Consider the following 124,657-nt stretch of genomic DNA (forward strand, 5'->3'; position numbering starts at 1 on the left):
AACTACTAGGATAGGTAAAAAATATTCTGGGGTTTTGTGGGTCATCTACTCTCAGGGCATGTAGGGGGATCATGTGGTTTTCATATCCCTGGTTCTGATCCTTAATATTCCACAGTGTTGTGTGTTCCAAGAGACCAGACCTAGGTCAAACCAAACTGACAACAATTCTGTCAGTTGCATTAGATTTAGTGCACCTCAAATGGGATTATTGGTACAGTTCCAAAAATGTAAAAGTGAGTTCAGTGTACCCCATAAGTATCAGGTATCACTCTCCCTCCTCCCCAGGTACTCTGGAGTATCCAGCTGGCGGGTGAGCAGGGGGTCTCTGAGCGACCAGAGGGAGAGAGAGGAGGAGGAGGAAAAAGAGCTACACCCTGTATGGGAAACTGCTCAAAGACAGAGGGGGGGAGCTTGTTCTCTCCCTATGCGCCACACACACCCTCTTCCTCATCTTCACTAAGAAAACTAATCCCATTGCCAAGTCGCAAAATTTCGACCTCTCCAATGTGCCAAACTCAAATTGTGGTACAAAATAGACTGTTAAAAGGCTGTAAAACAATTTATTTTGAGACATTCTCAAGTTATATTCAGAATATTCTGACCACACTGAGTTATTCTTTGAGGATTTAAAATGTCAAATGAAAAATTAATTTGGAAAGCTGTTGTACTGATCCTCTTTTTGTCTTTGTTCGGAGGACTGGATTTAAAAAAAGATGTTTGTCCATATTGTCCCCAACATTATATTCAATTTAAATAAAGACCAATGCAGTGGTTCATTATTTGTGTGTGAACTAAAACAAAACATCACAGAAGCATAACATGTTAAATGGTGTTTTATTCAAAGATAGACAGACTAAGAGGTACAGTCTAGGAGTCTACGTTATACGATAGAATAGTATTCTCCATCACACTAGTCTAAACATATTCAGTCTGGATCCTCATGGTTATGAGGGGTACATGAAACTACCTGTATGTGATATACAAACAGCAAAGCAGGTGTAACTGTAATAAAGGTCAACCACATCCTCTCACATCGTTAAAATCATATCAGATAGCACCGAGGTAAAGATAGGATTTGTATTCTGTCTGTTAAGTGTTAACTTAAGAATGTCCTTGTCAATGTACATATTACATCATATGGTTTTATGCATTATGGAAAAAACTAACATTTCTTGTTTCAAGATCGAAAAAACTGGTATGTTTTTATTATAATTCATTAGTTGTTCATGTTTTTCTATATGGGATATGGTTCACAGACATCATTACACAATCTAGTTTAATTACTGACATTAATAAAACATTATTCCCCCCCCAAAAAAAGAAGCCCATTAGTTCTGTTACAAACTATAAAACATGAATAGAAGCAAACACTAACTTCACAAACACTATCTGAAGTGTTGGGTCAGGACTCACTGCTGAATAGAACAGTGGGCTGTTGCAGAATACATATCAAGTAAATTCAACACAGTGCTTGTTTGAATCGATTATTTCTTCTGTGAGCTTCCTGTAACAGCTATTCAAAAGCTAGATTATGTTATCATTATAGAAAAGCAATAGTGACGTACCAAGAAATCATTCAATATAAATCAACATAATACAGAATATGATAAATGTAACCTGAACCATAGTCAATTATGCATGCATTATGCATGCTAATAAATATATTAGTTTTATTTAACTGATGCAACAATGTCACCGGTAAATCACACAACCCAGGAATTACCATGAATACTACACCTATACTGACAGTGGACAGCCAAAATAGAGATACGGACACTGGACAATTTGTTTTTTTAAGTTAAAGGACAATTGAAGGTCCCATAATTACTGAAATCCAGTCAAACACATCCACTAAAAAGCTACCCCCTACAGACTATAATGTAAAGAACAAATCATTACGTACCCTTTAAACCTGCCTCTGAACACTGAAAAAACATAAAGGCTTTCAGATATCTACAGCCTTGTTTGACTCAGTACGGATAAGAGCAGATATCAGGCAGGTTTTTTGTTTTAAAGAAAACAGAGCTGTCTTTGTACTCCAGCTGTTTCACATTCAGTTAAGATTAAGTGTATCTAGTATGACAATGTTAATAGCTAAGAGTAGCCAGCATAATAGTATTACTAACAGTATCCATAACCTTTACTGCTAGCTAAGACTACAATGATACTAGCCAAGTGAAGCCAGCATTGGTTGGAGTTTTAATAGCGTATTAAACAGTACTACCCAGTATTATGGTATTACTAACTAACAGTACTGTACCCATTATTACAGTAGAGTAGCCAATATTTTAGTATTACAAGCAAAGAGTAACCAGTATTATTGGCTATCATTGACAAATCTTTATCAGTAGAATAATTGCCATATTTTTCGTAAAATAAGCTATAAACTGCACCCCACCAGAATGGGAGCTTTTTGTTTGTAAATCTGAGTATCCTATAAACCGCACTGGAATATATGCCGCACTTGATACGGGAACAATGATACCAAGCAATGCACGAATATAGGCAGTAGGCATGCCATTGTGTAACACACTTCGAAAATGAAAGTAAGTGCGTAATGTATGTTTTCTATTTCCTGGGAATCAACAAATATTTACCTTGAGACGGGTGAGTTCTAAATATTTCCGACGGTCCCCAAAGCGTAAGTTATTTTTCCGAGGCGGTAGCTAGCTAGCTTTAGTTAGCCTCCGGGCTAAATTAGCTAGCATAATACTCGTATCAATTTATTTCTGAAAAATATGGTATGGCTTATGACAGTGTAATAAAAGTGTTCCAAGACTATAATGTCCAGGAAGGCAGTATGGCTGACATACGTCACATAATGTCTCTCGGTCATCATCACCTTTTTCATTGGTTACATAGAAAGAGGCTCAAACCATCATATCAACCTTCGTCAGGTTGAAATTCCCTCAAATTCAGAACCATAAACAAGCGCCCAAAGAACAACTGACCTGCCTACCAACACCTTTGTATGTAAGGAAATGTGCTTCTGTAAATTGCCATTTAGTCACTTTGTTTAGTCACTTTGCCACTTTGTTTTTTAGTCCACTTAAAAAGTATAAGGTCTAGTCAATAGGCCTTGTGTAAAGGGATATTTAAACACGGAAGTGAGTGACCTGACAAATGTGCATCACATGGAACATAACTGCTCTGTCAAGCCACTTGTCAGGCAAAACAGCATCAGGTGACTGGGAGAAAATACGAGTTCCAAATGAATCTGTACCATGATTCTGTGCCACATGCATACTGGGCTCTTAAGAGGGGTGAGGAGACAGGGGTGAGGAGACAGAGGGGTGAGGAGACAGAGGGGTTCGTTAGTAGCAGGGCTAGCGCAGAAGACTACAGTAGTAGGGATAGCATAGCAGGCCTGGACTACAGTAAAAGTCTGACGAAACACTAAAATAAAACTGGATACGGAAGACATAAATCGAGAGGCTGATTTTTTTTGTGAGTTAAGTGTTGGGAAAAATCTGTAATTGTAAAAATGAAGCATCGATAACTTCTCACCTGAAAGTTATAAAACCAGCTGCATTGATCATTGACATACTACTCCTCAAAGGAGCTCTATCAGTCAGTACCATCAGTAACTTACAGGAGAGCATTATCCATAGTCCTTATGGTTGGCGGAGTGTGCCTCTTAACAGACAATTCCAGAACATACCATTTTCAGAAACCAATGGGCTGCCTGGAAATACAGATCCTCTCATGCTCTCCATTGAGCTACAGTCCAGGTACAGCAAGAGAGACAAGAGAGAGACAAACAGACAGGCAGGAAGCAAGTAGAGCGGGTCAACAGTCCTTCAATAGTACCCAATCAGCAACAAGAGTACCGTTGTGCTTTGCGGTTGCCGTGGAGATCAATGGTGCTGCTTAGCAGCGCGTGATCAATCTGGTCCTCGGTGGCCAGCACCTCCCTCACTGCCGCCTCGAAGGCCGCGCCCACATTGGTGTCATCCTTGGCGCTGGTCTCAAAGTACGGACAGCAGCCGGTCTCCTCGCACCATGCCCTAGCCTCATCCTCGCCCACCTCACGTTCCTCCTCCTTGTCCACCTGGATAGAATTTTAATTTTAATTTAGGAAATCGACCTAAGAGTAAGAAAGTCAGAAGCCAATAATAGTCTCACATACAGCATCTGTTGATTTACAGCAATGCAGTGTTTTACCTCTGCCTATCAATTAAGTTGATGTTCAACCAGACCGGGGATACTTGGGAGTGCTTGATTTGTCTCATCCACTACAGTAAACCAATGGATCACTCCAAAAGAGCAACCTCTGAGGCTAATCAAACTGTGATAAATCATTCTACATGTTATGTAACTGATTTCTGTATTTGATCCCAATTCTGTGTTCACCATACCTTGTTCCCGAGCACTACAAAGGGAAATCTGTCGGGGTCTCGTACGTCAGAGTAGTACATAAACTCCTTCTTCCAGGCTGGAAGGTTCTGGAAGCTGTGGAGATCGTCCACGGCAAAGGTGAGAAGGCAGCAGTCGGCGCCTCTGTAGAATGGAGTCCGCAGTGACTTGAAACGCTCCTGCCCTGCTGTGTCCCAGATCTAAAAGATGACAGAGTTGTTATGCGTTTTTTTTGGAGGTTTAGCCCCCTTGCTCTAGGGCACAACTTGGAAACATTACAGTCTGAACCAACCACTACTCAATGAACTGACAACCTTCAGCTATGGTTCCATTCATTATGGGGTTATGCTTAACTACTTACAGTATGCACAGGTGCCTACCTGCAGAGTGACAAAGCGCCCATCGACTTCCAGGTCTCTGTTCAGGAACTCAACCCCGATGGTGTGGAAGGACTGGGAGTCAAATCGGTCCGTCACATATCGATTCATTAGGGAGGACTTCCCCACTCCTCCATCTCCCAGTAGAATCACCTTCAGCAGTAAGCTCTTTCCACTCATCACTACTCGCCTGGGGTAAATGTATTATTATAGTAGCATTAAACCATCCGCTTTAGGTGCAATTGATTTAGCTCAACCAGTGTAATGACATCAATGTAACATTACAAAGTTTGAAAACATCAAACTCACCCTTTCAAACAATTCAAGTGTTTAGATTGGTGCTTTTGACCAAGGTCTGCATCACGGCCGCTTCACTGCTAGATGGACCCACTGTCATCAGCCCTTTTCTCTGGGGTCTGAGGAGTACTGCAATCAGCCTCGATCCAAGCTAGTCCCTGTTGCCCTATTACATCAATTCAGAGATCGGTATTTAAGCAAAAGGATTATGCTGACATTATGAATAGACTAGTGCAGTGCCTGTGCTCGTGATGCCCCTGCCCCTTGATGCAGCCGGTGATAAAGATGTCAGTTACTGTAGTCGATTCAGTGTTAACTTAATTGGAGTTTGTGCACATGGGTAAACCCAATTCACAATACAGATATTACTGTGCATCCACATGGATTATCAGTAAACACATTAAATTGATTATTTTCTGTATAATTCAGGTAACAAAATTAAAGTGTCCCCTTTATATTGTCTTGCTGTTAGCTAGCCAGCATCTCATCCATAACATACAGTGTGAATCAGCTTCTTTAAAATGTTTTTCTTTCATTGATTAGGCTACACCTGGGGCCAAATGTACAAAGACACGTACGCAAGAAAATTGCGCCGAAACATGTACGGGTGTTTCAACACAGAGATTCATATTTATGAAAAAACACGTGTGATGGGAATCTGCGTACCTTCTGCGCACTTTAGAACCCATGCGTACACCATTATTTGAGATGTGATACGGTGACACAGAATGACCAAAAGGCAAAAAATAAAGTGCATGCATAACAAATGACAGTTTTACTTGATCTACAATGTGAGTAAATTCTGTAAGTTATCAAAAAATTATGCAAACGTGAATGTAGGCCATTTCAGCGGGAGCTGGCAGACAGGTCGGAGATAAGCCAGCCCACCCTCAGTCGTGTGATGCAGGGGTGTGGAATGACATGATCCGCCTGTCCCCAAGGTACATGAGATTCCCTTACACTGTGGTTGAACAGGCCAACATTAAAGCGTTTTTCCTAATGTAATCAGTGCTATCGACTGCACCATGGCCGGTGTTATCGCCCAACTGGTTTCCACGCTAACTGGTTCCCCAGTTGTGCGTTCACCTATCAGTCTTCCTCTATCACCTGATTCGTCACAAATTCACAAACATATTACTGGCGATTTTCATGTCGGATCTCATATTTGCTGCGGTGAATATGAAAGTATAGGCTACGTGCGCACTACATTACATACATTCACGACAAAATAAATGGAGACAAAATAAAACATTTGCAGGCTCGCATGAAGTGGGATTCGATCGAATTAGAGCAAAAACACGTATTACACCAAAGCCCATTGCTTTACACTGTGACCTATTCTAGCTCATACAAGATTTGCCAAATTGTTACGTATTTATTAACTACGTTGGCCTTCAGGTAACATCTTGTTTTGGCTTCTTCTGAAACAACTGGTTCCCATAGACACTACCCGAAAGTAGGCTACTAATCACGTATTTGGGGTTGTTTCGAGGCAATAGCCGTATTTACCACAACATCACAGTTCCTTCTGACACCACATATATAAAATTCATACTAAGAACGTTGCTGCTAACCCAGACAATACGATCAAAATGGTCTACGCGTAACCCTTTGAAACACAACATGGGTCTATTCGTTTCCTATGCGATTTCGTGTATGGCTGAGTGTTTCTTTGCTATATCTTATTGCGTAATTTAATGAGCAAAAACACAACCTGCCTTGTAGTCCACTACTTTACTATTCAAGCTTAAATGCGAACACTGCCGAGTAGTAGCCTATACATGCAGTAATATTCTGCCCGCAACACAGTACTTAAGGTGTCGAATGTATTTGTGTGTTTTCTCTATGAGCATAAATAGCTCGAATAGTAAAGTAGTGGACTACAAGGCAGGTTGCGTTTTTGCTCTCGTGCGATCAAATGCCACTTCATGCGAGCTTGCGAATGTTTTATTTTCTTAGCTTCCATTTATTTTGTCGTGGTGAATGGCTGTAATGTTGTGCTCACTACATTTTCTCAGAATATTAAATTATACAATAAGATATAGCGAAGACACACTCAGCCATACACAAAATCACATAGGAAACGAATAGACCCATGTTGTGTTTCAAAGGGTTACGCGTAGGCTATTTTGATCGTATTGTCTGGGATAGCAGCGCCGTTCTTCGTATGAATTTTTTATATGTGGTGTCAGAAGGAGCTGTGATGTCGTGACAAATACGGCTATTGCCTCGAAACAACCCCAAATACGTGATTAGTAGCATACTTTCGGATAGTGTCTATGGGAACCAGTTGTTTCAGAAGAAGCCAAAACAAGATGTTACCTGAAGGCCAACATAGTTAATAAATACGTAACGATTTAGCAAATCTTTTATGAGCTAGAATAGCTCGCAGTGTAAAGCAATGGGCTTTGGTGTAAGTGTTTTTGCTCTAGTGCGAACAAATACCACTTCATGCGAGCCCGCAAATGTTTTTTTTGTCTCCATTTATTTTGTTGTGACTGGATGTAATGTAGTGCTCACGTAGTCTATACTTTCATATTCGCCGCAGCAAATATGAGATCCGACTTGAAATTCATCGTTTGTGAATTTGTGGCGAATCAGGTGATAGAGGAAGACTGATAAGTGAACGCACAGCTGGGGAACCAGTTAGCGTGGAAACCAGTTTTTCGATAACACCGGATGCAGCCTGCTTTGACTGGGGGTGCAGTGAACATTTCTGGGGTCATGATTATGGAAAGGGATCATATCATTTCTTATATTTATATCATTTTAGGGACTGCTTAACGATCCAAGTGTTCACATTTTTGGGGCATTCATTTGAGCGCAAAATAGTTTGAGCTTTATGTAGCCTAATATAAACTTTACATTGGACTCATATTTTTATATTTGCCGAAAATGACAACCCAAATTTTTACCTAAAAGATTCTGGGCTTTTGAGAAAACATTCTGGGCTCAAACCCCAGAAGCCAACCCCCCGATGCGCCATGGTGTCAATGCTAAGGACTAACTTGTCAACAATCATAACCAATAATGCATAACAATGAAGGTTTGCGCGAATTTGAGATTTTTCAGTACAATTCTGAAAAAGTTATTAAGATTAGCGAGGATTTCATGTTATTTTCAGAGATGAGCAATTTTCTATCATTCTGCTTGAAATGTAATTGAAAATGTAAAGGGTTTGGAAGTAGGCCAGACTTTATTAGAATAATCTGGTGTATATTTGAAAAGGCTTATGCTTCGAAACTAGCCTGGTCGGGGCCAGGCTAACTGTCAGGCTTAGCCCGTGTTCTTGCTTAACCAGACGTTCCTGTAACACTGACCCAAAGGGAATACGATGATTTACCACGGACATTCTCATTTTCTCATTCTCATCAGTTCAATATGTACGCTACATTTATAGAAAATCAACTTAAATACATAGGCTACAACCTTTAGCCTAAGGCTTCAACCTTTAGCCTAATGATTAAACAATGATGAACACTGATTTCAGAATGATACAAACATAGCTTGTTTGTGATTTCAAATGTTTAGGCATCAGGCATATAGGCCTAGCCTGGCTCTGCCCTCCTACGTACTTCCGCTCAATTTTGATTTTGCTTCTGTACTAGGTCTGGGAATTCGGCACATAAGTCGATTTTCTCAAATAAACTTTTTGTAGGGCCAATCAGCGAATAGCGGGAGTGGCTGAGAACGATGACGTTGATGCCGTGCGCTAGTTTGAGTTGCAGTTCAGTAATGGCGGCGGAGAAATATGCGAGCGAAGCCATTCGGTCCGTTGTGGCAACGCTGCCGAATATCCAAAAGTTAAAGCCGGAGCAAGAACAATCTTTGCTAAGTTTTGTTGGTGGCCATGATGTTGTGGCCCTCCTTCCCACGGGGTTCCAGCTATGGCAGCTAGCTCCGTTACAGTAGTGGTGAAGGAGTTGGCTAAGGCGAACGCTAGCGATTGGTTATGGCAGATCAGAGTGGCTCTGGGCAGATCCAATAGTTTTAAACTTCAACAGAGTACCCGCCTTCAAAGAAGTTAACGCTTGTCAATGGGTGATCCCAGACCCTCTGTACAAATGAAATGTACGAGGGTCTGGTTAGGACCAGGCTAATATAGGCCTATATCTCAATCTAAATTATCCCAGTATAATTATCATAGCTACATAATTGTTAACAATTGCAAAACGAACCTAAATCCATACATCCATCCTCAATTTTCCCTATACAAAAACCATGTTAAAAAGTTAGGCTACTGGATAATGTATCGATTAATAGTAGGCTATTTATAAAACAATGTCAAAAAAGTCAATTTAGATGTGTTTAGAGGGTGTCTTTTTTTAATCAATGGTAAAGGTAAAGGTCTATAAAAAAGGACCTTGACCTTTACGTAGCCTATCGTTCACGTCAATAATGGCGTGTCATTTTGATTAAGTGGTGGATGAGGGAGCTGTCATAGTACACGGCTTAAAGGGAACATTCTTTCTGGAAGTCAAGTGGCCATGTGCATTGCTTTTAGCCGTGGTGGATTGATATGATCCATGTTCTACCTCTATGGCTGCTTAAGAATAGGGTGCACGCGCAATTTAGCCTGGTCCTAACCAGACTCTCGTGCATTGCATTTGTACATAGAGTCTGGGCTCAATCCATTGACAAGCGTTAACTTCCTTGAAGGCGGGTACTCTGTTGAAGTTTAAAACTATTGGATCTGCCCAGAGCCACTCTGGATCTGGCATAACCAATTGCTAGCGTTCGCCTTAGCGAACTCCTTCACCACTAACTGAGCTAGCTGGAAAATCAAACGAACCCCGTGGAGATCAAAGATTGTTATTGCTCCGGCTTTAACTTCTGGATATTCGGCAGCGTTGCCACAGTGGACCGAAAGGCTTCGCTCGCATCTTTCTCCGCCGCCATTACGTAACTACAACTCAAACTAGCGCACGGCATCAACGTCATCGTTCTCAGCCACTCCCGCTATTCGCTGATTGGCCCTAAAAAAGTTTATTTGAGAAAATCGAACCGAATTCCCAGACCTAGTACAGAAGCACAATGAAAATTGAGCGGAAGTACGTAGGAGGGCAGAGCCAGGCTACGCGCAATTAGCTTGACAACTTAAATCGGGCTCAAATTAGTAGGAGTGCGTGAGCTGAAATTGGCCTTTATGGAACCGCTTTAGCCCCGCTTGACTTGTTAAGCTAATTCAAGTCAGGTTTGGGACTTTAAGTCGAGCTTTTTTGAGCGGCCTTTATGGAACAGGCCTCAGGTAATGTCCGACTTGATGGAGCCGTTTTCAACTCCTCCCCCGACTGCAAGCAACAACTCTCGCCAATTTTTGAAAATGTTTGGCTGAAGTCAGAAGGAGCTAGGGGGGCCACAGCAGAAAAAGTCAGAAGGCGCGGCAGAATTCTGGGGGGGGGGCATAACCTTTGCACCCCCCTATATCCAGCCGCGGACTGCACACGTCACGATAAGCACAATGGGTTGATTAATTATTTTTTTGAGAATCGAAAGCATTTTTACTCCATCAACGTTCAAACATCTGCCACCCTAATGCCATCGAACAAGATGGTCCTCCTATTTTGCAAATTAAGGTCTCCATTTCACATTCAGTAAAGTTTGTTGCCTTAGCCATTATTCATTGAATCATTCATTGTTCACAATGGGAACATTGAGAAGTTTATTGAGAAACTTGACAAAATATGGGCGTTTCAACAACCATGTAAGGTCAAATATGGGAGTTGGGGGGGTGTGGACAACAAGCTTGTTCATGTGCGCACAATCACAATTTAAGATATCGCTTGCGCAGTGTTCATAAATATGAGAAAAACGAGTTTCCCTGTTTTCTCCGTATGCATACTTTCACGGATGAGTTTACAGAGTTTGATACATTTGGCCCCTGGTGTGATTTTGATGAAGTGCTGTGGCTTATCAGGGAAGAGAGACTGGATGTTCAATGAGACCGTAATATTTCATGTGATGAATATTATAGTAAGCATGTTTCTCATATTCGTGTGCCCAGGCAATCTTTAACATTGACAACAACGTCTGTACACAGTTTGTCCAGTTTTGATGAAAATCCTTGAATTTTGAGTGTCCGTTTTTATGCAATGATCAGAAGATGCTAGACATTTGGTAACATTGTTGTAGTGATTGACTGACTGTGTTTGGAAGATCGTGATTAACATGTTGAGTGCACTTGTACTTGTGCCGCTAATACTAGGAGTACTAGGAGCCCACTGCTCCTGGCTGCCCTGAGAGGAAGGACACTTGGATGGGTAAAAGCAGAGGACACATTTCTTCGGTGGACACTGGAGCATGTGTGTGTGTACCAATAAAGATTTCTAACCATTATACTAAGACATCTAGATGCAGTAGCAGACTATGACTCAAAATATATATATATTTTTAAATCCCTGTTATTTGGAGTGCTTTCATATCCCTCTCCAGCCCAGATGTGCTGTGGTCCAGATTGACTAGCATGTGTACTTACCTTCAAGGACACCTGTTGGAGCAAGGACCTCTCATACTGAGATGAATGACAGAGACCCTGAGAAACTCCACCACTCAATACAGACTACGATTGGTGGAACTATAACTGTGACAGTGCTGAAACGAACAGTCACAACTGTAGACCTGCCATTGGCACTGTCTGTGCTCATCCACAAAGTACTGTATTGAGATCTAATAACTAATTAAGCCTAGATAACAGCTTTCGAGAATTAAAACCTGTATTGGGCATATGAATCACTCGAATAGTATGTACCAGTCTAAAACCCCAAAAGACAAAACAACAACAGAAAAACGATGAGTCAGGACTCAGGAGTGGACCATGAGTAGACGGGACTGAACATGTACTTCGCAGTGCACATGCGCAGGCAATCCCAAACACACCAGGTTGCTGTCAAACGTGGCTAGCTAGCTAGTTAGCCAGCTATATCCAAAAACGCTAAGAAAAACGACTTTAAACTACACTTAATGTATAGCTATTATTTATTTGCAAGGCAGTCCATGGCAGCTAACTACTACTAAATTTGTAATATTTAAAGCTACAGTGGCAAGCTTTCCAGACTGACATGCATTTGCCAGCCCAGCAGTGTGTGTATAAGTAGCTAGCTATTACTAGATGGTCTAGATAAATGCTCTGAAATATCTGGACCAAAACCTAAAAAATGCAACAGACGTGAATCATAAACAGTGAAATATGGTTCACTACGTTTTTGCTTACCTCATCATCTAACCACTTACTTTCGTGGCTTGCTCTGCCAGTTTTATAGCTCTGGCAGTCTTCTTGCTAGGTTTGCGAAGCCTGTTCCACGACAAAGCAAGGTCTCATCAGGGTCCTAAAGTCCGCGGGGCTAGTTCTAGTAAACAAACCGACATATCACTCACTGTAACATACATGCATGAAAAATTATGAATGATGATTTGTCCATAATTGGTAAATATTAAGAGCTTCTTAACGAATCTGGGAAACCCGGCCAATGTCGATTCCAGGATCAGATGTGAATTTCCAAGGAAAGTTAGTGCCAGTACCAAGGGGACATGAGGACTGTGACACGTGCTATTGTGCAGTGCACTGATCTGACTATAGCGTACAGTTCTGTTGTCGGTGGGCTAATATTGTACAAGTTTATTATATTAGCACAGGGAACCGAGGATGGTGGTTGCCAAAAATGTAGTCGAGGTCAAGCCTGAAGTGCAGAGAGTCTACCCAAACTGCAGAGGGCAGCAATATGCAATTCGACGTCTTGCCTGTAGATAATGCAAAGAAAAAGAAGAAGCTGCTACCAAAAATTCCTGTCCGACCTCAGATGTTCGGCTCAACCAAAACACTTCTTACGGTTTCTACTTTGTTGATCATGGTAGGATAAAATACCACATCCGTTATCGTTCTGAAGTGTGACACCATGTATCAGCTGTACCAATATCAAGTTACACTACGAGTTACGATACTTAGATACTTTGCATCTGAAATATAATCGCCTGCTGAGTTTAGAAACGGAAAACACAATACTAGACATAGGCTAGCTGACAACTAGGGTGACCACCATCAAACAAAACAAATGTGGGACGATTCGAAGTTTGTGCGGGACAATGTGGGCCATGTTACCAAAACTAAAACATAACCTGAAACTGTTATATAATGTCTAGCTCTATCTAACTGAAAACCATGTATTACGCTTTGTTGTAACATAACATGTCGGGGAACACGAATCTCCGCTGTTAAAAATGGGAAAAACTACACCGCAAAATAATAAATAAATGCTTTTATTAAAAAGGCAAAAGAGTGCATGTATGTTTCTTAATATGATCATTAAAACCAACAGACTGATAAATGCGGGACATTTTCTCAATATGCGACGTGCAGTACAAGGGGTGAAAATGCTGTGCGGTACAACGCTACAATATTTTGCTCACTGCTCGACTTTGTCTGTTTCAGATGGTTGAGGAGGGCAGGTTAGCAGCTAGTGTTTGTTTGGGGATGCTGTGCGTCCTGGGCACCCTGCCCGGTTCGGCTGCTCAGGACCTCCAAGAACCCGCCTTAGACCTTCTGGACTCCCTAGGCGAGCAGAGTGCTTTTAAGCCACAGAGCACCCTTTCTGATATAGAGTTTGCTTCTGTCAGTTCCTTCCGTGGCCCCGGCAACAATGACTCCCGTGGCAACAAGGAGTTGCCAATCATCCTTTGGTGGAGCTCTGGCCTTTTCCCTCACTTTCCAGGTGACACGGAGCGCATAGACTGTGCCACCTCCTCCTGCCTGGTCACACGCAACAGAAAGGTAGGACAAATTCGGAACAAATGCAATGATTGGACTGGTTACTTGTTTGTCTTCCCGGCAGAAGTCAGGCAGCACGTTCATGTGTTTTGGAGGGGTGGGATATTTTCAAACTCCAGCTAAAATTGCTAGGTTTGCAAAACTTACCTACCATGCCTTTAAACAAAGTTAAATTTTCTCGACAGAGTTCAGTGACTGACTTTCACAAAATGTAATATGACAACTATATTATTTCTTACAGAAAAACAGTTACTCTTGTGTACACTTGAATTGAAGTGTCAGTTTATAGCAATCTTAATATTGAACTTCTTATGCGCGTGGAAGGTCAAGTTGTATAAGCGCACAGCTTCGATTATCTTCTACGGGACGGACTTCCGAGCGTACGAGGCACCCCTCCCCCGCCTCCGCCACCAGACCTGGGCACTGTTCCACGAGGAGTCGCCCATGAACAACTACTTCCTGTCTCACGCGCCGGGAATCCGCCTTTTCAACTACACTGCCACCTTCCGGCGGGGCTCGGACTACCCCCTGACCTTGCAGTGGCTCCCCTCGCTAGAGTACCTGCTGCAGCCGGTGGCCGTGTCTCTGGAGGAGAAGAACCGTTGGAGGAAGCAGGGTCTGGCTCCAGTGCTCTACATGCAGTCCCACTGTGATGTTCCCTCTGACAGGGACAGATACGTACAGGAACTCATGAAGTATATCAAGGTAGGTTTCTCGCTAAGGAGCGTGGATTGCGCAAAATCTAGAAAGAGAGCTCAGCAAGATAATTGACATTTGGTTTGTTAGTAGACATGTTGTGCAATGTTCATGTCAAAGCTGTGTGCATAACTCTTAATTTCTTGCTAATTTGTGTCTGTCTTTTTCTGAATATTCTTTTTTTTTACTCTCCTGTCCTTTCTCTCCTCTTACAACACTCTTTTGTTGTTCTCTTCACCCAATCTTCTTCCACTTCTCTCTCCACTTCCACGTCTCTCCTTTCGCTTACGGTCCATCCCACCCAGGTGGACTCATACGGTAAGTGTTTAAACAACAAGGCCCTCCCAGAGAGCCTAGAGGACACAGCCACAGCCACAGGTGAGGACGCCCGCTTCATGGGCTTTGTGGCGCGCTACAAGTTCCACTTGGCACTGGAGAACGGCCTCTGCCACGACTACATGACGGAGAAGCTGTGGCGTCCGCTGCACCAGGGCAGCGTGCCTGTGTACCGTGGCTCACCCTCCGTGAAGGACTGGATGCCCAACTCCTGCTCCGTCATCCTCATCGATGACTTCCCCTCACCCAAGGACCTGGCTGACTATCTGATAGCCCTGGATGAGAACGACAAGGAATACATGAAATATCTAGAGTTTAAACACCCCAGCCATGTTACCAACTCTCGTCTTCTGGAGGCAATAGAAAGCAGGGAATGGGGCGTGAATGACATGAGCAGGCCCAACTATCTTAACGGGTTTGAGTGCTATGTGTGTGACCAGGAGAACGCTCGATTGGCATCCAAACGGGCCAATCGAAAGGCTCCCAAGCAGAACCAGCCCCCTAAGCCAAAGATGGCCAATAACAGGCATATGGGGTGCCCTCTCCCCTGCCCGGGGTACGGCGACCTCCAGGATATCCCTGTCAATGACAGGTATGTGGAACCACTGGCCTTTGAGCCAATAATTTGCATTTTGTGAATTGTCCATTAGATTTCATAGTATTCCTAATTTTAGCAGTTAACCTGTATGTGTTTGTGTGTGTAGCTGGCTGCAGATGTGGCCACAGGACTACTGGCAGAGCCTAGAGCAGGCTGAAGGGTTGGAGTCACTGATCAGACACAATGAGTCAAACCCCGAGCTGCTATGGCACCACATCCAGGAGATTTCCACAAGGATGGCTACGGGCCAACACTGACCCTGACTGGGGATGCTTAGCACCTGGAGTGCCTTCAATGTACCACAGAGTTTGCACTGTTCAGGACTGTTTTGTCATACAGGTTAGGCGAAGTCAAGTAAAAAACAAGTACATTATGCCTAATGCTGTGTTCCCACCAAAAGCAATTTTTTAGCGCTGGAGATATAGGCTATTTTCGCTTTGCGTTACTTGCACGTTTATATGCACGATTCGCCTTTCTCTTCAGGAGCTTACCGTTCTTTTTCGTTGTCAACCATGTCCGAAATGACTACCATGGCCACCGCCGTCAGTATTGCCACTGTTGCCATGCCAATTATACTTCTCAATCAAGTATTTCCAGGCAATACTACTTTTTCGCTGACCTTATGGCGTTTATGTCATTTAGAAGACCAAAGTAAAATAATGAAAACCTAATTTTATGTGGTGAATCTAATTAAATCTGCTGCGATAATTGAAACTTTCGACTTTTGAATGCGCTAGATTGGCTCCTACCATAGACTGTAGCCGCAGCCGGCTGACTTGAAGCAGTGAATTCTGGTTAGACTTTTTGTCTTGACTTGAGACGCCGTTGAGGCTAGGTCACTGTGACGTATCCATCAAAGTACCGTGAGATCGATTTGAGAACAGCCGGCTGTGTAGCCGAGCGCATTTTCTCAAGAGCAACTGCACAGGTTCTAATGACGACACAGCTATTTCATGATTGGCCAGACTAACACACAGCAACTTTGACGGGTTTTAGTCCGCCTCTTCACTAACGGAAAGACTAAGTTGAATTGAGTTCTGGTTGTATTATCAATCTGTAGGTTGGAGAAAGAGTTTAACATAGCCCAATTCATAGTTTTCAGTCACGTGACATCCGCGGTGACCTGGAGGGCAGAAAGCTGCTGGCGCAACAAAAGCCGGCAAATTACCTTCCCACGTTTCTTTGGATCACGTCTTAGCTAAACAAACTGCAAGTGTTGGGCACTTACGATCCATATACAGCACCCGCTGCCGTATTTCTGCCCCTAAAAACCGCAAGGTTTCTACTATTCAAACGGAAATTCAACTTTTCCTTTAATTTTTACTTATTACAACCTCAATTCCAAAAAAGTTGGGAGGCTGTGAAAAACCTAAATAAAAACAAAGGACCAAATGAGTATGAAAAACCAATCAGTCTTAACACAAGCCTCACACATTGTCTTTGTTTTACATTCAGTTGAATATCGGTGTAAAGGGATTTCCCAATCATTTACTTGGGTGTGCTTGCCTTCGGCAAGAGCAAAACCTTTGTTCTCTCACATATATATTTATTATTATTTATTTTTGCCCCCCTAAATCTTCGTCAATATTTGGCCTACATAGACAACCTAGGTGTCAAAAGTTTCGTCTTGTTAGCGATTGAGTTTTTATTTACGTTCCGTTGCATGGTTTAGGCTGAAGTTAAGTTTTTGTGGCGAAAAGTGAAGCTAACGGTGGCTAATTTGCTATCCACAGTCACTGACGTTACTAACGTCACTACGTCACGAAAACACGCGTGACTACCTGTAGCAGAACATTCGTTTCACATCTGTTAACTTGGGGGATAGCTAGGCTAACTATAGCTTTACTGCAAGGCAGCTGCAGAAACGCCACAAGCAAAGAGGCCAGGGTGATAACTATTTACTCCTTTTACTTTGTGATGTGAAACACAATTGTGTAATGTACAATATTAGCTGATATTATTAAGGAAGTAGGCCCACATCTACTTTCGGAAACGGTAGTCTACTATTTCACTGAAGCATTAGCATAATGACATTAGCCTCTGTTGCCCGGGCAACACATACTACAGTGGTCTATGATGCATCTGTTTTCAATCGTTAAAATAAACATTCCTCACAAATACATTTTCGTTGTAGGATTTATTATGACATTACATTACAAGTACACGATTTGTTGGTGAAATTATCATTACCTGTGGTTTCAAACCAGTGTTGCTCACTGCAACGCTGTAGCCTACGCGAGACACACTACAAAAACATCTACACAGCTGTTTAGGAAGTCAAACGGCGACAGAACATGTTCGGCACTCCCCTTACTTAAATCAAAAGTCTTTCAATAGGTGAAACTATCTGACTACTAACCTGAACTTCATTGCCACAGCCTAAACTTTGTCAATCTGTTCATGAAAATAATTAATTTCAGCCTAAACCGCACAACGGAACGTTACATCGAATTCAACCAACGCAATCGCTACCAAGACGAACACAGCAGTAGTACTGTACTGTAGTAGTACAATTTACCGGGGCAGCTTCTCCACACAGGGCTATATCGCATTTTGCGTTGTTACTGACAATGATCGCTACCAGTGAGCTTTTTATGAATGAGCGATTTTCCACGAAATAAATGTCAAGCTTATTTACGTTTTGGGGGCATATTTTCAGTTAGCAGATGGTACTGTTTGAATCGCAATTCCATCTTTTACTGCCGGTAACGTCGTAGAATAATCTTCAAAGGGGGGTTCTTTATTAATGAATGAATGCAATATGAGTAGGCTAAATGCCTGAAAATATCACGAGAAGGGAAAACTTAAAAGGACGTTTAAATCATAGAGATTAGGTCAATATTTACACCGGTCTGCCAAATGTATTCGTTTTGATTCAGCTATGAGGCTGCCTCTTGCAGGGGAAATGAGAAGACATCATATTTCATTCTACACTTCACTCGTATTTTGAGTTGTAAATGAGCAGCAAAAAAAAGATGCTTTTAAATTTATGTAATCTTTATAAATAATAAGTAGGCCCTATGCATTTTTATATAAAATATACAGAAATATCAATTGTAAAAATGTCATTTAAAAACGGACCCCTGTGCAACCGACGCAAGCAAGCACACCCTACAATTTCCCCAGAAATTGTACCCTCTAGTTCCAAATGCATTTTGATTTTTGTTGTGTGTAACACAGCAACCCAACTATTTAGCTAACTAGCTATCTTTCACTCACTACGACCACTGCAGTTGGTCGCCTCAATACACAACAAACTATGTCAAACCGATTACACAAAGATGTTTTTTATGGCAATACCATAATTAATATACCTGTATATTCTTGTGTTTAACTTTACTTGAACTTGATGAAGTGTTAGCTGCAAATACGTGTATATTTGGACGGCTGGCATTGTTTGCCCTCCTTGGAGACAGAGGTAACGTTAGGTTTAATGGCACAAATCCACAATCTCCTCCTCTCTGGGTTTTCTTTATTGGACGTGGGGTGTGCCCCTTGGAACGTGACGTCACGTGAAAACTATGAATACATAAAATTACAAATTTCAGTGCACTGGTTTGTGCAAGTTCTAATGTGAAAACAATTACATTCGCAACCATGCAGTTCGTCAGCGATAAAGTAAGCAAACAGCTCTTGATTGGCCATGACTGACGACAACGCAGCAAACCATGAGAAGCAGGAATGTCCAACTTTAAGGAGGCGTTTTTAACTCCTCCCTGAATGCAAGCGGCAACTCTCGCCAGTCGAGAAAAAAGACTGTTTTGAAGCCTCGATTTTTGTTTTTTGGAGCCAGAAGTGACCAAATTTGGACGAGAGGGCGGAGTTGGGAAGGGGCAAAGGGCGGGAGAAGCCGAGGACAAAATGCACGCCCACCTCGCTAACAGCCTTTCTCCTCTATGCCCCTGGCTAGTAGACCTGTCAATCAAGCCATCCACCCCCCCAAATCTACGGATCTTTGAGGCTTAATATCTACATAATGATCTAATTATTTTCAGATGGACCACCAGGACACTTGTTGAAATGCGTTCATTATGTCCTCAATTGTATGTGATGTGGTGCTGTGCTGTTCTGTGGTTGGATGTATGTTTGTGCCACGGGGAGGCGCTACCTCTGTAGCGTGTGTGTTGTGGAGGGCACGTCGGCGTCGTTTTTGTTCCAGTTGATTTGTTCAATCAGAAGCTGTCTGACCGTGAGACTGATGTGTCTGCAGCTCATACAATAAATATGCCAAGAACGGCTAAAAGGTGATCAACCTATCGTCCACTCTTTTCCTCCGAATACAACGTTAGCTGCAACAACAGTATAACTCAACAACACTGATAAGGGAATCTAGCTAATGACACCATAATTGGGTGTGCTTTGCCTTCGGCAAGGGCACAACCTTTGTTCTCTCACATATATATTTATTATTGTGAGAATGCTATTAAGCATTCTCACTATTGTTTTCCTGTTTCTCTTTCCTGTTTCTCTTTATTATTATTGTTGGAATGCTGCTTCAGCATTCCAAGTATTGTTCTTTGAATCTTTATTCAACTTATTGTTGGAATGCTGCTTCAGCATTCCAAGTATTGTTCTTTGAATCTTTAATCAACTTATTATTTTTCTTCTATTTCTTCCGTGGCACGTTTCAGCTCTTCAAATCTTCAGCTATTAAAACCGTTCAGCTATCAAAAAATTCAGCAGGTTCAGGCCATGGGTGCTATGACTTTTCAGCTTTGTACCTCTTATGCTTGAATTTATATAAATCAATATTCATAATATTTGTTACATGGTTTTCCAATGGAGTTTCTTTCAAATCCTCTCAAACTTCTTAAAACTTCAACTTCCAAATCCTTCTTCTTCCTCAATCTTTCAGCTAGAGCCACCATTTAAACTTTAAAATGTTGACAAAACCCTAAACTATTTTTAAATAATTCAGCTTTTTGATATCTATTCAACTTTTTTTCAATATCACTGATTATGTTTCATGACTTTTTCAAGCCGTTTCTGAGATTTACATGGGTGTGTACGTGAAACCCTAGAGTGCAGACTGAAATGCTTAGAGTGGAGGCCTGAGCTTCGGATGTCGTTGAAAAAATATTTCTAGTTTGCCAGAATTGCCACAATTTTTGCTCTTCATGCTTCGTTTTTGGATCAATAGATAGCTAGTTTTGTGCTGGTCGTAGACAGTTGTCTGTTGAATCCAACAGACGTACACATTTGTTCAGAGCCCTACGAAAGCGAGACAAAGTCCAACTCTCGCCCCATAGAGACCAATGCAAATCTGGTGACAAAATCGTCAGAGAAAGCAAGAAGGAAGACGATTTCGAAACTGCCGGTAGAGACATATTTCTGACCGCACAGACATATAAAGGACATCTTCGGCAGAGTCTTGGGTCTCGGAAAATATCCTCATTTTATTGATTGGACGTGTAGATTTGCGTCTAGGTCAACTTGTTTGAGGTGTGGATGCTAGGTAAATGTTCGTTTTTCTCTGCCTAGCTCGTTAGCTATCACAGCTGCGCCATCACCGTGGCAACCAAACAGACACGCACCATGAAAGCAGAATTGGGTACACGTTTTCGAAACTGCCAAGAGTTGTATTTCTGACAGCACAGACATATAAATTATATCTATGGTTTAGGCAGAGTCTCAGGTCTCGGAAAATATCCTTATTTTTTGGATTGGACGTCTTTGCGTCTAGGTTAACTTGTTTGAGGTGTGGATTCTAGCTAAATTTCTGTTATTCTCTCCTATAGTCAAGCTAGCGTGATGGCTCTCCATAACTAAAAACGGTTAGACTTCTTTTCCACAATCGACCAAATTGGCCAAACAAGGTATGTACATTGAGGTTAAAGTGTACATAATCTAGCTAGATCGTTTTTATTTTAGCAAGTTTCACAGAAATCTGCGAAAATCGAGGCTCAAGACTGTCATATCTGACCGTGACGAACACCCAAACCGGGGCTGGGGTAAGTGTTTGCTGCAGCTGGCGTTAATCCTACGAACAAACGCTTCGTAACTGGAAAGTTTTTACTTTTAATTGACGATATTGAACACAGATGTTAGCGTCACTGTGTCCAATCCCGACCGGTTTTTAGCTAACATTCTGATAAAATGCCACTTCAAATATTGATAAAAATAATCATATCACGTTTTCAGCTGATTTACTGATTTCATGTTAAGCTTTAACTTCTTACCTTTCGAGCTAAATATTGTTTAAAAATTTAGAGTTAGCTTAGCCTTTACTAGAGCCACTCAAAAGACGCTGGCGCCGGTAAATTAGCCGTGCGCTACCCTTGTCCAAACCCGACCGCACTTCTAAAGACTGGCCGCTGCTGTTTTTCTGGGGATATTAACTTGATCCAGGGTCACCAAACTGACCATCAATGCTGTCAACATATCCGGGGACGTAGTTATGTCCTACGTTTTTCCAGCAAATTCAAGTCATTCCAGTGTTGTCCTTTCATCTTCAAATTCGTTCAACCCAGACTTCAGCAACTGGTTTTATGCTACATTTTCCTGCAGCTCATCTTTCTGAATTTTTGCCCTTATTGTTTTGCATTTTTTCTCTTCTTTTCTTCTGTTTTCTGCCTTCTTCTTGCTCCAGGTCCTTTCAAAAATAGCTTTCACAGCAGTACCTTCCAACTGTTTTGCATTTTTCTTCTCTTTTCTGTAGTTTTATACATCCGTCCAGCTCCAGCCCCTTTCAAAATTACCTTTCAGGCGCTTCAGCTTATAACTTTCTACAAAATTTTCACAATTTTCCGCTTTTTTAGCATGGTCAGCTATCCCCATTCAGGTTTTCAGCATTCTCACTGCTGTTTCGCAGGAACAGCCGTTTCTAGTTATATCAACTTCTTAGTTCTTCCGCCGTTTTTTGGCCTTTAACTAGTCCTGCATACTTTCACTGATTCCTACAATTTTTGTATCAAAACGTTCAGCTCCTTCAGGAGATGTTGGCTATGACTTTTGGTATTTCTCACATATACTTTTTAAGACATTAAGGTTTTTGTGCAAATTATTCTCCAATTAAAAGTAATGGTAAATCCTTTCAAATCATTAAAAAGCTTCCTCCTCTTTCAAACGTAACTACTTCAGCATACTTTCAGCTAGAGACACCATTCAACCTTTAAAATGTTCACAAGACATTCAGCTATTCCCAAATGATTCAGCCTTTTCAAATGTTCAGCCAATTTTGAATTATGACAGTTTGAAATACATTAAAATGTTTGCCCCTTCTTGATTTTTATGAATGAGCTTCTTTTTCTGATATTCAACTAAATTGTCAAACAAATTCCTCTAACTTTCATACAGTTTAACTTACAGAAACAAGTTATACCTTAAAATGTAGGAAAAATTGTCATCTTTCAGCCAATGTAACTACTAAAGAGCTCACATTTACAGATTTTCAGCTATGAGCCTTGAAGCGAGAGCAGCCTTTCAAATTCTCTCACTAACTTCAATGGAGAGGTGGGTAAAATCCGTCAGAGAAAGCAAGAAGGAAGATGATTTCGAAACTGCCGGTAGAGACATATTTCTGACCGCACAGACCAGGCCCGTAACGGAAACACATGAGGCCCCCCCCGCAGAATAAGCCTGAGAGACCCCCCCCCCCCACCACCACCACATAAATAACGGATAATGTAATACAAATACCGACGGGACGAAAGCGAGGTGAAGTTAGTTTCATATTCGACATTCGTCTCACATTCGGAAAACGCTACTTTGCAGCGTTGAGTTAGGGACCGGGTGAAAATTACCCATACAATTTTGAAAAATGATGACTTTTATAATGATTTTATGACTATAAAACCTCAAACAAACAGCAGAGTATTCCAACAATGTCTGGTATACTTCCACAGCCTTTAATTTTTCAATAATGTTTTTAAAAGTGTAGCCCTGTGGGATTTTGGGGTATTTCCACAATCATTGTATTGTCATTTGGTTATTTTATTTGAAATTGTACGATTTATAATGTTAAATATGTTTAAAATGTTATATCTCAATAGATATGTTGAACAGTTAAAAAGGTTATTGTGTAAGAAACAATATGGTACATTTAATAATTTAGAACGGTACATATTTTATTGTGAAGGGTTGGGAGTGATGACGTCGTGTCTGCTGTTTTGTGGATTGGGAGAGTGGAGTGAAGGAGAAGAAGGGAGGAATGCGAAATAGGAGAATGGCGAAAGAGTTGGAAGTCCGCGTGTGAGTGTAAGAGAAGAGAACGTGTATGATATTGTTGTTTGTTGTTTTATTATCGGCGAGATAGTAAAGACACAGACATTAATTCTACGGACAAGAAGCAAAGAAAATATGCTCAAGCTAGTCTAACTTACTGTGTGTAAGCTAGCTAGCTAGCACTGCGTGTTGTATTCACTAACTCAGTGAATTAAATAGCTAGCTGTTAGCCAACCCGGCTGAATAAAGCCAGTCAAGTTTGTTGCCTGCGCGGGGACAATTTGCACGGGAGTTTCTTGTTAAAACCGTCAGAAAACCAGATAGCGCCGTGAGCTACGTGGGTGCTCACGGTTCCTCTGGCCACGTTGGAGGAAGAACGTAGACACCAACGCTCGCTACTCGTCGAACAACTGCCATCCCTCGTTGTCCTGCGGTCGGAGGGAGGTATCACTGATAGACAGACACACACAGCACTACACACGGTACCATTATTTTTGTTTGGCTCAATAGAGTGAAGTGACCATTGGTTTTAGGTCTCACCGCCCCCGAGCATCGTAACAGGCCTGCAACGGGTTTGAGTTGGGGATCGTTCTGTATGTGCCGGCCTGTGTGTGTGACTTCGGCTCGTGTATTTTGCATACGAAGTAATGTATGGTCAATGTGTTGTTGTTGCTAAAAGTACACTAAACGTGAATGTACTGGAAATTTGCAAGTGTGTATTTCATTTACTGTTAATGTGTATGTTCTTGTTGGGAAACTAGTAATAAGTAAAAGTTAAAAAAGTAATCTATAAAGCTTAATACTAGGGCATTAATTAATTAATTAAAAAGAGAGAGAGATCTCTCACTACAAGAAGAATTCGGGGAGCGCACTCCGAACACATTAGAAGACATGCTAGGGGGCGCTACATAAGAATGATAGAAAATCGCTAATCTCTGAAAATAGCATGAAATCCTTGCTAATCTCTATCTTTTTGAAAATTGTGTCAAAAAATCTCAAATATACACCATATTATTCTAATAATGTCTGGCCTACTTCCACACCCTTTACTTTTTCAATAAAACTTTTAAAAAAATGATAGCAAATCGCTAATCTCTGAAAATAGCATGAAATCCACGCTAATCTCAAAATCTTTTTCAAATTTGTGTCAAAAAATATCAAATATACACCAGATTATTCTAATAATGTCTGGTTTACTTCCACACCCTTTACTTTTCCAATAAAGTTTTGAATACAATTCAAATTAATCGCTAATCTATGAAAATATCATGAAATCTTCACTAATCTCAATATCTTTTTCATATTTGTGTCAAAAAATCTCAAATATACACCAGATTATTCTAATAATGTCTGGCCTACTTCCACACCCTTTACTTTTTCAAAAAAACTTTTTTTTAAATGATAGAAAATCGCTAATTTCTGAAAATAGCATGAAATCCACGCTAATCTCAAAATCTTTTTCAAATTTGTGTCAAAAAATCTCAAATATACACCAGATTATTCTAATAATGTCTGGTTTACTTCCACACCCTTTACTTTTCCAATAAAGTTTTGAATACAATTCAAATTAATCGCTAATCTATGAAAATATCATGAAATCTTCACTAATCTCAATATCTTTTTCATATTTGTGTCAAAAAATCTCAAATATACACCAGATTATTCTAATAATGTCTGGCCTACTTCCACACCCTTTACTTTTTCAATAAAACTTTTTTTAAATGATAGAAAATCGCTAATTTCTGAAAATAGCATGAAATCCACGCTAATCTCAAAATCTTTTTCAAATTTGTGTCAAAAAATCTCAAATATACACCAGATTATTCTAATAACGTCTGGCCTACTTCCACACTCTTTATCTTTTCAATAATGTTGGTAAAGGGTGTGGAAGTAGGCCAGACATTATTAGAATAATCTGGTGTATATTTGAGATTTTTTGACACAAATTTGAAAAAGATATTGAGATTAGTGAAGATTTCATGCTATTTTCATAGATTAGCGATTAATTTGAATTTTATTCAAAACTTTATTGGAAAAGTAAAGGGTGTGGAAGTAGGCCAGACATTATTAGAATAATCTGGTGTATATTTGATATTTTTTTAAACAAATTTGAAAAAGATATTGAGATTAGCAAGGATTTCATGCTATTTTCTGAAATTAGCGATTTTCTATCATTTAAAAAAAGTTTTATTGAAAAAGTAAAGGGTGTGGAAGTAGTCCAGACATTATTAGAATAATCTGGTGTATATTTGAGATTTTCTGACGCAAATTTGAAAAAGATATTGAGATTAGCAAGGATTTCATGCTATTTTCTGAAATTAGCGATTTTCTATCATTTAAAAAAAAGTTTTATTGAAAAAGTAAAGGGTGTGGAAGTAGGCCAGACATTATTAAAATAATCTGGTGTATATTTGAGATTTTTTGACACAAATTTGAAAAAGATATTGAGATTAGTGAAGATTTCATGCTATTTTCATAGATTAGCGATTAATTTGAATTTTATTCAAAACTTTATTGGAAAAGTAAAGCAAAGTAGCGTCTTCTGAATGTGAGACGAATGTCGAATGTCGAATATGAAACTAATTTCACCTCGGTCGGGACGAACAGGACCCCGACGCGATCAACTGAACTTTTTGGAACATTCTGAAGAGCCGTGTAATAAATGCAAGATATCAAAACTCAAGCTTGTCTTGTGAGGGAAATTTATTCAATAAGAAAAAAACGCTCAAACGGTTTGCAGGTGAATAGCCTACACATGTGCGCGTCTTTTAGCAAATCTGTGTGCAAAGTCTTTTACCACACTCTTTACATCTAAACTGCGCGCACATTCATTTTCTATGCTAAGGATGGCCAGACCTGACAGCCTCTCTTGTGACATGGAGCTTCTGAGATATGTTTTGATCAGTTTCAGCTTGGAAAATTACCTTTCAGCGCTTGCGACAGTCACGGGTATTGTCAGAAATAATTTGATGCCAGTGGCTACAGCAGGCACACTTGATAGTATGGAGTTGTGTTTTATTATTAGCGTGTTCGCTAAATCATAAATGGAGCCATTTTTTGTCGTGTCAATCTTGTAGAAAGCAATGACTGTACGTTTTACACGATCATAATATGTATATAACTGAAATACAATGACTTATTGTAACTTTGATTATGTTTTTTGTATGTTTAAATAGTCAAACACAATCGCTGCAATTGCACGATACTACTGTTGCATACGTTATCATGTTTGCTAATAATGTCAGTTATGTAATATATTTTATAATTAAGCACTTTTGTACTTTCTCTTTTTTTTTGTAGTTTCACTCCATTTCAATGTTGTCAGCTTGATAGGAAGTCAATAAAGGAGCAAGGCTAATTTTCCTGGCTCTTGGAAAGGAGGCTCTGTTAACGCTAGGAAGCACAACACAGACAGAGCAGTACAGCTGTCAAAGTATAGGCTAACGTTATCTACGTGGTACAGTAATGTTAGCTATAGCAAACAGTACAATACCTGTATCTTCTGGCAGATGAGTGCATCCTTCACCGGCTGGTCGAAAAAGAAATTTGTAATTTTGGGAAGTTTGGCATCTAATTCTGAAATTTTCTGTTTTGAATGCCGCTTTTGGGCACCGCTTTTAAATGTGCGTTTCATTTTTCCTACGCTACGCTACAGTTAGCTACCTATTTGCAGCGGGCTCGCTCCATCTGACCTACTTCGTCATGTCACGTACCTAGCTAACAAAGAAAGCACAATTAAATATACTTTCCTTTATTTTTTTATCAACTCTGGAAACACAGACAAGACAATAAGACATCCCATGTAATTCAAATTGGATAAAAAAATTAAAAAAACGGGGGGCCTGCCACGCGAGGCCTGCCCCATCCCTGCGAGGCCCCCCATCCCTGCGAGGCCCCCCATCCCTGCGAGGCCTGCGGGGGTAATCTTTACGGGCCTGGCACAGACATATAAAGGACATCTCTAGTTTCGGCAGAGTCTTAGGTCTCGGAAAATATACTTATTTTTGGGATTGGACGTATAGTTTTGCGTCTAGGTTAACTTGTTTGAGGTGTTGATTCTAGCTACATTTCTGTTATTCTCTGCCCTTAGCGCTTTAGCAATCATAGCTGCACCATCACCGTGGCAACGACAGACACGCACCAGTCTCTCACACAGGTGATTGGTAAAGCTGATTAGTGGAGTCACAAGACGGAGTTTGATAGTATTTCAACCTGATACATCATCTAACAAAGCTAAGAGCTTAAATAGCCTACAATGCGGGAGAAGCTGAAAGCTGAACTGTTAAACAGAAGAAGAAGTAGGCTAGGTAGTCGTAACAAGAATATTATAGTTTTAACAGCTGAAATTATAGTTGGGATCGTAATAGCAGTAGCAGATGTAGATCATTGAGTGCGTTTACTCGGCTTTCTCAGTAGGATTCAATGTGTTGATTGAATGAAACATACAGCAGTAAGGCCGATAGGCCTACAGGAAGACACGGCGACACTTTGTTGCAGAAGGATGATGGTGGAAGTTTTGTCTGTGGAGCATACAACGATTAATAATTTTATTGATTGGACGTGTAGTTTTGCGTCTAGGTCAACTTGTTTGAGGTGTGTATGCTAGGTAAATGTTTGTTTTTGTCTGCCTAGCTTGTTAGCTATCACTGCTGCGCCATCCCCTGCTGCAGACACGCACCATGAACGTTTTTGAAACTGCCAAAGGAGTTGTATTTCTGACCGCACAGACACATAAAGGATATCTATGGTTTCGGCAGTCTTGGAATGAAATATACGTAATTATGTGGGCAATGTAGAACAGTGGACAGATTCGATATTTGATCTTTTGTTAGTTATGGCCATTCTAGTGACGCTACTGTCATCATGGCTGCTAATAGAACGGCGAAACCAGGTCACATACGGTCTAATAACTATCATTCATTACCTAGCTACAAACAAATGCTTCGTAACTGAAGAGTATTTACTTTTTATTGGCGATATTGACAACAGAGGTTAAGGAACTTGTCTTTGGTCTCTAGATGGTCTCCGTTTTCAATTTGAAGCAGTAGATCTAGCTTATGTAGGAAATTTTCCATTGCATTCTCTCTCTAGCTTCACGCCTTCGGTTATTATTCAAGCCTACGGTGTTAATACAGTCTGTAAAAATACCACTTTGACACACTTGCAAGAAATAATCCGCTGGTTAGATGTAGCATGATCTTATTATTTAAATATAAAAAACTCACCAGGGACAACGACAACATTGGCAACCCTGCACTATGAATTATTATTTTGATGTCATCTTAAATTAAGTGTCTGAACAGGACTGGGTGTGCAGGCACACATGATTAGTTTCTCCTCCGTCTTGAACCTGAAACCTAGATTCCAGGTTAGAAATGTTGCAAGTCTGTTGCCAATGACCAACGGTTGCTACGTTTTTCCAGCAAGTTCAAGTCATTCCAGTGTTGTCCTTTTACCTTCAAATTCGTTCAACCCAGACTTCAGCAACTGGTTTTCTGCAAAGTTTTCACATTTTCCTGCAGCTCATCTTTCTGAATTTTTGACCTTATTGTTTTGCATTTTTCTTCTTATTTTCTTCTCTTTTCTTCTCTTTTCTGCCTTCATCTTGCTCCAGGTCCTTTCAAAAATACCTTTCACAGCAATACCTTCCAACTGCCAGTACTTTTGCATTTTTCTTCTCTTTTCTGTACTTTTCTGCCATCATCTTGCTGCAGGTCCTTTCTAACATACATTTCAGGCCTTTTGAAACTCCAGCAAATAATTTTCTGCTAAATTTTCAAATTCTTCAGAATTATTTCTCTTTTTGCATTTTTCTTCTCTTTTCTGTAGTTTTATACCTTCGTCCAGCTCCAGCCCCTTTCAAAAATACCTTTCAGGCGCTTCAGCTTATAACTTTCTACAAAATGTTCACAATTTTCCGCTTTTTTACCATAGTCAGCTATCCCCATTCAGGTGTTCAGCATTCTCACTGCTGTTTCTCAGGAACAGCCGTTTCTAGTTATTATTTATTTTTGCCCCCCTAAATCTTCGTCAATATTTGGCCTACATAGACAACCTAGGTGTCAAAAATTTCGTCTTGGTAGCGATTGAGTTGCTTGTATTTTTATTTACGTTCCGTTGCATGGTTTAGGCTCAAGTTAAGTTTTTGTGGCGAAAAGTGAAGCTAACGGTGGCTAATTTGCTAGCCACAGTCACTGACGTTACTAACGTCACGAAAACACGCGTGACTACCTGTAGCAGAACATTCGTTTGGCATCTGTTAACTTGGGGGATAGCTAGGCTAACTATAGCTTTACTGCAAGGCAGCTGCAGAAACGCCACAAGCAAAGAGGCCAGGGTGATAACTATTTACTCATTTTACTTTGTGATGTGAAACACAATTGTGAAATGTAATGTACAATATTAGCTTAAGGAAGTAGGCCCACATCTACTTTCGGAAAAGGTAGTCTACTATTTCACTGAAGCATTAGCATCATGACATTAGCCTCTGTTGCCCGGGCAACACATACTACAGTGGTCTATGATGCATCTGTTTTCAATCGTTAGAGTAAACATTCCTCACAAATACATTTTCGTTGTAGGATTTATTATGACATTACATTACAAGTAAACGATTTGTTGGTGAAATTATCATTACCTGTGGTTTCAAACCAGTGTTGCTCACTGCAACGCTGTAGCCTAGGCGAGGCACACTACAAAAACATCTACACAGCTGTTTAGGAAGTCAAACGGCGACAGAACATGTTCGGCACTCCCCTTACTTAAATCAAAAGTCTTTCAATAGGTGAAACTATCTGACTACTAACCTGAACTTCATTGCCACAGCCTAAACTTTGTCAATCTGTTCATGAAAATAATTAATTTCAGCCTAAACCGTACAACGGAACGTTGAATCGAATTCAACCAACGCAATCGCTACCAAGACGAACACAGCAGTAGTCTAGTACTGTACTGTAGTAGAAGAATTTACGGGGCAGCTTCTACACACGGCTATATCGCATTTTGCGTTGTTACTGACAATGATCGCTACCAGTGAGCTTTTTATGAATGAGCGATTTTCCACTAAATAAATGTCAAGCTTATTTACGTTTTTGGGGGCATATTTTCAGTTAGCAGATGGTACTGTTTGAATCGCGATTCCATCTTCTACTGCCGGTAACGCCGTAGAATAATCTTCAAAGGGGGTTCTTTATTAATGAATGAATGCAATATGAGTAGGCTAAATGCCTGAAAATGTCACGAGAAGGGAAAACTTAAAAGGACGTTTAAGTCATAGAGATTAGGTCAATTTTTACACCGGTCTGCCAAATTTATTCGTTTTGATTCAGCTATGAGGCTGCCTCTTGCAGGGGAAATGAGAAGACATCATATTTCATTCTACACTTCACTTGTATTTTGAGTTGTAAATGAGCAGCAAAAAAATATGCTTTTAAATTTATGTAATCTTTATAAATAATAAGTAGGTCCTATGCATTTTTATATAAAATATACAGAAATATCAGTTGTAAAAATGTCATTAAAAAACGGACCCCTGTGCAACCAACCCAAGCAAGCACACCCTACAATTTCTGGGGAAATTGTATCCTCTCTAGTTAAAATTGTGACACATTTTTTTGACTTAATATTTCATGAGGGAAGTTGGCGATTTTTGAATGAGAGTCAAATGGAGCCAGTTTTTTAGATCCAGCCCCTAGTGACCATCGACAGTTTTGCAATTTACGCCACATTTTTCAGCCCGGGAAGTTGCCCCTTGGCTCCATTTGAGCGCATGTGAATGACTACCGCGGCAGTGCTCGTGAAAAATAAGCAGTTCAGGGGCTAGATCTTTTTTCTGGGACACGTGCCCAAGTATAAATCTGCTGTGCCCCCGTAAAATCTCAAATTTGAGTTTTAACAATTTACTTTATTAGTCAGTGTATTAATTTAGTAAACACCGGAGACCAGCTGTCTCCGGTGTTTACCTACATCTTTAACACCTCCCTTGAGACATGCCATGTGCCAGCCTGTCTCAAGTCCTCCACCATCATCCCTGTGCCCAAAAAGCCAAGGCCAACAGGACATAATGACTACAGACCCGTCGCCCTGACCTCTGTGGTAATGAAGTCTTTTGAGCGCCTGGTGCTGGCACAACTTAAATCCATCACAGACCCTCTACTGGACCCCCTGCAGTTTGCCTACAGAGCCAACAGGTCTGTGGACGATGCGGTTAACATAGCCCTCCACTTCACCCTACAGCACCTGGACTCCCCAGCATCCTATGCCAGGATCCTGTTTGTGGACTTCAGCTCTGCCTTCAATACCATCATCCCCGCCCTGCTTCAGGACAAGCTCTCCCAGCTGAACGTGCCTGATTCCACCTGCAGGTGGATCACAGACTTCCTGTCTGACAGGAAGCAGTGCGTTAAGCTGGGAACCCAAGTCTCTGACTCCCAGTCCATCAGCACCGGATCACCTCAGGGCTGCGTCCTTTCTCCTCTGCTCTTCTCCCTGTACACCAACAGCTGCACCTCCAGTCATCCGTCCGTCAAACTCCTGAAATTTGCGGACGACACCACCCTTATTGGGCTCATCTCTGGTGGAGACGACTCTGATTATAGGTGGGAAGCGGCCAACCTGGTGACCTGGTGCAGCCAGAACAACTTAGAGCTCAATGCTCTTAAGACAGTGGAGATGGTTGTGGACTTAAAGAAGAACACAGCCCCACTCACCCCCATCACCCTGTGACTCCCCAGTCAACACTGTGGAGTCCTTCCGCTTCCTGGGCACTATCCTCTCCCAGGACCTCAAGTGGGAACTGAACATCAGCTCCCTCATCAAGAAAGCACAACAGAGGATGTACTTCCTTCGGCAGCTGAAGAAGTTCAACCTGCCAAAGACAATGATGGTGCACTTCTACTCAGCCATCATTGAGTCCATCCTCACCTCCTCCATCAACGTCTGGTACGCTGCTGCCACTGCCAAGGACAAGAGCAGGCTGCAGCGTATCATCTGCACTGCTGGGAAGGTGATTGGCTGCAATCTGCCTACCCTCGAGGACCTGCACACCTCGAGGACCCTGAGGCGAGCGAGGAAGATTGTGGCCGACTCCTCCCACCCTGGACACTCCCTGTTTCAGTCACTCCCCTCCGGCAAAAGGCTGCGGTCCATCAGGACCAATACCTTACGCCACAAAAACAGTTTCTTCCCTTCCGCTGTTGGCCTTGTAGGGGGTTAAATATTGTCCAAACAACCAAAACGAATTCCCCTATGGTTTAAAGGAAGATGGGAAACTGAATAGTGTATTAGCATGAACCAAATCCAGGTATTTGACTCTATGGGTTAAATCAGAGCAAGAATGGTCAAAGTACGGTTAAATGAAATACGCATTTAACTAGAGAGGGTACAATTTCTAGGGAAATTGTAGGGTGTGCTTGCTTGCGTCGGTTGCACAGGGGTCCGTTTTTGGATGACATTTTTACAACTGATATTTCTGTATATTTGATATAAAAATGCATACTTGTTATTTATAAAGATTACATAGATTTAAAAGAATTTTTTTGCTGCTCATTTACAACTGAAAATACGAGTGAAGTGTAGAATGAAATAGATGTCTTCTCATTTCCCCTGCAAGAGGCAGCCTCATCGTTGAATCAAAACGAATAAATTTGGCAGACCGGTGTAAAAATTGACCTAATCTCTATGATTTAAACGTCCTTTGAAGTTTTTCCCTTCTCGTGGTATTTTAAGGCATTTAGCCTACTCATATTGCATTCATTCATGAATAAAGAACCCCCTTTGAAGATTATTCTACGACGTTACCGGCAGTAGAAGATGGAATCGCGATTCAAACAGTACCATCTGCTAACTGAAAATATGCCCCCAAAAACGTAAATAAGCTTGACATTTATTTAGTGGAAAATCGCTTTCATAAAAAGCTCACTGGTAGCGATCATTGTCAGTAACAACGCCAAGTGCGATATAGCCCTGTGTGGAGAAGCTGCCCCGGTAAATTGTACAGTACAGTAGACTACTGCTGTGTTCGTCTTGGTAGCGATTGCGTTGGTTGAATTTGATTTAACGTTCCGTTGTACGGTTTAGCCTGAAATTAATTATTTTCATGAACAGATTGACAAAGTTTAGGCTGTGGCAATGAAGTTAAGGTTAGTAGTTAGATAGACTTTTGATTTAAGTGGAGTGCCGAACATGTTCTGTTGTCGTTTGACTTCCTACAGCTGTGTAGATGTTTTTGTAGTGTCTCGCGTAGGCTACAGCCTTGCAGTGAGCAACACTGGTTTGAAATCACAGGTAATGATAATTTCACCCACAAATCGTTTACTTGTAATGTAATGTCATAATAAATCCTACAATGAAAATGTATTTGTGAGGAATGTTTATTTTAACGATTGAAAACAGATGCATCATAGACCACTGTAGTATGTGTTGCCCGGGCAACAGAGGCTAATGTCATGATGCTAATACTTCAGTGACATAGTAGACTACTGTTTCCGAAAGTAGATGTACTTCCTTAATAAAATCAGCTTATATTGTACATTACACGTCACAATTGTGTGTCATATCACAAAGTAAAATTAGTAAATAGTTATCACCCTGGCCTCTTTGCTTGTGGCGTTTCTGCAGCTGCCTTGCAGTAAAGCAGTTAGCTTAGCTATCTCCCAGAAGTTAACGAGCTGCTAAACTAATGTTCTGCTAGAGGTAGTCACGCGAGTTTTCGTGACGTTAGTGACGTAAGTAGCGTCATTGACTGTGGCTAGCAAGTTAGCTACCGTTAGCTTCACTTTTCGCCACAAAAACTTAATTTCCACTTAAACCATGCAACGGAACGTAAATCCCAATAGAAGCAACTCAATCGCTACCAAGACGAAACTTTTGACACCTAGGTTGTCTATGTAGGCCAAATATTGACTGAGTTTTAGGGGGGCAAAAAGAAATAAAAATAATAATAATATATATGTGAGAGAACAAAGGTTGTGCCCTTGCCGAAGGCAAAGCACACCCAATAACATTGCAAATGAATGAAATCAATTACAAGGCAAACATGTTACAATATGAAAGCTTTAAATCTTACCTACTCTACCATGATCATTGTAAATCAGAGAGAAAGCAAGAGGTGAGCAAGGAGTAGGACAGTATAGGACTGAGGGAGAACTGAGGAGAAAGTCTCAGGAGATGAAGAATCCACAGAACAATGCATTACAATTCCCTTTATACACAAGGACAACCAATCAGACCACATCTTGAATGGGGTGTGAGGGCCATCAAGTTGAGACCGTCCAGAAACTCCAGACTTTAGCATATGAGAGGTGGGGGCAGGTTTGACACCCAGCCTTACAATCCTCCCTCTTGGACACAAAAGCACAGGCAAAAGCTGCAGTGTTCATCGTGTGATAACCTGCACCCATAGGAAAAAGGAACTTGATTGCAGACAGGTCAGCATTGAGAGTCTAATGGTCATGGCTGTTTGCTCAGAGGACCACTTTTGGATCATGGCTATTGCTCAGAGGATCACTTGGAAGAACCTTTGTATTGGCATGCAGACGTGCCCTTGGTTAGCATATTCCTGCTACTTAAGTTATTGTCCTGTTACAGCAGAACACAATTGGAGCACAGCACTTGGTTAACAAAGAAAATTGTAAAGTTTGGAGTGACGTTTGGAGTGGTCTGGGGTCTGAGAGAGTCGGATTGGATACAAATGGAAATTAGTGAGACAGTGTCCTAAAACTCAAATGGAAAAAATAGGTGAACAGCAGTCCTCCCTTTTGATAGATGAGAGGTACACAAACATATCATCTAGAAGATGAAAATGGCAATTAAAACAAAAAAGTGTTCTTGGGTCCAAAATAAACAAAACACAAATTACACAGCAATAATAAAATAAAATACAAGTTATACCAATCTACATTTACAGGTCAGGAACCATTGTGAGTTTAGCTAAAACCTAGAACATTTACCACCAACTCTATAAAACACACAAAGGTACATACTGATCCACAATACCCAATACTCATCCACACAAAACTCATGGATGGACAAACCATATGCACTATGCATATGCAGCTAAAGGAACTGGAGCAGCAACAAGTAAACTGTCCCTAACGAATCTTTGAACTACAACAAAGACTAAACACAGGGGTAGTAATACAGTAGGAATGAAGCAATATCACAATTTGGACCTGAATTAAGTAAATGTAAAAGATAGTTGGAATTGCATGTAATCACGTTAAAAAGTTCAAGGTTTGTTTGTCTTGATAAAGGCTCAGCTTATGCTGCATGAACAATGGGGGAGGCCTACCCTTTCCCAGATCCCAACATTTGGACTCAGTGTGACCACTTCTTAGACAAGCATGACAAAATCTAACTTTGTTGTTAGCATAAAACAAGCGTGTGGGTTGAATAGGCATATTTCTACCAAGTTCCCAACATCGCCTTTCGGTGTGTCCTTGTCTTTTACAGAAGTTACACTGTATATGAGGGGGCTGCTTGGGTTTTACCTCTGTCGCCATTTTTATGGCAGCAATGCGTGGCGGATCAGGAGCACGACGGTTCTTTGTAGAACGCAGTTTGGGGATTTGCGCAACAATTCCACTGTCTGTGTCTGAACACTCAGTAGAATGTGAGCCAGCATGGCTGGTCTCTTCACTGTCTTTGTTAGCGGTGTATTGCCTTGTGGCACAAAAAGGGGTCGCTGCTTTGAGGACAGAGTTGAGAAGACATTTGCCAATTAAATGTACAGTAACCTTCAATGTTTGTTTCTTTTCTGCTTTCTTTTTATGGACTCCTACAGTTCGCCAATGTTCAATTATTTGAGCTAGCGTAAAATCAGTTTTAAGACCGTTCTTGTCTTTCTTGCTCAATTCAGATAACGTTTGGTTAACGTTAACTTCTTCCCATAGGTTAACCCTTGTGTTATCTTCGGGTCATTCTGACCCATCAGTCATTGTGACCCACCGTCGTATTGCGACAAATTTACCGCATACAAAGACAAAGTGAAGCATTTTCTTTTAACAGCTAGGCTGTCTCAGACCCCCCACATTGCAAAGGTTAAAAGAAAATTATTTTAATTTGTTTTTGTATTGGGTAAAATTGGGTAAACACAACGATGGTTCGTTATGAACCTTTGGGTCATGTGACCCGAAGGCAGCACGAGGGTTAAGTAATTTGTTAACTTCAGTTTCCCATTCCATTTTTTTTTTGTTCTTTTTATTCAGGAGCTAATATCAGAAACTAGTAATAGGCTTCTACCAACAGAACCAGGCGGAACACAATTAATGTACATTTGTAAATGCTTACTCACCGCACCATGGTTTGAAACGCCGGTATACCAAACTGTAACTGAATTGCTCGAAACATATCACGTAGTCGGGGTCACCAAAACTGTAGGGGGTTAAATATTGTCCAAACAACCAAAACGAATTCCCCTATGTTTTAAAGGAAGATGGGAAACTGAACAGTGTATTAGCATGAACCAAATCACGCCAATACCAATAGAATTCCAGGTATTTGACTCTATGGGTTAAATCAGAGCAAGAATGGTCAAAGTACGGTTAAATGAAATACGCATTTAATAACATTGCAAATTAATGAAATCAATTACAAGGCAAACATGTTACAATATGAAAGCTTTAAATCTTAGCTACTCTACACTCACAGAAATATTTAAGCCTAATCTTTTAGATTTATGTAATTTAATTGCATATAGAATTTCCATTCATTTACATTACATAGTTTGAATTTAAACAAACTAATAAACGTAATATGATTTGTATTTGTCAATGTAATAAAATGTATTAGTTTGAAATGCATAAAAGCAGGTTTATGTAAATAAAAACTATTTGTTTGAAATGCATTATAGGCAGGTTTACAGGATAAACCCTATTTATTCAAAATGGATAAGATGCATGTACTTTTTATTAATACCCTAAGGATTTTAAATCCCATAAAATTTACGGTAAAAAACTGGCAGCTGTGGTTGCCTGAAATCTACTGTAAAAAATATGGTCGAAATGTTCTTCTGTTAACAGTATACTTAAAAGTGAACTGTAACATTTACAGTAAAAACTGGCAGTTTTGGCAAATACTTTTTTATTTACATGTATTCATTATTTAAATACCACAAAGTCAATACATACTTTGGACGTTGGCTTCAGCTTGCAGAACAAACATTTTGAATAATTGCAATCTTTACCAGAAAGCCACACATTCAATAACCTTAAGACAATGCATTCTACAGAATGGATTAATGAACCAAATTCTTGGGTTAGGGTTAGAACTTTGTTATGGGCAGGGGTGAGGGGTTCGGACAGACCTTCCCCAACTGCTAAAAAAAATGATAGGAAACACTGCATAAGTACACATATAAACATAACTATTGCTATAGCCATCCTTTTCTAAGCCAAACACTGCAATCTAAAGGAAACCCCAGGCCCATTCCAACCTATTGAGTTTACAGGCTTACGATAAACAGCCTGCTGTGAAAGCATTTAGGACACACAATATGCTATAACTTATAACAGTGATATATTCTCGGGCTAAACATATTTTTATGCATCTTCACCCCAACTGATGTTCTGGGCGTTGATGGTTGTTTGTTGTGTGGTCAAGGCCAGAGGTAACATCTGACGCACTCTCCCTAGTAGGCTACATAACTGTTGGCTGCTCAAATACCAAACCATTAGTACTATAGCATAGAATATCTTTTCTAAGTTATTTTTTTTTTACAATGACAATAAAGATATTCTATTCTACTAATGGTACGGTACTATAAGGAATGAAGAAAACCATAAAATACATAAAAACATGTCTTCACTGTGGGAATCTGAAGCCAAGAGAAAGAGAGAGTTGAGTATTGGGGGGTCAGTGGTTAGGGAAGCGGACTATTAATCTGAAGGTTGCCGGTTTGATTCCCGATGTGAAAAATGACTATGTCCTTGGGCAAGGCACTTCACCCTACTTGCCTCGGGGGAATGTCCCTGTACTTTCTGTAAGTCACTCTGGATAAGAGTGTCTGCTAAATGTCAATGTATTGCACTACTCAAGTCATTTTTTGATGAAGAAAAGAAAATCTAAGGAGACCTGTTGCTAAAGACTATAAAAAATCCATAAAAAAACAATGTGCCAAGATTTTTGAACAATGTATCTACATATATATATATCTGGTGAAAGCTGTAGCATGGGCCAACATAATTATGACCATGATTCGTCATTAGGCTCCTTAACATCACTGCAAAAGAGCTGCAGTTCCTGTGCAGACAGGAGAACCTAGCAGAACAACCATCTCTCAAACTCTCCATCGTAGCCAAAGCCCACCTGAGAGGTCACGACAGCTAGCCAGACTCGTTAGATCAGAGAGGTATATTAACATCGCATCGTTTGAGTATCGTAAAAGTCGAGACTTCAGGACCCCGGGTTCTGGACTGGATGGAGTGCTACAGAGATGGCGTTCTGCTAGGTTCTCCTGTCTGCACAGGAACACTGAAGCTATGTAGGAGTGTCTCTTTTTAGTACAGGTTTACTGTGCAACACTAGTTCATGTGTGTATACATATATACACACATGGAATAGTAAAATTCTAATTGTCTAGAGCTGTACTGTAATTACAACTCTAAAACACTGTACTGGTTGTAACAAAACCAGGCTGCAACACCACTCAGTCCTGGAATGTAGAGTCTACAATGTACCATGTTCTCTACTCATACTGGAACAGAAGGGAAAGAAGGGGTGGGGGGGAGAACGATACGGTCTCTTCACTGGCATAGCTTAGTTTTACAGCTATGAGCCTTTCTTGACAGTTCACCCGCATCCAGCTCCATGATGATCTTCTGAAATGTCTTTAACGTGTAGCGGAGCTTTGTAGGGTACTGCCTGTTCAAGGTAGCCATAATTCTAGTCAGAATATGAGTCTGATACCGCTCCGTTGGGCTGTGAGTATGGGGCGTATTTCAACCGAACTCGGAAAAAAATGCCTCTTCGCTCAATTGTATAGACCTACAACCAATTAGAACAACGTAGTATGTTGTTTGTTGAAAACTAATTCAACCCAAGCGCTCTTTGGTGACGTGGTTGATTACGTTTCTGTTGATCATCTGTCCATCATCATATAAAGCCCACCCTGACAATTCGATTGGTCCGAACAGCTCTTGTTCGGACATAGTTTTTCCCCAACCGAGCGACCCCAGACCCAACTTCCTGACCACATTTTTTTGTGGGCGGGGTAAGTTCGGCTGGCACCCAGGCTATGTTCAAGGCATAAAAGAGCCCAAACAACATTGCAGAAGCAAGTGCTACACTCTCAAGATCTTGAAGCACCATCACACCCTCGAGGACTATCCTGACGTCAGAGGGTTCACTGCTGGCAGTGTCTTTCACGACATAGATCCCCACTGTCGTTCTCTCTATGGCACTGAGGAAATCGTCTCAGCCATTTCCTGGTGAAAAGAACATACAATGCAATTATTTAATGATAGGTTCAGCATTTTGTCACTTGGCTTGTAAACAATCCAACAGGGTGATCATTTATACCTTTAGCAAGGACAAACTTTATCTTATCTGAAAATAGACAAAACACTTAAACAAATCCACTGTTTATGACCTCTTACCCAGGCAAAACCGCTGCAGGTCGGAAGGTATGTTTTCTCTCCTGTGTGTGTGTTTGAATGTCGGTCTGTATGTGTGTGAACACATAACAAAAACTACCAGACCGATTTGTATGAAACTTGGTGAAGGGGTGTAGCATGGGCCAACATAATTATGACCATGATTCTTCATTAGGCTCCTTAACAATCACTGCAAAAGAGATGCAGTTCCTGTGCAGATAGGAGAACCTAGCAGAACAACCATCTCTCCAGCTCTCCATCGTAGCCAAAGCCCACCTGAGAGGTCACGACAGCTAGCCAGACTCGTTAGATCAGAGAGGTATATTAACATCGCATTGTTTGAGTATCGTAAAAGTCGAGACTTCAGGACCCCGGGTTCTGGACTGGATGGAGTGCTACAGAGATGGCGTTCTGCTAGGTTCTCCTGTCTGCACAGGAACTGCAGCTCTTTTGCAGTGATTGTCTCTTATGTATGCACAAGAACACTGAAGCTATGCAAGTGTCTCTTTAGTACAGGTTTACTGTGCAACACTAGTTCACTCCAATGTTAATACTTAGCTATAAAAATAGCATTTGCATTCGCCTGACCCACAGCTGACTTAGCTAATAGTTAATCCTAAATTTGGAGTCGGGAAAACCTACACATTTGTATATATAATTTGAACAGTACTTGCTACGAGTCTCTATCTCAGGCAACATACTCTAAGTTCCTATTTTACTGACGCCAGCCGCAAATTATCCACCCTATCTGAAGGTTCTAGCATCGACCATGTGAGACTTAGAGCTAGCTATCAAACTAGACGAAAATGTTTGGTATCATGACGGATTTACTGGATTTGATTTTTAAAAATAATGTAGTACGGTATTAACTGCACAAGTAAAACATAAGTACGCACACGGATTACTAGCAGATAAATTGGATGACTGCAGATATCTTACCGTTACAGAGCAAAAGTCACGATCCCGGCAGGCAGAGCTGATTTGAAATGGTGGAAAAGAAAAACGGTTGGGAAAGCGCGAAATCTGACGTCATTTCCACCTCAAAACGATTTCACTTCCCGAAAATTGCATGTAAACCAATCTCATACGTTTTAACCACTTGAATCTTGCTTGTTTCACAGTTGACCATATTTAAAACATTTTAGTATGTTTTAATTGATTATGTTTAATATATTTAAGAATTAATAGACTTATGCTAATTCTAAGACATTTTAATGAATACTTTTTGAGACAATTACTATTTAAATAAAATCTAATAGATGTAAATACTTAATTATAAAATATGCCATGATTAATTTCTGTGAGTGTACCATGATCATTGTAAATCAGAGAGAAAGCAAGAGGTGAGCATGGAGTAGGACAGTAGGACAAGGGAGAACTGAGGAGAAAGTCTCAGGAGATGAAGAATCCACAGAACAATGCATTACAATTCCCTTTATACACAAGGACAACCAATCAGACCACATCTTGAATGGGGTGTGAGGGCCATCAAGTTGAGACCGTCCAGAAACTCCAGACTTTAGCATATGAGAGGTGGGGGCAGGTTTGACACCCAGCCTTACAGCCTCTTCAACAAGGCCAAGGGACCACACTGACTCTAATGACTTCCTGCTTAAAACACACTGCTTTTTTTCACTGCATTACAAAATTGTATCTTGTACATTTGTATTTTTTGTAATATTTGTATTTTTGTATTTTTATATTGTAAATTACGGCAACTTATATTTTATTTTATTGTATATTTTATTTAATTCTAATTCCACTTAGTACTGCTAGTTTATGTACCCTTAGTATAGATAGTCCACATATTTACATTTTAGGTCCCTGTGTGTTTATTGTATGCACCTTCCTGCCAAAGCAAATTCCTTGTCTGTGCAAACTTTCATGGCGAATAAATCCCATTCTGATTCTGATCAACGCTTGTAAAATCAACACAGTTCAATCTAAAACACAAACTGATGCGTGCCCACAGAATTCCATGTTTGCGTGCTCTTGTGTGCTTGCTATAATAGCCACTGCAGCGGCACAGAATTCCAGGTAAATAGTAAATGGACTGCATTTATATAGCGCTTTTCTACCTTAGCGGCACCCAAAGCGCTTTACAATGTTTGCCTCTCATTCACCCATTCATACTCACACTCACACACCAACGGCAGCGAGCTACCATGCAAGGCGCCGGCCTGCCCATCGGGAGAAACTTGGGGTTCAGTCTTGCTCAAGGATACTTCGGCACATGGCCTTGGAGGAATCGGGGATCGAACCGCCAACCTTGCGATTAACAAACGACCCTCTCTACCCCCTGAGCCACAGCCGTCCCAGGTGTCGGCAAGCAAGTCAGAATTGAGGTAGGCTCAGAAAACATTACAAAACGAAAGAAAGTTTTCTAAGTAATAGGCCTATCGATCATCTTATTTAGACTCAAACATAATAACAACATGAGTCTATAACAACATGAGTCCATTACGCTCATACTGTATTTGCGCTCAAATTACCGTATTTCTTCGATTAAACCCTCACCGAGCCCCTCGGAGAGCTCTACGTGCACCTCCTGATTTTCATGACTATCCGTCCGTCCGTCATTTTACGGATACCCCTTGGCTGTGATTGGTCCGTATTAAGAACCGCTTGCATCAAGGGCGGGGTTGCCGTGACCAACAAGACGGAACAGAATCGTTTGACCGCCATTGCTGTAAGTTTACAATTCATATTTCAGCTAAACAGTACATGTAAATCAGCATCTGTATTAAAATGTGACGAGAAATGGGCAGTGTAGTTGCTAAAAATGTGCTTATTTTATTGATGAAACGGCTAATTTGTAAATTTGCTCCGACTTTTCGATAACCTAGCTAGCATCGCAGTGCAGCGCCACCTACTCTTCTGGCAGTGAAGTGTTTTCAGCACCCACAGCCTTCGGAGTACTATAAATTCAACCAATCCGTCCGACTTCGTCTGTCCGTAACGGAGTCGGAGAAGTATAATTCGGCCTTTACAATGCTTGGTGGTCAATTAGGTGTGCGTGGGTAATACTTTAACTGTCTCAAATAGGCATGTTCTACATTGTGTAGAAACCTGAAGCAGCATGCCGAAACGTTCTTACACTTTAGCTTTCAAACAGAAAGCTGTGCAGAAAGCACTCACTCGCAGCAACATATCTGTAGCGAGTGGCAAAGTCAGCTACCTCGCTTCGATGAACCACCTGGTACACTAACATGTACATGTAATGACAAATTACCAAAAATGCAAACTACCAATGAACATTTGTATGTGTGTGTGACCAGGACGTGTTGGACCCAGTGTTCAAATGTTGTAACACTTATCCACAGGATCTCCTCCATGCCAATTATGGGACCTCCCCAGCCTCCCTCAATTCAAACACTGGCTGGATGTCTATGGAACATATTGGTCAAGGAGTTTATGTGCAAAATAGACATTGTTACGTTCACACGTAACACGTCAACAATTGTGCAATACAAACAAATACGTTGAAGATGTTGACAATCATTTACACCCGTGTATTACCAAATCTATTGGATAAAACAGGACTGCGTATTCATTTCTTTTTGTAAAAATCATTTTATTGGTTTTGTAAGAAATAAAAAGGAAACTTTTAAACAGTTTAGTAGTTACAATAGGTTATTTTGTATAAGAGAAGACAAAAAAGTGCTCCCAACTACCCACACATTATACAGTCAGTTCACAGTTCTTTACTTGTGGCGCATGAAAGATACGTTCTTTCCTTCATAGTTTTACCAGAGCAGGACTGCAAGACATTCATCACTGAAGGCAGTTAGTCAAACATGTAAAGAAAATTATAACAGCTGTAAGAATAAAAATGTCATTCATATCTATGTCCAGGGGTGTCAAACATACGGCCCGCGGGCCGGATACGCGAGCCCGCCAGGGCGTCCAGCTCGGCCCGTCGGATGTCTTTGCTAAGTTTGAAAATTACAGAAATGCATAAATTGCATTTCTATAAAAGTAACGAATCCAAATGTCTATTAAGAATATGGAGGTTAATGAGTACAAACGTTGTGTAATTTTTTTTAATCGATCCAGTATTTGCTTCAAAAATGCGATGTCTGCTCCGGAGGCAGAAGCGCTCATTGCCACAGGCAGCAGCGCTTGCTGCACGCTTTGCGACGCGTTTGACGTCAAACGCGTCACAAAGCAAGGGAATCAGCAGAGGAGAGCCCAGGCAGACAAACAGTGGGCTGATGTCTGAGTTTTTGGTCTTTATGTTTCTAGTTTATTGTAGAAAGACCTTAAAATAGGGTTTATCATCAAAAACCTTCACCAATGATTTAAACATCAAGAAATAGTGTCGTTATGTATGCGTTATTATGCTAGGATTTTACTGGTCTGGCCCACTTGAGATCAGAGTGGGCAGTATGTGGCCCCTTAACCCTTGTGTTATCTTCGGGTCATTCTGACCCATCAGTCATTGTGACCCACCGTCGTATTGCGACAAATTTACCGCATACAAAAACAAAGTGAAGCATTTTCTTTTAACCATTGGGCTGTCTCAGACCCCCCCACATTGCAACGGTTGAAAGAAAATTATTTGTATTTGTTTTTGTATTGGGTAAAATTGGGTAAACACAACGATGGTTCGTTATGAACCTTTGGGTCATGTGACCCGAAGGCAGCACAAGGGTTAACTAAAATGAGTTTGACACCCCTGATGTATACTGTAATATAACCTGACTTTGAAAACCCCTTTATACCAAACAATGATGCATATATTCAACATTGTAACCCAATTGAATCCTTTTCAGCTTTTAGTGCCCATTGAGAAAAGGAGGTGATGGAAGGAATCGAGGGAAGGAAGCAGGATACGAGTGTTCAGACTCAGCCAGTGACTTTGGAGTAGCAGGTCTCACAATGAACCTTTTTACCATGCAGGAACATATTGTAAATCAGGTCTCCCATTGCACAACCACACACGCCACACTGAAACCAGCAAAATCAGCAAAACGTTAGCAGAGTAGTACAGGATAATACTGCTACTTACATTTTCGAAATAAAGCTAAACCTTGCATGTACTATGTGTCAGCATACAGCTTCTTGTGAAACGGTTTCAGTTTTTGAATATACTTTCTGATTGAAACTGTATATAGTTTCATGTAATATTTCATTTTACAGACTTAAAATGTGTATAAACCATGAATAAGTATATACAGTATATTACATAAAGTAAAAGTAGACTGCTGCTATAATAAAGATCTGTGACAGCCTGCAATACCTTGAAGCAGCTTGGATGGCAGGAGATGTTGAGGTGATCGATTGTGATTTTGGCATCGTCACCCACCAGTTCGCCACAGTAGGTACAGGGGGATGAGGTGGAACCCCTGGGAAGGCATAGAATATTGATGATGGATGAATGGACTAATTTACTGATCACATCTACAACACAACTAGATGCACTACATGTTTTTTGTGAATGATAGACAAAAGGTCTGATAACTTATTTCCATTGTGTTTCTCGATTGCATCTATGCATACAGACTTTGGGGTTGGGCTCCATTCCACCACAGTTAGATGGATAACAACCCTTTGCCCTAACCCTGTCGTTGCTGGTAAGAGCGAAGGAAAGGGATAGGTGTAAACAATACACTGATTAGGGGGCATGAGAAGCATCCGCCTCATTGGTTTACACATATCTGATTCCCTCAGAGGAGTCGATGCAGGATGGGAAAGGTCAGAGTTTGTGCGTTTACGTGTGTGTTTATGTCATGTGGTGTGTATGTTACCTTGAGTAAGTGGTGGGGCTGCTGTAGGAGTAGCTAAAGGATTCCGATGTTACGTAATCAGAGCCACTGGAAACACAAGGCCAAAGCGTTACTTATTAACCACACACAGACATACACATACTGTGCACACAAACACACACAACAGATCAACAAAATCAAACAAAAACAAGATATTTGATTAGATCTCACTTTCCGTTGCTGGCGTTGACATACTCCTTCACAAACACAAAACCCCTAGTAAAGGAGATAGATAGAAATACAGAAAGAAACAGAAAAAGGGAAAGAAGAGTGAGGCAAAGGTAGGGAGAAAACAAAGTCACTCCCTACTCTAACCTGTATGATGCCAATTTAACAAAAAGGTGTCATACTCACTTCTTGGTGTCAGGTGTCTGGTCAGAAGATCTGTAAGAGAAGCATGTGGGTCAGTGGAAAGAATTCTGATGGAAATCTAGAGGTTTTGGTCAAGTTTTTCTGAAGGTTTGAATTGGTTCTAGTTGGACTTATTGTGGGTTCCAATCAGTTCTTGGTGTAGGTGAAGTTTCTACAAGGGTGTTCTAATTGGATCAAGGTAGAGTTCTGGTTGGATGATGAGATGGTTGGGATCAACATAATTGTACAAACAAAAGGTAATGAAAGACTGTGAAAGTAGAGAGGGTTGGGCTGAGCAGAAAAACGAAGGTTGCTTTTAGCAGAAGTAACCCTAGCACTCTCTAGCACCCCTCAGCAAATAAACAGGTAGGACAAGTCGACCTGACCTTAAAGCAATTGATCATCATGGCCAGATTTTACTAGGTGTTCCTGCAGCTGCAAACATTCTAAAGGACTATGAGGCCAGAAGAGATGCTATGTGGAGTCTGAGCCCTCCCTACATTCATACTGTTAACCATTACCTATCCATAGATGCCTCCTACGTCACTTCCAAAGAGAATGCTGCCATATTCATGACCGATCTCGCCCTGTATGGCCGCCCACACTGCCCATTTGAATGAGAGACAGAGATATCTCGAGAACATTTCAATTTTAGGCTACGATACTTATTTGTTACCCCCAGTTTTCTTGTGTCCCTCATTATCTGCTCCAGGCTTGCCCCAATTGGCTTTCCATGACAGAGCTATAAACATTTATCTTGTGCATAACCCCTCCCCATACAGTGGGGATAGCTTGAAGGCTTTCAAGAGTACGGATGCTTATCAATATGCTGTGGCTGGATGGGTGAAAGACGTGAAAGTGCGGCACCTGTCCACCAAGGATTTATATTTAATTATGGGAAATGTAAGTATTATAAAAAAAAAATCAAATGTATGATTTTGGTGGTAGTTTACTCTGACGACTAGGTAGCGAGTTGTTAGCTAAGTGGCTAACAGCTAGCTAGCACTCATCTTAGTGCCACTTAGCTCACGGCTAGCTGTCATTAATCTGGATAATGTTCTTTAATGTCAGATGCAGGGCTTGACATTAACTTTTTGAGGCACTTGTCCTTTGGACAAGTACATTTACGTTCCATGCACAAAAGTCACTTGTCCGAGACCTTTAACCCTTGTGCTGCCTTCGGGTCACATGACCCATCGTTGTGTTGCGACAACTTTACCCAATACAAAAACAAATAAAAAGCATTTTCTTTTAACCTTCGCGATGTGGGGGGTCTGAGACAGCCCGACGGTTAAAAGAAAATGCTTCACTTTGTTTTTGTATGCGGTAAAGTTGTCGCAATACGACGGTGGGTCACAATGACTGATGGGTCAGAATGACCCGAAGATAACACAAGGGTTAAATAGCCTGACCTAGTGAAACGGGCAAAACTAGTCTGGCTAACTGAGGTCGCTTTCTCAGGCAAATGACGAATGAAACAGGCTTGGTTAAAGAAATCCGAGATTCTGGCTATCTTCAGCAGGCTCGTATCTACAAAAAGCAGCACTCCCTGAAGTTTTTGGTGTAGAATGGAGTGAAATACAACAATATGAACACTGCCAGTGAGCGATCCGGGTCTGACTATGGCGAGGTGATTGTGACTTTATGTGAACAGTTTGTGGTGGGTTACTCTGATCATTGTTGATGTCAGTGCTGCTATAGTGTGCACTTCAGCTTTCTGCTAGAGCTTTAGCTGCTCAGTTTTAGTGCTACCTGGATTGTCCTACAGAAGGTTTACAGAAGATCTACGACTCCAACTATTATTATGCTATCCATTACAACAATAGTAGGAGAATTAGCCTTTAGTCTTTTGGTATTGAATGAAATACCAATCTTTACGCTGTTAATTGAAGCTAACTGCATGACATATTACAGGCATGACTGAGACAGTTGGTCGGTAAGATGGCGGCGCAAAGTTAAAGTGGCGTCATGTGACCCAAATGAATCCCCTGTGTGTGTGTGTGTGTTTGCTTCTTTAGCAGCAAAGGGGGTGCCAACTCTATAATAATACCCTTGGCTTTGGAATGGGATGTCCAACAAGTATCCAAACGTGTGATGGTGAGGTGTCCACATTCTTTTGGCCACATATTTCTTTAGCAAATAGAGTCAGTGAAGTTTACATTGCAGAGCATTAACAACGTGATGTAGAAACTATTTAGAAGACCGTATGGATGAGCTGGATGGTGGAGGCTGGCAGCAATTACACATTATGCAGGTACATAGCAATGCATGATGTGTATGCCTGCTTGTCCGGGTCTGTGAATGCATGTACTATCCGTCGCCTAAAGGGGGCGGCCTATTACCTTAAACTAATACACCTGCAGTGACTGCATAAGTCTGACAATGTCAGCTGATGACTTGCAGCCTGAGTGTGTGCCTGAACTAGCATCGCCCATTAAAGGCCAAATCTACCAGTATAACTTACCTTTCCACCTCTGTGATGGTGGTATAGACAGTGGGTGAGGTCCATCTGTCCCATGGAGAATCATTCTCAGACGACCTGCACACCACACAAACACACACACACACATTATGCTATTGTATACGGCATATACTGTAGGCTATATATACATGTAACAAGAACAGTAACATCAAGATCATTGTTGCATTGACAAAACAGGTTGATGTGAGATGAGACATGAGATGTATGTGTCTTTAGCTTCCACTATAACTAAGGAGTGTTGACACTGTAACTGCAATATCAAAACAGGAAGGAGGGGGATTGTAGAGGGAGGAGAAGAAATTGGGATATCTCTGACCTGTATTCCCTTCCTACACACACACACACTCACAGCCCAGGTTGAGTGGGTTGTTTTCCGGGGTAAGTACTAAAGACGTGACTCACTTCCTCTCAAAAGTCACCAGAGTTTCCTCCTCAGTGTTCCCCTCCACAGCAGCAGGATCCACACTGAGAATACCAGAAGAAAAGACTTTTAGTGAAGGTGGGAGTGTCAGTGTGTGTGTATCTGTGTGTGCGCTTTTGAGGACGTGTGTGAGTGTGGGTGCAGATAGTGGTGGGATGAAAGCACCTTTCAGGCATGTAAGACGGAGGAGGAGATGGGTTGACTTTCCAGGTGGTCTCCCATGTTTCGTTGTCTGTGCTTTGACTGAGGCCACAAAGAGAAGAGCAGGAGAGAGGTTAAGCATAATCCTAGATCCTTCTAGACAGACATACATTGCAATAGGCTGTGCGTAACCATGTAAACCAAGGCTCTAGAATACATTTACATTTAGTCATTTAGCAGATGCTCTTAACCAGAGCGACTTACAGTAAGTACAGGGACATTCCCCCGAGGCAAGTAGGGTGAAGTGCCTTGCCCAAGGACACAACGTCATTTGACACGGCCGGGAATTGAACCAGCGACCTTCTGATTACTTGTCCGATTCTCTAACCGCTCAGCCACCTGACTCCTGAGTGTGACCAATTTGCGACAACATTTGTAAGGGTACGACTAAAAATGTTCTTAGGTCGCACCAGTGCACCCAACGTCCTCGCATCCGCTGCCTCTCCACGAATTAAGCGTTTGTTCTCCTTTGACGGAACTCACACTCATGGTTGAATCATATCTCGGTCTAAACCAATCAGAGACAGAGATGGGGCGGGTCTTTGCCTCTGATTGGCTGTAGTACAGATATTCCTGTAGGCCTACACCGCTCCGTGCTGTGTGATTGAAATTGTGACCTAAGCACCAGAGAATCAGTTACGGCAATCAGCATCAGCAAAAAAAGAAAAAGAAAAAAACAGACAACGTACAATGAAAAGAAATAGACCCAGAGTTTTTTCTTTAAGAAAAGTAGGCAGGCCTGTTCAAGACTGGTCTAACCAAAGACTGGTTAAACCAGTTTCCCTGAATAATATTTAATAAGGAAGAGAACGTAATGCACTGCATTTATTGTAAAGAATGTGGCCAGAACATGGCAGGGAACAGTGCATTTGTAAGTGGATCAACGTTTCAACGTTTTCAGCGTTTCAAATTGAAACGCTGAAAAAGCACACTATAAAAAAAACACACTTCATGCCGCGATAAGTGTGTGACTAAAGTGGCCCCTCTCCCGGCTGCATTTCAGCAGTAGAAAGCAGCTATCAGGTCATCAGAACAATCAGAGATGATAATACAATTCAACGTTGCCTATAACATTGCAAAAGAAGAGCTGCCATTCACAAAATTTAGATAGAAAATTATTCTGATGAAGAAAAATTGATTAGACAGGAACACGACGTACATCTATGACGTTGCATGTGCCCAATTTATTTGGGTAATAGCCCAATAAATGTTTTATTTTGCTTAAAATGTTTTAGTTTGGCAGCTCAGTGAAGCACTTTAAAAGGTCCCATGACATGAAAAATAACCTCTTAAAGTGAAGTTAACATAAATATGCAGGGCTCTCAAGTTTTGAAGTCAGGCAAGAGTGACATTCCCCCCCATACCACTCCCCCCCCCCCCCCACCAGGGGGTCAAAATTAATTAATTAATTAATTGCTTTTTACCTGACATCTTTGAAAGGCAGCAATGATTAATGCATCCATGGCCAGGATATAATTATAAAATATGACATTATTTTAAAAGTGACCTATAACATCGACTATGCAAAACACATAAAATGATTACGCGTATTTGGAAAGAGATGTTTATAATGTGACAATATGTCAGTCATCGTGTGATAACGAAAATATGACTAGGCCTATTATATGTATCAGACGAAATATTGCAAGCTCCGTCAAAGGTATGTGGCCTATGTTCGCCCCGCACTGGGTTTGAACCTGCCACCTCTGACATTCCAAGCGCCACCACTACCAACTACGCCAACAAAAAGCTAGCTAACCGTTGACGCGGGTGGCCTTTTACATACCTGAGGAGTGAGTTTCACCAATACACACCGGCTACATCTATGAACTACTTGTTCTGAGCAGGTGTTGTCAGTGAACAGGCTGTAAAACTGTTGGTTAAGACACATGAAAAACTGATGCTATTTATCTGGGAAACATTTTCGAACAGCAGTCAAGTTGTCATTGTTTGTGTCAAACAAGTTGTGAATTTGTTGTAACATTTAAACAGGATATCATGACTGTGCTCAAAGTGATGCTCGAGCTCCAGTGGTTTGCTCTGTAGGTGAACGAAACTTTTGGAAGACGTTGTAGCAGAATCACGTGAAAAATTTCCTTTTTTTCCATTGGCTGTTGCAATAAATCTTACCCAGATACAATGGTGCTATTTTCCGATTGCCTATTGTATAGACCCTTTCTTTTTTTTGATTGGCTGATAAGTGGCAGGCTCGACTAAGGACTCCAGGGGAGACGCGCTTGATTCCTGCCGGTTCCATAGTGAGAGTGGCGCGGCCAGAGGAATTTTGGTTGGGTGCTGCGGGCTGCGGCATATTAAATATATTATAAATATTTTTTTTCTGCGTGAGAAATACAATGTGTTGCGGGAGGGCGTGACAAAAGACCGAAATGAGTGACTGTCACGCTCAATGCGTGACACTTGAGAGCCCTGAATATGCGTTCCCCTAGCCTGCCTTTGGTCCCCCAGTGGCTAGAAATTTCGATAGGTGTAAACTAAGCCCTGGATATTCTTCTCCGCATTTGAGAAAATGAGAGCTCAAACGCTCGGATTTGAAAGTGTTTTCATTGGTGAGGGGGTTACCTCCCCTTTCTCTGCTTTGCCCGCACAGAGAATTTGGCCCACCAATGAACAAATTGGCTAAGACCGTACGAGCGCGACATTGGTTTTTCCTCGAGACATCATGGCTTGCAAAACCTATGGCTCTGTTGCAAACGACCGAAGCATGGCAGTTAGCCCCGCCTCTTTCTTCCTCATAGTATTTAAAGCTACAGACACAGAAACGGCACGTCCTGAGGAAAGCTCATTGTGGGACTGCTCGTAGTGGCTGTAATTCTGCACCAAGGCTGAATTTCGGGAAAGAGACTTCAGATACAGTATTAGGGGACCACTAAGGCCTATATAAAAGCATCCAAAAACAGCATGTCATGGGATCTTGAAACATTTTGTATGAAGATTTATTTTAATTTTTAAGTATTTACCTACAACTTATTCTTGTTTAAAATCCTTTACATAATATATATTATGAATATACAGACACGCAGAGGTGACCTTGAAATTGTGGCGTTAAAGGCGACGCAAGGAAAAATTTGGGTGCGTGTACATTTTGTGCTGGTGCACCTAAATAAAAAAGTTTGGCGCACCAGTGCAAACAAGGCAAAAAGTTAGTCTGGAGCCCTTATGTAAACTGATGTTTGTCTCGTAGAGCTGAGTTGGAGGCAGAAATCTGTGTGTTTAAACATCAACTTTGAATGGGCCAGAGGAGAAGAGGAAGGAGACAAAAAGTAAGAGAGAAAGTGTGAAAGTTTTATATTATCAGTGTCTGAAAAAGGAAAGGCAGTGTTGGACCAGGCCACTGTGATACCTGTGAGAGGAGGTGTTGTTTATGAGCAATGGATCCAACAATTTCACACTGGTTTCACTCAGTTGTTAAGAGAGGGCCCATGGTGGAGTGGAGAGGTAAGGGAAGACAAAGAAAGAGAAAAGGAAAGAGGGTGAAGATGAGACAGTGAGTGGAAGTGGTTAGTAGAGTGCCTCTCATGCAGTATTCACCAGAGTAGTTCATTGGGGCAGACAGCAGCAGTCTTAACAAGACAGGATGACACACTGCTACCGTTAACACTGACAGGACCATCCCCTGCCTGACATAATACACACCCAGTAGAGAGCCCATTCGTCTGTGAGAGAAAAGTACTACAATGCTAAGAATTAATAAACATAGAACACCTCAAACTGTGTTATGCATGTGTGTTCTGTGCTGGGAATGTCAGTGAACTGATACATACACACACTGTATACAAACAAAGGTCAAAATATGCAGTACATAGACGTGATGTCAGACAGTCTGAATCACCCTTAGATCAGACTGATCAATCGGCGTATATGACTGATCAGACTATAGACGATGCAAGGAATCTTGGGGCCTGTGAAAGTTGTATTCAAGTTATAGAATAACACTTATTGGGTGTGCTTGCCAATGGCAAGGCTCAACATTTAGTCATTTAGCAGACGCTCTTATCCAGAGCGACTCAACCTATATTCTCTCTCATACGGGAGAGTGGGGTGATTTGTGCCAGCGGGGAAGTTGTGCCACCCCCTGTTTCTAGGGAACCATAAAAGAAACTGGTCAAGTGACCGCACATTTCAAGTCAGCCAATTTACTCATCCTGCAAAGAAGAGAGCCTCATTGAATGAGAGATAAGCAAATTTTTTTGCCTTCCAAAGAAATTTTCTAGGATCAAGGTTTTTTGATTGTTGTGTCTGAACAGTTATAGACAAGTTTGAAAACATTTCACACGTTTTAGTGCTTTGGTAAGCTACACAATGAGTCTATATAGCTAGCATGATTTTAGCTCAAAACTGCTGGATGATGCATTTTTTTCAAAAACATGGGATTGGGGTGATTTGTGCCAAAGGGCCTGGGGTGAGTTGTGCCACTTATGAATATTTTAAACATATTATTTTATTGTAATTGGGTGTGCTTTGCCTTCGGCAAGGGCACAACCTTTGTTCTCTCACATATATATTATTGGGTGTGCTCAAGCCTTCGGCGAGAGCACAACCTTTGTTCTCTCACATATATATTTATTTATTTATTTATTATTGTTTATTTTCGCCCCCCTAAGGATCAGTCAATATTTGGACTACATACACAACGGCGGTGTCAAAAGGTTCGTCTTGGTAGCGATTGCGTTGGTTGTATTTTTATTTACGTTCCGTTGCATGGTTTAAGTAGAAATTGCGTTTTTGTGGTGAAAAGTTAAGCTAACGGTGGCTAATTTGCTAGCCACAGTCACTGACGTTACTAACGTCACGTCACTAACGTCACGAAAACACGCGTGACTACCTGTAGCAGAACATTCGTTTCACATCTGTTAACTTGGGGGATAGCTAGGCTAACTATAGCTTTACTACAAGGCAGCTGCAGGAACGCCACAAGCAAAGAGGCCAGGGTGATAACTATTTACTCATTTTACTTTGTGATGTGAAGCACAATTATGAAATGTAATGTACAATATTAGCTGATATTATTAAGGAAGTAGGCCCACATCTTCTTTTGGAAACGGTAGTCTACTATTTCACGGAAGCATTAGCATCATGACATTAGCCTCTGTTGCCCGGGCAACACATACTACAGTGGTCTATGATGCATCTGTTTTCAATCTTTAAAATAAACATTCCTCACAAATACATTTTCGTTGTAGGATTTATTATGACATTACATTACAAGTAAACGATTTGTGGGTGAAATGATCATTACCTGTGGTTTCAAACCAGTGTTGCTCACTGCAACGCTGTAGCCTACGCGAGACACTACAAAAACATCTACACAGCTGTAGGAAGTCAAACGGCGACAGAACATGTTCGGCACTCCCCTTAATTAAATCAAAAGTCTATCTAACTACTAACCTGAACTTCATTGCCACAGCCTAAACGTTGTCAATCTGTTCATGAAAATAATTTATTTCAGCCTAAACCGTACAACGGAACGTTAAATCCAATTCAACCAACGCAATCGCTACCAAGACGAACACAGCAGTAGTCTACTAGTACTGTACCGTAGTAGTACAATTTACCGGGGCAGTAGTGATGGGTCGTTCGCGAACGATCCGTCTCTAAGAGCCGGCTCTTGAAGGTGAACGTCGGGAGCTGGCTCGCATATCTGAAGAGCCGACTATTTTTAATAGATTAATACAGCCTATAAAAACTAAATGATTATGAAATAATGAATTTTAATTGTATTTAAAATAATTGACTAATTCAAAGAACAACAAAAAAATACTTGTAGGCTTAAAGGCGCACACGATCATCCTCACATTCTGTTCCTGTCAATCCTGCATGAGGGAGGGCTAGTCAAAACTCGGAGGAGAGCCATGACAAATCAATGCATTTTTAAAGATATGTGGTTACGGTCGAGTATGATTTCATTTCATAATTTAATTCAAATTGTTTTCACACCCATCATAGTCAAATTCATAGTTAAAACATGTATTTTTTAAAGAGCCGTTCAGGAGCCAAAAGAGCCGGCTCTTTTTGGTGAGCTGAGCCATACGAGCCGGCTCACGAAAAAGAGCCGGAATGCCCATCACTACGGGGCAGCTTCTCCACACAGGGCTATGTCGCATTTTGCGTTGTTACTGACAATGATCGCTACCAGTGAGCTTTTTATGAATGAGCGATTTTCCACTAAATAAATGTCAAGCTTATTTACGTTTTGGGGGGCATATTTTCAGTTAGCAGATGGGACTGTCTGAATCGCGATTCCATCTTCTACTGCCGGGTAACGTCGTAATCTTCAAAGGGGGTTCTTTATTAATGAATGAATGCAATGAGTAGGCTACATGCCTGAAAATATCACGAGAAGGGAAAACTTAAAATGACGTTTAAGTCATAGAGATTAGGTCCATTTTTACACCGGTCTGCCAAATTTATTCGTTTTGATTCAACGATGAGGCTGTCTCTTGCAGGGGAAATGAGAAGACATCTATTTCATTCTACACCACTCGTATTTTCAGTTGTAAATGAGCAGCAAAAAAAAATGCTTTTAAATCTATTTATTCTTTATAAATAATAAGTATGCATTTTCATATAAAATATACAGAAATCAGTTGTAAAAATGTCATTCAAAAACGGACCCCTGTGCAACCGACGCAAGCAAGCACACCCTACAATTTCCCCAGAAATTGTACCCTCTCTAGTTATTATTATTATTATTTTTATTTCTTTTTGCCCCCCTAAAACTCAGTCAATATTTGGCCTACATACACAACCTAGGTGTCAAAAGTTCCGTCTTGGTAGCCATTGAGTTGCTTCTATTGGGATTTACGTTCCGTTGCATGGTTTAAGTGGAAATTAAGTTTTTGTGGCGAAAAGTGAAGCTAACGGTGGCTAACTTGCTAGCCACAGTCAATGACGCTACTTACGTCACTAACGTCACGAAAACTCGCGTGACTACCTCTAGCAGAACATTAGTTTAGCAGCTCGTTAACTTCTGGGAGATAGCTAAGCTAACTGCTTTACTGCAAGGCAGCTGCAGAAACGCCACAAGCAAAGAGGCCAGGGTGATAACTATTTACTAATTTTACTTTGTGATATGACACACAATTGTGACGTGTAATGTACAATATAAGCTGATTTTATTAAGGAAGTACATCTACTTTCGGAAACAGTAGTCTACTATGTCACTGAAGTATTAGCATCATGACATTAGCCTCTGTTGCCCGGGCAACACATACTACAGTGGTCTATGATACATCTGTTTTCAATCGTTAAAATAAACATTCCTCACAAATACATTTTCGTTGTATGATTTATTATGACATTACATTACAAGTAAACGATTTGTGGGTGAAATTATCATTACTTGTGGTTTCAAACCAGTGTTGCTCACTGAAACGCAGTAGCCTACGCGAGACACAGCTGTTTAGGAAGTCAAACGGCGACAGAACATGTTCGGCACTCTCCTTACTTAACCCTCGTGCTGCCTTCGGGTCACATGACCCAAAGGTTCATAACGAACCATCGTTGTGTTTACCCAATTTTACCCAATACAAAAACAAATTAAAATAATTTTCTTTTAACCTTTGCAATGTGGGGGGTCTGAGACAGCCCAACGGTTAAAAGAAAATGCTTCACTTTGTCTTTGTATGCGGTAAATCTGTCGCAATACGACGGTGGGTCACAATGACTGATGGGTCAGAATGACCCGAAGATAACACAAGGGTTAAATCAAAAATATAGCCTATCTAACTACTAACCTTAACTTCATTGCCACAGCCTAAACTTTGTCAATCTGTTCATGAAAATAATTCATTTCAGCCTAAACCGTACAACGGAACGTTAAATCGAATTCAACCAACGCAATCGCTACCAAGACGAACACAGCAGTAGTCTAGTACTGTACTGTAGTAGTAGAATTTACCGGGGCAGCTTCTCCACAGAGGGCTATATCGCATTTTGCGTTGTTACTGACTGATCGCTACCAGTGAGCTTTTTATGAATGAGCGATTTTCCACTAAATAAATGTCAAGCTTATTTACGTTTTTGGGGGCATATTTTCAGTTAGCAGATGGTACTGTTTGAATCGCGATTCCATCTTCTACTGCCGGTAACGTTGTAGAATTATCTTCAAAGGGGGTTCTTTATTAATGAATGAATGCAATATGAGTAGGCTAAATGCCTGAAAATATCACGAGAAGGGAAAACTTAAAAGGACGTTTAAGTCATAGAGATTAGGTCCATTTTTACACCGGTCTGCCAAATTTATTCGTTTTGATTCAGCTATGAGGCTGCCTCTTGCAGGGGAAATGAGAAGACATCATATTTAATTCTACACTTCACTCGTATTTTCAGTTGTAAACGAGCAGCACAAAAAAATGCTTTTAAATCTATGTAATCTTTATAAATAATAAGTATGCATTTTTATATAAAATATACAGAAATATCAGTTGTAAAAATGTCATTCAAAAACGGACCCCTGTGCAACCGACGCAACAAGCACACCCTACAATTTCCCCAGAAATTGTACCCTCTCTAGTTGTACTTTGTATTCTTACATTTTATCACTAAAACTATGTGACATTCTTAATTTTAGACAGAAAATAGAAATAGACCATCATGCCACGGAGTTATAAGAGGAAGACAGGCAGGGCTTCCACTCCTCTAGAGCAGCGTTCCCCAACCACCGGTCCGCGGACCGGTACCGGTCCGTGGGTCATTTGGTACCGGGCCGCACAGAAAAAACAATAATAACATTATTTCCTTTTAATTGATTATCAGAGTCTGAAAGACGTTTTATTCGGAAAGAATTACCGGATTCTCTCCTTCTCTGCGCGCCTTTTCCCCTGAGCAAAAAAGCTCTGCAAAGACGTTTGTTTACTCATTTTTTAGCAAGTTTGTGGGCTTCATTGAGCGGTAACTATCACGTGCGTCTCTTCCTCTTGACACATGACACGTGCAGGGTTCTAAATGAACTTTTTTGATCACCAGCCAATCAGAATTTCCACTAGCCAAATTCTTTCCGGTGAAAATAAGAAAAATTATGAGTTTCACTGAATGCATTTGATCATTTTATTAACATTGTTGGCATGAAAAACACAGAAAATGAAGTAAAATGAAGCACAGAAGTATGATGCAAGGGTATGTGAAATCACCAACACGTGACTAAGGACACGATTTATTGTAAATGGCTAAAACGTCCATTTGCGTCATGAGATTTACTCCTGCCCATGCATTTACAGTAACGTTTTGTCCTAAGCAGGCATTAATTAAACTGACCTAATATACTCTTTATTAAGAACAGTGTATTTACATTACAGAAGACTGTGTCAGTAAGCAACATAATGTTTCTTATGCGTAGACTACATGCGGCAATCCTTACAAAACATGACAACATTTTCATTGTCAAATACAAGCCATTCCCGACCCGTCAGCCATTTGGCATTACATTTTCTTTTCTTCGTTTCTCTAGTGCTATCAATATCCTCATCCCCTGCCTCGTTCCTCTTCTCGCCCCCAGAAGTTTGTCCTAACCACCGCCGCATTAAGTTAACTTTTTACTTTACTTTTCTACTCTAGCTAGCTCTTATTACCTCCTATGATCCGCTATGCTTCGTTTTACTTCTTCCTTGTGTTTTCTGGTGGACGCTCCGTTTCTCGCCCCACAGTTTCTCGCGCCGGTTTCACTTCAACTGCGCGCAGCCAATGGGCGTATAAAACGTTATCACGTAGCATTACGGCACAGTGTTCATGGGAAACTTAGGAAGTACTGCCAGGGGGATAAATGACCGAGAACCATGCCGAGAACAGAGCCTTATGTATCATTCATGTAATGCCTCGTGTCACCGGCCAAACTGGCTAGTGAGTTTTTATTAACACCCGCCAAAATGAATTTTAACCCGCATTTGGCGGGTTGGCGGGTGTTAATTTAGAACCCTGGACACTTGATAGTTACCACTCAATGAAGCCTGTTTGAGACAACAACTCTGCCGGTGTTTTGGATGAAGGCTGAATATCCTGAGATCGCCACAAAAGCATTGAAAACCCTGCTTCCATTTCCAACATCCTTTGTGAAATGGGATTTTCTGCCGTGACAGCAATCAAACAAAATCACGGAATAAACTGGATATAAGGAACGCACTTCGGGTGTCACTGTCGTCTCGTTTACAAGAAACGTAAAGATGGGGCTGAAAGATTAAGAGACAAAAAGACATCACATTCATTAGACAAGGTGTTACCAATTGAAAAACGGCTATGTTTATTTTACATAAAGCTCCAAAAACTCCCCTCCCTGAGTCACCACCTTACCGCGGTGGAGGGGTTTGCGTGTCCTAATGATCCTGGAAGCTATGTTGTCGGGGGCTTTATGCCCCTGGTAGGGTCACCCAAGGCAAACAGGTTCCAGGCGAAGGATCAGACAAAGCGTGGCTCAAAAACTACCATGAAGAAAAATAACAATGGTTCTCAGTTGCCCCTGCCCGGAAGCGGGTCACCGGGGCCCCCCCCCTGGAGCCAGGCCCGGGGGTGGGGCTCGATGGCGAGCGCCTGGTGGCCGGGCCTTTTCCCATGGGGCCCGGTCGGGCACAGCCCGAAGAGACAACGTGGGACCCCCTTCCAGTGGGCTCACCATCCGCAGGAGGGGTCATGGGGGTCGGGTGCAGTGCGAGACGGGCGGCGGCCGAAGGCGGGGGCCTTGGCGGTCCGATCCTCGGCTGCAGAAGCTAGCTCTAGGGACGTGGAACGTCACCTCGCTGGCGGGAAAGGAGCCGGAGCTGGTGCGCGAGGTAGAGAAGTTCCGGCTAGATATAGTCGGCCTCGCCTCGACGCACAGCATCGGCTCCGGAACCAGTCTCCTTGAGAGGGGCTGGACTCTCTTCCACTCTGGAGTTGCCCTCGGTGAGAGGCGTCGAGCTGGGGTGGGAATACTTGTTTCCCCTCGGTTCGGCGCCTGTACGTTGGGGTTCACCCCGGTGGACGAGAGGGTAGCCTCCCTCCGCCTTCGGGTGGGGGGACGGGTCCTCACTGTTGTTTGTGCTTATGCACCAAATGGCAGTGCAGAGTACCCACCCTTTTTGGCGTCTCTGGGAGGGGTGCTGGAAAGCGCTCCTCCCGGAGATTCCCTCTTCCTCCTGGGGGACTTCAATGCTCATGTGGGCAATGACAGTGAGACCTGGAGGGGCGTGATTGGGAGGAACGGCCCCCCCAATCTGAACCCGAGCGGTGTTTTGTTGTTGGACTTCTGTGCTAGACACGGCTTGTCCATAACGAACACCATGTTCAAGCATAAGGGTGTTCATATGTGCACTTGGCACCAGGACACCCGAGGTCTCAGTTCGATGATAGACTTTGTAGTCGTGTCGTCGGATCTGAGGCCGAATGTCTTGGACACTCGGGTGAGGAGAGGGGCGGAGCTGTCAACTGATCACCACCTGGTGGTGAGTTGGCTACGATGGTGGGGGAAGACGCCGGTCAGGCCTGGCAGGCCCAAACGTAATGTGAGGGTCTGCTGGGAACGGCTGTCAGAATCCCCTGTCAGAAGGAGCTTCAACTCCCACCTCCGGGAGAGCTTCGACCATGTCTCGGGGGAGGCCGGGGACATTGAGTCCGAATGGGCCATGTTCCGGGCCTCCATTGTTGAGGCGGCTGACCGGAGCTGCGGACGCAAGGCGGTCGGTGCATGTCGCGGCGGTAACCCTCGGACTCGGTGGTGGACGCCGGAGGTGAGGGAAGCCGTCAAGCTGAAGAAGGAGGCCTATCGGACTTTGTTGGCTGGTAGGACTCCAGAGGCAGCTGATGTGTACCGGCAGGCCAAGCGGAATGCGGCTTTGGCGGTCGCAAAAACCCGGGCGTGGGAGGAGTTCGGCGAGGCCATGGAGAATGACTTCCGAACGGCTTCGAAAAGGTTCTGGACCACCATCCGGCGACTCAGGAGGGGGAAGCAGTGCACTGTCAACGCTGTATATGGTGGGGATGGTGCGCTGCTGACCTCGATGGGGGACGTCCTGGATCGGTGGAAGGAATACTTTGAAGACCTCCTTAATACCACCAACACGCAGAGTCTGGGGACATTGGGGGGGGCCCTTCTATCTCTGGGGCTGAGGTCGCCGAGGTGGTTGAAAAGCTCCGCGGTGGCAAGGCCCCTGGGGTGGATGAGGTCCGCCCGGAGTTCCTTAAGGCTCTGGATGTTGTAGGGCTGTCTTGGTTGGCACGACTCTGCAACATCGCGTGGACATCAGGGACAGTGCCTCTGGACTGGCAGACAGGGGTGGTGGTTCCCCTCTTTAAAAAAGGGGACCGGAGGGTGTGCTCCAACTTTAGGGGGATCACACTCCTCAGCCTCCCTGGGAAAGTCTATTCAGGGGTGCTGGAGAGGAGGGTCCGTCGGATTGTCGAACCTTGGATTCAAGAGGAGCAATGTGGTTTTCGTCCTGGCCGTGGAACTGTGGACCAGCTCTATACCCTCGGCAGGGTTCTGGAGGGTGCATGGGAGTTCGCCCAACCAGTCTACACATGTTTTGTGGATTTGGAAAAGGCGTTCGACCGTGTCCCTCGGGGGCTCATGTGGGGGGTGCTCCGGGAGTACGGGGTACCGGACTCCCTGATCGGGGCTGTTCGGTCCCTGTACGACCGGTTCCAGAGTTTGGTCCGCATTGCCAGTTTTTGCGGATGATGTGGTCCTGTTGGCTTCATCGGGCCGTGACCTCCAGCTCTCACTGGAGCGGTTCGCAACCGAATGCGAAGCGGCTGGGATGGGAATCAGCACCTCCAAATCTGAGGCCATGGTTATCGACCGGAAAAAGGTGGAGTGCAATCTCCGGGTCGGGGAGGAGATCTTGTCCCAAGCGGAGGAGTTCAAGTATCTCGGGGTCTTGTTCACGAGTGAGGGAAGGATGGAGCGCGAGATCGACAGGCGGATCGGTGCGGCGTCCGCAGTGATGCAGGCTCTGCATCGGTCCGTTGTGGTGAAGAAGGAGCTGAGTCGAAAGGCGAAGCTCTCTATTTACCAGTCGATCTACGTTCCTACCCTCACCTATGGTCACGAACTGTGGGTAGTGACCGAAAGAACGAGATCGCGAATACAAGCGGCCGAAAGGAGTTTTCTCCGCAGGGTGTCCGGGCTCTCCCTTAGAGATAGGGTGAGAAGCTCGGTCATCCGGGAGGGGCTCAGAGTAGAACCGCTGCTCCTCCGCGTCGAGAGGGGCCAGTTGAGGTGGCTCGGGCATCTGATAAGGATGCCTCCTGGACGCCTCCCTGGTGAGGTGTTCTGGGCACGTCCCACTGGGAAGAGGCCCCGGGGAAGACCCAGGACACGCTGGAGGGACTATGTCTCTCGGCTGGCCTGGGAACGCCTCGGGGTCCCCCAGGAAGAGCTGGTGGAAGTGGCCGGGGAGAGGAAAGTCTGGGCCTCCCTGCTTAGGTTGCTGCCCCCGCGACCTGACCCCCGGACAAGCGGAAGATGATGGATGGATGGATGGCTCCAAAAACTTTTTCGCTCAAATCAGAAAAAAAAAGTTCTCGCATTAGATGTGAAAGTCGCTATCTAGGATCACATCAAACCCAGAATGTGCATGCATTAACAGGGCAGCTGTGGTGGCGTAGGCCTATACGGGGGCCGGTTCTGGTGGGCCAGTTTGGATCCATGGCCTATCTTTCCTCCCAGTCCGTCCCTGCCGGTCCGTGAAAATATGTCTTACATGAAACCGGTCCGTGGCGCAAAAAAGGTTGGGGACCGCTGCTCTAGAGGACATGGACAAAGCAGTGGAAGAGGTGGAGAAGGGGAAGTCCATTCGTCACATGGCAAGGTAGATGAACATATGCAGGATGTCATTAAAACGATACATGGAGAAGAAAAAGAGATGGAAAATAAATAAGGCCACGATATAAAAGAACTGGACTTGCCAACCAAGTCTTTGATGTGCTCATGTGGCGCAATAGGCTTGTAGAAAATCGGCCTTTGATGTTGTAAAATAACTTTAAATTAGTAATTTTGTATTGAATTTGTCTAGCTTTTATATAGCATCACAGTTTCTGAAATGAAAATATACTGTTTTACTTCAATAATCAATGGCACAATTTACCCCAATGTATTCTCTCTAAAGGCACAACTTACCCCGCACTAGGGATGGGCGAATCGATCCTAAAGTATCGATATTTTCGATACTGGCATTGTATCAAAAGGATCGATTCTCTCTTACCCAGGTTCGACCCGTTGTCCCCTGTGAACAGCGCTGGTGTTATTTCTGGTTCTGTTACAGCTAAGCTCATGATGAGGATGGCCCGATTGGAGAGCGAGCTGAAAGAGAGAGAGCAGGCCAGACGATTTGAGTTTGAGCTAGAGAAATGGAGGATAGATGCTGATGTGGAGGCGAGGGTTAGGATAAGACAGCTAGAGTTAGAGGCAGGTGTTAGTGGATCCCCCTCTCAAAGTCAGACGGCCCAATTTGAGGTAAGCAAGAACATTGCACTGGTGCTGCCCTTTCGGGAGGCTGAAGTAGACAGCTACTTCTTTGCTTTTGAGCATGTGGCTGCTGTGCTACGTTGGCCAAGGGATGTTTGGCCTCTTCTTCTGCAGTGTAAGCTGTCTGGGAAGGCCCAGGAGGTCTCCCTGGAAGACAATTTTCAGTATGACATAGTTAAGGTGAGCTGGTCCCCAGATCGGCAACGATTTAGAAACTTCAAGAAACCATCAAATTGCTCATGTCGAGTTTGCTAGAGACAAAGAATCTCTATTTGACCGCTGGTGTTCAGCCAGTAAAGCCACTACGTTTGCAGAAGTCATGGAGTTGACTCTACTTGAGGAGTTCAAGAATCACTTGCCTGAGCGAATCATAGTATACCTAAATGAACAAAAGGTGGCAACCTTAACCCAGGCAGCAGTTTTGGCTGATGAATATTCGTTAACCCATAAAACAGTGTTTGGTGGGTCTAGGATGGAGGGCCGTGTGGTAACGCCAACAGCTTCTCATGTGCATTACGGCCCCAGTGACTGTAAGCCCTCACCTGGAACACTGGAGTGCTTTTACTGTTACAGAGTAGGGCATGTGATTTCGGATTGTCCAGTTTTGAGGGGTAGGAGACAGTCCTCACCCCCCTCCGTTAAGACGAAAAGTGTTGGGTTAATTCGAACCGCAGAACTGTCAAAGCCTGATGTTCTGTATGCTCTGTTTGTGCCTAGCGGAAGCCTTTCGCTTACAGAGGATCTACATCATAGTAAGCAAATACGGATCCTGCGTGATACTGGTGCGGCGCAGTCAGTAATTCTTGCAGACGTTTTGCCCTGGTCTGTTGAGTCGTACTGTGGCTCACATGTCCTCCTACAGGGTTTCGAAACGAACACTGTCTGTTCTGTTACACTGGATCCATTTAACGTCAGATGTGGTGTCGGGACGTTTCCGAGTTGGTGTGGTACCTCGGTTGCCGGAGGAAGGAGTCACCCTGTTGCTGGGTAACGATATTGCAGGTGGTAATGTGTCTCCAGTGTTAGAGGTTGTAGACAGCCCAAAACCCGAAATGTTTTTCCGGCTTGTGTCCTAACAAGGGCACAGTCTCGCAAGCTGGGAGACGTGGTGGACTTGTCTGATTCGATTTTTTAACCAGCACTAAAGGTGCCTTCTGTGTTGCAGGTAGAGTCTTCTCCAGTGCAACCGAAGGGTGTGGAATGCAGAGTCGCACCCCAGGACGTTCAGTTGTCGATCACCCCAGAAAATCTGATTGAATGGCAAAAAGAAGACCTTAGCCTTCTCAAGTGTTTTGACGCAACTGTCTCCTCAGAGGAAACAGAACGTAGGGAATCTTCGTACTTCGTAGAAGCGGGTGTTTTAGTGCGTAAATTGGCAGCGCATAAAACAGGTCAGGACTGGGATACGGTTAGGCAAGTGGTTGTTCCTACCCCGTTACGACAGCAGGTTCTGTCCCTGGCTCATGACCCTGCTTGGTCTGGACACTTCGGGGTAACTAAGACATACAACAGAGTCCTCCGACATTTTTTCTGGCCGGGTTTAAACTCGGATATTGTACAGTACTGTAATACGTGTCGTGTGCCAACTTGAAGGAAAAGCAAACCAACCTGTTCCGCGTGTGCCACTTCATCCGATTCCTGTGGTCGGGGAACCGTTTGAACAAGTGATCCTCGACTGTGTTGGTCCACTACCAAAAACTCGATCAGGCAACCAATATCTGCTCACCATCATGTGTTGTGCCACTAGGTACCCAGAGGCTATCCCACTTCGTAACATCACGGCTAAAACTGTGGTTAAGGCGTTGGTTAAGTTCTTCTCCACGTTTGGACTCCCTACAGTGTTCCAAACTGACCAAGGGACAAACTTCATGTCCAAGTTGTTCTCTGCTGTGTTAAGGAATCTGTCCATCTCGCACCAGGTCTCTAGCCCTTACCATCCTGAGAGCCAGGGGGCTCTCGAGCGCTGGCATCAGACGCTTAAGGCAATGCTAAAAAATACTGCATGGATACCAGTGCTGATTGGGATGAGGGATTGCCCTTTGTTTTGTTTGCGATCAGAGAAACGGTACAAGAGTCTTTAGGCTGTAGCCCTGCTGATCTTGTCTTTGGACACACCACGCGGTCCGCTAAAGGTGTTGAAAGAGTCCTGTCTGTTTCACCCAGTAAAACACCTACAAATGTGTTGGATTTTGTCAGTCAATTGTGGGAAAGGCTGCATGCTGCATGCTGCAGGCAGGCTAGCTAAAGAGTCACTGACCTCTACTCAACAACACACAGTGCGGTATGACAGGAAGACAAAAGACCGTTGTTTTCTGCCAGGTGAACAAGTGCTTGCTTTACTGCCAGTTCCCGGCTCATCGCTTTCTGCCAGTTTCTTTGGTCCATATTTGGTAGAAAAAAAGCTCAGTGACACCAACTATGTCATACAAACCCCTGATCGTAGACGCTCTTCACGCGTGTCATATCAACATGCTGAAGGCTCATCATGTACGTGACTCCCCCAGCAGTTGTTCCAGTAAGCCATACCAACCCGCCGTGTCCAGTGTGGCAGTGTCTGATGTGGGCCTGGATGGGAGTAGTGATGATGGTTTGGAGTTGCGTAACACTTTGCAGCAGTGTGAACGCCTTTGTAACTCAGAGATGCTGCAGAAGCTACCCTCGATTATGGAACATCTGGACGAATGTCAGATGATCTTGACTCCCTAATACATGCCTTCCTTGATGTGTTTCAAGATGTTCCTAGGCGCACCTCTGTCCTGGCACATGACGTGGATGTTGGGAACAATACTCCCATCGTCAACATCCATATCGAGTGAACGCCCGGAAAAGAGAGGTGATAAAAGGTGAGGTGGAATATTTATTGAGAAATGATATGGCCAAGCCCAGTAATAGCGCGTGGAGTTCTCCATGTATTCTGGTTCCTAAGCCAGACGGTACGTCCCACTTATGCACTGACTACCGTCGGGTTAATGCAGTTACGGTGCCGGACTCCTTTCCGCCACCTCGTATAGACCACTGCATCGACCAGATAGGTGCCTTCGTTAGCAAGCTCGACTTGCTGAAAGGTTATTGGCAAGTGCCTCTAACCCCTCGAGCTTCCGATATCTCAGCCTTTGTGACACCTGACAAATGTATGCAGTATACTGTTATGCCTTTGGGATTTCAAAGGCTGGTAAACATTGTTTTCGCTGATGTTCCTAAGTGTACTGCATACCTTGACGGCATTGTGATACATTCGCTCACCTGGTCTGACCATCTTTCCACGTTAAAGACAGTGTTTCAGCGGTTGGAAGAAGCATTCTTGACTCTCAATCTGGCCAAATGTGAATTCAGGAAAGCTGTGGTGACTTACCTAGGGAAACAGGTGGGACGCAGTGAAGTGCGCCCTATTGCTGGCAAGGTTGGAGCTATTGCTAGTTTTCCTACTCCCAAGACACGCCGCCAGTTGCGCAGTTTTCTGGGTATGGTGAGGTACTACCGTACCTTTTGTAACTTCTCAACAGTAGTAGCTCCCCTTACATCGCTACTCAGCCCTAAGGTACCCTTCAAATGGTCTTCGGAATGTGACACCGCATTTGGGTCAGCTAAAGCGCTGCTCTGCATTACCCGTCCTTGCTGCGCCTAATTTCGAGAAACCCTTTAAGCTGGAGGTCGACGCCAGTATGGTAGGGGCTGTTCTTCTTCAGGAAGATGACGAGGGAGTGGATCGGCCGGTTAGTTTATTTTCAAGAAAGTTCAATCCGTGTCAAACAAGGTATTCTACAATAGAGCAGGAGACACTAGCCTTGTTGTTGGTTTTGCATTTTGAGGTATACATCGGGTCTAGTGCTGTGCCTGTTATGGTCTTTACCAACCATAACCCGTTGACCTTTCTAAAACAGATGTACAACCAGAACCGCCGCCTCATGCGGTGGGCTCTGATTGTGCAAGAGTGCAATTTGTGCATTAATTACGTGAAAGGGACGAGTAATGTAGTGTCTGACGCCTTGTCGCGCGCTCACGAGTGACAGAACCACCTGGGACTTACTTGCAGCCTTGGGAGGGGGTTGGCGCTTTTTAGGGTGGCCGTGTTACGTCCACAGTGCTTCAGTATGGTTCTGTGTCCGTATGTCTGTTTGTTTGTGGTTTGTGTGTGGGGGGGGGTTCTTTCCCTTAGGTTTGTCATCTTGGGTAGATGGCTTCTGAAACCAGTTGCAGTGGCTGATTGGTTGAATCCCCTGATCAGGACTCTGCTCCCCCCCCCCCCCCCCCTCGTCAGTGGCTGCAGCTGTGATGCACCTTATTTACACCTCAGTGGTTGACCAGCTAGAGAGCTTGGCTGACTGCTGTCTGGTTTGGTCTGTGTGCTGCTTTCTAGTTTCTGGAAGAACGAAACATTGATCCGAAGACACGGTCGGGAGGAGAACGATTCGTTCCTTCTTTCGGGTACCAGTCTTTGGATCATTTTTCATGTGACCTGCATAGGCTCAGTACTGGTAGCTAAAGGAAACATAAATTATTTGTTCATTTCCCGACTGGGTTTTCTGCATAGGCTCAGAAGAGGAAACAGAAAGGATTTGTTTACCTCATTCTCTTTCGTGTGACTGCTAGGTTTACTATAGGAAGACATGAATGAGATTTGTTCATAAGTGATAATTACAGGTTTTGTTATTTTTACCTTTTTTTTATCTTGCCACGAGAAAATGAACGAATCACTCTCTGAGACTGCTCGTTACTCCTGAGTCATACTAATGATTCGTTCAAAATGAACGAATCGTTCATGAACGACACATCACTACTCCAGACTAACTTTTTTTACTCGGAGCACAGTAGCCCCTGACTGAAAATTTTTGCAATGCAAGCAGAAAGCTTGCGTGTCCGTTTTTAAACTGACAGTTTTACAACTGATATACAGCGACGCACCACACAAGCTTGAGTTGAAATACATTATTTAATGTGACATTACGTACTGTACATGCAAGTCTTAGCTAAATGCCTTAAATGTATGATGCGCTAAAGTGTGCTGACGTTGTGCACACCCAATAAATTCCAAATTTGTAGGTTGCACATGCGCGAGTACTTGTAAAAAATGCTCGCACTGTCTCAAAAACTGGTCGCAAAATGCGACCATTTGTTCACAGTCTGGAGCCCTGGAGCCGTTTTCATCTCAGGTTTTGTTTAGGCGGGGCAAAACCCAACCTATCTACGTCACAGCCACCTATCTACGTCAGATTACAGACGGTTTATATAACCTGCATTCTGTTACTCAGCTGGTACGATGCAAAGACAGTAATTAACACATAAAACACTCAGACTGCAGGTAGGTCTGTTCTGATATCTGCAATTGATTTAGATAGTTGTTCTCTTGTTGCTAAATTCAATTTGAGGGGGCGGAGCTTCAGCTCCTTCAGGGGACACGCCCCCTCCAGTATCAAGCAGAGAAGACTGCTGATTTTCTCACGATTTCAAAGCCTAATTTAACATGTCTGTTTTTTTTCATTCGAATTTGGATGGGTAGTTAAAAACACATTCTTCTGTGGTGTGATGAACTTAAAAACTAATTTTCAGTTCTGCTTTACAGCCACTTTAACTCAAGTCAACATATTTGAAACCAATCTGGAATGGGTAAACCAGCACCCCATTTATTTGCTTACGTCAAGAAAAGTTGCCTGGAACTGTGGTCGCGGGTACGAACAGGGCACATGCACAAAAGGGAACATTAGCTGATCGCTGATTTACCTGAGCTGAATGAGCACAAGGAGAAAGAATATCATATTGACAAGGTTGTTTTGACCCTTTATTCAAATGGTAATGCTTTTTTCAAATGGCAATTCAAGGTGCAAAGTGGCAATGCTATCCACAATTCCAATGGAAAAATATTTGTCAAATGGCAATTCAGTGTGCAAATGACAATGCAATTCTCAATTCAGTTTGAATTATTTTGATTTTTGTTTTAATGAAAGCCTAATAGGCTAGGTCAAGTTTTTTTCAATGGAAATTCAATGTGTCAGGGAGACACACATCAAAGTTGTCGTGTGTGAGTCTGGCCAATCATGAAATAGCTGTGTCGTCATTAGAACTCGTGCAGCAAAAATTATTGGGGACATAGTTTTCAGTCAATCGCATTAGCATTTACTTGTCACCACGCTCTTTTTGGTGCAAAATTCTAACGGCAATGCAATGTCAGTGAGTTGTCAAGGCCCATCTCCGTTTGGACGTCACTTCCTCATTTCAGTGACTTGGATAACATTAGGTGTGTTTGACTTCATGCAGCGCCAGCTGCGCCGACAGCCGGCTGCAGCTGGATGACTTGAAGCAGTGAATTCTGGTTAGACTTTTTGTCTGACTTGAGACGGCTCCGAGGCTAGGCCAAGGCTAGGACGACACAGCGATTTCATGATTTGCCAGACTCACACACAACAACCATCAAGTGTGTTGCTTATTTATTCTGACACCTTTAGTTCTACTAATGGTAAAATCCGGACCAAACAGTGCAATTGAATTAAATATTAGCCTTTATTGGCAGACTGCAATAGCCTACTATTGTTGAAGAAAGTGTTTTAGTCCACCTCTTCACTAATGGAAAGACTACGTTTAGTTGTAGTTCTGGTTGTATTATCAATCTGCAGATTGGAGAGAGTTTAACAGCCCAATACATAAAATGACCAATTTCAGTGCACTGGTTTGTGCAAATTCTAGTGCAAAAACAATTAAATTCGCAACCATGCAGTTTGTCAACAATAAAGTAAGCAAACAGCGCTTGATCGGCCATGACTGACGTCAACGCAGCAAACCACGAGAAGCTGGAATGTCCGACTTTACGGAGCCATTTTTAACTCCTCACGACTGCAAGCGGCAACTCTCGCCGGCTGTTTCATGCAGCCGATGTCGAACACACCTACTGAACAGTCGGCATTTCACTTCGGCCACGCCGATTATGTTGATAGGTGTGTTCGACATCGGCTGTGGCTGGCTGCACCGATTTGCGAGAGTTGCCGCTTGCAGCCGGGGAAGGAGTTGGAAACGGAGCCGTCAAGTCCGGACAAGCCGGAACTGGAAAGATGGCGCGGTCCGTTTCGCGCTCTCGCTTGCCTCACTCATTAGGTGCATTCTACATCAACTGCGGCTGCATTAAACGACCGACGAGAGTTGCCGCTTGCAGTCGGGGAGGAGTTAAAAACAGCTCCGTAAAGTCGGACATTACAGCTTCTCGTGGTTTGCTGCGTTGACGTCAGTCATGGCCGATCAAGCGCTGTTTGCATACTTTATCGTTGACGAACTGCATGGTCGTGAATTTAATTGTTTTCGTATTAGAACTTGCACGAACCAGTTCACTGAAATTTGTCATTTTATGTATTAGGCTATGTTAAACTCCTTCTCCAATCTGCAGATTGATAATACAACCAGAACTCAATTAAACTTCCGTTAGTGAAGAGGCGGTCTAAAACCCTTTCTTCAACAATAATAGGCTATCACAGTCTGTCAATAAAGGCAAACATTTAATTCAATTGTACTGTTAAGTCCAGATTTGAGAATTGGCAAAACTGAAGGTGTCAGAATAAATACAAAACACGCGTCAAAGTTGTCGTGTGTGAGTCTGGCCAATCATGCAATAGCTGTGTCGTCATTAGAACTCGTGCAGCAAAAATTATTGGGGAGATAGTTTTGGATACGTTGACTTGAGTTAAGAGATAAAATTGACCAGACGAGTCGGGTACCGAATCGGAAATGATATACCACCAACATCCACCGGGGCCATTGCCTCAAGCCGAGGAGTGGGGGTCTGGCCTCACTGCTCCACTGAGCACTTTCTATAGAAATGAACGGGGACGCCATCTTTAAAGAGCCGGTTTGCTTGGTCTACTTAATATAAGTCTATGGGCAGAACGCACAGATTTTGGGAGCCACCTGGTTATCTATAGAAGGCTATGGACAGGACATGGAAGCTCAGACATTGAGTCAAATGATGCATCAATCGAAAGGTCAGAGTGCAGTGGCCATTTGACAAGAAATGTGTAATATTCACAAGGGAACCAAAGTTATGACCATGTTTAGTGAGTGACTGGACGCTTCAAATTTAAACAGCCCAGACCAGACCATTTGTATTGGGATGTTATGCATAACTGGACAACTGTGAGCCTTGTTAGGTGAGTAGTCTGTTTTCTTTCCGTTTGTTTACATGTTCGTTAGTGATGGGAATTCCGGCTCTTTTTCGTGAGCTTTTTTGGCTTGTATGGCTCAGCTCACTAAAAAGAGCCGGCTCTTTTGGCTCCCGAACGGCTCTTTAAAAAATACATGTTTTAACTATGAATTTGACTATGATAGGTGTGAAAACAATTTGAATTAAATTATGAAATGAAATCATACTCGACCGTAACCACATATCTTTAAAAATGCATTGATTTTTCATGGCTCTCCTCCGAGTTTTGACTACTCTCTGACTGTGTGAGTTGGCTCGGCCCTCCCTCATGCAGGATTGACAGGAACAGAATGTGAGGATGATCGTGTGCGCTTTTAAGCCTACAAGTATTTTTTTGTTGTTCTTTGAATTAGTCAATTATTTTAAATACAATTAAAATTCATTATTTCATAATCATTTAGTTTTTATAGGCTGTATTAATCTATTATAAATAGAGTCGGCTCTTCAGATATGCGAGCCAGCTCCCGACGTTCACCTTCAAGAGCCGGCTCTTAGAGCTGGATCGTTCGCGAACGACCCATCACTAATATGTTCGTGGTTGGACAAATACGTTGATTGTACCTGCTGTTGCAACTCGATCTTGATATACGTCAATAGAATCAAAAGAATCGTAGCTTTCCAACGATATATTGCATGTGTACCAGTCAAAAAATATTATTTTGGTGCATCGCATAGTTTAGCACTTAATCATACGATTTTTCAAGCTGGAGACTGAGAAACACCGTTCCAACTTTGTTTGAGGATGATATACATTTGTGTTATTTGACCTTTAATATTGATAACTTTTATGGTTATTATGGTACAGCAGCTCAAAGTGTTAAATAAATGAACGGTTCTCAATGGGATTGAATGTACTTTCCTGCTGCAATCTCAAAAATAATATAGTTTAGGACCAGGGTTGCCCTTTTTTCTAAATTTGTATGCAACTGTTTCAACTAGGCTATGTGAGGGTTCCCACATCACCATTAGCTTACCTCTTGCACAAAGTAAAAAAAAGAGAACCCTGTTTAATTCTACACTTTCACGGTTTGTATTTTGAAGAGTAAATAAGCAGCAACTAATGTATGTTGTATGCTTTTTAATATATGCAATCTTTGATAGTAAGTATGCATACTTAAAAAAATAGATATATATACAGACATATCAGTTGAAAAATTGAAGTACACTTTCTCCAAATGTTTGGACATTTGATATTAGTTTAATTAATAGGTTTGGAGATGATATATTAAAATAAATTGCCCCAACTTCAGCGGACACAAGCACACCTCACAATCTCCCCAGAAATTGTACCCTTTTTGGGTACCCTGTACCCAAAAAACACAATTTACTTAACCCCTGTGTTATCTTCAGGTCATTCTGACCCATCAGTCATTGTGACCCACCGTCGTATTGCGACAACTTTACCGCATACAAAAACAAAGTGAAGCATTTTCTTTTAACCGTTGGGCTGTCTCAGACCCCCACATTGCAAAGGTTAAAAGAAAATTATTTTTATTTGTTTTTGTATTGGGTACAATTGGGTAAACACAACGATGGTTCGTTATGAACCTTTGGGTCATGTGACCCGAAGGCAGCACAAGGGTTAAGGAAACTCACTACTGTGGGTGCCTGCCATGCCAAAGGCCTGTGAATCCTTTCCCCTTTTCCCAACGGGGGATGCTGTCACTTAGAAAGTAGAGGGTTTCTACCTGTCTGGTCCACTCAGGAGGTCATGATTCCAAGTGCCTTGACTGGATGGTATGGGCTCCATCAAGTCCTCTGAGCTAGAGAGGACAGGGGAGAAGGGTACCATCATGAAAAAGGCAAACAGCGACAATGTGGCCATTTTGTGAATAACATCCCGTCACTTTCCAAAAGTTAGTTTTTCAATGAACAATAATGGCCATTCTGACCCTACCTGTTAGTGAGAGCAAGGAGATCGTCCGTCATTATGATGCAGTCACTGTGCTCTGGAACTGGGTCCTTGTCAATGCCGCTGCGAAGCAGATCAAGAGGGGATACAAATAATTGTAATCCGTTATGGACAACACATCAGTTTTTTTCTTCTTCAGTTACCATCTATGAGTCAATTACTGTCCCTGTACTTACTGTAAGTCGCTCTGGATAAGAGCGTCTGCTATATGACTAAATGTAAATTACAATGGTATTTTGCAATTATTTTATATTGAAGCATTGTATGCTGTAAATCAATATATATTTAATAATTTATATGTTTTAAATGGGTGACCTTGGTCTTGCTGTGGGTCTTGTTTGTTAGTTGTTACTCATGTAATGGTCTTTATCTGTATGACGTGTGTCTTAAGTGGCTGAATCTTCACCCTATATCTGGCTTATACGAAATAACTACTTAACATCCTGTCTGACCACATTTTATTTGACATTTTTCATGTTTACCACACTTCCTAGTCTGAGAGTTCCAAAGAAATCAAGGATGTGGTTGGTCTGGTTTTGAGAAGACAATGGCTTCTGTCTTAGTCCAGGCTCTGTCTACTCTCTCCAGAACAACGCAGGAAGACTCACCTGTCGTCAGGAATGTTTTTTTCTGCTTCCTGCCAGAAGCCCTCCTCCTCTTTACACGGCAGGCTGGCAAGGACAGAAAATACCAAACAGACCATATAAACAAAAACATAAATATTTTGCTTTGTCATTGACATCCTACTTAGTTTCTCTCCATGTTTTCCTACCTCGATGATCTGCTGTCAAAGGATATGAGGATATCTGATAATGTAGCCAGCGTGTCAACACTACCCCTATTGAGAAAGAGAGAGGGGGGGATAGAGATAGACAGTGAGAGATAGGAAGACAGCGATAGGGAGGGACAGTATAAGGTCCATGAGTGCAAAACCAACACAAATGTTCCTCAAAAGTTTGCAGACCAAACATGCATGCGCCAACTAAGTCATATTCCATTTACAATCCCAAAATGTGACCATACAAAATGTCACATTGTTGAGGCACCATGTGCTGAATTATTGCCCTTCACTTTATTTTTATTGTCCGAGAGTCCTCAGCACATTTAAAATGGCAGGAAAACATGTTGCATTGATTAGCATTTGTGAGTCTTGGAATGAGTACTGTACTATCTGCTGTCGTGCTGAGTGGACAGTGGACTTCGCTCTTAAGAGTGCAGAACAAAACCGCAGAATCACAGTCATCTTTTCACTCTGCGATGAAGGGGATCGCTTCAAATATCAAATCAAAGTCAGGAGTTAAGAGGAGAGTAGAAGGACTCACATTTGTGGAGTAGGCACAGGAGAAGAAGTGTTGGCAGGGGCGGAGGCAGGGGTAGGGGCAGAGGTAGGGGTGGAGGACGGGGTAGGGGCTAGGGCAGACACACGTCTAGGGGCAGGACTAGGTGCAAGAACAGGAGTAAGAGCAGGGCTTGTGGTAGAGACAGGAGCAGGGACAGGGGTAAGAAAAGGGGTGGGAGCTGTGACTGGGGTAGGGGTAAGAGCAGAAATAGTTGCAGAAACTGGAGTAGGGGCAGAGGCTGGGGCAGAGACAGGGGTAGGGTTAGGGGCAGGAGCTGGGACAGGGGTAAGAGTGGGGGTAGGGCCAGCAGCTGGAGTTGGGGCAGACACAGGGGTATGAGTAGGGACAGGAGCTAGGGCACAAACAGGGTTAGAAGTAAGGGTACGGACAGGTGCTAGGGCAGAATCACAGGTAAGGGTAGAGAGAGAAGTAGGGGTAGAGGCAGAAACAGAGGTAGGTTTAGAGGTAGGGGCAGGAACTGGGGAAGGGATGGGGGTAGAAGTAGAAGCAGGTGCCGGAGCTAGGGAAGAGACAGGGGTAAGATTAGAAGCAAGAGCTGGGGCAGAAAGAGGGGTAGGAGTAGAAGCAGGGACAGGAGCTGGGGCAGAGAAAGGAGTAGAGGTAGGGGCAGGAGAAGGGGCAGACACAGGGGTAGGAGTAGAGGCAGGGGCTGTGGCAGAGACAGGGGCAAGAGTTGGGGTAGAGGCAGGTTTAGAGGTAGGGTCAGGAACTGGGACAGGGATGGGGGTAGGAGTAGAGGCAGGTGCCGGAGCTGGGACAGAGACAGGGGTATGGGTAGGGACAAGAGCTTGGGCACAAACAGGGGTAGAAGTAAGAGTACGGACAGGTGCTAGGACAGAATCACAGGTAGGAGTAGGGGTAGAGAGAGAAGTAGGGGTAGAGGCAGAAACAGAGGTAGGTTTAGAGGTAGGGGCAGGAACTGGGTCAGGGATGGGAGTAGGAGTACAGGCACGTCCCGGAGCTAGGGCATCGACAGGGGTAAGATTAGAAGCAGGAGCTGGGGCAGAAAGAGTGGTAGGAGTATAAGCAGGGGTAGGAGCTGGGGCAGAGACAGGAGTAGAGGTAGGGGCAGGAGCTGGGCCAGACACAGGGGTAGGAGTAGAGGCAGGTGCTGTGGCAGAAACAGGGGCAAGAGTTGGGTGAGAGGTAGAGACAGAGGTAGGTTTAGAGGTAGGGTCAGGAACTGGGGCAGGGATGGGGGTAGGAGTAGAGGCAGGTGCCGGAGCTGGGACAGAGACAGGGGTATGGGTAGGGACAAGGACTGGGGCAGAAACAGGGGTATGAGTAGGGACAAGGGATGAGGCAGAGATAGGGGCAGGAACTGGGGCAGAGATGGGGGTAGGAGTAGAGGCAAGGGCAGGAGCTGGGGCAGAGACAGGAGTAGGGGTAGGGGCAGGAGCTGGGGCAGAGACAGGGGTAAGATTAGAAGCAGGAGCTGGGGCAGAAAGAGGTGTAGGATTAGAGGCAGGGGCAGCAGCTGGGGCAGAGAGAGGAGTAGAGGTAGGGGCAGAGACAGGTGTAGGTTTTGAGGCAGGAGCAGGAGCTGGGCCAGAGACAGGGGTAAGATTAGAGGATGGGGCAGGAGTTGGGGCAAAGACATGGGTAGGAGTAGAAGCAGGGGCAGGAGGTTGGGCAGAGACATGGGTAGGAGTAAAAGCAGGGGCAGGAGGTTGGGCAGTCACAGGGGTAGGAGTAGATGCTGGGGAGGGAGCAGTGGTAGACACAGGGTTTGGAGTAGGGTTAGGGGTTGTTTGGGCAGAAACAGGGGCAGGGCCAGAGGGGGCAGGAAGGGAAGCTGACTTTTGAGGACTCCCTGTGTCCTCATCATCTGTAATCTCCACCCTATAACACACAAGCAACCAAGCACACACACAAACATACAGAAACACACAGCCACAAAAGTACAAAAAAACAAATTACACAGAATTATAGAGCTAGTTTAAATACAATACACTGCAGTGCAATGTATCTCTTAGTCTTTCCATCCATCACGGTTACCTTTTAGCCACAAAGGATATGATGTCTGGTGGGTGTTCTGCAGACCTGCAGGAGAAAAACCTTGTAAATACATAGCTGTCGTATGCATGAGTAAAAAGAAAGAGATGGAAATGAAGAGACATGTATAATAATCCTTCACGTTAGTAAAACTGTTTTCTGGGTTATCCACCCACACATACTCATATTTCTTGGCAGCTGAGAGTACATAGGAGCGTTGTCTGACTGAAGAGGTCATCAGGACACTGCTAGCTGCCTCCCTCCTGGTGAAATAGATAAAGCTATTAGGAGAGGGGGTTAAGAAACAGAGTAGGAAGGGGAGGGTAAAACGTTGTATATCGTCATTTATTTAATATATTTGCACTACAAGATATGATACTTTCAGGTGAATGTGTGAAATAATTATCACCTTCTTTCCTGTTCCTCAGCCGACAGTTTCTCCTCACTCTGGATTGCTGGGGTGTCTACTATGGTTCGCACTGTGTGAGGGGCTCTGAAGAAAAACACATACACACACAAAGGTTTATCAGGACTTATAGCACACATACTGTATATATGGACGAACAAGTATAAATAGAACAAACAGACCACTCACATTTTCTTGTAACTGTCTGAAGGTTTCTTGGTGAAGATTGTTGATCCACTGTAGAAACATAATTAAGTTAACAGAGACACAGCATCACTGGAAAATTATGTAATTGTGTAAAGATTGCTTTAGAACAGTAGTCCACTCTGCTGGTGTACTGTAGTTAGTTAAACTACTCTAGCTAGTGTTCCTTAGCTTGTGTAATATAGCCAGAGTAACTATACTGTAGAGTGTACTGTAGCTAGATTACTGTAGTATAGCTAGTATACCGTATTTTTCAGAAAAAATAAGCCACCAGAATGGGAGCTTTGTGTTTGTAAATCTGAATATAAACTGGACTGGAATATATGCCGCACTTGATACAGGAACAATGATAAGCTACCAAGCAATGCACGAATATAGGCAGTACAGCATGCCATTGTGTAACACACTTCGAAAACAAAGTGCGTAATGTATGTTTTCTATTTCCCGGGAATTAACCCATATTTACCTTTTAGACGCGTGTGTTCTAAATGTTAACTATGTATTTCCGGTTATACCTTTACTTTGAAGGGTACCGGAAGTGGTTGCTGCACGTGTGTTGTACTGGTGAGCATGGAGCGTGACCATTAAAACTGAGTAAACGAAACACGGTGTTTTATATGAGTTAACATTGGTAGCAGAGGATGGTTGCCGCAAGTTACAAGATTCCGCCGACCTTCGACTAAGGAAGGTCGTATGAAAGCTGGAAGAATGAAGTCGAAATGTGGACACGAGTTACAGATCTTTAAAAAAAGAAGCAGGCACTTGCGGTAGCTTTGGCGCTAACTGGGCGAGCGCGAGAAACGGCTATGGAAGTACCTATCGATGACCTGAACAAAGACGCTGGTATGACAACTTTGTTAACTGCACTTGATAAACTGTTTCTGAAAGAAGAAAAGGACATAACGTATGAGGCATATTCGAACTTTGATCGGATAACGAGAGACAGTAACGTGTCAATGACAGACTACATCATTGACTTTGAGCAACGTTATTTAAGGATGCGCAAGTACGAGATGGAATTGCCCGATGCCGTGTTAGCTTTTAAGTTGCTTGACACGGCATTTGTAGAAGGAAAAGATCGACAGTTAGCGCTGACGGCATGTACGGATTTAACATTTGCTTCGATGAAGTCAGCCCTGAGAAGGATTTTTGGAGGGAAGACGTCTACTCAAACGATTGGAATGAACCAAGACATTGCCTATGTCACTACTGAACAGGAGGCGCCAAAGGAGCAGATCGTCGTTCGCCAAAAGGTGAACAGTCAAAAACACCCCTGCCAGGCACTAACCCTTTGGACAAGTTAGGACGCCGATCAAAATGTGCCATTTGCCAAAGTACATTCCACTGGGCTAAGGACTGCCCACACAAGAGTGAGCAAGTAAAATTAATGCAAGACTGTGAAACTAACATCGATCAGTGTAACATCACTCTCTTTACAAAAGAGTCTCCCACTGATGCAGAAATATTTTTGACAGAAAGTTTTAGCTCTGCAATAATAGACACTGCATGCACACGCACTGTGTGTGGAGAGGACTGGCTAGATAGCTATATCACAGCACTAAGCAAAAGTGAATCAGAGAATATGAAAAAGACAGAGCAACGCAGTAATAGACCATTCAAGTTTGGGGATGGAAAAGTGGTCCACTCCACCAGAAAACTGAAAATTCCTGCAAAGATCGGCCAAACAAAGTGCAACATTGAGACTGAAGTTGTTCCAGCACAGATTCCACTGCTTTTAAGCAAGTCATCCATGAAAAAAGCAGGGACTGTTCTCAACATGGAAAATGACAGTGCAATAATGTTCAATCAACCTGTACAATTGGACTTTACAAGCTCTGGGCATTACTGTGTGAACATAATGGACACTAGGGGCGAACCCTCTCAAGGTGATGACTGTGTCCTTGTAGTCACTGGAGGTGGCGCTTCTAATGAACACAGCGATGAGGAAATACTGTCTGTCGCAGAAAACATGAGCAAAGCTGAAAAACTAAAAATGCTAGTGAAACTTCACAGACAGTTTGGTCATGCCTCCGCTGAGCGATTGCTAAGGCTTCTATCTAGTTCAGGCACAAAAGATGCAGAATGTGCCATCATTCTTGAAAAAATTGTGAGTGTGAGACATGTCGAAGATACGGTAAAATGAAACCCAGGCCTGCTGTTGGTCCTCCTCTGGCGTCTCAGCACAATGAAACAGTGGCAGTAGACCTTCATGAACTAAAGCCAGGTCTGTGGTATCTCCACATCATTGATCAATTCACAAGATTTAGTGCAGGAAGCATTCTGACCACGAAGGCAGGACCCGAGATTGTAAAACACTTCATCCATGACGTGCATTGCCCACCTCAGAAGCTATTCAGCGACAATGGAGGAGAGTTTAATAATGATGAGGTCAGAGATATGGCGGAAAACTTCAACATAGAAGTAAAAACAACAGCTGCGTACAGCCCTTGGAGTAATGGACTTTGTGAACGTCACAATCAAACACTGACTGAGATCATAAAGAAATTGAGAAACAGTAACAACTGTGACTGGAACATTGCCTTGGACTGGGCGCTTATGGCAAAGAATACCATGCAAAATGTTCACGGCTACAGTCCTCATCAGTTGGTGTTTGGACAGAACCCTAACTTGCCCTCTGTGCTGACTGACAAGCCACCAGCCTTAGAGGGCAGAACAAAAAGTGAGTGGGTAGCAAAACACATCTCTGCCTTACATGCAGTAAGAAGGGCATTTACTGAGGCAGTGTTCAGAGAGAATAAGGAGAGCACTGCGTAAACAGCTACGTAGTACGAATGAGAGATACGAGACGGGTGACAAGGTGTACTACAAGAGAGTAGATTGCACAGAGTGGAAAGGACCCGGCACTGTGATAGGCCAAGATGGAGCAGTGGTATTTGTCAGACATGGTGGTACCTGTGTCAGGGTGCACTATCTGAGACTTATGAAAGAAAGAAATGAAGCTGATGAACAACAAGCCGTCAATGACAATTCAGAAAGTACCACAGACTTTAGAAAGAGACATAACTTGACAGATGCTGCTGACAATAAGGATCATGATGATGATGCTGCAGAATATCTCACTTCTGTTGACAGTGACATGGATGATACAGGAGCAGGAGTGCTCACAGAGGTGGAGACTGAAACACGCCAAGTAGATGATGACACAGGGATACCAAATGACATAGAACTGAGAACTGATGTCCCTCTGAAAACAGGGCAAATTCTGAATTACAGAAACGGCAATAGTGGGACTTTACACAGAGCAGAAGTTCTTGGTCGAGCAGGTACAGCTACAGGCCAATACAAAAACTGGTACAATTTGCTACACATTGAACCAAGCATGGTTGAGGGCAAAACTGATTCAGTTGATGTATCAAAGTTGAATGACCTTCAGATAGAGCCCTCTGTTGTGACGACAGATAACAGTGAGGATGTGCTAATAACAAAAGATGTCTCATTTGACATAGCTAAACAAGAGGAGATAAAGAATTGGAGTGATAACGTGTTTGAAGTTGTTCAAGACAAAGGACAAAGGAGTATTAGCACCCGATGAGTATGCACTCTGAAAGAGACCTCTGCTGGGATAGTACCTAAAGCAAGGTTAGTGGCAAGAGGTTTTGAGGAGCTTAGAGTGTCAGAGCTACAGAAAGATTCGCCGACATGTGCCACCGAATCCCTTCGACTACTTTTGGCTGTTATATGTCAAAGACAATGGACACTACATTCCATGGACATAAAAGCAGCATTCCTACAAGGAATAGAGCTGTCACGTGACATTTACATCAGGCCTCCCTCGGAGGCAGACTGCAAAGGAACATTATGAAAGCTCAAAAAATGTGTGTATGGTTTGGCAGATGCCTCACTGTACTAGTACAACAGAGTGAAAGAGATAGTGCTGGAAGCAGGGGGCAAAATATCCAAAGTAGACCCCGCTGTTTTCTATTGGACTGACAAAGACTGTGCTGTAAATGGGGTACTGGCCTGTCATGTCGATGACTTCATATGGGGAGGTACCCAAAGCTTCTCTAAAACAGTGATACCCTACCTCAGGTCAGTCTTTCAAGTGGGTCGTGAAGAGCATGATCATTTCTGCTATGTTGGAATAGACTTTGTGACTGTAAATAATGCTGTGCAGGTTCATCAGGAGAATTACACCCAAAACATGCAGCCCATACATATCGCTCCTTCACGAGCTGTCAAGCAAGATTCTCCTCTTTATGAAGAGGAAAAGGATCAACTCAGATCAAAGATAGGTCAGATTCTGTGGGTAGCAAGGCAAAGCAGGCCAGATGTCATGTTTGATGCTAGCAACTTGGCCTCTAAGCTTAAGAAAGCAACAGTGCAAACGATTCATGAGGCAAACAGAATAGTGTGTAAGCTTAAGTCCAAGAAAGTAGTGCTAAACTTCCAACATTTGGGAAGTGAGAGTGCTCTCAAGATTGTTATGTTCAGTGATGCCTCCTTTGGAAATCTTTCAGATGGAGGCACTCAAGGAGGACATTTAATTGTTCTGATGGGAGAAGATGGTATATTTTCACCACTCTCTTGGCAATCAAAGAGAGTTAATAGGGTTGTGCGAAGCACACTTGCTGGAGAAACATTGGCAATGTCTGATGGAATAGACAATGCAATTTTTCTAGCTACATTGTTCTCTGAACTGACGTCAGGTGGCGCTGCACGCACACCAACTATAATCTGTGTGACAGACAACCATTCACTTGTTGATGCACTTAAGTCTACAAAGTCTGTCTCTGAGAAAAGACTTCGTCTGGAGATGAGTAGCATCAAAGAACTGGTCCAAATGCAGAGGATTGAGCATGTGTTGTGGAAAGCCACAAAAGACCAACTTGCAGACTGTCTTACTAAAAAGGGCGCGTCAGCTCATCAGTTACTCAAAGCACTGAGTGATGGACAATGGAAGCTTAACTAAACTGAACTTAATTTTGTGTATACAGTTGTTATATCTTTGCACTAAAGTGAGGTCAGAAAATGTTAAACCACGTCAGGCTATGATTTGCAATATGTTCACTTTAGTTATTAAATTTTGTTCTTACCTAAGTGGCACCGAGGTACTGTAAGAATATTCAGGTTATACTCACTTTAATATGTGATCGATTTTTAATTTTTCTTTAAAAAGAGTGAGTTTGTTAACTATGTATTTCCGGTTAGGATACCTTTACTTTGAAGGGGACCGGATGTAGTTGCTGCACGTGTGTTGTACTGGTGAGCATGGAGCGTGACCATTAAAACTGAGTGAACGAAACACGGTGTTTTATATGAGTTAACACTAAATATTTCCGACGGTCCCCAAAGCGTAAGTTATTTTTCCGAAACGGTAGTTAGCTAGCGTTAGTTAGCTTCCGGGCTAAGTTAGCTAGCATAATACCAGAGCCTGTACATTCTCTGATAATACTCATAATACCATGCTAGCAGACATCCCAACCTGCAAAAACTAATTTCAGGGAGGTGGCTTCACCAGATACGCATTTTATGCAACGTTACCAGAGAATAGGTGCGTTCGACATGGACTGACTTGATGGGCTGCCGGCGGCTGACTTGAAACAGTGAATTCTGGTTAGACATTTTGTCCGACTTGAGACGGCGCCGAGGCTAGGTCGCTGTGACGTAGACATCAAAGTACCGAGAGATCGATTTGAGAACTGCTGGCTGTGTAGCCGAGCGCATTCTCTCAAAAGCAACTGCATGGGTTCTAATGACGACACAGCTATTTCATGATTGGCCAGACTAACACACGACAACTTTGACGCGTGTTTTGTAATTATTCTGACACCTCAGTTTCGCCAACACTCCAATCCAGACCAAACAGTGAATTAAAAATGTGTTGAAGAAAGGGTTTTAGTCCGCATCTTCACTAACGGAAAGACTAAGTTTAATTATAAATAAAGTAAAGTAAGCAAACAGCGCTTGATCGGCCATGACTGACGTCAACGCAGCAAACCACGAAAAGCTGGAATGTCCGACTTCACAGAGCCGTTTTCAACTCCACCCCGACTGCAAGCGGCAACTCTCGCCAGTCGTTTCATGCAGCCGCAGCCCATGTCGAACGGACGTAGTGTCTAACGACGTTACGCCTGGGACACACTGGCTGCGAAGCGCCTGGACGCGCCACGATCGGCTACGATCGGCTACGACTGAGCAAAAGCTGTTCACATCAGACATTTCTCCGCGCCAGTCACCAAGCCTTTCTGCTACTCTGAGCTTTCCTTTACATTTACATTACATTTAGTCATTTAGCAGACACTCTTATCCAGAGTGACTTACAGTTAGTACAGGGACATTCCCCCGAGGCAAGTAGGGTGAAGTGCCTTGCCCAAGGACACAACGTCATTTAGCACGGCCGGGAATCGAACTGGCAACCTTCAGATTACTAGCCCGATTCCCTAACCGCTCAGCCACCTGACTCCCTAATAACCTATTGATTAATGTCAGATCATAGTAGATATAACAGTTGTGATTTTAATGTACCTTTTTTGGGTTTATTTTCAGAAACTTCATTCCTTCATTCATCCAATGTACAGTTTGTGACTGCCTGTAGTGCACCATCTTACTACCAAGTAAAACCTTAACCTCCACCTGGTGACCCGTGCTCTCTGACAGGACCCTTGAAGCGGCTAATGCACAACATCCAGCATTCACAGGGTTAAAATCCCAACATTGGTCCTTCGAGCCAGATATATTGGCTACTTCAGAAGATGTCATCAAAGGAAGAATCCAAAGACGATACATCAGGCAACAACAGGCCGGCCCCGTTTCAGCGGACTACATTCCCACCCACTATCCTCCTACATATCCGTTAGCCTCATTGCCTCAAACCCTTACCTCTGCTCCACTAGTGCATGGCTCAGCGCCAGTGGTCCCTTCTCAACTGCTCTCAGCCCAGACTGTAGCTACACCTGGCTTTGGGACACCACCTCCCTCATTGTATGGTGCACCGAAACCCACTATTCCAGATCTCTCATCCGACAGCAAGAGAGTTCGCCAATCTGAAACTGGGGTTGGATAACCTCCTCAAACCCCACCTGGGATTGACTGAGAAATACAAGTACCATGTATTATAGGTCAGTCTTGCCGCCACCATCCATGGTACTCAGCCTCTATGCAGGCTTTACAGCTGCAATATGGCCAACCACACCAACTAGCTCAGAGTGAAATAGCAGCAATCCTCACATCACCTGAGGTGAAAGCGAATGACGTCCGTAGCTTCCAGAGCTTCTCACTACAGGTCCACCTCCTAGTCAGCATGCTGCTTTCAGTGAAAGGACCCCAAGGTATCGAGCTTAACTGCTACTCAAACGTGGACCGTCTACTAAGAAAGCTACCAAAATATCTCTGGGATGGATTTATTGAGTCCCTACAGATGTAGGAGAAGCTCAACTCTGCAAGTCTGAACCCCTACAATCTGCAGTACTTTGGACTTTGCTGGATGGCTCCAATCCAAGGCCCAACAGCACCGGCTGTCCAGCCGGTTACTACAACGCCACCAACAAGAGAAGCCCCCAAGCAATTATAGGGAGAATGCTCCAGCCAAGACCAGGAATCAAAGTGCGACCATCTATCATGGTGCAGAACCAGTAAAGCCCAAGGTATCCGGCTTCCCTATGCAGTCTAAACTCAAGAAACCATTCATGGTGTTCCATGGTCTTTTTTGTAACAGCAATGAGCACTATATTACTCGTTGTGACAGCATTAACCCTTAGATGCGTGAGTTCTAAATATTTCCGATGCTCCCACCAGAGTGAGTTATTTTTCAGAAACGGAAGCTAGCCAGCTTTAGTTAGCTTCCATTAGCTAGCAACCTAGCATAATACTCGTAGCAATGCTACTACCTGCTAGGGTTACTTGTTAGCTTCCTCATTTTACATTTTGAAGCCATACTATAGCGTTTGTCATGTAGTTTTTGTCTATCGGAAAATAGTCCGTTGGAATGTTCGAAATCACACATGTGCGACGCTACGCTGTGGGGCCACCTTTTGAACGATCACATATGTGCGACGCTACTCCTTAACTGGTTAAAGAGCAACCTGCAAAGGAACTGATCGGATGGATAACTGGAGGGAAGCGCTGCTGGAAGTGTGCCGTTCCCATCCACCTAAGACATGCAACCTCAAGAAACCCTGTAGTGACTGTGGGGGCATTCATCTTCGAGTCCTCCATGGTGTAGCCAGGGGAGCCAGGGGAGTCAGGTGGCTGAGCGGTGAGGGAATCGGGCTAGTAATCCGAAGGTTGCCAGTTTGATTCCCGGTCATGCCAACTGACGTTGTGTCCTTGGGCAAGGCACTTCACCCTACTTGCCTCGGGGGAATGTCCCTGTACTTACTGTAAGTCGCTCTGGATAAGAGCGTCTGCTAAATGACTAAATGTAAATGTAGCCCAACATGGTTCAATCAACCCTCCATCTGGCACCTCTGAGAGTCGGATCTATCTGACACCCTCCATCCCGTCAGGCCAAGTGCTTCTGAACGTTGTGCCAGTCCTACTACATAACAACTCCAAGTCAATGGAAACCTTTGCAGTCCTGGATGACGGGGCTCAGCGGACCATGATCCTACCTACTGCTGTACAGCAACTCCAGTTAGCTGGCATGCGGGAGAGCCTTGCCCTCCGTACCGTACGACCTGGTATTAATCACCTCAGTGGATCCAGGGTTACCTTTGAGATCTCCCCCAAAGATAATCCAGGGAAGCGCTATAAGGTCCAGGGAGCCTTCACCGCTTCAGGGCTGGACTTGGTGGAGCAGACCAGACGCTACAGAGACGGCACGCTCATCTGCAGAAGATTCCACTTCACCCCTTCCACAATGCAAAACCTCTAGTGCTAATAGGGTCAGATCACGTTCACCACATCACTGCCATTGAGCCGGTGCGCCAAGGGGCCAAAGGCGGCCCCATAGCCATCCACACTGCCCTCGGGTGGGCTCTACAAGGTGCTGAGGGGTGTGACCCAAACCAAACCTCTGAGCCTCAGTGCCTCTTCCTTTCTGTAGCCAGTCCAGAGGATCTCTTTACCGAAACGTCGAGAAATTGTGGCAGCTCGATGTCTTCCCTTATCGAAGCGAGAAGGTGGTTACCCGCTCCAGAGAGGATTAAGAGGCTATAAGTCTTCTTGAGGATAGAACTCAGCGGGTCAACGTCAGGGGAGTTCAACGTTATGCTACTCCTCTTCTGCGCAAGTCAGGTGCACCCAAGCTTAAAGGTTACATCCAGTTGGTCACAGCTAACATGAGGAGCACAGGAAAAAGACTCAAGAAAGACCCAGAGAAGGCGGCTGTCTATTCTGCAGAGATTTCCAAGTTTGCCCAACCAGGATACGTCACCAAGCTACAGCCTGAGGAGGTAGATCAGTCAGAAGAGTCCTGGTACCTTCCTCATCACTTGGTACACGAAGCAAACCAAGACTGGTCTTCAACTGCTCATTCCAACACCAGGGAATGTCGCTAAATGAGCAACTGCTGCCGGGGCCCACCTTGGGCCCATCCCTGCTAGGAGTCCTCCTGCGATTCCGACAGCACCAGGTTGCTATCAGTGAGGATATCCGGGGAATGTTTCACCAGGTCCGTCAGTGGCCTGAGGACAAACCCCTTCTCAGATTCATCCGGAGAGACCTGTGTAGCGAGGAACCATCTGATGTGTATGAATGGCAGGTGTTGCCATTTGGTACAACTGGCAATTGTTTTGGGCCGTACTTGGTCAAGATTGGCAGGAGGAACGAGAAGCGCTGGGGTGTCCTTTTTAAATGTCTCACCACTCGCGCCGTCCACATTGAACTCCTCAACTCCATGGACTCAGATGCCTTCCTGCTCGCCTTACGTAGATTCATTGCTAGAAGAGGTCGACCAAAGAAGATGTTATCGGACTGTGGCACAAACGTCCGTGGGGCAAATCGGGAACTTCAGGTAGCCTTTGAGGCTCTGGAGCCACAACTAAAACCGCAGTTGGCAGAATACCAAATCCTCTTGAAGTTCAACCCGCCAGGAGCCCCCCACTTCGGCGGTTTGTGGGAAAGGGAGGTCCGTTCGATAAAGAATGCTCTGCAGGTGGCAGTCGGGAGCCAGGTTGTCTCCGAAGACGTATTGTACACGGTATTAGTTGAGGTAGAAGGTATTTTGAACTCTAAACCACTAGGCCAGTGGTTCCCAACACTGATCCTCAGGGCACCCTGTCCTGCCTGTTTTAGATGTTTCCCTGCTCCAACACACCTGATTCAAATGAATGGTCATAAGCAGGCTTCTGCATAGCTGGATAACGACCCATTCATTTGAATCAGGTGTGGCCAATTTAGCAGAATCCACGCAAACACACCTGATGTGGCATGAAAAATATCAAATGCCTGGACTTGACAGCTGTGGTATACACAATTGTAACACAAGATTGATTGTCTTTGAAAACGTTGAATTGAGAATTTAGAGACAATCTACAATTACGTTCTAGAATGTCAAAATTATGAGCAAACAGTGGCCTCGTTTCCCAGATTCGTTAAGAGCTTCTTAGCGCTAAGAGCTTCTTAGGAGCGCTCTGTAGCTGTTTAGTCCTGAGCTGGTGCGTGTTTCAGTTTTTACCTGTCATTGTTGTGTGTGGGGGGAGGCTGGGCTTCAGTGGTGGGGGAGGAAACTGGACTGGTCTCCAGGGGAGCTCCATTGAGACGACTGGCCCTTACTTCTGCCATCCTGCCGAGGGGAAAAGAGGGATGAAGGGAGGGAAGAGAGAAGGATGAAGGGAGATGAGGGAACAGGACAGAGACATGCAGGTCCAAATGATATAATCAATCCATAAAACAAGATTCATCTCACGAGGGGGGGTCGCGAGATGATTTCCAGAAATCAAGGAACATTTGAAAACAATTAGAAATAGCATATTTTAGCCCAAATTTACAAGTTAAAAAAAGTAGTTATTACATTACATTAATGCATGCAAATAAAAAAGCCATCAGCCTTTTGATTTTCCATTCACTGTAAGTATGGCAAACCATCTGACATCCAACCAGGAGGACGCATTAGTTGAACTGTCAAGCGACCGAACGTTAAAGGCAGCGTTCTCAGCCAAGACACTGGCTGAGTTTTGGCCCAAAAAATTGGCTTGCGCACTATGCACGCTCTCATTAACTATCGAACTCCCGAACTAGCATCACATCAAACTCAGAATGTGCATTCATTAGCAGGTTAGCTGTAGTGGCGGGGGCCGCTTCTGGTGGGCCGGTCTGGATCAAAGTCCAGGGCCTATTTTTATTCCCACATATACGTAAACCATTATTTTAGGGGTCGTGGGCTGAAAAGTTTGAGAACCCCTGGTATAGAGGGTAATGGTGGATGACAAAGAGTAGAAGACTCAGATAGGCATAGAGATATTGAGATGGGCTCTCTCACCATGGTTTCTCCTCTTCTGCCTCTTGTATCTGAGCCCCCTCACTGCATCTTTGCAGCCAGCTGCTGTCCCCCTTCAGCTTGGTACGCACCTTGGTGGTCCTGAACACGGATGCTCTGTCCCCCTCTGGAACCCCCACACACACATACAGGCAGGCACAGACACACACGCACAACGCATACAGACATGAAGTTAAGTAACCGTTTGGTTTTGGGTGTGGAGTCTTCTCACTCGTTTATTGGGAGGAAGAACAGATTATCTCCAAGTCACACTGATTTTCAACAAACAGACCAGACAGATCACCTTTTGACATGCTTGGTCAGAATATCTCTTCTTTGTCTGTTTCTCTCTTCTGTCTCTCTTCTTTCTTTTTTCTGTTGACTCCAACGCTTAGCTGAAAAACAATTTGCATAACATTTTATTTATTGCTTGGGGGTGTAAAGTGTCATTAAACAATGTGATTGGATAGCAATCATAAAATGGATGCTTGTGATATGTGAATGGATAGCAAATAGATGCTGGGGATCTTGTTCACAGTCACAACTGAACACCCTCAATTGCTCTAGGGAGTGTGATTCACTGTCTCTGGTATAAGGTTGGGTAGGGCTGATGTAGGTTCCTACCTTGAGTGTGTGTCTATGTTTGTGTCTTTCTCTGTGTCAGTAAAATTCCTTAGACTCATCCTTAAGACATGCCGGAGATCCAGTCCTACCACTTTATATCACATGCACCATTACTTACATGGGCATGGTAACATACAAACACACACACACAGTTACAGATAGATAATAGGGGAGAGCATGAGGTACAAAATGTGGTTGTCAGTGGGGGTAAGCCTACATCTGCTTGCTTTAACACACTCGCACAGACACAATCTACAAGAAGTGGAGTTTACAAAACATGCATAACAATGCAAACTAGTGACCTCATACCATAATGCAATACAATAAAATCAGTAGCTATTATTATTATTATTAAGTAGCTATTATATCTATGAACTGATGACATCCCCAAGGAATGGAAATTAAAGCACATTTTCCACACAGTCGGAAATACTGGGACGGTCATGAAAAAACAACCTGATTTCTCTTATCATAGCACAATCACTGTTCAGCTGTTCTGGAATTTATCCAAATGGAATATATTTGAGCTGATGGGCTAAGCAAATAAATGCCAAGGGCTTAGAGAGTGAAAGTATCTATTATCATGCACTCAGAGCTGATAAATGGTATGATAAACATATATGACCAGGCAGTAGAGAAGTAATATGGTGAAAGGCCCTGATAGACAGGTGTTCATTACAAGCAAACAGACTGACAGACAGACAAACACACAAATGGCTCTGACAGGGCAAACACACAGTGACATCAAAAGCGAGTGTGCAGTGCTGAGATGAAAATTAAACAAACTACAACCCATTTACAGCAGACATTTCAGTATGACTGATCACCTCTAGAATTTACTATGCACTGAAGCCAGGAAGAACTGACTATAGGTGACCATTTCAACTACAGCCTTCAACGCACAGAGAAGTCAGGAATTAAACCTACCTTGGGTTGGTGTCCAGATGATCTCCTAAAATCCACCAGATGAGCTAAGAGCACTAATGAACTGATTGCTGTTGTACAGTAGACTATGGTAGGTATCTGTGGGTGTGGGTGGGTATGTATGTGTGTGGAGAAAGTGGTTTCTGTGGCAGACAGGTGATTCTCTCTCTAGGGAACAGGTACGGGTGTGGACTGATTCTAACTAGCTGAGCCAGTCAAGGAGGCTGTGCTGGTCAGCCCTCTGTGTGTGTGAGAGAGGGAGTGAGTGTGTGTGTGAGAGAGAGAAAAGGATAGAGGGTGTGTACGTAGTGCTTACTAAAACAAGCTAGTTTATGTTTACTACTCATTGAAATTCATTTCAAGTGAGCAAGCACATACCTGTCATATCCAGACCGCACCCCCTGAAAGAAGTCTCAAAGAAGAGATAGGAGGGGGAGAGGGAGGATGGTGGTGAATAAGTCCAGCACTTACAGCAGCAGTTTTATCTCCTAGGAAACTGCCCCTTTCATGCTCACTGGGCCGGGAGAGGACACACAATGTAAGCATCATCATAACTAGTCAGCGACACATCAACAGCAACATTCGGCCTTTGTCAATTACGCCCCAAAACTATGGAACAAATTACCCATAAATATTAGGGAAGCAAATACGCTAGACATTTTTAAAAGACAGCTTAAAACCTACCTTTTTCCCGAAGCATTTAAGTTATTTTATCTCAGAAGGGTTTTACTACTTTTATTAGTTATATTATTGTTTTTGGTGGCCAAGCCGCGAAGCCACCTCAAGTGTTTCTACCTTTTCTTATAATTGGGTGTGCTTTGCCTTCGGCAAGGGCACAACCTTTGTTCTCTCACATATATATTATTATTATTATTTTTTTTATTTTTTTTGCCCCCCCTAAAACTCAGTCAATATTTGGCCTACCTAGACAACCTAGGTGTCAAAAGTTTCGTCTTGGTAGCGATTGAGTTGCTTCTATTGGGATTTACGTTCCGTTGCATGGTTTAGGCTCAAGTTAAGTTTTTGTGGCGAAAAGTGAAGCTAACGGTGGCTAATTTGCTAGCCACAGTCACTGACGTTACTAACGTCACTACGTCACTAACGTCACGAAAACACGCGTGACTACCTTTGGCAGAACATTCGTTTCGTATCTGTTAACTTGGGGGATAGCTAGGCTAACTATAGCTTTACTGCAAAGCAGCTGCAGAAACGCCACAAGCAAAGTGGCCAGGGTGATAACTATTTACTCATTTTACTTTGTGATATGACACACAATTGTGATGTGTAATGTACAATATAAGCTGATATTATTAAGGAAGTACATCTACTTTCGGAAACAGTAGTCTACTATTTCACTGAAGTATTAGCATCATGACATTATAGCCTGTGTTGCCCAGGCAACACATACTACAGTGGTCTATGATGTATCTGTTTTCAATCGTTAAAATAAACATTCCTCACATATACATTTTCGTTGTAGGATTTATTCTGACATTAGTAAACGATTTGTTGGTGAAATTACCATTACCTGTGGTTTCAAACCAGTGTAGCTCACTGCAACGCTGTAGCTTACGCGAGACACACTACAAAAACATCTACAGTACACAGCTGTTTAGGAAGTCAAACGGCGACAGAACATGTTCGGCACTCCCCTTACTTAAATCAAAAGTCTATCTAACTACTAACCTGAACTTCATTGCCACAGCCTAAACGTTGTCAATCTGTTCATGTAAATAATTCATTTCAGCCTAAACCGTACAACGGAACGTTAAATCCAATTCAACCAACGCAATCGCTACCAAGACGAACACAGCAGTAGTCTACTAGTACTGTACCGTAGTAGTACAATTTACCGGGGCAGCTTCTCCACACAGAGCTATATCGCATTTTGCGTTGTTACTGACAATGATCGCTACCTGTGAGCTTTTTATGAATGAGCGATTTTCCACTAAATAAATGTCAAGCTTATTTACGTTTTGGGGGGCATATTTTCAGTTAGCAGATGGTACTGTTTGAATCGCGATTCCATCTTCTACTGCCGGGTAACGTCGTAGAATAATCTTCAAAGGGGGTTCTTTATTAATGAATGAATGCAATGAGTAGGCTACATGCCTGAAAATATCACGAGAAGGGAAAAACTTAAAAGGACGTTTAAGTCATAGAGATTAGGTCAATTTTTACAGCAAAATTTATTCGTTTTGATTCAGCTATGAGGCTGCCTCTTGCAGGGGAAATGAGAAGACATCTATTTCATTCTACGCTTCACTCGTATTTTGAGTTGTAAATGAGCAGCAAAAAAAAGATGCTTTAAAATCTATGTAATCTTTATAAATAATAAGTATGCATTTTTATATAAAATACACAGGAATATCAGTTGTAAAAATGTAATTAAAAAACTGACCCCTGTGCAACCGACGCAAGCAAGCACACCTACAATTTCCCCAGAAATTGTACTCTCTCTAGTTATTATTATTATACATCTGCCATGGGAGTCTATGGCAGCCCCTAGAACCACATGGTCAGAAGTTGTGAAATTTGGCACACTCTTTGGGACCTGTCCCCTCATCACTTTCACCAAGTTTCATGTCTCCCATTCCAACCCTCTAGCGCCACCAATGGGTCAAAGTTGAAGGTGTGTTTACACACGTTACCTTTGAACCATATGCCGCATTTTCCAAAATGAGGTATCATTGGATTCCCTGGATCAAGACAAGTTCAACGCACTCTATGACGCCATACCCAGTCATATAGATTCTCCGCCATTTTGAATGTTAAGGAAAAGCATTTTTTCGCTACTCCTCCTACAATTCTTGACGAATCTTCTTCAAAATTGCCACAGATGATCTTCAGACCAAGCCTCACAAAAGTTATCCCCTGGAGCTTTGATTTTTGCAACCGTTTATTAGTTACAGCCAATCAAATTGATGTGGCTGAATTGATGTGGCCGCCATTTTGAATATAACATTTTTTCGCTACCTCTCCTATAAGGTTTGTCCAATCTTCACCAAATTTGGCACAGATCATCTTCAGACCAAGCCTCACAAAAGACATCACATGTTTTTTGATTTTCTACACTTTTGACTGGAACAGCCAATCAAAGTCGTCAACCAAGCAACCATAAAAGAAGTGAGGTCATATCTCAGCACCTCTTTACTGCATTGACACCAAATTTGGTGTAAGGACTAGGGACTCTGTTCTAAAGAGGTCCAAAATAGGTCATGCCATTTCACCTCTAGGTGGCGCTGCAATAAGCAAAAATTTGGCACCATTTATCTTCAGATCAAGCCTCACAAACCTTTTCACATTCCGGTAAAGCTGATCAAAGTCGACAATGATCAACAAACTTGGTACAGGTGCTCGGGACCCTGTTTCAAAGAGGTCCAGAAAAGGTTGTGTCATCTAACCTCTAGGGGGCGATCCCGTGTCTGACACATATTCAATTGTGATACCAGCTGAATTGATGTGGCCGCCATTTTGAATGAATGAATAAAACGTTTTTGGGGAATACCAAATATTCACCTAATTTGGCACAGATTATCTTCAGACCACAATCACCTTGACATGTCAAAATAGAACTGAATTACAGCTGTTTAAACTTGGGACAAATCTGACCGCTTGCCACAGGAAAAATTCCTTATATTTTTACGCAGTCACTGAAATCTGTTTTCCAGCACTAAGAATAGCTAACTAGGATAAATTGGTGTCCTGGCTACGTCAACGTCAGAGGTTCAAATCCAGCCAAAGCTGACAAGCTTGTAATTTCTCTGTTTAGCGAGACTATAAGCCACTGCAAAGATAGCCAGTTACACCGCAGTCACTAGATGTCGAAAGTTTCTTCTGGTTTATCTGACCTGCTTGGCCACCACATTGCTGCTTAATTTTTACTTTTATCACTTGTATTATTGTTTTTATTGATTTTATGTAAAGCACCTTGAGCTACAATTCTTGTATGAAATGTGCTATATAAATAAAGTCTTACTTACTTACTTACTAACATCTCAACACCATATCCACAGATCCAATATTATGGAATAATGCTAGCAAAATGTCAAATGTGTCTATTCTTCACAAAGTCACAGTCAACTACACCTAACTTTTTCTGTAGCGCCACAACAACTGGGATTTTTACTTTGGAGTGAAAACAGCCACACGGGTCTCTTCTTGCCAAACTTAAGATAAGATATACCTTTATTCGTCCCACAATGGGGAAATGTGGGTATTGCAGCAGCAAAGTGAACAGAAGTATACATACAATTTACAAAGTAAGTATGAGATATTATAAAAAAATATGTAAAAAAGATAACACCAGTTGCATATGGAGACCAAATATAAATAAACAAATATAAATATTGCACAGTAGTTTGCACCTTAAGTGTGTCCATGAGCTATTGTGGTTGAGTCCTGTGTGTGTTTGTGTGTGTAGAGCAGTGCTGGTTGTATAGTCTCACAGCAGCAGGAAGGAAGGACCTGCGGTACCGCTCCTTCACACACTTAGCCTGCGTGTCCACTACAGCGGAGCGGGCGGCGCGTCGGCTTCGGCTTCCAATTTATTTTCAATGAAACCGGGCGTTGCTGCACCCACAATGCCCTACGCGAGCATCAACGCCCGGTTCCATTTAAAATGGATTGGAAGCCTACGCCGACGTGCCGCCCGCTCCGCTGTAGTGGACACGCAGGGTTAGGGTTAGGGTGAAGGAGCCGGTCGCCGAAGGAGCTGTTCAATGCAGAGACGGTGTCCTGCATAGGGTGGGATTCATTAATTCATTATTCATTCATAAGGACACAAATTCAAACTACCATGTGTGGGGTTCATTCCCTGTAAAGTGCATCCCCGGCTGTTCTAATCTTCCCCTAAAAATGGTTGTCATTAGCAACTGAATAAACTTCCTTAACAACCTTCGTCACATAACTAGGGAGAAACCCTGCCACACCCTACCCCTATTCCTATTAAAACAATCACAAACATACTAAGCATACATTCAGCCACCCATTACACATAGAACAGGGTGGGGAGAGATGTCGCAACTCTCTGGAACATTCTTGGTGATCAGTACTACATGAGTGTGTTTTAGAAGCTGTGTGGTCTATTGTACATTCACATTTCCCAATCCATCTTTTAGTTTCCTTAAAATAAACCAGTTGCCCAAATCTGTGTTGTCTCTCACTAGGCTCCTTAGAGTAGGAATTGCCTTATCAAAAACAAATGCCAGGTATCATAACTCACCCCTCCTTCACTTCCCTCCATGACCACACTGAGTGCTGGAATGACAGGCACGTGCCTGCAGCCAACTCGGCCTGTCACACAATGTGACAGCCACAGCCACCTGGATACAGAGTTGCTGAGGGCCTGAAATGGTATAACGCTAAAAGCTCACAGCGATGGATTTTAATAACAGTTATCAAACATGGTGATGCTCGCTAGGTGTAATGGGCCAGATGTAATGACCAAATCATTGTCACACAAACTGATGTAATGTGGAAGAGGGAAGGATATAAACATATTAAAAGAGGAAGAGAAAGGTAAATGTGGTATAAAGAAAGGAAAGAGAAATAGAAAGACCATTCTAATGAAGTTGTTTGACAAAACTGCTTGTCTAAAAATGAACAAGTCAACTGACAATTTAATCTCAAAAGGTTAGATTTGACAATGTTACTGCAATTATACGTGGTTTCAACAGATGTTATATCTATAAGAAATATACCATGTATTTTCAGAAAAACAAAACACATTATGTTGAACTTAATTCTTAAACTACTATTTGTATCGCTGCATGTCATAATTGGTAGCAGTAGTGGCTATAAACAACAAAGAATTACATAACAAATGAACAGTTTCTAAGGATATGCTAATTCCATTCCATACCACCACCTGTGAGGATAGAGTGCTGTAAGCCAAGGCTCCAAGGCAAAAAGAGAGGTTTCATATTCACACACGCATAAACACTTCTACAAAACATATACACATCAGGCTCCGTTTCTGAGGTGGGGGTAGCTGGCCACAGTACGAGCGATGCCCTCCTTCAGACCCACCAGCGGCTGGTACCCCATATCTTGCTTGGCACGGACGCAGCTATAGTAGTGGTGTGTGCCCGCCAGTGCCACTCTCATGGGGGTGAAGGTGGGTTTGAAGGCCAGCAGGGGGTGTATCAGCAGGGAGAACAGCCAAAGGAGGAGGGCAAGACCGTAGACCAGCCAGTAGGGAAGGTGGTATTGAGGGGCAGCATAGCCCAGACCCACCAGAACCTCCGACATGAAGTCCCAAAATCGCACTGGCTCGTCATTGGTGATGTGGTACGCCTGGGAAATTGGGGGTGGCAAAAGCGATGTGGGGGGTGAGGTGGAAACATTTAAAATAAACAATAAACACTAGTATATTTATATACTTCATTATGTTTACCTGTGCAGCTACATACAGTATGCTTAAATAAATAAACAGAAGGGAGGGAGTGGTCTAGCTGCGGAACAGCTGGGTCCATCTCACTCACCTTGCCACAGAGGGTCGAGTCTGGGCTGAGTCCCTCGGCTGCCAAGATATGACCATGAACCACATTCTCTACATAGGTGAAATCCACCAGATTGGAACCATCACTGTAGGAGGGAGGGAGAGTAAAGAAGACAGGAATAAGGAGAAGGACAAAGGGGATTTTTAATAATTTAAAATAATTTTAATATCTTTTTTTCCAATTAAATTTAACATAATCAGTCCATGTCCTGCTTTACTTACCTGTGAATGTGTGAAGAATGACAATCTTTCCTCTGCTGTGTGTGTAAGTGTGCATACTGACCCAATGATAACCTTCGTGTTGCACCTGCTACTTGGCTGTATGTGTTTATTGGTATGTACTGACCCGATGATGAACTTCATCTTGCCCCTGCGTGCTGTGTCCACTAGGATTGGCACCAGCTGAGGGTCTCGGGGTCCGAAGATCCCGTGAGGGCGGATGGCCACAGTGAGCAGACCCTTCTCTTTATCACATGCCTCCAGCACAATCTACAGGGGTAAGGGATGGGAGGAGATGTGTTGCTTACATTTACTGAACAAAAATATAAATAGAACATGTTTAGGTCCCATATTTTACAAGCTAAAATAAATGATCCCAGACATTTTTCAGATTCCCATATATTTATTTTGTCTTAGACCCTGATTTAAATAAACGAATCCAAAATGGTATAAACAGTAACTCAAAATCAATTACTTTGTTTCATGTCACATTTGTATTTTAATTAGTGTGTTTGCTGCAAGCAAAAACACTATTGTTATTCTGCATACTTATTAGTGTGTTTGCTGCAAGCAAAAACACTATTGTTATTCTGCATACTTATTATTTATTTATTTTTATTGGGTGTGCTTTGCCTTCGGCAAGGGCACAACCTTTGTTCTCTCACATATATATTATTATTCTTTTTATTCTTTTTGCCCCCCTAAAACTCAGTCAATATTTGGCCTACATACACAACCTAGGTGTCAAAAGTTCTGTCTTGGTAGCGATTGAGTTGCTTCTATTGGGATTTACGTTCCGTTGCATGGTTTAAGTGGAAATTAAGTTTTTGTGGCGAAAAGTGAAGCTAACGGTGGCTAACTTGCTAGCCACAGTCAATGACGCTACTTACGTCACTAACGTCACGAAAACTCGCGTCACTACCTCTAGCAGAACATTAGTTTAGCAGCTCGTTAACTTCTGGGAGATAGCTAAGCTAACTGCTTTACTGCAAGGCAGCTGCAGAAACGCCACAAGCAAAGAGGCCAGGGTGATAACTATTTACTAATTTTACTTTGTGATATGACACACAATTGTGACGTGTAATGTACAATATAAGCTGATTTTATTAAGGAAGTACATCTACTTTCGGAAACAGTAGTCTACTATGTCACTGAAGTATTAGCATCATGACATTAGCCTCTGTTGCCCGGGCAACACATACTACAGTGGTCTATGATGCATCTGTTTTCAATCGTTAAAATAAACATTCCTCACAAATACATTTTCGTTGTAGGATTTATTATGACATTACATTACAAGTAAACAATTTGTTGGTGAAATTATCATTACCTGTGGTTTCAAACCAGTGTTGCTCACTGCAACGCTGTAGCCTATGCGAGACACTACAAAAACATCTACTGTACAGTACACAGCTGTTTAGGAAGTCAAACGGCGACAGAACATGTTCGGCACTCCCCTTACTTAAATTAAAAGTCTTTCAATAGGTGAAACTATCTGACTACTAACCTGAACTTCATTGCCACAGCCTAAACTTTGTCAATCTGTTCATGATAATAATTAATTTCAGCCTAAACCGTACAACGGAACGTTAAATCGAATTCAACCAACGCAATCGCTACCAAGACGAACACAGCAGTAGTCTAGTACTGTACTGTAGTAGTACAATTACTGGGGCAGCTTCTCCACACAGGGCTATATTGCATTTTGCGTTGTTACTGACAATGATCGCTACCAGTGAGCTTTTAATGAATGAGCGATTTTCCACTAAATAAATGTCAAGCTTATTTACGTTTTTGGGGGCATATTTTCAGTTAGCAGATGGTACTGTTTGAATCGCGATTCCATCTTCTACTGCCGGTAACGTTGTAGAATAATCTTCAAAGGGGGTTCTTTATTCATGAATGAATGCAATATGAGTAGGCTAAATTCCCTAAAATATCACGAGAAGGGAAAAACTTAAAAGGACGTTTAAGTCATAGAGATTAAGTCAATTTTTACACCGGTCTGCCAAATTTATTCGTTTTGATTCAACGATGAGGCTGCCTCTTGCAGGGGAAATGAGAAGACATCATATTTAATTCTACACTTCACTCGTATTTTCAGTTGTAAATGAGCAGCAAAAAAAATGCTTTTAAATCTATGTAATCTTTATAAATAATAAGTATGCATTTTTATATAAAATATACAGAAATATCAGTTGTAAAAATGTCATTCAAAAACTGACCCCTGTGCAACCGACGCAAGCAAGCACACCCTACAATTTCCCCAGAAATTGTACCCTCTCTAGTTTATTTTTAATTTTCCTCCCACTTTTTTCCGTCGCCTTTCACACCGTTTAAGCTAGAAACACTGTTCAAACTTCATTTGATAAAGTCTGAACTGCTCTAGTGTGCTATTACTTTTCTCATTGATAACTTTTAAAGTTTTTAAGGTATTAAAGTTTAAAGTGCTAAAAAAAATGAATGGGTTTCAATGGTTCAGAATGTTCAAGTCAAATTCAATTGTGACGTCATGCACTGACAGAACTGTTTCTCACCGCGTCAATTTTTGACACTTTAACACTTTCCTGCCTGAATATGCAGACTTTTTCAAATAATATACCTGAACTGTTTATACCATTTTGAAGACAAGATTTAGGGCTTTCTAATGATGTAAATATTTATATGATCATGTTAGGCAAATCATCCTTTATCAAGACGATTTCACGGAGCCATTCTGACAAAAGTCTTCTCCGTCTGCATTACTTTTTTAGAAAACCTCATTTTTCAAATCTGCAAAAATCGAGGCTCAACACTGTCATATCCGACTCAGCCAGTCACGAACAGCCAAACCGGGGTCACGAAAGGTTTACTGCAGCTGGCGTTACTACGAACAAAAGCTTCGTAACTGAAAAGTTTTTACTTTTAGTTGACGATATTGAACACAGACATTAAGAAACTTGTCTTTACTCTAAATATCTTCTCCGTTTTCAATTTGAAGCAGTAAATCGAACAGTAGGAATTCTCCCACGACATCCGCTCGCTCTGCTTTGACAAATATGTTTTCTCAGTCCACCATACATTAGACAAGCTAATTTTCGAGCACTTTCAATACAAGATACAGGCCATGTTAGAGTTGATATATATACATAATTGTGTGGGCAATGTAGAACAGCAGACAGATTTGAAATATGATCTTTTGTTTTAAAGTTATGGCCATTCTAGTGACGAGTGCTTACAACGCTAGCGACTGTCATCATGCAGTACTGTAGCTGCCATAGAACGGCGAAACTGGCTACGTCTATCGTTCGTTACCTACAAACAAATGCTTCGTAACAGTATTTACTTTTTATCGGCGATATTGGCAACAGAGGTTAAGGAACTTGTCTTTAATCAAAAGATCGTCTCCGTTTTCAATTTGAAGCAGTATCTAGCTTACTGTAGGAAATCTCCCATTGCATCCTCTCTCTAGCTTCTTCGGCTAAAGATGGACGACAATGACGATGCATGCATTATTCACGCCTACGGTGTTAATACAGTCTGTAAAAATACCACTTTGACACACTTGCAAGAAATGATCCGCTGGCTAGATGTAGCATGATCTTATTTACACCCACAATAGTTCTGCTTTTTTTGCAGCAGCATTCTGAGTTAGACTATCTAGCTTTTCCAGTTGCACAACAAAGTCACATAATGTGACGAGATTGAATTTAAAAAACTCACCAGGGACAACGACAACATCGGCAACCCTGCACTATGGATTATTATTTTGATGTCATCTTTAAATTAAGTATCTGAACAGGACTGGTTGTGCAGGCACACATGATTAGTTTCTCCTTCATCTTGAACCTAAAACCTACATTCTAGGTTAGAAATGTTGACAATGACCAACAGTTGCTACGTTACAAGAAACAAGGAACCAATCCGATTGGCCAACGCTCTTCACTGTTCCACATCTTTCAATTATTAATACTTTTCAGAATGGGTTTTATTCGCCAAGAAACATCACACAGACAAGGAATTTACTGTGGCAGGAAGGTGCACACATTAAACATATAAGAATCTTAAATAATAAGTGTACAAGTCTAACTAATACTAAGGGTTTAAAAATGTAAAAGGTTTAGAATGAAATAAAATGGCTCTAACATAACGCTTTAACATTTATGAAATTAAATAAGATACCCTTTTCATCACTCTTTTTTCTCCTTTTTCAACCGTGAGAAAATATTGCAATGCATAACAATGACAGATATACTTTTAACACTGTCTCACCATTTTGGTTTCAAAGCAACACTTTTTTTCACCTTCATACTGCTGACATACTTTTGTCTGCTATTATATTGATAACTGTTATGCAATATACTCTTCATCACTATCCCAGCTAACACATGATGTTGCGGCAACGTTGCCAGTAAGTGCTCAGTTGGTAACCCACGACGTTACCTTCTGGCAACGTTGTGGCAACGTCGTAGCAACGTTATAAAGGGAATGTTGCCAGTTGGTCCCATGGACAACGTTGCCACGACGTCGTACCTTGGTCGGCTGGTTACGTTATTTTTAGACCCGTGGACAACGTTGCCGCGACGTTGTACCTTGGTCGGCTGGTTACGTTATTTTTTGGTCCCCTGGACAACGTTGCCGCGACGTTGTACCTTGGTCGGCTGGTTACGTTATTTTTAGACCCGTGGGCAACGTTGCCGCGACGTTGTACCTTGGTCGGCTGGTTACGTTATTTTTTGGTCCCATGGACAACGTTGCCGCAACGTCGTACCTTGGTCGGCTGGTTACCTTATTTTTAGACCCGTGGACAACGTTGCCGCGACGTCGTACCTTGGTCGGCTTGATACATTAATTTTGGTACCATGGGTTAAGTTGCGGTTAAGTCGCTCTTTGGTCCCAGGATCTCGAGTGCAATATAGTGGTTTATCCAGAGATGGAGAGATCACACTGGACTGCTCTCAGTTCTGACACCTTTGCAATGTATAGTCTACATGAATTTCAATCACACACAATATTAAATGTTGCACCCAGCACGTATAAATGTAGACAATGCATGTAATTCATGTGCAGCTCAGCCCCAGCATGTCATTGGTCATCAATTTTCTCATATGCAGAAACATAGCTTTAATAAATAAAAGACTGAATTTGGAATATAATTTAGTCTTTCATTCTTTACTATAAACATGTACAAAAGCAATCAATGTGTGATGTGTAACATGATTAAGCAATTATTTGTATAGCACACCAAAGCTGTATGACACACAATGCAAATTTGTGCTCCAATAATTTTTGTGATACAAAATTGTTAAATGTGACCAAAAGGTAAGCGACTCTTAAGAGTTTCATTTCCAAAGACAAGTCATCACAGAATATTACAATTCTTCCTTAGCAAACCTTCCCCTCAGTCTGCCCCTGAGCAACAACTTTGCGCATGCCCATTTCAACGCATCGCTGAAACTGGGGTTTCAGAAGAGATTTTGCAGGGGTTCACCGTCTTGTACGCATTGGATTTCAACTGGAAATTAGCTACTTCAAAGGTGAGTTTCTTTACAGAAATAGTTTAAATATATAAACATATTTTCAGAAATTGGATGGGGCATGCTAATACGTGTATGTTTGAAATTTAGGCCATTTAGCCTGTTTATGTGCCATCAGATTCACATTGTTTACGTTAGGATTTCGCTAGCTACAGTACAGTAGAGGTTAAACCCTCCAGAAAGTTATGTTGAAATACTGAAAATGCATAGGCCTACATGTTATCAAAGTTTAGCGTCTCACAAATCACCCACAAAAGAATCAGTGAAAATAAACGTTCAGAACTGTTAAAAAACCTTGTCCCAAAATAGTTTATTTAGCCCGGAATTTTCAAAGACTGTGGAGCTAGCGTGGCTGATCACGTTTTAATCAGTCGGCCATGGCATGCACAGCAATGGCGTCTATAAAAGTATCATGTCACTAATTTTTCCAATTTGTACATGCCATCTGTTTTTGGATACGTTTATTCGTTTTAATGCGTGATGCGTGAGTTCTAAATATTTCCGACGCTTCCACCAGTTATTTTTCCAAAACGGCAGCTAGGTAGCTTTAATTAGCTTCCGTTACCTAGCAACCTAGCATAATACTCGTAGCAATGCTACCACCTGCTAGTGTTACTTGTTAGCCTACTAATTGTACATTTTGAAGCCTTACTATAGCGTTTGTCATATAGTTTTTGTCTATCGGAAAACAGTCGGTTGGAATTATTCAGAATCACACATGTGCGACGCTACGATGTGGGGCCCTGCTTTCGAACGATCACATATGTGCAATGCTACTCCTTTAATATCAAGATGCTATAACTATGTACATAAACTACATTCCATTTTCATTTCTGTACAGATTATCCTACCACCGTCACACGGCCTAGCACTGTGTCCCTGGGAAATGATGGTAAAGTAATGAATGACCGTTTAAAACAGTGACAATAATTGTATGAGCCAGCAAACCTAAAGGCTATGTTTTGAAGCAAAAGCATGACTTAAAACCTTTGCATCACCAGATTCCATACCCCTAGATGTCAACTCTGGTCTGGTGGAGGTGAACCAATTGGGGGCCCAGGAAAACAGCTGGCAGCCAGGCAAGTGCAAATATAAGACACTCAAAAAAATATATGCTTTGTATACAACCATTCAAGGTAACATGTTATTTACATCATTGTTACAGCTAATCTAGAAGAACCACAGTGTATACCAATCATGCTAACTCTTGTAAACTTGTTTTACTTGTCTTTAATGACGGACACATTACAGGTTATGCTCCGGAAGATGGAGACATTGGAGGAGAACCAGCGAGAGGCTCTCCTATTCAGGCGACTACAGGGCAGACACACTGAAGAGGTGCCAGTGATGGACCTACAGGTGGCCCAAACACAGGCTGAACTCCAAGACCTTGAGGAGTGCCTTAAGGTGCTGGAGTTGCGAAAGAGAGTGGTAAGTGTTTGGAGATGCCATGAACTATGGCTTATACGCAGCGTTCAACGTTCACATTGGTGCTGACAATAAGTTCATGACTTCTAATTCCAGACGCTGTGATGAAGTGGAAGACGGGACTGGGAGAGAAAGCTGTGGAGCTCCTCATAGAGGAGACACTCAAACACACCCCGGCAGCCCATTCAAAACAAGCCAGGTGAATGAATCATGATTGCAGCTTCCATATCCAACCTTTCACATGGCTATGTGACAAACATCTAGAATCACATATTTTTTTGATGATGTATATTATTTTAGATGTGATTTTTTTATGACTTGTATAGCGCCTTTTTACACGTGCAATTATGTTGATAGAACACTAACTTATTTTGTGCTTCATTGTCAGGGCCAACAGACAGGACCTGTAGCGGGGACTGGCAGAAGATTTTAATTCACTGTTTGGCCCTTTGTTTGAAATAAAATGACAATGTTACATGGAAATGCTGCCTTGTTTATGATTAGCTGGAGTTAGGCTACACATCACACAAACATAGTCCTCCTAAAGTTGGCTACCATGTAGCCTATTATACAAGAACAAGTAGCATTTTGGGCAAATGAGGTCTGCATATGAACCGCCCCAATATAAGCAGTAGAATTGAGAAATATAGGTTACTTAGTTAACGTTGCAGTTACGGACTGGCAACGTCACAAAGTTACGTTGCTAGGAGGTCGCGGTTACGGACTGGCAACGTCGGAAAATGACGTTGCTAGGAGGTCGCGGTTACAGACTGGCAACGTCGGGAAATGACGTTGCTAGGAGGTCGCGGTTACAGACTGGCAACGTCGGAAAATAACGTTGCCACAACGTCGCTGTTACGGACTGGCAACGTCACAAGATTACGTTGCGGTTACGTTCTGGCGTCCCACAGATGCACGGTCCCGCAACGTCGCCAAAGACGTTGCGGCAACGTATGTTTGGTCATCGAGTGACGTTGCGGCAACGTAAGGGCAACGTAACTGTGTTAGCTGGGATATTTGCTCATTTTTCTAACTTCAAACTTTTTTCTGTTTCTCAATCTTTCATTCTTTAATACTTTTAACTAGTGGTGGGCCGTTATCGGCGTTAACGCGCTGCGTTAACCTGAGACTCTTATCGGGCGATAAAAAAAATATCGCCGTTAATCTATTCTCAAAGTTGGGTTGGGAGCTGGGTCTGTACTACGCAAGCTATAATGGTCCGGCTCAGATATAATGATCTCAGCTAGGATTGAGGCCTGCCTCACAGACATCTCCGCCTGGATGACCGAGCACCACCTCCAGCTGAACCTCGCCAAAACAGAACTTCTCATCATCCCGGCTAAACCCTCCATCTCCCACGATCTCTCAATCACCCTGGGATCTGCGACGGTGACCCCTTCATCCTCTGCCAGGAACCTTGGGGTTACCATGGACGACGAGCTCTCCCTCACGGCCCACATTGCTGCGGTCTCCCGGTCGTGTAGATTCACCCTCTACAACATCCGCCTGGTGGTCCCACCGCTCAAGACCGCCCGGTCCCAACACAAGCTCTTCTCCTGTCTGGCCCCCCAGTGGTGGAATCAACTCCCCACCTCCATCAGAGACACTGACTGTCTCTCCACCTTCAAGAAAAGGCTCAAGACGCACTTGTTCCGGGAGTACAACGGTACTTAGGAATGGTTCGCTTGACCTGATGTTAGTTTCCTCAAGGATCACAATGACTCTTGCTTAGAGACTTGTTGCTCTTGTGGTTAGTGGTAACTGACTTAAAAAATTTTACTCGCTGTGATATATTGTTTTTATTATTGTTGCTTGCTTTTTTCCACAGGTACACTTGCACTTATAGCAGTTCATGTTGTTTAATTGTAACTTGTTTAACTACATGCTCTTATGGTTCTTCCCTTTGGCACTTATTTTGGTTGTTCACAATGTGTGCTCCATGTTTTGGCTACTCGCAATGTTTTGTGGCTATCTCGTTGTTATGATCAGTGACCTATGCACTTTGTAAAGCTCTCTCTTGGAAGTCGCTTTGGATAAAAGCGTCTGCTAAATGAATAAATGTAAATGTAATGTAAATGTAAATAATGACTTTCACCTTGATATTTTAACGCGGATGTATACCTTGCCGAATTGCACTGTAGAGGGCGAGAACGAGTCTTTGAACCTGTGTGTATGCCTTGTGTATGAAATTATCACATCAAATGTAACGTGCTAACATGGATGCAGCTATGAAGCCGCCTGGTTTGCTTCAGGGAAAATGTATTTTTAAGAAGCTTCCCAATGGAAACCTCGACAAGACTAAGGTTGTTTGCACCTTGTGCTATGCGGAATTCGTTTACTGTAGGAGTTCTTCCAGTCTCAAATACCACCTAAACGCAAAGCTTCCCTTAGCTAATGCGGAAGATGCCGGGCCAAGCACTGATGTAGCGCAGGGGAAGAGTCGTCGTCAAACTACTGTTTGAGTGCAACCGAGGCAAGCCCGTCAGCACAGCTCTATCAGCCAAGCTAACTAATCTAATAAACAGTTAATAAACACAAGTACATCTTATTGAACATAATTTATTTTCATCACCAATTATATAGAACAGCTTTCTCAAGCAGTTTGTGATGCATTTTGGAAACAGGAGATGAGCCACCTGGCTTGAGAAACCCGTTCTCAAAGACTTACTTTTAGTCATTATTTGGGTAGCACACATATTCTGAATGCCTTCGGTGGAATTCAAATGAGCCATTTTAATCTAGATTAACGCCAATATTACAGTGAGATTAATCTATATTAAAAAAATTAATCTATGCCCACCACTACTTTTAACGATTAAAAATGTATGAAAGTCAAATAAAATACTCTTTTCATCACTGTTTTTTCTCCATTTTCAATAGTAAGAAAATATCGCAATGCATAACAATGACAGATATACTTTTAACACTTTTTCTCACCATTTTGTTTTTAAAGCACATACCTCTTTTAAATTTTTTGTAAAACCTTCACTATTCAAGCCATCAAAACAATCGTTTCAACTGCTTTCAGCAAACACACACATTTTCTTCAGGAAATGTACCTTTCTAGTTCAATATATCTTGTTCTATGCAAATCACATTTTCCTCATGCACATCTATGTTTTTAAATGCCTGTTTAAGGACCTATAAACTATCAATCTTATTAATGCACATTAGCAACCCTGGTCTCACAAATGGGACGAATGCTGATTTGTGCGTAAACTGTGCGTCTGAAACTGTGTCACACTTTTTCTCTCTCCCAGTATTTTTTGATTAATCATGCTGCTGCTGTCAGGGATCTGCAAAGAATGTGTGTAGTGTAAACCCTTCAACACTTCCCCTTGATTGTGACCAAGAGATTGTGTGATCTCTCTTTAGAAGTTTGTGTTGAGAAAGAGAGAGGGTACTGAGATTACGTTTACATACATAATATCAAAAACAACACTTAATCTCAGTTTAGTGTCTCAATCTTCTGTGCACCTACCTTCTCCTGCTGGATCTTGGTCTGAGTGTAGTAGTCTAAGGGTTTGCTGGCATAGGGAAGGTCCTCTTTGCCATCCTTGATGTCTGTGCCCTCAAACACTACACTGGCACTGCTGGTCAGAACCACTTTCTGCAGGAAGAGGACAACACACAGAATCACAGCATTTCTAACACTCAGGGCCTCATGTACTAACGCTTTTGCGCCCACTTCAGGCGTATTTGTTGCGCATAAAAGCATGGCGAGGTATGTACAAACATGCCGCACTGAGGTAAAAGCGCAGACTGCCTGTCGCGGGAACTGAAAATGGCAAATTGCGCTTTTCCGTGTCATGCATATGCATTCACGGGAGGGTCAATGCGAAAGTGGGAGTTTCCCATAAAGAGATGGGAGGGGATGCGTAAAGTGCGCCTAATTATGTATTCTGCGGTATGTACAAAACCCGATTGTGAAAGCGCAACTATTTTGCGGTGAAAATTCTCCGCCTGTTAAAAGCAGGCGTAAACCAGGATGCGCATATGCCTCCTAGTGAAATGGCAGCCGTAACCCGAGCAAGACGAAGACATAGGCAAAATAATTTTTGCCACAAGGATCACACTTTTTGAGTTGAGTGAACACAAAATCATTACACTTTACAGATTAAGCAGCCATGCAATATTACAGTTACTGGAAGAAATCAAAGATTACATCGAATCTCCGACTCAGCGTTCACATTCCATTCCATTCCAGCAGTTGTTAAACTCTTCGCTACATTACAAATATTGGCATCAGGATCACTTCAAACAGTCATCGCTGTTTTGTCTTTGGTGGCTGATTCATGATAGAAAGAAGGAGGCCCATTCAATTGCGCGTTTAAATGCTCGCAATGTACGGTATAGTGGGCGGAGATAGGCGCTGATTACCTGATGACCTGCAGGTTTCGTAAATACGACGTAAACTGAAGTATCACAGAGTGCGCAATCTGCGGGTTGACCATGGCGCTAATAACGCTACGTTTGCGAATGTACGTACATGAGGCCCTCAGTGTTAGAAATCAGAGTGAGTCACAAATGTTAGTTTACAGTTAGGTCCATAAATATTTGGACATTGACACAATTTTCATCATTTTGGCTCTGTATACCACCACAATGGATTTGAAATGAAACAATCAAGATGTGCTTTAAGTGCAGACTTTCAGCTTTAATTTCAGGGTATTTACATCCAAATCAGGTGAACGGTGTAGGAATTACAACACATTTGATATGTGCCCCCCCCCTTTTTAAGGGACCAAAAGTAATTGGACAATTGGCTGCTCAGCTGTTCCATGGCCAGGTGTATGTTATTCCCTCATGGGAGTTCGTTATTTCATTGACAAGGAGCAGATAAAAGGTCTAGAGTTCATTTCAAGTATGGTATTTGTGTTTGGAATCTGTTGCTGTCAACTCTCAATATGAAGTCCAAAGAGCTGTCACCATCAGTGAAGCAAGCCATCGTTAGGCAAAACAAACATTAGGTGTGGCCAAATCAACTGTTTGGTACATTCTTAAAAAGAAAGAACGCACTGGTGAGCTCAGCAACACCAAAAGACCCGGAAGACCAAGGAAAACAACTGTGGTGGATGACAGAAGAATTCTTTCCCTGGTGAAGAAAAACCCCTTCACAACAGTTGGCCAGATCAAGAACACTCTCCAGGAGGTAGGCGTATCTGTGTCAAAGTCAACAATTAAGAGAAGACTTCACCAGAGTAAATACAGAGGGTTCACCACAAGATGTAAACCATTGGTGAGTCTCAAAAACAGGAAGACCAGATTAGAGTTTGCCAAAAAACATCTAAAAGACCCTGTACAGTTCTGGAACAACATCCTATGGACAGATGAGACCAAGATCAACTTGTACCAGAATGATGGGAAGAGAAGAGTATGGAGAAGGGAAGGAACTGCTCATGATCCAAAGCATACCACCTCATCAGTGAAGCATGGTGGAGGTAGTGTTATGGCGTGGGCATGTATGGCTGCCAATGGAACTGGTTCCCTTGTATTTATCGATGATGTGACTGCTGACAAAAGCAGTAGGATGAATTCTGAAGTGTTTCTGGCAATATTATCTGCTCAGATTCAGCCAAATGCTTCAGAACTCATAGGACGGCGCTTCACAGTGCAGATGGACAATGACCTGAAGCATACTGCGAAAGCAACCAAAGAGTTTTTTAAGGCAAAGAAGTGGAATGTTCTGTAATGGCCAAGTCAATCACCTGACCTAAATCCAATTGAGCATGCATTTCACTTGCTAAAGACGAAACTGAAGGGAAAATGCCCCAAGAACAAGCAGGAACTGAAGACAGTTGCAGTAGAGGCCTGGCAGAGCATCACCAGGGATGAAACCCAGCGTCTGGTGATGTCTATGGGTTCCAGACTTCAGGCTGTCATTGACTGCAAAGGATTTGCAACCAAGTATTAAAAGTGACAATTAGATTTATGATTGTTAGTTTGTCCAATTATTTTTGGTCCCTTAAAAAGGGGGGGGCCACATATAAAATGTGTTGTAATTCCTACACCGTTCACCTGATTTGGATGTAAATACCCTGAAATTAAAGCTGAAAGTCTGCACTTAAAGCACATCTTGATTGTTTCATTTCAAATCCATTGTGGTGGTATACAGAGCCAAAATGATAAATTGTATCAATGTCCAAATATTTATGGACCTAACTGTAAGTCACAGGTTGAAATATTTACATTCACTAACACGTCATAAGCAAAAGCTCTAGCCAGTTTGCTGCTCTGCAACCCTACAAGTTGTCAACAAGACAAAGTTCATTTACGTTCTACAGAAAGAGAGCACAAATTCCATTCAAGTACTGCAGAAAAATGGCACTACAGTAGTTTGACCAAACTCATCCTTGGCACTGCTGGCACCATCATGTTGTCACAATGCAACACATAAATTTATCTGAAGCCTGGATTATGCAGCTCTAACTCCGATCCATGGTCTATATCTGATTCCAGGTCTCTGATAACAGAGATAATTCTAAACCTGACAGGCATGGATTGAAGGGAGCGTATGTGAAGAATCTCAAGTTATCACTTCTATCAAATTAAGGTATGTGCCTATGTTCAATTTGTTGGCTGATAAATTATGAATTATCCAAATCAGAGTATTATACTTCTAAACAGAAACAGTGAAATATGCACAATAAGGACTGCGTTTAAGCAGTTTTATACTGTAATACAAAACAGTCCATTCAACGTCTCTTAGTGTCGCCCCCTACCTGTATGCCAGCCTCCATGCAGGCCTGCAGGACAGTACGTGTACCCTGGATGTTGACTCTCTGGAACAGCTCCCGGTCATCACTGGCTGGAGCAGGGGACGCACAATGGAACACCAGAGACACATCCTGCAGGGCTGTCAGTAAAGCCTATGGCCAGGGTGCAAACACATATATACACTCAAAGACCGAGGTGAAATCAGTTTCATATTCGAGATTCAACAGACATTCATATTCGTACCTCCGTTCAGGCTCCACATCATATTTAGGGACCGGGGTAAAAGAGTTGACAGTCCGAATGTTTCTTCAATATCTTTGTCAAAATCCACCATACAAACTTCAAACTTGTTGCACATTCTTCTACTACTGACTGACCAATTTGTACAACCTTTGGTTTGGTGATAATGTTGATTATTGATTAACCCATAGCCAATAAATCAATACAAACACCAATATTTCAGTATTTCCTCAATATCTTTGTCAAAAATGACCATAGAAACTTCAGACCTGTTTCACATGATTCTACTACTAGCAGACCAAGTTGTCCAAGCTTTGGTTTGGTGATAAAGTTGATTATTGATTAACCTATATTGCCAATAAATCAAGAAAAACACCAATATTTCAGTATTTCCTCAATATCTTTGTCTTAAATGACCACAGAAACGTCAGACCTGTTTCACATACTTCTACTCCTAGCTGACCAAGTTGTCCAAGCTTTGGTTTGGGATAAAGTTGATTATTGATTAACCCATAGCCAACTTTATCAACTTTATCACCAAACCAAAGCTTGGACAACTTGGTCAGCTAGTAGTAGAAGAATGTGCAACAAGTTTGAAGTTTCTGTGGTCATTGTTGACAAAGATATTGATGAAATATTGGAAAATGTGTTTTTCTTGATTTATTGGCTATAGGTTAATCAATAATCAACTTTATCACCAAACCAAAGCTTGGACAACTTGGTCTGCTAGTATTAGAAGAATGTGCAACAAGTTCAAAGTTTCTATGTTCATTTTTTACAAAGATATTGAGGAAATACAGAAATATTGGTGTTTTTATTGACTTATTGGCTATGGATTAATCAATAATCCACTTGGTCACCAAACCAAAGCTTGGACAACTTGGTCTGCTAGTATTAGAAGAATGTGCAACAAGTTTGAAGTTTCTATGTTCATTTTTGACAAAGATATTGAGGAAACAGAAATATTGGTATTTTTATTGATTTATTGGCTATGGGTTAATCAGTAATCAACTTTATCACCAAACCAAAGCTTGGACAACTTGGTCAGCTAGTAGTAGAGGAATGTGAAACAGGTCTGAAGTTTCTATGTTTATTTTTGACAAAGATATTGAGGAAACACTGAAATATTGGTGTTTTTATTAATTTATTGGCTATAGGTTAATCAACAATCAACTTTGTCACCAAACCAAAGCTTGGACAACTTGGTCTGCTAGTATTAGAAGAATGTGCAACAAGTTTGAAGTTTCTATGTTCATTTTTGACAAAGATATTGAGGAAATACAGAAATATTGGTGTTTTTATTGACTTATTGGCTATGGATTAATCAATAATCAACTTGGTCACCAAACCAAAGCTTGGACAACTTGGTCTGCTAGTATTAGAAGAATGTGCAACAAGTTTGAAGTTGCTATGTTCATTTTTGACAAAGATATTGAGAAAATACAGAAATATTGGTGTTTTTATTGATTTATTGGCTATGGGTTAATCAATAATCAACATTATCACCAAACCAAAGGTTGGACAAATTGGTCAGTCAGTAGTAGAAGAATGTGCAACAAGTTTGAAGTTTGTATGGTCGATTTTGACAAAGATATTGAAGAAACATTCTGACTGTCTACTCTTTTAGCCCGGTCCCTAAATATGACGCGGAGCCTGAACGGAGGTACGAATATGAATGTCTGTTGAATCTCGAATATGAAACTGATTTCACCTCGGTCACACAAAGTCAGTCATACTTCACAGGGAAAGAGGTACAGCTCATAAAAGCACTTGACAATTCTTGCACAGTTTTCTTAAAGTAGCCTAATATTGTGTTCAGTCTCACCATTACAAGGCCATACTGATAAATGGCTGCCCCTTCTCTACCATCTACTGTCCTCTATATTGTCCAGTCATCTCTTCTTTCTCTCCTCTCGCCTGTGTCCTTTAGTCGTTGCCTCTCCTGTCTTCTCCCCTACTACTTTCCTGTCCTCAATTCTTTCCTCAACCCACCTGCTTGTCACATAGGTCCCCCTGATGGAAGGTGACGCTGGGCAGGTCGTAGGTCTGGCGGATGTCAAAAACAGTAACAGCATAGCCTTTCTCCAGAAGCTTCTCCACCAGGTGTCTGCCTAGGAACCCTGAGCCCCCGATGACTGCACAACGCTTACGGCTCTGCGTGGCATATGCACGCCAGCGTGCAGCACAAGCACACAAATATAAACTTTTATCTACCACGTGACAACCATTTCACTTTTTTTTTTGAAACAATAAATATTTCGTTTTGCCACTGCCTGGTTATTGTACAACTTACCGGTCTGACTCGCGTGACCATGACTAAATACAGTTAAGTCGTAAGTCCTGGAACACAGTGGTGAACTGTCAATACAAGCATTCAGATAATTACCTGAACTTAAAAGAGAATGCAATTGTCGCAAAAAGAAAATGTTCACCTCACCTGAGGTCCAAACAGGGTTTGAAACAGTAACGAAATGAGAGTGGATCAGCGCACAATCTATAGAGCAAAAATCAGCTGAGCATGAGAGACAAGTGGTTGGCTTAACCGCGGCTCGGAAGCAAAGGTGACACACCAAACAGCCAATCAGGTGGTTGTGACGTTAAAGAATGCCACCAGTTTCACTAATCGGGTTCGAGGTTTTCTGGACAATCTATTGGCTGCTCTTACTTGTCTACAAAAATGCTCATGACAGGCTACTCGATTTAGTAACTGACGGGTTAAAAAAAAATCCGCTGTTGAATGTTCACGGGCACGCGGAGTAAAAGAAATCGTAGGACGTTTTATTCTTCGCTGTGACAGAGATAAAAAATAGTGTACACTGCGCATGTGCGTGGACATTTTATTATACGCCTTATTTATACGGAATCAATAGAAAATACTTGTTTCACAGAGAAAATACATTCTTTGTGTGTTTTGATAATCCAGCCTCATTTTCTAAACGAATCAATTTTCTGCTTTCAGTCTCACCCTCTCTAAATACTGGAGAAAAGGTGAGCTGTAGAAAACAAGAGAAGACAAACGAACTGGTCTGTGTTTTCCGGTCTTGTATCAGCGATGGTAAGCAACGTTTCTGTTGTCGACAACTTTCAGTGTGTGCACAGCTCAGATACTCGGTGGAATCAAAATAAGTATTCTGAAAGGTCAATTGGAAAATGTTGCCGAAAAAAATGTAGTTTTCATTTTATTACTATGATATGACAGATGAATTCACAGCTTTGTTCTCACGAAGAGATAAGGATGGAGCTAACAAAAACCACATCCCAGCAGCAGCCTACGACATTACTCCCAGATGCAGAGTATCATGTTAGCGTATCCTGCACAGTGTTGTGCACGTTCATACCTCTCATGAACTAGTTCAAAGTTCAGTTCAATTCAAGTAGTTCAAGTTAAGTACAAGTAAATGTGAATCGTCCACGTTCATAGTTCACCATTTAAATTCTGAACTAGTTCATTGTTTAGTTCATTTCATAGTTTTAAGGTGTGTGTTTACTGTGTGTAAAAATCCCGCAAAAATAATAAGGTGCATCAGATCAGATGTAGTCGCTGAGTGAGTCTCTGCTTTCACTTGCCATTTTTATGAGACGGAGAGCTGTTGTCTTGGAATACGTTGCTTGTTTGGTCTACGTGTGTGCGATGAGTCATTGGTAACGTAGTGCGAAGTCGAGTTAGTTGGTTTAGGTTAGGCTACATCGCGAACATTTTACAGGCACTGAGCAATGACATGGTGCAAGCATTCGATTTAGACAGTCTCTCCTCAGGAGAAGGAAAACATTCCGTAACGTTTTAGCTAGACCTCAAATAATATGAACGTGTTCACCGTTCAAATTCATTATTTGTCATTAAGTTGCGTTCAGTTCATCGTTCTCATAAAAATGAACGTGTTCAATGAACGCGTTCTTTTGAACTCGTGCATGCACAACACTGATCTTGCAACAGTTGATTATCTAGATTTTGTATTGCCTGAATCCCTAAGTAGTCTTCTTCATATTTTAAGTTAGCACTTTCAACCTTTTTGAGGTGGGATATTATATTAAACACAGTGGATAATTCAAATGGACTAGTGTTTCAGAAACAGGACAGAATAAATTCTGTTCTTCATCCCAGACACTTTCAGTGTTACTCTCCCCCTCACCTTGATGTTGTCATCACCAGGCGACCAGCGTGAAGAGGCCGTCCTTGCAGGGTCCTGTCCCGCCCCCCCGTAAGAAGACAAGTCCCAAGCCAGAGTTAACAGAGGAGCTGAAACTGGAGATCAGGGAGGCCTTTGAGTTGTTTGACACCGATGGCTCTGGACACATCGACATCAAGGAGCTCAAGGTCAGAGGTCAACAGTAGTAGGCTCTACCATTTACCATGTTTACTATGTCATTGATCTGGACTAATCAATCTCCAGGTCCCAAATCTAGTCTCATCCTTACCTCATCCCTTGCTCTCTCCTGTTATAGCATGTCTCCCTCTCCTGAAAGTCTTTTGCTGTCCTAAAACATCCTGTCTCTTATTTTCTTGTCTCTCTTCACATGTCAGGTAGCCATGAGAGCTTTGGGCTTTGAGCCCAAAAAGGAAGAGATCAAGAAGATGATCACTGAGGTGGATAAGGATGGCACAGGAAAGATTTCTTTCGCTGACTTCCTCTCAGTGATGACGCAGAAGATGGTGAGATTGTTTGCCCCAAAAGAGATAATTTGAGATTTAAGTTAGTTGACCCCTGTCCCTCCACCCAGGCAGAAAAAGACTCCAAGGAAGAGATTCTGAAGGCCTTTCGTCTGTTCGACGATGATGAGACGGGGAAGATCTCCTTCAGAAATCTAAAGAGAGTTGCCAAGGAGCTGGGAGAGAACCTGACTGATGAGGAGCTGCAGGTGGCACACAAGGCACACATGAAGTGCATATACACTGGCACAAACAGATACACATGTGCAAACACAGCTCATTCACACATATATACTGCATAAACACACACATCTACACAACTTTGTTCATTGGATGCTTATTTTATCCACCTCCAGGAGATGATTGAGGAGGCAGACAGAGATGGAGATGGGGAGGTCAACCAGCAGGAGTTCCTACGTATCATGAAGAAGACCAGTCTGTACTAAGGGAAGTGATGGGGAGAGAGGGGGTGTTTGCAGATTCACATGACAAGCCATTTAGATATCCCAGATAGCCCCTCAGGGTGGTAGTTGGAAGGAAGAAACTATTCTGTTTAAGAATACTGGAGTGCAATTCATGCCAAACAAATATTTCAGTTTATTCAGTCTGCTTTGTATTCTTGTGACATTACAGATATGGCAAGTCTTTCTTTTGGTGTGTGATTTGTATGTAGGTGTCTGGTATGCTGCTTACTTTTTGCCAAAACACTAATAAAGTCCATGTCTAAATCCTTCCTGAACACAGGAATGACATGTTCGGATACGTGCTTTTCTACTCATCTGTTACCTAGCTATATCTTCTCAGAACTTAGGTTATTTAGTAAAATAATGTTTCTACTGCCTAGAAAGAATATTGTATTAGCCTATGCAACTGAGATGTCCAGTGCCATATTAGAAACCCAGTAAACTGGATCCTTATCTAAATTGAAGTAATCTAGGCTCCTATACAGCATATTCAAAAAGGCAGTATGTCTGTACTCATTGGATTCCGGTGTGACTGGTGCAAAATTCTGTATTTTTCAGTAATGCTTCCCCCATGTCTATGTGCCTGTGCTTCCTCGCCTGTGCTTCCTCTAGACAATCATTGGTTTCAGGGAGGCTATTAAAGCTTTCTACACCCCAAGCCCCTTTCTGACCCCACCTTCCCAACCTCTAAAATTCACATTTACTCAACAAATGTGAATCTAATCTTACAAAAAAATCTTGTATTTTTCGTATGCCTAGTTGTTTCTTTTGTATATCCTGTTTTCTTCTTGTACTGAATGTTTTATACATATGGATTGCATGTGCAGATATCATTGTATAGTGTATCAATATGCCATTAAATACCTTTAAGCATTTTCTCATCGCTTTTTGTCTTTACCCAATCTGGAATGGTAGCATCAGTGCCAGTCTGGCCTTTGTGACAAACAAGGTGAGTCACAGCCTGGTTTATGTTACCTTTTATCCCATGATAAAACACATTGTTGGTTGTGTACTGCCTTTGTCAAGGCACAACCTATATTCTCTCTCATATATATATTTGGCAGACAGAACTGTGTGTGTATTAAGAAGGTGTAATGCAGAGCCAACAGACAAACCACTGTACCATTCACACCCTTCTCCTACCCCCGACAAGAGAAACGGTTTTTCCCCCTTTTCTTATCTTCCCAGCATGGGGCCCAGCATGGGGTCAGAAGGTAGGCCACATGGTCCTACAGTATTCAGACAAAGGAGTCTGAGGAAAACGAACCTTTCATGGATTTATAAACATTCCCAAAGGACTACACAACTCATGGACACTATTTCAATGACAGTAGTTGATGTGTTATAATGTGTGATTTTCTCATTGGGCCTCATTCACCAATATCTTCCTAAGTTATTTCTTAAATTTGTTCTTAAGAAAGTTCCTAAGAGAAATCTACGTGTGATTCATGACGTGTTCTTAACCCTCGTGCTGCCTTCATCATTGTGTTTACCCAATTTTACCCAATACAAAACCAAATAAAAATACTTTTCTTTTAACCTTCGCAATGTGGGGGGTCTGAGACAGCCCGACGGTTAAAAGAAAATGCTTCACTTTGTTTTTGTATGCGGTAAAGTTGTCGCAATACGACGGTGGGTCACAATGACTGATGGGTCAGAACGACCCGAGGAGAACACAAGGGTTAAACAGCAGAATTGTTCGCAGGTGTGTTCTTAGAATGATGAATCCCAATATTTCGTAAGTCGAAAGCTCGTGCCCCGTTGCTCCTATTTAGCATAGGTAAACGCCCCGTTAATTCCCATAAAAGGGCATGATATGGCAGGGCCGTGTGCACAGAGAAATGTAAAAATTACGTGGTAAAGACGGTGGAGGCCTCGAAAAAAGACAGAAAAACTTTAATAATTCTGAAATGAAGTGAAATGAAATGATTTAACTTTAATCTGAATTCTGAAGCAAAAAAACATATTTCAAAACATAGCCTAGAAGACAGTTGACTGTTACAAAATATCCAAGAGGACTGCTTTTGGTAGCCTAAAGCGTCCCAACAGGTACTCGACACTCTCTGCAAATAAATCGGTATGGTCACGGAAGATGCGTTCCCTCCTCAGGGGACGATCTGCAAAATTTTGCAGCAACAATAAACACGCCATTGTGTGATGTTGTCTTAGTGTGCGGAATAATACTACTTTGGGCCTATAAATACCGTGATAAGTCACTTATTATTGGATGGCAAGGTTCCCCGTTAACATAATTGATGTGAATTGAAGGCAAAGTAAGGCTAGTTAATTTAAATAGGCCTAGCACAATTCATACACCATGGCAATTCAAAGTGCTTTACAAATGAGCAGAAGTGTAAGTGTAGTGTGTATTTATTAAAACAAACAAACATTTAATTATGTGTAAAATAATAAAAAATATTAGTTGCAAGATTATAAAGGAGACAAAATATTCAATTTTAAATTAGAACGGATGAAAACGGTATAACTACTTTTTTTTCGCAAACATGTCAGCTCTCAATTGTGCGTAAGAGTGCTCTTGGGTGTGCGGACATTCTGTTCTTACCTAAGAACAAATCCCAAATAAGAAAACATTGGTGAATGCCAGAATCTTTGTGAAAAATGCGTAAGTGGGGTTTAAGAGCAAATTTGTTTTTAAGAACGTTTGGTGAATGAGGCCCAATGTTCAGAATCTTGTTGGGTGTGCTCACGCCTTCGGCGAGCACAACCATTGTTCTCTCACATATATATTTGGTGGCCAAGCCGCGAAGCGGCGAAGCCACCTTGTGTTTCTACCTTTTCTTATTATTAGGGTTTCTCCGGTAGGAGGGAACCTATTGTTTTTGTTATTATTCCTATTATTATTATTTTTCCTCTTCTCCGCTAAATGGTCCAATAGCTCAAAAAGTCCTTGACCCGATTTTTTCAAATTTGGCCCAATGATACAACAGGTCACTCACTACTCCCAGACCACTAATGGCCCATGTATGCCCATAGGTGGCACTATAAGCCATGCCCAAAGTCTACGTGATTTCCCCAGCGACCCATTATTCCAAAATGCCTGAAAATTGGTATACATACCTTATTTCTCATGGGGAACAAAAAAGACTCAAGAACCCATAAGGTCCGCCATGATAGATTTAGCTGTACTGTCCAAATTTGGTACAACCTTCAAAACCCTTCTCCTCATGAATCATAGATCGAATCGACTTGAAAATTGTTACAGATTTGTAGAACACAGGTTTTTCTATAGGGTGAAATTGAATAAGGAATGCAATACAAAATGGCTGAAAGAAGTGTATTTATGTAAATGTCCAGATTGCCACAATATCTTTGTGTTAATAAATCAAATATAATTTTGACTGGTGGTTTTTCAAACCTTTGTGCCTTCAAGATGACATCATTCTGAAGTAGCATACGCAATTTCACCTTGATATGTCAATATATGATGAATTCAATTGAATTGCTCCACAGCGCTAGTGCTCCAAATTCTCAGATTCCTCCTGCCCCTTGACACTAGGGTGACCACCTGTCTCGCTTTGCGTTGTGTCGCACAGCATTTTCACCCCTTGTCCCGCACGTCCCATATTAAAAATGGAAATTGTGTGCTGACCAAGCCCCCACCCTCGGTTTTTAGCCCCTGTTTCATTTCGCTTCCAATCGCAGCTCGCGTTTACGAATATAAATTATTTTTCGCGGCCATTGTTGTTTTCAACTGGAATCGCTTGATGTGTTGGAGGCAACCACGTTCGGTATGTCCTATTTTTACACATTTTAAGATAGAATCAATGATTGGGTTCGTGAAAGTACACCACTCTTGAATTATGGTGAACGTTTTAGCACTTTTAGACCTTTAGATCGTGAGTCTGAAGTGACGGAAAACCGAACTCGAAAAGTAGCTACTGCAGCTCTAGCTTTTTTCCTCTGTGTTTTTAATTAGTGAGTCATTTTGCATCTCGGCGAATTGTTCATCAAAAAGGTCGAGGAGGGCAGCCTTTAGGAGAAAAAGCAATTCCCCACAGACCTGTCGGCTCAGAATTTTGATAATTTGTAATAAGTCTATGCGCCAGGGAGACCGCATAGGCTTAGGCGGCAGCCATGTTTTGGTCGCGTCATGTTCATAAGTTCACCATTTTACAGTTAGGTCTACACGAAAAAGGTCGAGGAGGGCAGCCTTTAGGAGATGTGGGAATTGTGCTTTTAGCCAGATGCTCCGATTATTTTTGTGATTTGTGGACTTGCAATTGGAGTTATACTGCGTCCCGGGGGTACATTGTTTTGACGTTAGCCTGTGAGTCAGGATCGGCTCGCCCACCGGCAGTGTGTAAACAATTTTGTATTTCACTCAATTCTACTCCAAAAACGTCAGGGAGGACTGCTTTTTGTAGACAAGGGCCTGCTAAAGATAGCCAGTATATCTGATTTTTCAAGGCGAGCCTGTTTCATTCGTCATATGCCCTGAGAAAGCGACCTATGTTAGCCAGGCTAGTTTTGCCAATTTCAGTAAGTCAGGCTATTTAAAGGTCTCTGACAGTCAGAATCACTGTTTACAGGCAAAGGTCGAGCTGGTCTTTTGTCACATGTGTATATATTGACCAGTTTAGAGGTAAATACTCTTGCCAGAGCCTGGAATCGAACCTGTGTTTTGAGTGACTTTGCATGGGACATTTGACAACCTCAAGAAAAGGCTCTTGTCTTCATTTGCAATGCACCTAGACCATAAGGGGCAATGCTGGGGCCACTTGTAATGTTAGAAAGGCCAGTTACATTAAACATTATTGCTGTCATATACCATGTTCCTTTGATTAAACGCTGCAGCGTTTATTACACAATGATCATTTGTGGTGCAGCGTTTATTCGAGGGTGGCGTTTATTCAAGGTCAACGTTTAATTAGTAAGAGAGATTCAGTGAATTGTAGCAGCAGTGCGGCCATAGACAAACACAGAATAGACAAGGAGGTCAAACAAAAGCCCAGTGTAAAATGTATGCCGCGCGTGTGTCTACTTTGTGTACAAATCTGACGCAGCATGCCGAAACATTCTTACACTTTAGCTTTTAAACAGAAAGCTGTGCAGAAAGCACTCACCACCAGCAACAGATCTGTAGCACGCAAACTTGGTGTTGATGAAATGCACATTCAGGAATGGTTAAGTCAGCTACCTCGCTATATTGTACACAATATGTTTAACTATATCTATAGGCCTGAATGCAATTGTCGCAATTGCATTACAATAATGTATAATTTTTTCAAGTAATGTCTTAAATTTGAATTATATCATTATATTCAGTATTATTACGTGACTTTATTTTGAAGGCCTTTTGGGACGCTCATGAGTGAGAGAGTCGACAACCTAACAGCAAGCGAAGCACAGACAATTTAATGCTCTGATAAAAGTTTCAAGTTTATTATCATAAACTCATAAACATCATTTATAAGTAATGAAATTCTTTGTGCTCAATGTCCGTTCAACTTAGAGAATAAAAAAATTTAATACTGTGGAATGGAGAAAAAGGGTAGAAAAAATAAGAAAAATTGTAGTGCAAAAAGATATTTCAAGGACAGTTCAGCATCCAGATGGCATGTGGGTAAAAACGATCCCTGTATCTGCTGGTACAAGTCCTTATGCTCTTCTATCGCCTTCCAGAAGGCAGGAGGGAGAAAAGACTGTGGCAGGGATGACTAGGGTCAAAAAATGATTCACTTGGCCTTTCTCCTGCAGTGCTGGCTGTAAAGGTCCTGAATGCAGTCCTTGTAATACGCTGTGCAGATTTGACCACTCTTGTAGTGTCTTCCTGTCCTAGGCAGTGCTGTTTCCAAACCATGTTGTAATGCCACCAGTCAGTATGCTCTCAATGGTCCAGTGGTAAAAATTGGTCAGTATAGTGCAGTCCGTGCCAAATTTCCGCTGTCACCGCAGAAAAAAGAGCCTCTGTTTCGCTGTCCTTGTAACCACACCAATATGGTGGTCCAGCTCAGGTCCTCGCTGAAGTTGATACCAAAAAATCTGAAACTTTTGACTCTCTCCACAGCTGTGCCCTCGATGTGAATGGGTGCATGTTCTCCCTGCAGCCGCCTGTAGTCCACTATCAACTCCTTGGTTTTTGCTACATTAAGCAACAGGCTGTTATGCTGACACCAGGATGTCATTGTTGCCACCTCTGCTCTGTAGGCAGACTCATCACCATTCTTGATGCAGCCGATAATGGTGGTGTCATCAGCAAACTTAATGATGGTGTTGGAGCTGTTAGTGGCTGCACAATCATAGGTGAACAGAGAGTACAACAGTGGGCTTAACACACAACCCTGTGGGGCACCAGTGCTGAGTGTTAGACTGGTTGAGGTGATGTTACCTAGCCGTACTGCCTGTGGCCTGTCTGTCAGGAAGTTCAATATCCAGCTGCACATGGAAGGACTGATGTTCAGGTCCTGTAGTTTCATGATGAGCCTGGATGGTACTATGGTGTTGAAGGCGGAGCTGAAGTCGATGAAGAGCATCCGCACGTATATGTTGTTCTGATCCAGGTGAAAGAGAGCAGTGTTCAAGGCCAAAACTACAGCATCATCTGTAGACCTGTTCGGCCTATATGCAAACTGGAGTAAGTCTAATGCAGGTGACAGGCAGGATGTAATGTGGTCTTTGACTAACCTCTCAAAGCATTTCATCACAACAGAAGTGAGTACAACAGGGCGGTAATCATTGAGACAGCTCACTGATGGTTTCTTAGGGACTGGGATGATGGTGGCCCCCTTGAAGCTATTGGGGACGACAGACTGCGACAGGGAGAGGTTAAAGATGTCAGTGAACACCCCTGCCAGATCAGGAGCACAGGCCTTGAGAACACAGCCAGGGATGTTGTCAGGTCCTGGAGCTTTATGCACATTCACTCTTAAGTGATAAGTTTAAGGTTGTTATAGAGGTTGTTAGCAATCTAAGGAAACCTCTATTCCCTTGTGTACACTACAGCATCCAGCAAACAAAGTATGTTGTTTTGTGTTTGTATTTTACTTTGGTGAACGTTATTTACATGCTGCACATGTCATTGTATGTTCATATTAAGCTAATGTGGTCTTTATTTTCTCATTACAGCGTGAGTTTAGTTTTAACGTTGGATTTGGAGAAGAAGCTTCAAATAAACCTGTAGAAAGTAAGACACTTGTGCCTGCCAGTGCTTCATGGGAATTATAGTACGCTACACATGTGAATTACTTGTGTAATAAATACTGTGTTTTAATTTAAACCAATTAAATAACCGTTTTCTGATTTTTGGGGGGAGGCGTTTAATCGAGGGTGCCATTTATTACACAATGTTCATTTTTGGTGCAGCGTTTATTCCAGGGCAACGTATAATCAAATAAAAACTGTAGTTTTCTTCCCAGCATTGCAAACACTAACAGGCAAAAGCAGTGGTGCCCAGATATGTTTCATAGGACTGGCGAAAAAGAGAAGCACAAAACATCCTCCCGCTACCATTATCTCAAATTCACTCTCCTGAGTTTCCTCTATGTATATCCGTAACTGCTATAGTATGGGCCTACATGAAAGTTTCAAAGAAAAAGTGTAATAATGCAGAATACAGGAAATGGGAAAAGTGTGCTGGTGTGGAAAGTCCCCACAAACTGCAGAATGGCCAGAAAATATTAGATTTTACATTAGATTGTATCAAGGCCCAATTGCAAAAGAGGTCCAAAGGATATTTACAATTGTAGTAGGCCATTAATATGTTCAGGGGTGTAATTTGTTGGATAAGAAGCCCCCACCCCCAACTCCAGAGTTGATGTTTTCTTTTGCCTGCAAAACAGTATTGCCGCGTGGTATGTTTTTTGTAAAGTGTATCCTCACTTTCATTAAGTTATTGTTGTAGTCAAAGCTTTTAAAGGATGGATCTCTGCATGGTGTGCCTGACCAGAGCACAGAACACACTTGGTGGCATTTTGACCCTGTCAGGCCAACATGTCTGAAAGTTGGTACCAGGGATGGAAATTAGCACCCGCCACCAGCCAAATGCGGGTGATTTTGTGTTGTGGCGGGTAGACTCGCTTCACCTACCGGCCACCGTGGCGGGTAAATAAAAATAGCATACTGTTTCACCCGGA

At 42.5% G+C, this 124,657-nt stretch overlaps 6 protein-coding genes across 16 annotated transcripts in view; 3 read left to right on the top strand and 3 right to left on the bottom strand.

Annotated features, from left to right (window-relative positions):
• LOC134032503 (myelin proteolipid protein-like) overlaps positions 1–724 on the top strand; it is a 422,406-nt gene extending 421,682 nt beyond the window's left edge. Inside the window, exon 8 of the mRNA XM_062476485.1 lies at positions 286–724. Coding sequence (XP_062332469.1) covers positions 286–630 — 345 coding nt within the window. The 3' untranslated portion in view covers positions 631–724. The remainder of the gene's footprint in view (positions 1–285) is intronic.
• Positions 725–817: 93 nt separating this feature from the next.
• On the bottom strand, positions 818–12,328 carry rab9b (RAB9B, member RAS oncogene family). Of its 4 annotated transcripts, none has more exons than XM_062476489.1 (5): positions 12,241–12,328; positions 5,043–5,196; positions 4,737–4,923; positions 4,359–4,556; positions 818–4,051 (listed from the first exon to the last, which is right to left on the bottom strand). In XM_062476489.1, the coding sequence occupies exons 3-5, from the start codon at positions 4,911–4,913 to the stop codon at positions 3,815–3,817; spliced, it is 612 nt and encodes a 203-aa protein (XP_062332473.1). In that variant the 5' UTR covers positions 4,914–4,923; positions 5,043–5,196; positions 12,241–12,328; the 3' UTR covers positions 818–3,814. The 4 variants fall into 4 exon arrangements, with proteins under 4 accessions (XP_062332473.1, XP_062332474.1, XP_062332475.1 ...); XM_062476490.1 differs by having other exon boundaries at positions 12,261–12,279; XM_062476491.1 differs by lacking the exon at positions 12,241–12,328 and adding an exon at positions 5,991–6,008.
• Positions 12,329–12,733: 405 nt separating this feature from the next.
• Positions 12,734–19,667, top strand: fut11 (fucosyltransferase 11 (alpha (1,3) fucosyltransferase)). Of its 2 annotated transcripts, none has more exons than XM_062476430.1 (5): positions 12,734–12,877; positions 13,456–13,794; positions 14,116–14,496; positions 14,793–15,415; positions 15,528–19,667. In XM_062476430.1, the coding sequence occupies exons 1-5, from the start codon at positions 12,749–12,751 to the stop codon at positions 15,676–15,678; spliced, it is 1,623 nt and encodes a 540-aa protein (XP_062332414.1). In that variant the 5' UTR covers positions 12,734–12,748; the 3' UTR covers positions 15,679–19,667. The 2 variants fall into 2 exon arrangements, with proteins under 2 accessions (XP_062332414.1, XP_062332415.1); XM_062476431.1 differs by having other exon boundaries at positions 12,734–12,860; positions 13,442–13,794.
• A 24,059-nt stretch (positions 19,668–43,726) lies between these two features.
• On the bottom strand, positions 43,727–91,068 carry znf185 (zinc finger protein 185 with LIM domain). Of its 2 annotated transcripts, none has more exons than XM_062476484.1 (21): positions 90,834–91,068; positions 89,587–89,677; positions 89,286–89,409; positions 88,482–88,589; positions 77,891–77,938; positions 77,705–77,788; positions 77,478–77,558; positions 77,299–77,343; positions 75,262–77,142; positions 74,712–74,777; positions 74,548–74,610; positions 73,925–74,002; positions 73,716–73,790; positions 49,361–49,438; positions 49,177–49,239; positions 48,757–48,831; positions 46,296–46,325; positions 46,113–46,157; positions 45,924–45,989; positions 45,416–45,521; positions 43,727–45,123 (listed from the first exon to the last, which is right to left on the bottom strand). In XM_062476484.1, the coding sequence occupies exons 2-21, from the start codon at positions 89,594–89,596 to the stop codon at positions 45,022–45,024; spliced, it is 3,228 nt and encodes a 1,075-aa protein (XP_062332468.1). In that variant the 5' UTR covers positions 89,597–89,677; positions 90,834–91,068; the 3' UTR covers positions 43,727–45,021. The 2 variants fall into 2 exon arrangements, with proteins under 2 accessions (XP_062332468.1, XP_062332467.1); XM_062476483.1 differs by having other exon boundaries at positions 77,478–77,576.
• A 5,369-nt stretch (positions 91,069–96,437) lies between these two features.
• Positions 96,438–115,719, bottom strand: nsdhl (NAD(P) dependent steroid dehydrogenase-like). Of its 5 annotated transcripts, none has more exons than XM_062476000.1 (8): positions 115,583–115,719; positions 113,746–113,792; positions 113,445–113,606; positions 111,218–111,364; positions 107,977–108,105; positions 97,679–97,821; positions 97,316–97,418; positions 96,438–97,127 (listed from the first exon to the last, which is right to left on the bottom strand). In XM_062476000.1, exons 2-8 carry the CDS (start codon positions 113,764–113,766, stop codon positions 96,795–96,797), a joined length of 1,038 nt encoding a protein of 345 aa, XP_062331984.1. In that variant the 5' UTR covers positions 113,767–113,792; positions 115,583–115,719; the 3' UTR covers positions 96,438–96,794. The 5 variants fall into 5 exon arrangements, with proteins under 5 accessions (XP_062331984.1, XP_062331982.1, XP_062331980.1 ...); XM_062475998.1 differs by having other exon boundaries at positions 113,746–113,810; positions 115,583–115,718; XM_062475996.1 differs by lacking the exon at positions 115,583–115,719 and adding an exon at positions 113,890–114,123.
• On the top strand, positions 114,151–117,442 carry cetn2 (centrin, EF-hand protein, 2). Of its 2 annotated transcripts, XM_062476001.1 has the most exons (6): positions 114,151–114,276; positions 114,412–114,507; positions 115,603–115,767; positions 115,975–116,103; positions 116,172–116,309; positions 116,457–117,442. In XM_062476001.1, the coding sequence occupies exons 2-6, from the start codon at positions 114,505–114,507 to the stop codon at positions 116,544–116,546; spliced, it is 525 nt and encodes a 174-aa protein (XP_062331985.1). In that variant the 5' UTR covers positions 114,151–114,276; positions 114,412–114,504; the 3' UTR covers positions 116,547–117,442. The 2 variants fall into 2 exon arrangements, with proteins under 2 accessions (XP_062331985.1, XP_062331986.1); XM_062476002.1 differs by lacking the exon at positions 115,603–115,767.
• Positions 117,443–124,657: the final 7,215 nt, after the last annotated feature.

The sequence above is a fragment of the Osmerus eperlanus genome, chromosome 13, assembly GCF_963692335.1.
Source record: "Osmerus eperlanus chromosome 13, fOsmEpe2.1, whole genome shotgun sequence".
NCBI classification, from domain to species: domain Eukaryota; kingdom Metazoa; phylum Chordata; class Actinopteri; order Osmeriformes; family Osmeridae; genus Osmerus; species Osmerus eperlanus.

Bases quoted from the DNA above. Each gene is read 5' to 3' on its own strand.
- fut11 (XM_062476430.1), top strand. From the start codon at position 12,749: ATGCAATTCGACGTCTTGCCTGTAGATAATGCAAAGAAAAAGAAGAAG. The intron at 12,878-13,455 runs GTAGGATAAAAT...TGTCTGTTTCAG, and splicing joins TTTCTACTTTGTTGATCATG to ATGGTTGAGGAGGGCAGGTT. The intron at 15,416-15,527 runs GTATGTGGAACC...TTGTGTGTGTAG, and splicing joins GATATCCCTGTCAATGACAG to CTGGCTGCAGATGTGGCCAC.
- nsdhl (XM_062476000.1), bottom strand. From the start codon at position 113,766: ATGGTCACGCGAGTCAGACCG. The intron at 111,365-113,444 runs GTGGGTTGAGGA...CCCTGGCCATAG, and splicing joins GGGACCTATGTGACAAGCAG to GCTTTACTGACAGCCCTGCA. The intron at 97,128-97,315 runs GTGAGTGAGATG...CCAATTTCCCAG, and splicing joins ACTCGACCCTCTGTGGCAAG to GCGTACCACATCACCAATGA.
- rab9b (XM_062476489.1), bottom strand. From the start codon at position 4,913: ATGAGTGGAAAGAGCTTACTGCTGAAGGTGATTCTACTGGGAGATGGA. The intron at 4,557-4,736 runs GTAGGCACCTGT...GTCATCTTTTAG, and splicing joins GGCGCTTTGTCACTCTGCAG to ATCTGGGACACAGCAGGGCA. The intron at 4,052-4,358 runs GTATGGTGAACA...AATTCTATCCAG, and splicing joins TTGTAGTGCTCGGGAACAAG to GTGGACAAGGAGGAGGAACG.
- cetn2 (XM_062476001.1), top strand. The intron at 115,768-115,974 runs GTCAGAGGTCAA...TTCACATGTCAG, and splicing joins TCGACATCAAGGAGCTCAAG to GTAGCCATGAGAGCTTTGGG. The intron at 116,104-116,171 runs GTGAGATTGTTT...CCCTCCACCCAG, and splicing joins CAGTGATGACGCAGAAGATG to GCAGAAAAAGACTCCAAGGA.
- znf185 (XM_062476483.1), bottom strand. The intron at 88,590-89,285 runs GTGAGAGAGCCC...TCCCCTCGGCAG, and splicing joins GCAGAAGAGGAGAAACCATG to GATGGCAGAAGTAAGGGCCA. The intron at 49,439-73,715 runs GTAGAAACCCTC...TTGTGGCCTCAG, and splicing joins CTCCTGAGTGGACCAGACAG to TCAAAGCACAGACAACGAAA.